At 47.1% G+C, this 131222-nt stretch overlaps 6 protein-coding genes and 1 pseudogene across 6 annotated transcripts; 1 reads left to right on the top strand and 6 right to left on the bottom strand.

Moving 5' to 3' along the window:
- Window positions 1–9905: 9905 nt before the first annotated feature.
- On the bottom strand, window positions 9906–29592 carry LOC149355820 (protein claret segregational-like). The gene is made up of 9 exons (XM_089576202.1): window positions 29551–29592; window positions 23430–23580; window positions 21786–21931; window positions 19265–19362; window positions 15906–16062; window positions 14115–14282; window positions 12257–12376; window positions 10214–10474; window positions 9906–10085 (listed from the first exon to the last, which is right to left on the bottom strand). Exons 1-9 carry the CDS (start codon window positions 29590–29592, stop codon window positions 9906–9908), a joined length of 1323 nt encoding a protein of 440 aa, XP_089432328.1.
- A 2655-nt stretch (window positions 29593–32247) lies between these two features.
- LOC149355819 (kinesin-like protein KIFC1) lies at window positions 32248–65906 on the bottom strand. Its single transcript, XM_089576201.1, has 8 exons — window positions 65864–65906; window positions 40214–40239; window positions 38065–38325; window positions 37766–37936; window positions 34541–34679; window positions 33666–33805; window positions 32691–32840; window positions 32248–32253 (listed from the first exon to the last, which is right to left on the bottom strand). Exons 1-8 carry the CDS (start codon window positions 65904–65906, stop codon window positions 32248–32250), a joined length of 936 nt encoding a protein of 311 aa, XP_089432327.1.
- Window positions 65907–67396: 1490 nt separating this feature from the next.
- On the bottom strand, window positions 67397–86039 carry LOC149355818 (uncharacterized). The gene is made up of 8 exons (XM_089584015.1): window positions 83904–86039; window positions 83191–83399; window positions 78213–78287; window positions 78077–78133; window positions 75772–75867; window positions 70211–70446; window positions 68234–68393; window positions 67397–67735 (listed from the first exon to the last, which is right to left on the bottom strand). Exons 1-8 carry the CDS (start codon window positions 84101–84103, stop codon window positions 67452–67454), a joined length of 1317 nt encoding a protein of 438 aa, XP_089440141.1. The 5' UTR covers window positions 84104–86039; the 3' UTR covers window positions 67397–67451.
- Window positions 84295–87427, top strand: LOC149355817 (uncharacterized). The gene has a single exon (XM_089584014.1). It carries the CDS (start codon window positions 84471–84473, stop codon window positions 86544–86546), a length of 2076 nt encoding a protein of 691 aa, XP_089440140.1. The 5' UTR covers window positions 84295–84470; the 3' UTR covers window positions 86547–87427.
- Window positions 87428–115101: 27674 nt separating this feature from the next.
- LOC149355816 (uncharacterized) lies at window positions 115102–116030 on the bottom strand. Its single transcript, XM_089576200.1, has one exon. The coding sequence runs from the start codon at window positions 116026–116028 to the stop codon at window positions 115102–115104; it is 927 nt and encodes a 308-aa protein (XP_089432326.1). The 5' UTR covers window positions 116029–116030.
- Window positions 116031–116665: 635 nt separating this feature from the next.
- LOC149355815 (uncharacterized) lies at window positions 116666–117593 on the bottom strand (annotated as a pseudogene).
- Window positions 117594–123782: 6189 nt separating this feature from the next.
- Window positions 123783–124596, bottom strand: LOC149355814 (protein dpy-30 homolog). Its single transcript, XM_089576198.1, has 4 exons — window positions 124587–124596; window positions 124222–124310; window positions 123934–124082; window positions 123783–123876 (listed from the first exon to the last, which is right to left on the bottom strand). The coding sequence occupies exons 1-4, from the start codon at window positions 124594–124596 to the stop codon at window positions 123783–123785; spliced, it is 342 nt and encodes a 113-aa protein (XP_089432324.1).
- Between the last annotated feature and the right edge of the window lie 6626 nt (window positions 124597–131222).

Genomic DNA, 131222 nt, shown 5'->3' with positions numbered 1-131222 from the left:
TAAGTAGACATATTCTCTTACTACTTCCAGACCTCACTACCAACTGAGAACTTCTGTTCCCTTGCTTCCCTGTTGAACATTACTTTAGTTATCTGCATGTTAGTTTTTAGCCCCAGCGTCCTGCTCTGCCTGCCTAACTCATTGATCATGCTTTGCAGTTCATGTCCTGAGTGGCTTAGCAAGGCAATTTCATCAGCGAATTGCAAATTACTCAGATATTCTCCATTAAATCCTATCCCCAACTATTCTCCATTCAGACCCCGGAATACCTCCTGTAAACAGGCAGCCGTTAATAGCATTGGTGAGATCGTGTCTCCCTGACTGACACTTTTCCTTATTGGAATTTTATTGCTGACTTTATGGGGGAGTATGGCAGCAGTGCAATCGTTATAAATATCTTCCAATATTTTCACATAACACTCTTCTACACCCTGATTTCGCAATGTCTGCATGACAGGTGAGGTTTCCACTCCGTCAAATGCTTTCTCGTAATCAGTGAAGGCTATATATGGGGTCGCCTATATTCTGCGCATTCCTCTATCAACTTATTGATAGTTTGAATATATATGCTGTTGAGTGTCCTTTACGAAAGCCTGCCTGATCATTTGGTTGACGTAAGTCTAAGGTTGTTCCTGACTCTATTAGCGATTACCTTAGTAAATACCTTGTAGGCAACGGACAGTAAGCTGATCGGTCAGTAATTCAAGTCCTTGACATCTCCTTTCTTACGAATTAAGATAATGTTTGTGTTCTTCCAAGCTCCCAGTACGTTTGAGGTCGCAAGGCATTGCGTACACATAGTGGCTAGTATTTCTACCACAATATCTCCTCCGTCCTTCAACAAATCTGCTGTTACATGATCCTCACCAGCTACTTTCCCCCTTTGCATTGCTCCTAAGGCTTTCCTTACTTCCTCCTGCGTTACTGGCGGAATGTCCCATTGGTGTGCTCTGCTGCCTCTGTCATTAACGTTCTGATTACATTCGCCATTCTATAGATTTGTGTAGGACTCTTCGGCTACCTTAACTATCTTATCCATATTGCTAATGACATTGCCCTCTTTGTCTCTTAGCGCATACATCTAGTTTTTACCTATGCCTAGTTTTCTCTTAACTGCTTTTAGGCTACCTCCGTCCTTTCGAGTATGCTCGATTTTCTCCACTTTAAACTTCCTTGTGTCGGCTACCTTGCCCTCATTAACTTCGATAGCTCTGCTAGTTCTATACTGTCTGCTTCGGTGTTTCTTAATCAGATCTTTACTCTCCTGAGATAGGTTGCCGGTATCCTGTCGAACCATCCTGCCACCTACTTCTGCGGCGCACTCCGTAACGATAGCAGTGAGATTATCTTTCCTTGTTTCAAGACTACGGTGGTCGTCTTCTTCAGTGAAAGCGGAAAATCTGTTCTGCAGCGACATCCTGAAGTCCTCTACGTTCACTCTTAACGCGTAGTCGTTAAGAGCCTTCTGCTTCCCGAGTGTCCTCCGTTCGCTCTCCAAATCTAAGCTAATACGAGACCTTACCATTCTGTGGTCGCTACAGCGGACCTTTCCGAGGACCTCCCCATCCTCTACAATGCCAGGGTAAAAAGGAGTAATTACTCATTGGCATCCACCCAAGCACAGCCATTCGGCAACCAGGGAAAGCTATACAGCTTTCTCAGAAACTTGGCAGTTAAAGAAAAATTCGTCCTGGTCCGGGGTTCGAACCCGGGACGACCGCTTCACCGGAGCAGTTGCTCTACCAACTGAGCTAACCGGGACGGCAAGCTTATGGTAGGGCGAGGGCGACTTGATCAATAACTCGAAGTGGGAACAGTGTTTGTCACATGTTTAGGGGAATTCCCCAATGTGGAGCAAATTTGTAATAAGGGAGTTATTACTCATTGGCATCCAACCAAGCGCAGCCATGCGGCTACAAAGGAAAGTTATACAGCTTTCTCAGAAACTTCGTAGTTAAAGAAAAATTTGTCCTGGTCTGGGGATCGAACCCGGGACCACCGCTTCACCGGAGCAGTCGCTCTACCAACTGAGCTAATTCGGACGGGAAGCTAATGGTAGGGCGAGAGCGAATTGATCTATAACTCGAAGTGGGAACAGTGTTTGTCAAATGTTTAGCGGAAAACCCCAAGGTGGAGTAAGTTTGTAATAAGGGGGTAATTACTCATTGGCATCCACCCAAGCGCAGCCATGCGGCTACAAAAGAAAGCTATACAGCTTTCTCAGAAACTTCGTAGTTAAAGAAAAATTCGTCCTGGTCCGGGGTTTGAACCCGGGACCACCGCTTCACCGAAGCAAATTTATTACAAATTTACAAATTATTACAAATTTACTCCACCTTGGGGGATTCCCCTCAACATTTGACAGACTGCCAGGGTGAGCGCACAGTATGAAGTGTATTTCATTTTTAGTCTGACCATTGGGGCTCTTTCACGACCACTTCCTGTTTGCTGGCTGCAGAGTGTCCACCATATGCCTCAAGTCACTGCGAAATGTTTTGGAGTACAGACTTCCTTTTTTCCAAGCTGCCGGATAAGGAGTGTATATGGCTGCATCAGCCCTGCGTTGTCAGAATGGCGAGCACCGTTTATTGCAGGCAATTCGCTTTGAGGCGGCGCTAACAATTCCTCAGTAATGTCCTCCAGGATTTTTATACATAATGTACGTCATGAAATGGTTTTCTCCCATAAGTCCCCGAGTGCTTGTTTACAACGCTGCAGATTTAGCCGTTGAAACTACGCTGGAGCTTCAGGGGGGACGCAGCTTTCAAATCTCGAAAAATAACTAAGTTCAGTCAGAGAAATTTAGGGCATCCGGTCGTGTGAATCGTTTTCTATGCTGCGCCGAAGTGTTACCGATGGGAACCGGGCAATACTCTAAGCCCGAGAAAATTCTTTTAATCAAGCGTTATAATGGTTTATATTGAGTGAAAGAGTGTAAATACCGGAAATTTTAAGCTCTCTGTGTTTGCCATGACCAAGCGGCGCTATCGGTGGCAAGCTTATTTCTTGACCCTCAATTCTGGTGCATCATCTCATTTCACGCACAGAAGCAAGCACGTCATAAAGGTGAAAAGGTTCAAGGACTGGCCACGTGTCTGCTCCGTGTCACCAATGGTCTCATAGCAGTTGCCCATAGCGGCAGGAGTTTCCGAGCCAGCCTGAGGCACGGCGTCTGCTTCTGTGCTCGGATACCCTCTGCGACAATTTTTCTTGACAACGCTTGCAGCCACGGGTCCACGGCCAAAACAGGCCTTTTCTTCCTGCGTCAGTCTCCTGTTTCAGTGATTAGGTTTCTCTTAAAACCTAGTAGATTGGCGATGCGCATGTTTCTAACATAACATACATTTTCAACGTCAGACTGTCAAGGAAGGTGTGTCGGAAAAAAGTTTGACTACAATCAGATGTTGAGGCATGTCCGGTTCGAAGAAGCTTCCTTCGATTCATGGCGCCAGCTGCTCCATCGACAAAGCGGAAAATAGCGGTATTGAAAAGAGTAACACGATTACTTAGGCCCCACCTCTGCACATTTCTTTTAATTGCCCGAAAAATTGTCAGGTATAGCTACACTTGCTCGTCTCGCGTTATATTGTTTGATTTTGGACTTCGGCGATCACGTAACGATATACCTTCGAAAGAAAGTACAAAGCGGCTCATTGTGACGGCAACCACAAGTGAATTAAAATTGCAAATGGTCAAGGACGGCACCTTTCTGCGTACTGCTGGAAGTTAATTTATCGTGGACGGCGTCATGGACGCGTATTCGAGGACGTCAGTCTCCGCTGGCAGTGCGTCTGGGGATAATGTCGCAATTGGTAGTGCAAACAGATACTGAAAACCACACGATGGAAGTCAGTGAAGCGCAGCGAAGCTCTCGGGGCGCTGTTGGTTGCATGCAACCTTCCACAAGCAGCTCCAAAAGGACCTCATGCGGCGAAAGGCTTCATAAAAAGCGCACCAGGTCAAAGGCCAGGTAGCCAAACAATATCGAATGCAAAGGGACACACTGTCAAAAAATCTGGCGCATTTTTGAAAAAAAAAATTGCTGGGGTTTAGCTATGGTTTAACCTGGTAGGTTGCGTAAGCATCCATAGCGTTCCATTCTGGATCATCACCGGTTGTAGCCGATTCCGTTTCGATAGAGGCGCGGTGATCCCGTCTAGCAGCGTCTTCAGCGTGCCGCTTAGCAAGGCGCTGTTTGCGTTCACCATCTGTCTCCGAAGCCCGTTGTCGTTTTCTGGCTTCGTGAAGCCGGCGTAGCCTCCCTTTCTGTTTATCAGGCGGCATAACGACGGAGCCGGCAAGTGAGCGAACGCATTTTGACACCCCCCCCCCCCTCTGTTCTCCAGCCTCCTCTACACACTCCGCGGCTGGCGAGAGCGCGGCGAGGCCAGCGCCTCCACTCGGCACCGGCGCGGCTACAGCTGTAGTGCGCCGCGCCTCGCGCCGCCCTTGAAGGTCAAACGTGCCTCGTGCCGCCCCGACGCGGAGGGCTGAAACCTGCAGTAATATTGCTTACGCAATAAAACCAGCGCCGTGCGGAAGCGATCGCGCCAGCGCGCGCCTTTAGTACACGGGAGAAAGAAACACCGGAGAGCGTCAAGCCTTGCGTGTGCTGCCCTCTCCACCATCGCTCGCGGGCACGGCTCCATGAGAATTACTTCGCGCGCGTCGTCGATTTTACCAGAATGTCGGAGCACTTTCTACTCATTGCTGACTGTGATGGCGTAGCCTTGAGTGTGCTAAATGATTCTCGCTTCACTCGCGAGCCAGCGGCGGCGCCACACAAAGACCTCGAAGCGACTCGAAGCCAGTCTCCGTGCCTGACCAATGGGAACGCGTGGCCGGCGAAAGAAGAAGAAGGAAATAGCCCAGCTGATTATGTATACCACTACACCTTGGCCAATCCCCCCACGTGCGTATGTGCCATTATAAAGAGTTGAAGAAGAAGAAGAAGGAGAAGCTGATACTGTATGGCGTGCCTGCCTTGGCGCGAAGAACGAACAGACGCAGAGCTCACCTATATATGAAGGGCGTTGACCGCTGTCTCTGAGCCCGAGCCGCCGTTTAAGCTTCCGAAAAGCGCGCCCGCTCGTCTCCCGGGACCACACCACTCGCTCAGCCACGGACCAACGAGGCAGCGCGTCTAGTCTGCGGGACGGCATCGTCCTGAACCTCTGGTCGTCGGACTGTCGCAGTGCCCGGTGAACAAATTGTGTTTTGTTTGCCTCTCTCTTGTGTTAGTGCACTTTAGACGCAATATTTATTTTGTATTGTAATCGCTCTCGAGTGCAACTTTGCACGAGTTGCTTTGTATTGTAAATAACTTTGTGTTCGTACTAGTGATTGTGAACTCCTCTCTATCGTCTCATTTCTGTATAAGCTTTGTTTTGTTTGTGAACCTTTGGCTCCGACCCATTCTCTGGATTACGGCTGGCGACAGCTGGGCACCAAACAACTAAAAATCTCTTGCCACTTGGTAGCTGGTCTCCGGCTGAGTTTTCCACGCTGAGTCGAGGACATCTCCTTTGTGACCGAGACCGCTACCCCTAAAAGCTCTAAGGGTGTCTGGGAACGCACCTAAATGTGTACGAAGTGGTGACACAAGCCAGAACCTCTGAGCATTCAAGAGAGGTACATATGGTGCTCAACTTGGAAAACCTTTTTCTCAAGATTTTCCCGGGATTTTGTTCACATTGTGGAGCTGATTGCTTTGAGGCTGTTCTATTTGACCTAGTTTGTCCTGTTACAATCCTGGAAATAGCCTAAATGCAATGACTGACAGTCTTAGCTGTAGAGCTTGGAGAATTGTGATATATCCTTAGTCTGCATGTCCATGCCAACTACACGACAAAAAATTACGAAATATTCATGTCTGGGCAAAAAAAAAACATTCCGAGGCTGTCGTGACACCTACAAGACGTTAAGAATCTTTGAATAGGTTAAACCAGACGTATATGACATTTAGTATAGTCTGCAGGCTTTTTATAATGTCTACAGTATGATGAAACGTTTAAAAAACAGCAGTCAGTAACACAGGCCGCAGTCCGCTCCTTCCTGTATTACTTTGCTGACCAGTTGCAGTTGTGCACAAAATTGGCTTTTTTATGTTTGGGTATCAAGCTCTTGCTGGAGGCAATAAAGTCTAATTTTGTCTCATGATTAACTTATTGTTTTGGTAAACAGAAAAGCTTGAATAACTGTTTGCTTGTTGTCCCGAAGGAATTCTGTTTGACAGTATTTTCTGTGGGCAAAGCTCTTCTGCGAACGGGTTGTATCGGACTACAGAGAAATACTTCGAAATATCAGGCATGATCGTCAACCATGCTTTGAAGTTCATACCCCTCACCTCAAGTTATTTGGCCAGGCAAGCCCTGAAAGCCACCACTGACATGGCAACAGAATGAAGTTTAAACCAATTAAGGAAGGCCAGAGCAGAAGTTCTAGTATTTTAAAGTCTCAGAAAACGTATTTCATGAGGAGCGACGACCGACCATTTGACTGCCGTAATGCTATAAAAAAGCCAGAGCAGTCTGCGGGCTTGTCAGGCACCGTGAAGCCTCTCTGGATTCACAGACTAGGGTGAAGGAAGTTCTCACAAATGATATACGTTCAACTTTATTACACTAGGTTATTTGCCCAAGTTTTCAAGGCCTCCATGGTACAAATACGAGAAAACTAGCACAACACTGTAGCAGAGAATAAACATGGGATACGCATGGTTTTCATGCGACAAGCATTAATTAACAAAAATGCATTCTGAGCTTTCGAGCGATGTGCATTCAACAATTAAGCCAAAGTTGCCACACGCATGCTATATACACCTGCCACCAGAGGCCATACTTAAAGTAATGAACACCATGGCAAAAGCATTGCACTCGCTTAAAAATTCGTAAACATTTGCCCAAAGCCAACATCTCTGGACAACTTGCATGCCTGAATTCGTAAGCGTAGAGCAAAGGGCCAAAGAAAGGCGTTGCTCTGATGCTCTTTTCTGAAAATCCGTCACAGTTTTCAGACATTACAACAAAAGAAACAGAATGGTACATAGGGTGCACAGTGGTTTCTGTGATACCATGTATTGCCCTAGGTGAACAGACTGAAGGCCACTGCTAAGCACAAGGAGTGTTGCAACCTGTTTGAAAAAGTGACACTTCATGTTATCATTACAGACCTGAAGAGTCCAGCAAGCAGGTGTTTGCGACCAAGAGATGGCCGTTGTTTTACGTCATACGTCATGACGCATACATCGGCCACGTACTAAATTACAGCCAGTTCATAGAACACCAACACAATGTAAGTTCTTCATCGGGATAAGTAAGCTCAGCACAAACACATCAAAGTGAACACAGCACAATTTTGCGCCACAGTGCACAAGGACTATCGTATCTTCCGATGTCCTCGTGCCAGCAGCTCTTGCAATTCTCAAGTCTCCAGAAGCCTTTGCATTGCAGTCGCTGAATCTTGACTGCCCAAGGCTCACAACAGTGTTCATTACAAAAGCACGCATAGCTAAGCAAGCACGATGACTTCATCAGTTGTCCAAAGTAAAAGAATGGTATATAAAATTAGACAACTACCGATAAAACGGTCGCGGCCACAATGCCTTGTCCCATTCTGCTGAGCCCTCAAAGATTCTTGCGTGCTGCGCCAATCTGGCACTGGCTGACCTGCAAAATAAAGAAAGCGAAGGGCGGGTCCTTCAGAAAGGAAACATATAAATCAAACCAAATCAAAAACAAGACCCACTCTACATGATTAGAGCACTCCAGTCAGCCGCATTGGAGAAATGCTAAAGCATTTGCGTTTGGATGCCAGCAGCTTTTTTTATTTGGAAATTGCCTTTGTCACATGACATATTCACGTGACCCTCGGGTGACGTCGACAACTGCCCTTTTTGCAAGTACACATTCCTAACACACTTTACTGTCGCACAGACCACACCGTGTTCACTTCATGCCCCTCTAACACACTTGTATCAAAGACACTTCATATCGTATGCGTTGCGTGCCCGCCTTGCACACGGAAGGCATGGGTTCGAACCGCAATATTGCAAATTTCATTTCTGAATAGTTATTTTTGTACGCACACGCTCTAGCCGGCATGCTGTAGTCTTTTGGGCTCAGTTCCGGGTTGAGCTGCTGAGCAACATTCCGTTCGAACCGGCTGGGAGTTTATTGAACCAGTTCAAACAGGCTCAAAAAGGTTCAGGAATAAAAAATATTCTGAAAAAAAGAGTAATGGGCTTTACCAAACTTTTTATGGTGTTTACTTTCATGTGTGGCATTGGCATATAAATTGAAAGATGCCAAATTTGCATGTTGCGAGATATTTTCACTTCTACTCTTTAATTTACTCTCCAATGCAAAAAATATATGAACTGTAAATTATTGTGTATATATATATATATATATATATATATGCTTGAATGAATCTGATGAGGTACTCATACATCAAGCAAAACAGGCGTATTTTGCCTGTTTCAGAGGCCCCGTCTCGCGACTAATAAGTCTCAAAAGGGTGGAAATTTGGGCTGGTTGGTGCATGATATTAAGTCTCCTAAGCGGAGTACCTTGGCGGGCGACGGCAGCACCAACGCATGCACCCTTTACGTTACCACACACTAATCACAAAGGAAGCTGTCTTGTATGCCGGCACCTTTATGTATACATGCAGACACCTTTCCATCTTGCAAGCCGTCCCCACCCTCTAACAGATGGTATGAGAATGTGCAAGACCCCCTCAAGCGCCCATCCCCCAACTAGCAAGAGCGAACACTGGCTCTCCCTAACAACGAAAAGCTTACCAAACATATTTATTTAAATAACCTGTTCGACTTTGTCTTTGTAATTTGAGTTATATATCTCGGGCCCCTATAGCTCAGTATCTTCAAGAACATAGCTGATCATTGCTTCTCTCAAGTACGGCGTAAAATTAAGACTTTGGCCTATGATCACATACAGTATACCCTTGTTATGATAAAAATGGTACGCTAAAGAAGAAAAAGCAGGCTTGGATAGGTTGGGAGCACTTTGCCCCTGCACAGACACAAATACGCAACATCTAAGTTGCGACGAAGCGCTGCGATACTCTTTCCGGCTTTTCTGGGGTGTTACCAAAGGGAGCTTGTGCGTCGACAGAATTTCTTGCTCCCATGATTAAGTCAGAGGAGCCGCAAGAAAATATGACGTGGACGAGCCCTACATTCGCAACAGGCGGAAGAAGAAAGTCTCAGAACATCAAACATGTGAGAGGAGGTTATTTCACATTCTGAAGCATGGTGTGCACCCCAAGCTCAAGACAAGGAGCTTGCCAAGTTTATCTAGAAAGAAGGAGTCGCGGCCACTCTGTTCCCACAGAGGTGGCACGAAGGGTACAATGGGCGAGAAGAAAATAAAGCCGCCCAGCCCGCACCACCTGAGCTCAACGTGCTACTGAGATGGCACACATGGAAGCTATCAAGCTGGCCTACGCTCTAGACATATCACATGAAATTTGCATGCCAGCCTTGGATGGCTACAGCGGTTTATGGGCAGACAAGGGTTTTCAATGCGTGCCAGAGTCGTGCTTCTGTTATGTCTGCAGCTCTCCCAATATTACCGATGACACCCTTATAAGGGACATGACCATGGGTCATGCCACGAATTAATTCTGTTCTAGCATGCTGCGATGTATGCCCCTCACCACCTCACATGCACTGCACGAGGTGGGTACAGAGTCCCTTTCCACTGGCGATGACGGTCGGGGAAAATGCATTGTCCGGTAAAAGCGAGCAAAAGCTCCACTCTCATTGTAGAGCACTACACTATACGATGAGTATGCACACGCAAATGGTGAGATACAGTGTGAAACATCACCGCCACTAGAGCAGTCAATGAAGTTTTCCCTACACGCTGTTAAGGTACTTATTAAGATACCTGTTGGGCTGACTGGGCTGGCACCTCAGCCAGGCTGGCCACCGTGACGGGCGCGTCCTTGTTGCTCATCTTGAGCTGCAGCGGCGGGGCCTTGTCTGCTTGGGAGGGAGGTACCAGGAGGTCGCGCAGGGTCTCGTTGTACACCTCCACAAAGCTGGCCACCATGGTGTACTGCAAGGGAGGCAAGCCACGTCAATCATCACTCTGTGGAATCAAAAAGGGGTGCAGTCAATGGCAGGCTTGAAGAGCAGTAGCGCAAGAGCGTCCACGCTCACTCCTCCCTTCCTGCGCACACTGACCGTCCACTGGGGCTGCTTCTGGGATGCCTCGAAGACCTGGTGGAGGGCCCGCGGGATGATGCCGCTCAGCTCGTCATCCAGGTCCCCCTCCATGGTGTTGGTCTTGCCGGCGTCCGCCTGGCCGTAGGCAAAGATGCACACGTGATAGCCGTCCAGTGCACTATGCACCAGCTGGGAGACTTGGGCGTACACCTCCGCCTGACTGGCCACGCCCGGGAACACTCGATCAAAGCTGAATGTCAGGACGGTCTCCCGTTGCACCTGTACGGACGAGGCAGAAACACCCACACTTCCTACCACTGTACTGGGCTGACCAGGCATGGACGACAGATCACACCTCGATGCGGAAAACAAATCTGCAGTGACCAATGTGCAATGTACCGAATGCACAATGTCGAGCCCAGAGAGAATTTCGCTTGGCTGTAGAGGTGCCATTGCACTGGGCAGTCAAGGTTAGATTTTGTATGTAGAGCAAGGCTGGGCAGTTGGAAATATCGAGAGGTAAAACCATTAGCAAAGGGAAAACCTATTTAGGCATGCACGCAATATATATGGCAGTACCAGAATTGTGTGCCTGGCGCCGCTAGGCACAAAAGTGCCTAAGTGCTTTCCAATCCCCACAAGGTAGCTGCCCCACAGCCTCGCACAAAAGGCTGAAATCTATCTTTCACGAGCGTGAGCTTTCCTGTAATGTAGTGTTCCACAATTTTTTGTTCACTTACAGCGCTGCACAGACCTTCTGAGAAGGCGCCGTGGTTTGCAGTCACCGTAAAAAAATTTCTTCATTGCTCTTTTACACAATAGGAAATAAAATTTACTAACATGGCACTTTGGGCTGGTTGGTGTCATGCAGAGAGCAGCACAGCTAAGCGGCCCAGCATCCAATCTCTCCAGCGCTAGGAAATATTCACACATTGTTTGCCACACCGGAGCCCTTGTTTGAAATGAGTGAAATGAATTTTAATGAACATCTACTGCGCTTTTTTGTTGAAGCACATTTCCTTTTTTTTGCAATTATGACAGCATGTTATGCAAACTAGAAAAGCAGTTATTGGACGCGCAGTCATTGGCTAATCACGGGTCCAAACGAAAAACTTTCAAATTCAAGCAGCAGCAGATCAGCAAACAAATTATGCAGCCGAAATAGACCACGTCATGTCATGCACGTCAACAGAATAACCGAACAAAAATATCACTGTAGCACATTCTCTTCTTGAAATCGGGTAATTACAAAATTTACAAAATACTAAGCTCCGGGATCTGTGTCGGCATGCGTAAACGTAACCGTAAATTACATCTTGTTAAATAACAACTTGAAAAAGACATTAGTTCATTGCTTGTTGCAATATATTCCAAGATAAACCCACCTATCAGCTAAGTATTGCAGGTACTCCTCAAAAATACATCTTTGGTGCTGCCCTAAAATTAAGGGCTGACTTTATGTGTACTGGCAGTGAATTCCAGGGTAGTTCCCCATTAAATACTGCAAGCGTTATACAGTGTATATCATGAGACGCAGGCAGATTAAACTTGTGGTTGGGTGTACCTCCCGTATTTTGGGGTGGAATTGTAAACAAACTGATTAGAAACGGGTGATTGGGCTCTGTGTGAACAATTTCAGCAGTTTTTAATTGATACAACGCATATTGGTAGCACGCGAAATGAGGCATTCAACGCTTGGCTTTATGAAAGAGTGAGAATTCAGCGAGCCTTGGAGACAAAACACTAATAATCCCTTTCAAATTTCAAAGTACAATATATTGCTTATGCCTGTCGGGTGATGCAAACAGAATGCCAACACGGCTATCACTCTGATGTTTCGGAGTTGTACAGCATGCCGACAGAACATGCAGTCCACCTTGGGCAACAAGCAGTCCAGGGTGTCTTGCCACTCACTTGCACTGCCATGCAGTTTTCAGTTGGCCTTCACGCTCACAGGTAGCACAACAATAGTTAAATTCTGTAACTTTAATCCAGGAGGTGTGCCACAACCACACCACTGCCACGGTTACGAAAGCCCTATGGCCACAGTGTCCCGCTCACTTCCGGGTCCGTGCGGAGCACCTCGAAGATCCGCTCATCTGGCAGCATCAGGAAAGGTCGCTGCGGAGCTTTCTCGGAGGGCAGGAGGAGACGCAGGCTGCAGAACACGCGGATATTGCCCTGCGACATCGCGTGCAGAGGAGACCGAATATACACCGGTCCGTGCTCACTTGCAGCAAATAAAGCAACAGCATAGCGCCTTCACTGCAGACCGTAAAGGCATTGCATTCAAGTTTCACCATCCCTAGAAGCAGCAAGCGATATACAGTAGCATACGCATCATGCCTGGCCATGTTTCCGTTTTCCTTGACCTGTTGAAATCACAATCTTAATCTTGACCTTGCGCGATATTTCAGACCTTACTCACGAACCATGACACACCTCACAGGGACTTTATTTTGGCTCGAGTCCGAAATATCGATCGCAAAAATGCTGATGATCACCAGCCTGACTATGACCACTGCAGGGCAAAGGCCTCTCCCATGTCTCTTCAATTAACGCTGTCTTTTGCCAGTTGCGGCCACCGTATCCCCGCAAACTTCTTAATCTCATCCGCCCACCTAACTGTCTGCCGACCCCTGATGACTTCTCATGGAATCCACTCCATTACCCTTAAGGCCTAACGGTTATCTTGCCTAAACATAACATGCCCTGCGATACGCGCTCCGCCACATTCTCTTACTACTTCCAGCACCTCGCTACCAATTGCGAACAGCTGTTCCGTTGCTAGACTGTTGAACATCACTTTTGTTGCCTGGTTTCCGGCGCTACCGTCATCCGTAGCGGCAGACGCAGCATGTCCTGTATTACCGCGAGTGTGACGTAGAAAGGTGGTTGAACAGTGAGGGTGGAAGCTGAGCAAGAACTTTCTTATGCTGCCTATTGCATCAAGACTGCCAGAATCAAGGTCCTCCTTAGATATTCAGCAGAGAAGGAAAGAGGGGCTCGCTATGACAAACGTGACTGAAGCGAATAGCCACTGCAACCAGTGGGACATGTCGCAGGTTGTGCTGGTCTGAAAGATTTTTTGCCCAGGTGAGTAGCAAGAGTGGACAAGGACAGGACAAGGACAGGATGAGGACATTTTCCCATACTCATACTGTCCAACAATTAGCGCTTGGAGGTATGCCCTGCATTCCACCGTTGCGCAGTTCGGGAAAAGCGCTTCACAGTTCGGAATAAGCGCTGCGCAGTACGGGAAATAAGCTTTTTTTGGCGCGGAACGGATGCTGATATTGACGTATCATCTAAAAGTTGTAAGCTGCAGTTGAGGTGAAATGAAGTTTGCTAGGTCACTGACCTGGCAAGCTGTTCCTTCTTAGACTTTCTCCAACAATTTTCGTATTAGAGGATAGATAGAACACCGTTTACAAGGCTTATTGTTTGCAACGAAGAAAACAAGTATGCGTACAACAGCCCTCGGTCAGAACTGGGGGTGCTATTGGGCCCTTGTAAGCGGATAGATGTGCACACAGCCTCAGCTCTTAACAGCAGAGGAGTAAACTGCAACGGGCATCCGCCAAACGGCTGGACATGGTGCGCAAAGAAATTTAACCATGAAGATGACATGTGCAGTGTGTAGTAAAACTGCAGATACAATGAAACGCACCTCACTAGAATGCGGAAGCATGCACGCTGTTGTTGACAGTATAGCCATAGTCATTCTTCCCAAGGTAGTAGCTTAGAGATAAGGGTAATGCGAATAAAGTTTACAGACGTTAGCAGGAAGCAAAAGAAAATTGGTGGCTCAAAAGCAAGGCGGTGACGCAAGCATAGAAGTTCTGGACTAAAAATTTGCTAAACATAAATAGGATTTATATCTAAAGCAAGATGGCAAAGTTATAGGAATACCGCTCACCATAAGTTCCTGCAGTCTGTTGTGCAGGGCGCGGCGGTCCTGCTCAGAGGCATTCAGCTGCTCCTGCTGTTCTGCCACCTTTGCACGCACGTCTGCAAGAAGCAACTCGAGCCGCCCCTTTTCGGCGGCCAGTGTTGCCCGTTGGTCCTCCAGGGACTCCTGTGCTGCCTGTGCCCGAAAGGCAAGGAAAAGGGTGGGAGCCCATGGACACAGTACAGTAAGAGAAGTAGTTATTTTTAAAATGAGCGAAGTGCAGAAACCAAAACTAAGTGAAGTTACGGTGCAATGATCACTGAGCACTATGATTAACCATGAACGAGTGATGAAATGAGCAACTATAAATATATTACAGGCCAAATAACTAAAGTCTAATACAAGTCAAGTAAAAAATTGGCAGTGGCTTAGCTCTGCTATGCCCTGATATACGGAGCGTAAAGCGACGGTTATGCTTGGACAACCTCGGGATCGGATGAATTTAAATTTTCCAGTCTTCTGCGCCGTCTCGCAGCGGCTCAACTCTCCTTAGCTTCCATGCCGAGCGCGACCATCGTTTCTCCACCGAGCGCATTATATACACGCGGCGCACCCACCTCGCACATGCGCAGTAGCGCAACTGTCGTAAACACGGCTCCAGCTAAAAGTCAGGCGTCGGAGAGGTCCGCGCACCGGCTGTGACGACGAGGCGACGCACCTGCGCCTCTCGGGAAGTCACGCGGCTCTCGCGCATGCGCATAACGTGTGGCGCACACTCACGCGAAGCTTCAGTCTGGCCCGCTTAGTGTAGCTTTACGCTATAAAGGCAGTCGACCGTGTTAGTGGACCTAGCTACACTTGCAGCTACCTCTGCCCCGTGCCATCGCAGCCATACAGCGACGGCAAAACCAAGGCGCAAGCTCCTGCGTAGCACCTAGTCCATAAATAGAAATCTAACAATGCAATGGGGACAAAAACTAGGCCAGAAGGCACAGTAAAAAATGTTGGAGGTGAGGCGCGTGCTGTAATCTCCCCTGCTTCCCGCCCCCTGATTTGTTAAAGCGAACTTCCCAATATCTTTTCAATGGACAATCACATTGTTGTCTCTTGACGAAAGAAAAAAATTTAATGGGCACTGACAAAAAGCTAGCTCTCAGGGGAGTTCATTTTAGCGAGATGCAGTTTGCAAGCCATTTCTGCACTTAACAGGAGAAGAGGGTCATAAAATAGTCTTTATGAAGTCAAAATTATAAACCTTAAGGGAGAATATTTTTACATGCACATTGAAAACATGCCAGTAAATTTCGAACAAAGCATGTGTCTTGTGCACTTCTGTAATGTATAATGCATGCATTTGTCGTGACCTTTAAAAACATTCCTATGCAGGGAACTTACTATAATGCATGAAATTGCATTTTCTCAATTCCAAGAAACGCAGTAAGGGCAAAATTATAACCCTGCCTATTGCAGGACCCAAGCTCATGGGTTTTTCAAGCAGCCAGCTCAGAAATGGCAAAGGAAGTTTCATCCAGATTGTCCCAACTAATCCATTGTAACCACTAGTACACTAGCAGCTGAGCCAATCAAGCAGCAGCTGCACAATACTTATGATTATTTTCCAGCACGCCCCAAAGTATCTTCTCTGCAAAAAGTCTTCCCGATTCCACAGCGGAGACTGGTGCTAATGGTTGCCACAATTCTATCACACCTCCCCCCACTGGACCCCCCCCCCCTCCCCTCAAGAGAGCCCACCATTGACGATTCCATCCTGCAACATCCAAGAGCAGCTGCAGTGAAGAAAGGAACAGGAGAACGCACCATGAGGGCCGCACGCTCGCAGCGAAGCCCTGCCAATGCCCAAGTGGCTTCGGCCAGCGACCACTGCAGTGTTGCCACTTGCCCTGTGGCGGATGTCAGCTGAAGGGTGAGCGAGTCCCGCTCCGACTGTGCTGAAGACAGCTTGGCCTCCGTTGTGCTGAGTGCAGAGAGAAAGGTGGAAGAGCCACAGAGTCACTCCAGCACCATTGCCAGCCTAGTACTGCAAAACCTTGATCATTCGGACTTCAGTCGGAAAAGAGTGGAGAAAATGTCCGAATTATCCGAAACTGAAATTATAGAATTATAGAAAAGCAACTCTCATGAAAGAAAAAGATCAGTGCCTAGCTTTGAGAAAAGAAATATTAAGGAGGAAAACAATGCGACAACGGCGATTTTTTGCAGTTCCATCTAATCCTTTAATTCACGCACACATGATGGTTTAAAGGTCCCTGCGAAGTCACTGTGTAACGTGGTAGCACTGTAGCTTCTTTGCATGTCGGTTTGCAATACAGGAGTCTTCTCCACAAAAACGACAAACAGCGCGACAAGTGTAGAGTTTCTGCGCGCTGGAAATGGAGATACCACGCAGACAGAAACGACAGAGGCACACACCAATGCCGGATCAACTAGCTGCCTTCATGAGGCAAGAAAAGAAAAGATCAGTAACAAGGCAACTTCCTTTCTATACGGAAGCTCCAAAAATGGAACTAGGCTGATGGGTTCTGTAAGCCTGTCGATGGGGGTGTGCCGATTGTAAACACGCCTGCCGTTGCGGATGTCAGAGGGATGCGGGAAACAATGCAATATTACAGTTCAGGTCTATAAAGACTAATATTTGTACGACTGCTTTTCGAGCAGGTCATGCTTTGCCACGGCATCACATCGGGAGGCTGTCTTAATTAGCCGAAGCCAACCTTGGGGCATTCGAATCAACAGGCTTCTAATGCCATAGACTTGCGTGAGAGCTTGGTGGGATTCTGGCAACAGTGAATTATCCAAACTAATGAGTGTCGAATAAACGAGGTTATACTGGAGCGGCGAAATGAACAAAAAGGGGCTACGGCACCTGTAGCTACTACCAGTGCAATACCAGTAGCTGACTTGTAGGAGAACCCTGCTCTTAAGTTTCCTTAGGCTGAGTTTTCCTGGCTGCTACATTTTTGTGAGCCAATCCCATCGAAGCTCCCATAGAAACCTATGCAATACAGACTCTGCTGTTAATCACAACTATGGAAGTGTTCCTGCATGTTACATGGGGAACGCAAGTTGGCGACAGTGCTTGACAGTGAAACCTGAATGTAACGAAGTTGAAAAAATTCCGGGATTTTTCATTACATCCAGGTTCTCTTTGCATGAAGTCTTCGCAAAATCCAAAAGGGCAATGCAGAATGGAAGCCAAAATATGAAATGTAAGTGAAATCATGCGGAGAATGTTTACAGAAAACCCCATTATTCAATGTCTGATAGTGCAGCTCCCGCCACCTCTCTGCCGCAGCTCGCCCGACGCCACTGTAAGGTGAGGAGACGGGGAATGCGGGAGCACCACGGCCAAGCTAAAGGAGAGCGCGTACAGTCGAGTCGCTGTCGTAGACCAGCCGGCGGCCGCGGAGGCGCATTCTTCTTCCTGCATGTTCCCTCTTTTGTTTTAGCAGCCGCTGTTACTCCAGGAAACGGACTGTTTGCCTTGCGTCGCTGGAGTTCCAACGCGCGAGAGCTATCGGCGGAGGCTGAATTACGCAAAGTAACCGCGTGACGGCGATGGACGCGCCTTGCTCATGCCGTTTTGTTTTTGCTATGTCCTATCATTTTTCGCTGCTTTTGGGCATGAACTGTTGTAGTGCCATGTGGTATGGAGGTCCAAAAGTGAAAGCAACGGAGTTGCGCCGACGGCGCTGCAGCATGACACATTATCTCAACTGCAGTCTGTCGCTGTGATTGTTGACTCTGCTCTCATGTCACTTCGTGCTTTATAGTCTTGAAACTTAGTGCCAAATTTTGTTACCCAGTGGAAGCTAACAGATATAGTCAGCCTATATCTTCGTTTTATCAAGGACAACTGCCGCTACACGTTCATTACATAAAGGCCTCAAATACACGGACTTCACTGGGGGTGACTTATCCACCAATATCGCGGGCTCGGCTAGCCTAGACCAGCTGGCTTTAGTAACCTTGGCCGAGGACAATGTGAGACGCTTAATACAGTAGCCGGCCGATATTTCAGACTCCAATAATTTGGACTAGCGTGGTATTTAGGACTTCGCTGAGGAACCGTCGCGCACCTCATAGGAACCTCGTAGGAATTTGCACGACTGATATTTCGGACTTTGCGGCGTCGAATTTTATTAGTAAAGTAGACACCAACAATATTGTGGTGATCGTTTTTTAACTAAAAGATTGTTATTTCGGCCTAATACAGATGCGAGCGGGCATAGCTGTCACTACCAACCCATTTGCAGCCACCGTAAAAGGCCCTATCTTGGATTTAAACGGCGTCATCTTGCCGGGAGCAATCCGACTAGTTTGGATAGGCTTGGCTATATGTGCTCCATCGTTGCCATTCGTGATAAAGAGATGCTCTCCAATGCCATCGAGATGGCCTACAAATGACGCGCGATAGCATTGAAAACGGTACAGCGGGACAGCTGCAGCGCCCACTGTTCCTTGGACGACACACCCCGTGGTGCGGGCAGTAAACGCGGTAGGCGGTAGGGAGGAAGGGGGGGGGGGAGAGGCGGGAGGGGGACTGCATTCGGAGGCGCTCGCTTCCGCTCGCATCTTCCCGTGGTTTACCCATGGGTTACCTCTAGGTCTTCGCGAACATCATTGCGTCTTGCAAACTGACTGTTATTGCTTCTCGAAGCGAAGCATGAACAGTCGCGGCATGATCGCGCGGCATGATCGCGGCTGCGTTGCACTACCTGGTATCATGTCATAGAGTGCGGACATGAAGAAAGCAGGGCTATGACTCCCTCTAATATTCCTTGTAGGCGGAACATGGGGAGCGGCAATATTGGCTATTTTAAAAGCAGGTTTTTCGCACAAAAGTTTTTTTTTATTTGACGAATTTTTCGGACTGTTCGATTATTCGGTGCATGTTTCGGGTCCGGCCGAGTTCGAAAAAACTGTCGACAACTGTATTGCATTGAAATAAAGTTCTCTCTCCAAACAGCTACTGAACTCAAGCAAGCTTGTGAAATGAGTGCATAAATATCTGGTCAAATGCAATCAACAACAACTACAATCAAACTGAAGTGCTGCAAATGTTCAATAAATATTGCATGGTCAGCAGAAGCAGTAAATTTGTTTCGATCAGCAGGATTATTGTTTTGATTGCGGTTGGCATCACCCGTGCCACTTACCTTAGAGCCGACTGGAGCTCAGAGACCGTCGTAGAGAGCTTGGCATTCTTGGTGCGCTCCTCATTCAGCTCAGCGAGCACCTTCTCGAGCTCCTGCAGCTAGAAAACAGGCGGAGTGGAGTACGACACAGCCATTTTATTCAAACACTCATCGTCATCAGTAGCCCGACTACATCACTGCAGAAGAAAAGCCTCCCCCATATCGCTTTAATTTGCCCTCTCCTGTTCCAGCTGCTACCACTTAACCCCCGCCAACGTCTTAATCTCATCTGCACACAGAGTTTTCTGCCGCCCCCTGCTACGCCTGGCTTCTCTTGGAATCCACTCAGTTAAAACTCACGCAAAACGGCTCTCAAAAGGCGCCAAGGAACTCGCGAGTTAACTCTTCAGTCCCTTCTTGCTGGCATGGAAATTCCAAGTTGATTTAATAATCACCTGCTAATTAGAGAAACAGTCTGCTACAATTAGACCCAAAACAAAGTGGGTAAAGGAAAGGTTGGAGGGTCAGAGGCATGCATGGATGCAAGTGGTCTGGGAACCCAAAAAGCACTCCAAAGAGAATAGGGGTTCCTGCAGAACCAGTATAAAAACCCTTGATCTAGAGCACGAACGCAGCTGAGCAGAATTTAGTGAGAGGGCATCGACATAATTCCCCTATGCAAAGCAGAAGGATGAGTGCAGGAACACAGAAAAAAATGATGCCTGGGATTGAACCCAGCTGAGCCTAGTTAACAGAGTGGAAGGCGATCCTCTCCTCGCTTTCTGCTTCAATCTTTGCGTGTTTCCTCTCTCTATCCTTCGCCAACGTGCCCTGTCGACATTCTTGATCCTAAGAGTCACCAGATTCAATCAGCCGCCTGCGATTCACAGCCGAAGCACTGGTTCCAGCTTGCGACTCCTCCATGGCTATCTGTGAACGTCAAGTAACGCTTCACGCTTTTTATTGTCTTATCAGATGAATGGAGAGTCACGTGGTTCAGCGCATCTGTGAGGTGAGCGTTGAATCACTTTGTTCAATGCAGTTGCGAAGGCAAGCGAACGCCGCTTTGTTCATAGACCACACATGCGCCGAGTCTTATGGCATGACTGCACAGCCGCACCCCTGCTCCACCGCTTGAAGGTCATTCTCCGGAGCAACATGACCTTGAGGTTTTGCATGGGAGCAGAGCTTCCGCTCTAAAAGCACTTAGCAGAGCCGTGAAGCAAGCAGTGGGACCCCAATAGTGACTGGAAGGGCAAGTCTCTAGAAATTCACGCGAACAGAACCAGCGCTCCTGTGGGGGTAGACACTTGAGCCACTCAAGAGCATGCTGGCTGGCAGGAGACTCGAGCTGACATCCACATTAGAGAGGGTTCGCCACTGGGCTGCAAGGTGACGACTCTGCTCCATATTATGGTCAGCCTTACTCTGTGGGTTGTGAACGTTATGTTTGTAACGAGTGGAATTGCCGGCACCTGCAGTCAACACATATTGGCTTTGATTCCAGAAAGAATGCGGCCCGATTTGACATCACAATGCACCTAGTAACTGCACAACCAGAGGTCTCAAGCACCTTGCAGGGTTTTCAGGTGGCCTTCCACATGTCATCCATCATTACACCAGAGTGAAGAGCACTGATTACACGACCCGTCTACTAGCGAAGTGCACAGCACTGATCGGGCCACTCACAGAGCAGCCACGTCTGCAAAGAACTGGGCACGCAGCTAGAATAAACGTACAATTAAAAGCAATTCGGCCAGAACTCACACTCTTGACTACAATGCCTTTAATCCAGATCGCCTTCATAGTGTAAGTTAGGCTCACTGGTCCGTTTTTTGGAAAACCTTCAACGCATTACAAGGCAAAGGTGGAGACAAAGGTTGAGAAGCACACCGGTTTGAAGTTGGTGCTGTATGTGTCCAAGGCAAATGCATTACACGCTTTTAAAGCCAGGCCTTAGGCACTTACCCGAGGCAGCCGTCAAATGGTCACAGAGTCACTCGTTGCGGCATTGCACAGAATCCATGAGAGCGCTGCATTGGATATGTGCCAAGAACTTTCCACACGTGCAGTGCGGTTGCCACTGGTGGGTTATCGAATGCGTCTGTCGCGGGCTCATTGCCTCGCTATTTTTGATGCCGCTACGAGGGTGCCACGGTGCACATTACGCATATATATGTACACACATACACACGCACACACTACATAAGCGTAAACACACACACACACACACACACGCGCACGCACGCACGCACGCACGCACGCACACACACACACACACACACACACACGCACACGCACACGCACGCGCACGCGCACACACACACACACACACACACACACACACACACACACACACACACACACACACATGTCTGTAAGTTCTCTGTTCTCTCCCTAAGAGGCCTAGGAGCGCTTCATCGATGGCAGACCACGAGCCCTGGCATCAAAGCCTCGCAAATTACATGACTGCCAGCCTCTAATTTCCGCACCTATCTGGAGCAGAAACTGCGAAGTAGAGAAAGGACAAAGATGAGCTCACTCTTGTGGTGCTCTGGAGGCTGAGCTGCTCCTTCTCGCCCGACAGACCCTCCATCCTCTCCTCGAGGTCGTGGATCCGGCCCTCAAGGTCCCAGTGCTTTTGTTTGCCAGCGTCCGACGGCCCCAGTGCAGCCGTCACAGCCCGCGCTGGTCACACAACGAAGCCAACAGGGTTAGAGGCCTGCTCTGCGTTTCACACTCGCCATGCAATCTTGTGGAATCTGGGCCAGTATAGCAACTCAGAAGAGCATTTCGCTCCGCTTAATATATCATTTTTCGAAACCTCAGTGAGGGTTTGGTTGAAAGCGTGGAGAGGTATAAGATATGCCAGGCAATCCAAACTGAGCTCAATTACTGAGCCCTCCGATTATAATTCTCACTGGCGGCAAACAGGCATGCCAGCCACATACCACTCATGCCATCCACATCACAAACAGGCATGCCAGCCAGATCACTCCTCCAGGTCTAAGTGAGGGGCAGGAAGAAAACAGTAAGCAAAATGAAGTTTGGGCAGTTGCAGTGTCTACATCGAACATACATCAACCATTTTTTAGCCACTGACATAGCCAGCACTATTAAGAGTGCTAACTTTGGCAGCGTTACACACTGTGCATGGAACGGAGTACACCGACCATGCACTCTGGATATTCACACAAAGGAAAGGCACATTTCTCTGAAGTATTACGGTGCTGCGCTTTGCAGCACGCTGTTGACATCGACTGCTGGGTCTGGGTTTCGACATAGCTTGTCTCGAGTGTGCATGGATCGCAGCACATTGTTTAGCACCCCTGTGTTCACCGTTACCTGTGCGCTACCACTGAGAGCTGCTGTTTTTAATGCCAGGCGAAGCCATGGATTCATGGTGCTCAGTCACTTAAGCATGTGTCGTAAAATACCGACCATCCGCCCATGTTCGAATAAGCGCCCACTCCCTTTTCTTAAGATTTTGAATTTTCCTAAAACACTGAACAAAAGCCCATGCGAATATTGCCCCATGTATGGAAGAAGTTCAATAACACCGCAGACGCATCAGGAGCCTTGTTTGGCATCTCCTCGATGCTCATCGCGGAGGGAGAGTGGGGGGCGGGGAGGTTAACATGGTACTTAGGTCATTCAGATGATAAGCCTAAACCCAAACTCAAACACTTTCCAAAGAAAACCTTGCGAGGATCGAAAGAGGTAACCAGAAAGGTGATATAGGAACTCCGTGAACGTAATGAAAGGAGCATAGGAAATGGGGAGCTGACGAATTGCAAGCCGTATGCAGTGGTGAGGACAGACGGAGGGTTCCAGATCATGTGGTCACATTCTGTTAGCTTACTTTCTCTCCACACAATTGTACATGTTCATCCAGGTTTATTTCTAATGATCTGTCATCTGATCAAGCGAGGATCCATTGCATCATGTGTGCGTTCTGGATTTTCGCGCCGTGAGGTAACAAGTACCCATCCCACATTACTTCACGATTATCTTGAAATTTTAGGTGAGCGCTTGTTTGATATTTTACGGTAAGTGACACTCCAGTCAACAGCTAGAGCTTAGTCTTGTGCCCAGCCAAATTCATCGTCCTCGGTAGTAGTCCAATAGTACTGCCAGCAAACATGCTTGTAACACAACAAATGTGACCACAAAATAAGCAGCTTGCCTTTGGGACGCGCACTGCCTGTGACCCCCGTGGCGATGTTGGTGACGATGTTGGTGGCAGAACTGGCCACATTTCGCTTCAACCTGCTGAGCGGTGGGGGCATGGCGGCACCAGGGCGGGGCCGCTTCGGCTGCTCCGCGGTGTTTGCTGGCTGCAAAGAGGAGAAATAGGTCGAACCGACAAGCATCAAAGGTGAAATTCATATCAACTGGAGTTGAACACGTGCCAGAGATGATGCACTTATCTCAAGTAACAACAATGAGGACAACACCCAACTTCGCCTTTTCCTGCAGAATGGCATCCAGGTTCTCAGCCAAACAAAAAAAAATTGTTCCAGTGCGTGAACAGTGCAAGAGGATCTTGGAAAAAATTATTAATGAAGTCCCACTCATGGAATTGTCAGGAAACTTGCATTTTTGCATGCGGATTCTAAATATATTATTTAATTCTATGTACAACAAGTCTGTGTATTTTATGCAATTTTTTTTGTTATGCTATGCAACTTTTTATGCAACCAGTTGTTATGCAACATGTTATGCAACTTTTAAAAGAAATTTTGTTCCAGGAAACTGGCTAGATTGTATGCCACTGGTTTCTCTTGACATCGCACTATGCAGTAAGGGTGAAATTATCTTGCCTGCAATAAAAGTTGAGTTATTAGGATTGGAAGCTGTCACTTAAGAAACAGAATTACAAAATTTTCTTCCTGTTAGTGCAGTGGTAACTTCAAAACCCTGTAAATCAACTTCTATGACAAGCGGGATAATAATTGTACCCTTATTGCATAGCTTGATGTCGACAGAAGCCAACGGCATGTATTCTAGCAGGTGCCCTGCGGCGAAATATCTTTAAAACTATCGGCAAGAATACTACAGGACTTTCAAATGGATCCAATATCTGACTGGTTGCGATCATGTTCTTCGAACCAATTGGTTTCATTCCGACAGGCCAAGTCGAATCAATTGGAATGTTCACTTGGAACGTCGCAACTGGATGGTTCCAAATACACAACTAGAGCCATATGGAAATTCCAATTTGATCCAGTTTGAAACTCCTATTGGACCCATTTCGCCTGGGCAGCTGCCACACTGCTTCTTGCTGCTTGTACAGACACCACCGGTGCAGGCGGCAGTTCTACCACTCGATAACATCGTGCAACCCCTAATGGGCATTGAAACTCCCTTGGACGTCCCATGGACGACCTAAACTACCACAGGACGTCCAAAGCAGAACTTGCTTTGGGGCTCGTTGGTTCATGATTGAATCTCAGAATGGCGCAAAAGACACACACACAGGAAAAAAAAGGGGATGACACAAAGAGCGCCTCTTAGGCGCTCTTTGTGTCATCCCCCTTTTTTTTTCTGTGTGTGTGTCTTTCGCGCCCTTCTGAAATTCAGTCCAAAGCAGGCTCAGTGCCCATTAGGATTTCTCGTCAGTGGGCTGTACGTGCAAATGCCACCTCGGAATCAACGTGCACGCAGTTCTACCGCACCATTTTCCAGCAGTGCGCCCAGTGATAAGAACACAGCGGCGCGCAATGTGCCACTGTTGCTACGTTTATAAGGGAGACTGGGCGGATGACAGCTGAAAACCATTTCCCTCGAGCGGAAATTAAATTTGCTGCCACCAGATTAGACTTCAGCCAGCGCTAGTAATCACTGCTGTTGCACCAGCACATAGAAAACTTGCGACCAAATGAAACTCTTCATAGCCTGGTTTGAGCATAGTGAAAGAAGACAAGCAGGCGCCAAGCTCAAATACGAGGGGAGACTTGTCTTGTACGTTTAGCAGTGCAGGCACAGTTCACTGTGCTTGCATATACTGCGACAGTAATGATTTGAGTGTGTGGGAACTTATCCACTGATACGACAAAAAGGCCAGCATGAGAGAGTGATTAGTACACTCTCTGATTATATGAATGCGGCCGATATGAATTACAAAAACTTCCTGGCCTGAGTGCATTGCATACAATGTGTAGAATTTAGGATGTTGCAAAAACTCTTCTGCACCACTACGGATGATACAAACACGTGGTTCCCTCGAGCAATAAGTGCTGCCCACACATCGCAATCACCAGTTGCGTTGTATGAACGAGTTGAGAGTTGTGGCTGCACAGCCATGTACAAATCGGCGTGAAAGCCTTTCCCATGCTAGTGCATACAGATTGTTTGCTTTGGAACATACGAAATTTTGAATGATACCAATTTGTCGTGATCCGGTAAGGTTTCATATTATCCAGATTCTAATCTACCGGCCCAACCCGTCGGTTCATATTATCGACGCACGAGGAGGAATGCTGTGAAAGGCAGCTAGCAAAAAGAAGGGACGGCAAGTACAGAAACAACAATATCATTGAATGAAAGCATTGCCCATTTCGTTGCTGTCTACTGAATGCTCATTTCTTATCTGCTAACAAATGTTTCGATAAGAGTGCGAACCAGCTTGGCCATACAGTCGATGCTGACTGCCTCTGTAGCAGTCTTGGACATTTTACAGAAAATAAGTAACAGATTACAATTACAATTACTCCTTCTGAAATGCAACTGTTTGTAAGGGTCAATATGGCCCCAGAAAAGCAACTGAACAATTACAGCAAAGTAACAGATTAGTATGGGGCTATTTTCCTTCCAACATTTATTGCCATAACACATTTACTTAGACAACATTCAAATACTGTGGCTTGGTTGATATTTTGTTACACATTGTTTCAGGGTTTTTAATCAGAAAGGATTTCTTGCCTCATGAGTGGCGTAGACAGGACGTGTCACCACGGGCTGTGGACAGAGTGAACTGTCGATCATCCAGTAAGAATGTACTTATGATTTGTAATTATTAATATCGAATCAATGGAAAGTTTGAATAACTGAACTACTAAATAACACAAATATTTAACTAAGAAAGTAATTAATTTAGCTAATTACTCCGAGTAATTTGAGGATTGATAGTAATTCCTCCATAATGGAACGAACCATAAAGATAACAAAAATTATCAAGAATTATTTAATGAAACTAAATAAATAATGAATTGTATACCAAATAACTAGTCACTTAAACTAAGTGATTAAAATAGTTATCAATAACTGATAACAAATAATTCACCAACAATACATTAATTGATAATTACAAACAGTGATTATTTATATTACTGTGTAGCATAGGTGTTAAAGGAACTAGAAATTCTTTCACATTTCCACATGCAAGGAGACTTCAGTGTAGCTTTAATTTTTGTTTTTCTAAACTACAGACAACCCCTTCCTAGCAGCTATGCTTAATAGGCGGCTAAGTGCTCATGTTTCTTTTCTGAACATGGTCGCGATAGAAGTTTGTCCTCACTGATCGCTTTCCCTTAGAATACCTTACGGCCTCTCCAGAAAGCAGCTGGCAAAGGTTCTGCTTGGTTATTACTTCCTCTATTCACATGTCTGCAGCATTATCTATAACCTTCCTTGACAATCATTATACTAAAGCGAGTTCAGCAGATGTAGAATAAATTGGCCACAAAACCTTCCCTACACTGCAAACGTGGCCCTTGAGAGTTAGGACGTGCCTTCGCATCAAGGGGACGTTTGTGCTGTGATTAGTGATTTGGTATCTGGGCGAGAAACGAGAAACTAGAGTGAGCAATGAAATCATATCTGTTTTTGGTGCTGATGCTCTGTATATTTAGGGACATACATCTGTCAACACTTACGAAATACATTGAGATCATACACTGTAATTTCTGGCTGTGATGAAAGGCTCCGGAATTCTGTTGGAACTTTTCGTGTTAATAGAAATGATTAGCAGGTGGAAAAGCCGAGTAATGGTTAAGCACGCAGTACCGCCGTGTTCAACGAGGTCACTGTTCAGAGAGCAGTGCATTCTAACACAAGAGGCATATGCTTATCAAGTCCAACCTGCTGATTGGTTGCCTTTTCTTGACCAGTGCGAATTCCGAAATTTTGATCTGCGGGCGGAGTACCGTATTTACTCGCATAATAGGCGCACCCGCAGTTTGGTCTCGAAAAACCAGATTTTATTTATTTCCGCGCATAAAAGGCGCACCTCTAACTTGGCACTGTGATCAGTACTCTATTTACACGATTCTAAACCAACGGGAAATCCCCCCAATCTTTATTTTAAGAAAGTTTCTACTGAACTGACTACTAGTCCTCACTAGTGCTGCTGCCGCCGCAGCTGCTGCGGACCCACAGCACGTACTTAAATGTTAAAAATTAAGTGCAATTAATGATTGCTCACAAGAGGTTTCTCGGAAAGAGCAACACGGGTTCTAAAGTCCCTATGGGTGGCTGTGTCACTGCTCCACTGCGCTGATAGTGCATGGTGTGAGGACTCACTGCCATCTATGAATGATAAGTAGAGATGAGCCAATTCTCCATATAAGAACATTAACCTACTGAAGCTTTGTCCGCCATACCCTTAAGGTGGGGTGTAAGTGTCCCCTCCATTGAAGCACAAACACCTTCTTTCGCACGTCTTCTCTCCTTAATTACGTTAAACCCCCACCAATTTATCTTTTTACTGCGTTAGCAGCATAACCTCTTTTCTCAAAAGTCACCATGGCGCACGCGTGTGCTTGAGTGCACTTCAGCGCACATCCGGGCACTCACTGGTAAAACTGCACCTTCACCAGCCTTCACCCTCCCTCCGAATGAAAGCAGATGTAGCCGAGGCAGGTTGCTGTGAATGCTCCAGATATGCCGTAGCCAATCGTTTCACGAAAGAACGCCAACAAGCATGAGGCTCCTATCTCGCCCAACAACATCCGGAAGTGCGACAATGAGAGGCAGATATGAGCCGCCCGACAGAGATTTGAGGACCCAGCAGTCCAAGAACAGCGCAAAAAGCCAGCCTCTAGCTATTGGCATCTATTTCTTTTTATTTGTTCCAAAAGCAACACTCCGAAAGACAAAGCGAGACCTCGGGTGGCCGCCGTCCACCTTAGATACGCTGACATTGTTTCAATTGGTCGAAATGGTCGTGACGTCACAGTGCACGAATTTCAAAAGGGGCCAATTGTGCTTTGGCTTGTAACCATGCAACCAATTAAAGGGATCGTATAGTGATGCTCCACGTAAGTGGGGCTGAGTTTAGTTTATTAGTTTATTAACCAATTAGCCTAATTAACCTTTCTAGTCAGATCAGATAAATAAAGAAAAACGAGTAGTAAATTAGTCGAGTTGGGGAATCGAACCAGGGTCTCCGGAGTGCGAAACGAGCACGCTAATCGCTCCGCCGTGCGAGCTCAATGGCTTGGAATGAACAAAGGCGCGTCTAGTGAATACGGTGTCGTTGTTCACTCCATCTTTCTTCCTTTTCCGTTACGGCGAGGGTCAGGTGTCCACCGAGATATATGAGACGTACAGCCGGCCAAATCTTTAGCTGGCGTGCGTAACGACCGCGTTTTCCGTGCTGCTGCAGCTTACGAAGGAGCAAACTTTAGAAAATATCAAATCTATGAACAGCCTTACAAAGCACATGCTTAATATTGTGCTTTCCACAAGTCTCTTTCATCGTAAAGCGCAAGAACGCTGAAAAAACGGCCGTCGCGCACGCCAGCTAAAGATTTGGCCGGCTGTACATTTTCTTTCCTCAATAACCAATTTGCCGACGAGCAAGGCGTACAGCCGAACGGGCGATGGCGTTCTGTGGACTCCCTGGCAGCGCTGCCAGGTGACGCGAAGCTTAAGATGTTAACCACACATAAGTGGCACAAGCAGCAATTCCGCGCTTAAGGCTTTCGCCTCACCGCACTTTAGGTGAACAAAGTGCCCCCCCCCCCAAATTTGTTTCTAAGCACAAATATTTCAGCGCGTCTGCAGAGCAAATAAATCGTTTCATTGCAATTACATTTCCCTGCAGTAGCACCTACCTGACCGTAATAACTATCACATGCCGTTGAGCCCATGCTCTTTGACACTGCCCCTTTTTGTAATCGCCATTCAACTTTTTTTCTCTTAAATATCCCTACCGCAGCAGCAAATCTGCCTTTCCTTGCTTATCTCCGTCGTGTGCAACAAAGAATGTTCCGATTTAAAAAAAAGACACTGCACAGCACGCACGCGTTTATTAAATTATGCCGCAATCGAAATGTGGTCGCCGTGGCCAGGAGCAAGCTCACGACCTTGGGATCGGCAGCCGAGAGCCGCTGCCACTGAGCCATCGTTAGGGGTTCTATTTTGTACCTGCTGTCTGATACAATGAATGCCTCAGAAACGAATTGTAATATGGCTGGGTCGTTGCTCCCATAATTCACATATTTATAGTACATGACACAATGAAAGCGAGCTATTAGGTACTTCGCCAATTAGAGCAGTGCTAACTACTTGATTAAAACCATATGCATATATGTAAATAGAGAAGGGTTCAGAAACTTAAGATATCACATTATTCTGATGTACAGTGATTCAGAATTGCCAGAAGTGCATTACTGAAATGCCAATTCCCCCATACCAGCCTTCCTTCAATTTTGTTCTCATAGGCAGGGTGCCATTTTCGCACTGTGCAGCGCGGACAACTTCCTGTGGGTGAATCTACGAGCTAGCACATCTCATGTTGTGCTAAAAAATGATTATGCCGTGCAGTAAAAAAAGTAAGACTGAACCGACTCCCAAACCAGTTTGAAACAGTTCCTTTGATCGCTCCGGTTTGGTTCCGGTTCCACATCCTGGCTGTAGCCGACACGTCACTCAGAGACAAGAAATTCTTTCACACTAAAAATCAAAACTGCCAACTGCAGAAGCAACATTGCGAATTCACCTCTTGAGCCCCATTGTGCAAGTGTCTGCAACCATCCGAGTGGGGGTTCAGCACTGAAAATGGGCTCCTCTGGTTACAACTTCTCGATTGAGGCGTGGTGGGCCATAGGAAGGAGTCCTGAAGGCATGCAAAATTGCTGCAGTGCTAACGTGCCGTATTTCATGGGTGCCGACCTGCCCACCATTCCCAACACTAAAGCTTTGGTCAAAATGGCTAAATACAACATGGAGAGCAACAAATGCACGAGACATACAGTACACAGCCCCGCTGTTACACTTTTCATGGGATCACAGAAAAAAAAAAGTTTTTGCAGCCGGCTTACATTCCAGGAAAGTTTCTTCGGCCTTCGATTTTTGGGCGTCTGCTTAGAATCAAGGCCGGCCTAGATTCGAGCAAATACTCGAGTTGGGTCGAATTAACTATGTGTTACTATACAGTGTTCCAGCTGTTGCTGCTGCTGCTGCTGCTGCCGCTGCTGCTAATTTCACAGATGGTATACATATCCCTCTGTCATGGCGGCTACCACCGCCAACTTTTTTGTTACAGAATTTTAAATGTTTATGGCAAATAAAATTCATTTTCCGTAATATTCGCCAGATTCGTATAAATCGTACCACGAGTCAAAATTGGTTCGTTTTACGGAAAAATCGAAATAGCTGGCAGGTATGTTTAATCATAAACTCTTCGTCTAATGGAACGTAGAAATTGTTTGCCCGCTTTAACGTCAAGGGTGCAGTGCCTCGAAAAAGCCGGTGTTGTCTTCAGTCATTGGCTATGAGAAAAAAATCACGATGGAAGCAAAGAATGTATATTGAGCTGAAAACAATGGTCTGGGATCCAGCACAGAACCTTTGAACTGCGATATGGGCACGCTACCCATAGGTCATGAAAGCTGGTCGGTTCACGCTGAAGAAAGGGGGACGTAGTGACTGTATTGTGGTCAGCAACTTCACGAAGTGTCACAATTACTCATGTACGCACCAGTACGTCTCCCTGAGTATTCTAACTGGGAATAAGGTATCTGAGTAGGTGATGCGAACGGAGCGAAAAATGCTATTGCGGTCTACTCTTAAAGGCGAAACTTAAGCGCCCCCAATTTTCTAAGCCTCGGGCGACACGGTAACGTTGATGACAGAAGCGTGCTTCGGCGTCAACCCGTTACACTACCTCGCACAGCATTGTACAGCACTTCCTGCACTTTGCGTGCAGCGGTACAGTTTCGTTTTTGAGCCTTCAATCCTTCACATTCATGTCACACCAGCGATAGAACTGCCCCAAAAGCCACAACAAGATTTACGGCGCCCATAAATGTGCTTGGCGGTGTCGGTGAGGGTGAAACAGGGCCAAGTCCGACACTGGCCGGTTTGGCCCACTCTTGCACACGCTAAACGTAGGCTGTTAAAATGCAGGCACGAATTGAAGCACCGTCGCAACGTAGCATGCAGGAAACGTTGTCACAACGCTGACGTAACAGCTCAGCCTATATTGCATGTTTTTCTACGGAAGCTTGGCCAGCACTGGCTCACGAAAACATAGCAGCCGGGAAAACTCAATACACGGATACACAACAGCGGGTTTCCACTGAACCATACGTTATGATCCGACTAAGATACGTCAACAAAACTGCACTGGGAAGTACCATTTGTGCCCAGTGCTCACTATTTATAATCCCAACTATTTTTTACCACCTAGCCACGATGTCTGCACTGATGTTAGCTGCCACTGCCACCATACAACGCGGCAGAAATGAAGCCGTCATTGCATACAATTGCCGCAGATAAGAGATCTATTTTTCCATAGATAATGAATATAGACAAAAAGGTAGTTTTCTGGATGCCACTGCATTCTTGCTATTTATGCAAGCATTTGCTCCCAAAACAGCCGCGACCTGAAACAAGAATTTCTTATCCTGTGTCGCCTTTGACTGCTAACTAACAATCGAGCGCAACAAGATTGCTCTGAATATCACCAAATGTGCAAATAAAGATAAGGCAACTGAAACACCACTCTGCTCTGTACACGTCTGACAAACTGTGGCTACTGCAGTTCGAGAAAGTTCTCAGACCTGCGGAAAAGAAAAGCGCAATGCATAGTGTGCACGATCATGCTGTGCAGTCAGCGCTCAGAAAAAAGTACCTTACGAGCTGCACTAACGAGAATTCAAGAAAATAATGGTCTACAGGACTGGAAATCGCAGTAACTTGTTAACATGCAGTGATAAGCCATAAAGAGTGCCACTCTTACTTATTGGAGTGATCACTGTTTACACTGCAAAAGGACTGCTGTGAGTAAGCTGAAGAAAGCATCAACTGAGAAAAAAGAGCCATGTTCTGAAAAATAAACTACTTGCAATTGTTTAGCTGAAGGATAGCGTACAAAAGCTTAACATCTAAGACTACGCAGAGTGAAGCGGAAATCTTGAGGTTGAAATGGTCAAATATGTGGCAAGGATTTCCGGAGAGGCGTTCTTTGCCATTGGAGCACCGACAATAGTGTGCTCACCGTTGTGGCAAACCGGAGCGAGTTGATGGTCCCCCCTGTGTTCTCTTCCCGCGGCGAGATGTGCAGCAGCGTTAGTGTCTCGCTGTTGGCACCCAAGCTGTCCATGAGGAGGTGTGTCAGTTTGGAGTTCTGGTATGGCACATGGTCAGCCTGTATGAACGGCACAGCCCGCCGCGAGAAAAGCAAAATTAACGGCGCATCAGGATCAGTCCTTCAAGGACAGAGTAATGGAGAAAACTACGCACGAAAAAGTTGACATACGGTGTGTTTTGTGCACCTATACAAGATAGCGATGACTGAGTGAATAAATCTGATGTAATCTGGTAGATTGCCATGTTCACACAAGGGTCATATACAATACTACCATATTTGCAAGACTGTAAATGTACCTTTTTTTTTAGCTTGAAATTCTGAAGTTGGAGCATCGTTGGTGCCGTTGTTTGCAAAGTTCGGGGATTTGAGGGAAGAAGACGCATGGGTTTTCGCTGGACGATGTCAGAACGCCGTGTTGCGAAACTGCAGCAGCGAAGATGAGAGCTACGCTACTGAGGTCGATGGCACAACTTTGGACGAGGAGTCCAGTGACTAATACATTTTCGTTGTGGAGTGTGCCCACAGGCTCCTGATAAGTGATATGGAGGGTGTCGACTTAATATCGTGTAAACACTGTACAAAAGTGAGCGTTTTAGAAAACTGCGCAGTCGAAGCATGCGGGTTGAGCAACGGGTGAATTCAAATCAAGGGCAAGGTGAAATGTTGTGCGGCAAAGTTTTCCCCTGCACTGACCACAAGATGGCAGCACAGCCCGCGACACCACGGCCGATGGCGAGCAGCTATGACTTATCAACGGTAGAAGATTGAAGCAACCCGGCTGAAAGGACTGGCGAAATACTGCAGCTGAAGAACCTTCCAAACTGCTGTACGGGGTAACCTACGAAAACCCACGACATGCTTTCAAGGTAGTGGAGCTCCCACCTGGTTGGAGAGCGCCAGAATGACATTGCAAAGGTTTTCCAAGCCGCGTTTGACGTTCTGGGCTCCCCGCAGGCGCGCCCCCGCCGACTGCAACTCCGACAGCCTCTCGCTGCCTGCCAGGTCCACCAGGTTCAGCCGCCCTGTGCACAGTCACACCACGCACAACTACATGCCAAGCACTGCTCTCTGCAAAGGTGAGCACCGCGGGCGTAATGCCTTAACCGCCTACTAGTGCATATTTATATGCCAAGTAAAAATACTGGCAATTTTAACGATTTGGAGTGCTGGAGAAAGTAGCCAAGATGGCAGCTTCTGCAATCAGCATAGGTAGAATACTGCTCGTTTTGAAATGGCTCACCGCGGTTCCGAGGCTCACCAATGCAACGGGACATTTTTTCGATGCTGTAAAAAATGAACAAAACTAGAGAAAAAGTAATTGGTTTATGTTATAGTAAAAACCTCGTTCATATTGGAGCAAAGATTAAAAGCTGTTGCAGTTTGAATGAATTGAAATTCGAACTAACAAAGGTGAACAGAATAGGCCGTACACTAATCGGGAAGCATTTGGGAGGCCAATGGACAACACCTGCTCTAAAGCCCGAACTTGAAGGCATCTTCTGAGCTTTCAAAACTGAAGAGGCGGGCGCCGTTCACAGCGCGCAAACAATGCAGCAGATGGCAGCACCAGAGTCGCGAAGGGCACGCAACTGCCTGAGACCATGGTCGCGGGGCTGGAAAATCTAGCAGCATGCTATTGTCCCACGACTACTGCATGTCTGATGCTCGATTTTTCAGCCTTCCGCCCCCTACCCCCTTCTGTTGACTGCAACAAGAAATCCTGTTGGGAGATGCCAAAGCAAACAGAATGCACCGACCTCGACAGCCGAGCTGTGTGTGCGCGTTGTGGCCCGTGATGTCCAGGCGGAAGACGGAGTGGGACCGGGATGACCGCTCGTCGCACTTGGTGGCAGCCACAGCCCGGTTCTTCCGCGCATACCGCAGCAACTGGCCGATCTGGGAAAAGAAGCAGCGAGGAGGAGAGTACAGTGAAACCTCTTTAATTCGACACCCGTTATCTCGAGCTATCGTACAATTCGGACTGCCTCTGGAGTACCTCCAGCGCCCTTATGAGCCTATGGCGTCACAAGCTCATTTATTCGGACACTCTTGAGCTGCATCGACTAATTCAGACAGGAATCCAAAGTGGCGGTGCATCGTGTTATGACCTGCTACACATGCGACCGTCTAAATACTTGTCGTATAAGACCTGAACTGCACAATACACTGTCTCTTATCAGCACGCAACGGCAGGCGTGACAACGATCAGGAAGGCTGGGTCGATACGGCGATACGGCCCTCATTTCCTACATGTGGTATTTACATTCTTCCAGCCCGCCGAAACTCCGTGGTCATCACGTGCTGTTCCATATTTGTGCAGTGAAGCCTCCTCATGTGAGGCGCCACATGCAAAGATGCTCAAGCGCTACCACACTGCCCACTGAAAGAAGCTGCGGAAAGCCTTTCCAACTTATAAAGAAGCTCTGCTATCAGCACTCCCGACAACGTGCACGAATTAAAGCATTCGGCATAACTGCGAAAAATACCCATTTTCAAATAATATAGACATTGCCAAGTTTGAACAAAATAAAGCTTCAGTGAACACATTCAGTGATTCCACAGATGGGTCATTCAGAGATTTGAAGACCAAATTAACGAGGTATCATTTTACCAGCCCTGCATGACATTTACACCCACACTCTGCACAAGCATCTCTTGTCAGCATCCTCAAAAAATAAAAGAAACAAAGCAAAGCATCAGTCTGAAGAAGGCCATGTTGTTGCTGCTCGCACGCGTGACAAATTTCAATGCGTGGCCCGTACAGAATTTTTTTGAAGCTACAGAAGTATGAATAACCAAAGTTCGGTGCAAAGGAAACAGAATCCTCAAACATTTTCCCCGAAAGGTTCACTTACCGCATGTTCTTTCACAAAATGCGGCCATTAAGAGAAACGGGTTAAGTGCAATTCTGTGGTGTTACAAATTTTTGCGGATTAATTAAATGACCACAGAGGTTACCGAATGTGGGTGCAGAAAACCAAGCTACTCAGAAATCCAACGGACACTGAACAACCCCTTGGACGTCCTGCAGACATCCTGTACACCCACACGACGTTCATGGGAGTTTACATGCCCATTGGGAAGTTTTGCAAGCAAAGCTGGTACTGTATAAAACAGGGAAAACCGACAAAATGCGACGAGATACGTCGTGAAAAGCGACAGCTTGAACAGCAACAGGGGTGGGTACATCCCTGCCATAGTCCCTTCTTCCCCGAGCGCAGTGTTCCCTAGGCGATGTAGCCCCACCCCCCTACCCCCACAACGCTTGTGTACCTTTCACAGCCCTGCAGGCACACTGGAGCTATTCTCAGCCCAAGGCATGAAAACAATACAATGCCACGAGATGTAGAGCACAACACATCTGCTGCGAGATGCAACTGCACAAAGCGGGTCCCAAGGATTTTATTTCCGACACCCTTTTGTCTCTCTCTCTCTCTTGTCCCCTGTGGCTTGGGATACATGGTTCACAAACTCGAAAAAACAGTGCGACAGCTTCGCCTGTCCCACTATCCCTTTGCAAGCTGCGTTTCCATGCACGACACATCTTTTCCTATAGCGTTAGAAAACATGTTCACTGGCACCACTTCAAATATCTTACTCAGAGCGTTCAGTGTACTGCATCATAGCATGAGCTGACGCTATGACTGTCGTGTTGCACCTCATTTTCTGGCTCGTGCATGCAGAAATTTTTTAATGTCTGCAGACACACTGTTTTATTAGAGAAAAGCAAGTTAAACGATGTGATAAGCATGCAGTGAAGTCCCCGACCAATTTTTTGGACCAGGCGAGACCCGAGATACCGTGTTTTCTCGCAAACCACCTGCACAAAAATTGGAAGAAAATAAAAAACGAGTTTAAAAATAGTGGAGGGGTCCAGGTTATTAAAGAATTTTTTTTCGAGCGGCAAATGGCTTTATGGCAAAGCGCGGCCTCCTGTACATTGTTTGCTCCCACAGACACATGGACGCGTGTCAAGCCGATGAGGGGCCAATGAAGAGCAAGGCCAAATCGACAAGCATGTGGTTATTCGACAACTCCATCCATGCTGGCTATGCTTAGAGCAATGCTGTGCAAGAATGCTGTTCCACCTTCAAAGTCGGGTGCCATTTTCTATACTCGCCATTTTACAGTGTTGGCCAGCCTTGTTTAGGCATCGTGAGTGTGTCACGGCAGCAGTCACTCAAGCGAAAGAGAAACTGAAGATCATGTTCCCTGCTCAAAAATCGGCAACAGAGCAGCCGGAAGAAAATTGACGTGGATGAGCCCTGCATTTGCAACTGGCAGAAGAAAGTCTCAGAACAGCAAACATGTGAGAGGAGATTGTTTCACAGCCTGAAGCCTGGTGTGCACCCCAACTTGAAGACAATGCTTGCCAAGTTTATCAAGAGAAAAGGAGTCGCGGCCACACTGTTCCTACACAGGCGGCAGGAAGGGTATAATGGGCAAGAAGAAAATAAAACTGCCCAGCCCACACCACCTGAACACAACGGGCTACAAAGACGGCACACATGGAAGCTATCAAGCTGGCCTGCGCATTAGACATATCGCACGAAAAAGTTGCGTGCGAGCCTTAGATACTGCAGCGGTTTATGGGCAGACAAGGGCTTTCGATGCATGCATGCAGGAGTCGTGCTTCTTTTATGTCTGCAGCCCACCCAACATTACCGATGACACCCCTATAAGAGAGATGGCCATGGGTCATACCACGAATTAATTCTGTTCTAGGATGCTGCGATGAATACCCGTCATCACCTAACATGCACTGCACGAGGTGGGTACGCAGTCCATTTCCACGGGCGATGGCGGTCGGGGAAAATGAATTGTCCGTTAAAAGCGAACAAAAGCCTCACAATCATTGTAGAGTATTACACTATACGATCAGTATGCACACGCAAACGGTGAGATGCAGTGTGAAACACCACCGCCACTAGAGCAGTCAATGAAGTTTTCCCTACACGGTCTTAAGGTACTTATTAACATACCTGTCGGGCTGAGTGGACTGGCACCTCAGTCAGGCTGGCAACCGTGACCGGCCCGTCCTTGCTGCTCATCTTTAGCTGCAGCGACGGAGCCTTGTCTGCTTGGGACGGAGGCACCAGGAGTTCGTGCAGAGTCTTGTTGTACATCTCTACAAAGCTGGCCACCATGGTGTACTGCAAGGGAAGCAAGCCGCATCAATCATCATTCTGTAGAATCACAAAGGAGTGCAGTCAATGGCAGGCTTAAAGAACAGTAGCGCAAAAGCACCCACGTTCCCTCCTCCCTTCCTGCGTACACTGACCGTCCACTGGGGCTGCTTCTGGGATGCCTTGGAGACCTGGTGGAGGGCCCGCGGGATGATGCCCCTCAGCTCGTCACCTTCGTTCCCCTCCATGGTGTTGGTTTTGCCGGCGCCCGTCTGGCCGTAGGCAAAGATGCACACGCGATAGCCGTCCAGTGCACTCTGCACCAGCTGGGAGACTTCGGCGTACACCTCCGCCTGACTGGCCACGCCCGGGAACACTCGGTCAAAGCTGAAAGTCAGGACGGTCTCCCGTTGCGCCTGCACGAACAAGGCAGATGCACCCACACTTGCTACCACTGTGCAGGGCTGGCCAGGCATGAACGACACATTACACCTCAGTGCGAAAAGCAAATCTGCAGTGACCAATGTCTGTGACAAAGATTTCGAGCAAAACATGTATGTGTACAATTACAGACAACGTGTCATTTTTCACACATTTTCGTTCTTCAAGAACCGCTCCACTAACAGTTCTTGATTGTCATGAAGGCAGCTTTGTGATCGGAGAAGTAGCTGGATATATGCTCGACTTGCTGCACCAAATATTGATTCTCAAAGATGAGGTCTATGCAAGTATTTCGCGAGGCCCACCCGTGGGAGGCTTTACGAGCGAGAGGAACAGTATGTTCTCCCGCATAAGTGGTAAGAAATTCCTCTTTGTCTTTATATGTACATTAAAGTCCCACCCACCTTGCCACCCTGGCAAGGGGCAGTTAAAGGTTGATCGCGAGGGTTCGCTCACAGTTGTCAGCACTAAACCATGCAGCCCACATCGCTCTCTCATCGCTCCACGTGCCTATAAGCGCGATTCAGGTGTCCACTGACCCAGGGAGCCAGTTATGCGCACTTCCTTTCCTTAAAATGGCTCAGCGTTGTCAATGCCAACGCATGCAGCGCACATCTGTCACTACCGCGACGCAGCTTAAAGCACGATTGAGATGTGCACTGTCCCAAGAGGGCAGTTATGCGCCTTTCTTGTTTTTTTTTTCCAGGCTCCTACTCCTTTGGTTTCGCAGCTTAAAACATGACTAAGGTGTCCACTGCTGGTTACAACGACGACAGTGATGGGGATGCTGCGAAACGCAGAAACGGGCACCGAAGTGCTGTGCTCTAAATAACGCGTGCGGGTAGACTGCGGCGGCGTGAACTATACAGCAGCGCTTACTGCCTGTGAAACACGATGCAATTTCACGTGCGGCTCGTTGCAGGAACGCGGGCATTTGGCCATAAAGTACGCGATTCGCGTTTCGCACTCCAGTGGAAATAGATACTACGCAGTTAGCCGGCAGTGAAGAGGGTATGACGCACTAGACCTAAGCGGTTAAGCCGTAGTGGGAAGATCGCGGCACAGCAGATTGTAAAAGATTAATGCTGGTCACACCGTCGATACGAAAAAAAACGTGGGGAAGGTATGCGCGCCCCACGAACGTAAGTGCGAGCTAATGTAGCAAAGCTGCAGTGAACAGTTGGGGATCCGTTCATACGTGAGGCTACTTCCGTGAGTGAACGCTTGCACAGAAGCTCACCTTTTCGCAGATTTCGCACTCCGTTGAGCAGCAGCGACGATTAAGCGCGAGAAAGCACAACACATTTAAAAAAACGAGTGACGTACCACTCGAACGTTGTGATGAGCCACGTACCTCTCAGGCGCCTGAATAAGACCTTCGAGACGCTTTCGCTTCTTCTTCCTCTTCAACGTCAGCGCGTGAGAGGAAACGAAAAGATCAACGAGGCAAGTGACTTTCATCCAGATTTGTTCCTTTGTATAGCGGATAGCTGTGCGGTCTTTCCCGGGAGACATTTTTCATGTTTAAATTGTGTGCAGATTTAGTTCATCAAGATATGAGTCCTTAATTACGTTTTCTTTTTTATCATCGCGTTCCATTGCCTGTAAAGGAGTCTGGAAGGGACTCTCAATAAAGGTACGGTATTCCAGTGTTGCACAAGGACGCCACTTCACGAATATCCTCCAGGAAGTATTTCTTTGAAGCATTTCGCAGAAAGTGAGTATTATGTAGGTAAAATTTGAATTTCAGCGTCTTCGCACATTTCCACGCTCAGACTCCGCCGGCCCTACCCACTCGGCCCGACCGCCTGCTGCCATGACGAGCGCGGGAATTGCCCAATGAGTCGCAGCTTGTTGACCCACCAGAGTGATGACTGGCCGCGTGGCGTCTGAAACAGTTCAATAAATAACCATTTCTTAACCGGCACACGCAAGAGTTTGAAACGGAGGAGGATGCGAGCGTGCAAAAGTCGCCCGAATGGGCTCGCCACTTTTGGGTTCTGTGTTGCGTGTCGAAGTGTGTTGTTTGCTGCAGGCATTCAAGACAGCACAATGTGCTGATTGAGAGAGTTAAAATCTACTTTCCTTAGAAGGTGTTTAGGCCGCCTTTAATAATGCTTTCGGCCCTGGTCTGCTCATCAGAGGACAAACAAAGAATAAATTTTTTGAAGACACATTAAAAAAAATTCACTGAGATCGAAAGCAAAACTGTGCGAAATGGCTCCCTTAAGATTTTTCCACTTTTCGGCGTTACGTTTTTCTATTGCGGTTGAAAACGACGAGAATGTTGGCGAATGACACGATCGAGCGCTGTCATAGGAGCTGCAATTTTTTTCGATTTCTATTCTATACGTACTTGCTTGGGTTCGCTGATAACTTCGTACTTTTTTTCAACTTTAATGGAGGCAATATTCCAACTAAACACTTTTTCCTCAAAATAATAATAAATGTAGGACACACTTCTTTACACGTCCTCATATGCGGACGCCACGGCTTGGTGGATAGTGTGTCGCCAACTGAAGCTCGGAAAGGCTTGTTCAAAAAATTGTTATAGCTGCACCTCAGATCTGCATCTCATATCTTTTTGGCGATGTGAACACTTCCCGGTGCAGTAGTCGCGGCAAACATGCCGAATGAGTTGAATACGAAAATGGAAAAATCCAGCGTTCTTGGACGTCGCTCCTAATTGTGAGGCAACTGTGAAATATTGCAAGGCGCCATTAAGAAGGTACCGATGCCAATGGTATAATCTTCCGATGCGCATAAAAATCTTCCATTTAACGCCTGACCTGCTCTCGCAGTCCTTGGTTAACACTGGAATAGAAAACCAATGGGTTGTGTTTTTGACAAGAAATAGCGGAACACAACAAGCGTCTAGAGAAGGGACCTGTGGATATTGATTATTATGGTGAAATCTCACGATATGTGAAAAAAATGCCATCCATATAAAACTTCTCGTTGAAAAAATGCGCGTGTCTAGAATTTTTGGGTAATGTAAGAAGCTGCTTTAAAGTAAGACGATGATTCGCCGGTAACAGTTCTAGAAAAAGGGAAAGTGTAAAACTTGCCTTCTTCACAATCAATAGAAACGTAGTGGACGCAACGGGAAGGATTATAAGTATTTTAGAACGTAAAAACAGCGGAACGAGACCATGTCAGCCACTGCATCCAAAAAAAAAAAGACCAAGCCTTCCTGTGCTGTCAACAGTGAGGACGTTGGTGCGATGTTTGGATAAAAGAAGCAGAATCGACTCAACCTAAAAGGCTGTGACGGGACACTCCGTATTTTAAGGAACGATATGCACAGCAGTGCTTGAGCAGCTGAAAAGACAAGAAAAAAAGAGTTTCGATGTTTTTTGTAAGCGAAAATATCTGTCCGTTATGCTAAGGTTAACGCGACACTATAGGGAAATATCAAATTATTCAGGACTTATTCCTCGCGAACATTACAGACGTATTTTCAACGTGGAAAGGCGGCTGCGTTGCTGAAAGAAACTATGAAAGTCATGAAACGTTTCCACATTCAGACCGCCTGCGAAGAATAAACTGCCGTGTGACGTCTCTGGAAAATAACCGACCAGTTAGAGACGCCTCTTCCAAAAACCGGAAACGGAAAGTTTGTCACGGCGGCAACGTGCACGGGGAACGTTTTATGGAAGTAATTTCATGTCGGCTGCGCACTGGAAACACAAACAACTCACACAATGCTTCCTGCTGGCAGAACAAGAGAAGCCAGTCTCTGAAAGATGCGGAGCTGAACTTGCAATAAATCACATTTTATAGTCATGCGAGAAACTTTAAAATAAGGGAAAAGTACTTTACTGAATCATGAGATGAACACATTCCTTTTTCCCCTACACTGGCATTAAGCGACAAAGCAATTGTTGACATATCTTGTGTTTTTCGCTTTTTAAGAGAAGCAGGCTTTCTCGAGAGACTATATAATCAGATGCACTGCTTTGCTTCAATTCTTTATACACCTCAGCCGTCTTCTCAAGCCTGGGAAGAATGCTGAGACCTTTACTTGATTGGTCGGGAAATCACGGGATCCTTGCCAGCCAAGGATGGCCGCTGAGGTTACTCGACCTGCTTTAAAGTTTCAACAAGCCATTTCTAAAATTGTTTTCCCAGCATTACAGTGTTTGAGTAACTAATTTTTTAGGCTGTTTAAACACTTATGTTTTTCAATTTTTGATAAAATCCGCAGAAAACAACTTTTTTTACAACTTCAGCTTGGCACGTGTTAGGCTTAGATGCTCAATGCTCAGGCGCCACTTTACTCAACACAACACAACATAAGAAAGGGGCAGGAATGGGGTCGGGATATTCTTTCCAGTTCATGCCGCAATAGTTCCACCTATTTTAGTTCTTTAGTTCGCAGAATGTATACCAGAGCTCATTCTTGAATTAGGTGCACCGTTGAAATACTGTTTTTTTTTAATCGAGCATTCCTGCTTGTTTTTTCAAGTGTCGCTTTCTCGAGAACATCCATAAGTCATTTGAATAGCTCAAATGCTAACTATATGGGCACTCGTGAGGGCTAGCTGGTGGTTCATGCTTTTTAAAACAGCGCAAAAAACTGGAACGGCGTGTGTCCCTTCTGTCTGCGTCCGTGTATGTTGCGCTGTTTGAAGAAGCTAATTATATGCTGGTACTGGCGAGACCAGAACAATAGGAAGAACTACACAGAAAGCATAACCATTTTCCTGCAGTACCCGACGAACGAATTCACGGCTTCGTTTAGTCGCATACACGAGCTCATTATCATGGACATCCCTATTGAAAATATTGAGCGTGGATTCTGCGTGGCTATTTTTGCGTGTTTATTACCACGCAAAATGCGAGGATTGAACGATGCTCGCAGAACGCGAGACATCCTCACATAATTTGCGCAAGCTGAGCAAGGCTCGCAAATGCGAGACGTCCTCACATAAAGTGCGCAAGCCGCACAAGGCTCGCCCAACGCGAGACATCATCGCGTAATATGCGCAAGCCGGGCGAGGCTCCCAGAATGTGCGAGAGCCAAGGGTGAGTCCCAGAATGTGCAAGAGCCGAGTCCGGCTGACAGAGCACTACACAGTGTCAAATGTAGTTACCATCATGATACCGATAATACCTTGCATGGCTGCAAGGCTCCCACATCACTGCTCAACACGTTACGCTAATGTCCTGCCTTGAGGCCTCCTCATCTGAATGTCATTGCCTCATTCAGCATGCATGTTGTGAGATAACAAGCTTTGCAGAAGTGACGTGCTTCGTGGGATGGCTCTCATGTGTGTAGCATGCTTGCAAAAGGACATAGATAAGGTCACCTTAACTGGCTTTATTAATGCCACATCCCTCATGATGGGTGCCACACAGTGGCCAAACAACTTCTTCAGTTTCTCCAAGTCCAGCAGGTTGGCGTCTTGATACAGGTTCTCACTATGCAGCACCTGCAAGAAGGTAGCAGTATATGCAAAAAAATTCAGTTAATCTGTTTTCTGGAAATTCCAGAAAATGGCACATGTAGTTCTTCCATTAATGAACTAATCATGATTTCGAAAAGCTTCAGTTTTGAAATACAGACATTGGAAAACCTGACTCAAGCATGCAGGCTGCTCAGCATCACACCTGCACAAAATCTAATAACCGTGTCACACAGGCATTTTGAAGGCTTTCAAATGGCCATCAACTCAGTGGCACTTGAATGCAGCTAAATGGGCATTTACAATAGCCACAGAGTCCCTAGAACAGTGTGGACATCTATCAAGATTTTGAAGGCTTTTCGATGGCAGAAATTCGCACTCAGACATGGAGCACTTGCAACTATACACTAAGGAATAAAATCAAAGCAATTTAATCGCTGAAAGAATACTCAACATGAAATGTAAAACTTATTTCACTGAAAAATAAAAGGATGGCCACAAAGCACTGCAGCATCATATTATCACTGTTGCCAATAGCACAAAAACAACGAATGCCGCCTTTTCAAAACTGCGTGAGTGCTACAACAGCTTCCCAGCAAAACTATCAACTGTGACAGGGGCGCCACAGCAGCTTGGTGCGAGATGATTAAATACCTCTACGGCGATCAAGTATTCTGTGTAGCAGCGGCATAACTCCCGAGTTGAAGTGTAAATCTCAAAGCTCAATCTCCCACCTTAACTGTTATCTTTATATACATATTTAAATTCATTGGAGCGTGCTGCAGAAGTAGGCGGTCAGATCATTCGAGAGGATACCGGAAAGCTATCTCAGGAGACGAAAGATTTGATGAAGAAACGCCAAAGCATGAGGACGTCTAACTTCAGAGATAGAATAGAACTAGGAGAGCTACCGAAGTTATTTATAGGTTTATGGTTTATGGGGTTTAACGTCCCAAAGCGACTAAGGCTATGAGAGACGCCGTAGTGGAGGGCTCCGGAAATTTCGACCACCTGGGGTTCTTTAACGTGCCTGACATCGCACAGTACACGGGCCTCAAGAACTTCTCCTCCAAAGAAATTCTAGCCGCCGCGGCTGGGATCGAACCCGCGTCTTTTGGGTCAGCAGCCGAGCACCATAGCCACTGAGCCACCGCGGCGCGAAGTTATTTATAAGTGCAAGGTAGCCAACATAAAGAAGTTTAACATGGAGAAAATCCAGCATGCTCTAAAGCATGAAGGTAGCCTAAAATCAGTGAAGAGAAATCTAATCACAGGTAAAAACCAGATGTATGCGCTAAGAGACAAAGAAGGCAATTTCATAAGCATTATGGATAAGATAGTTAAAGTAGCCGAAGAGTTCTATACAAATCTCTACAGTAGTAAATGTAATCAGAACGTTACAGAGAGAGGCAGTAGAGCACAGCAATGGGACATCCCGCCAGTAAAGAAGGAGGAAGTAAAGAAAGCCTCAGGAGCAATGCAAAGGGGTAAAGCAGCTGGCGTGGATCAGGTAACAGCAGATTTGTTGAAGGATGTAGCAGAGATTGTGCTAGAAAAACTATCCACCCTGTATACGCTTGCCTCGTGACCCCGAGCGTATCAGGAGCTTGGAAGAATGCGAAGATTGTTTTAATTCATAAGAAAGAAGACGTCAGCGACTTGAAGATTTAGATCGATCAGCTTACTATCCATTGCCTGCAAGGTATTTACTAAGGTAATCACTAATAGACTCAGGACAACCTTCGAATTCAATCAACCAAATGATCAGGCAGGCTTTCAGAAAGGATACTCAGCAAGAGACCATATTCATGGAATCAATCAAGTGATAGAGATATGGGCAGCATATAAACAACCCCAATCAATAGCCTTCATTGACTACCAGACAGCATTTGACTCAGTGGAACCACAGCTGTCATGCAGGCATTGTGGAATCAGGGTGTAGAAGAGTGTTATGTGAAAATATTGGAAGATATTTATAACATCTGCAAGCTACCATAGTTCTCCATAAGGTCAGCAATAAAATTACAATGAGACAAATTGTCAGGCAGGGAGACACGATCTCGCCAGTGCTATTCACCGCCTGTTTACAGGAGGTGTTCCGGGGCCTGAAATGGGAACAGTTGGGGATAAGAGTAACTGGAGAATACCTAAGTAATTTGCGATTCCCTGATGACATTACCTGGCTAAGCCACTCAGTATATGAACTGCAAAGCATGATGAATGAGTTAGACAGGCAGAGCAGAATTGTGAGGCTAGAAATGACCATGCAGAAAACCAAAGTAATGTTCCACAGACTAGCAAGGGACCAGCAGTTCGCAATTGGTAGCGAGATGCTAGAAGTAGTAAGAGGATATGTATACTTAGGGTAGGTAGCGACCGCTGATCCGGATCATGAGAGGGAAATAACTAGAAAAATAAGAATGGGGTGGAGCGCATATGACAGGTTCTCTCAGATCGTGAAAGGCAGTTTGCCAATATCCCTCAAGAGAAAAGTCTAACACAGCTGTATCTTACTGGTACTCACCTATGGAGCAGAAATGTGGAGGCTAACAATGAGGGTTCAGCTTAATTCAAGGACAACGCAGCGAGCTATGGAAAGAAAAATGATAGGTGTAACGTTAAGAGACCGGAAGCGGGCGGAGTTGGTGAGGGAACAAACGCGGTTTAATGACATCCTATTTGAAATCGAAAGGAATAAATGGGCTCGGGCAGGGAATGTAAGGCGAAGGCAAGATAACCGCTTGTACTTAAGGGTAACAGAGTGGATTCTATGAGAAGGTAAATGTAGCAGGGGGCGGCAGAAAATTAGGTGGGCGGATGAGATTAAGAAGTTTGCAGTGATACGGTGGCCACAACTGGCAGATGATAGTGTTAATTGGAGAGACATGGGAGAGGCTTTTGCCCTGCAGTGGGTGTAGTCAGGCTGATGACGATGAATTTTAACTAATGTATACAGCACTCTATGCATTACAGTTATATGTGTCTGGCCCTGCTACAGCCTAGAAATCTTCCATTACAAAATAGTGAAGTGGATAGCACAACTACAGCACAACAGTGGCTATGAAAACAGATATGGCACATCTGCAGGTAGTAGTCCTGGAAAGTGCATGTTTCTCAGTCAGAGCCAATAACACACTAAATTCACAGTTGCCATCTCTCGTGTATGTCAACAGGCTATCACAGAAGCTCAGACCAGGAAGAATATCAAGAAGCAATAGCACACAGGGATGAGGGGTAAAGAAAGTATACAGCATGAGCATTTACTCACAACTGAATTTACTGCCATAAACCTCATTGCAATCGTAATTACAATTGTAACCGTGTAGGAAGGTTGATGCCTGCATTGCGCATGATACTGTTTTTAGCTGAGCGACAGGGAGCTTGGCAGTTCCTTGCATCAGCTAGATATGGTGCCGAAAAACAAAGGCAGCATTGGAAAAATTCCGCTGTCCACATGGACAAGGTACAATGACCCACAAGATTGTGGAGATGAGGCAGCTCGGTGTGCAGTTCTACTCCCTTAATATTGGGTTGATGCAACAGCCGGCCTGGACAAAGTACACCTGCCTTCAAATCGTAATGTGCGAAATTTATTGGTGCCCAATATAATTTGCACAATCTCAAATAGGCTGTGAAATCAAAAATTTTCACTAGTACTGCCTTCCATTTACTTTGATTTACTTTTATAGCACCTTTATCTTCAATCATGTAGCAAATTAATGAGAAAAATCACCACGAGCACAGTTTACATTTGTTAAGCTGTGCTTGACATTGTGCTTTTTCACTTACGAATGCCTGTCTTCCATTAGTCAATGAGTGAGCAAAGGTGCTTAAGCTTATTAGGGGCCAAAAGGCCCTCACAACCTTGCACCTGGTTCTACCATTCTTCAAAGAATGAGATTACTGATGTATGTACGGAATGATCGCAATCCTAGGTCACTTTTCATCCAATGGACGCATTTCCTGGAAGCTATTTTTGGCAGGGCTTTTGCATACAGAGGTTAAAACAGAAAACACTGGCACCTTGAAGGCCGGCTACAAGTCACGAAAACCTTTAGTTTACAAAATATATGCACGAAGGCAACAGAGCTGCAGAGGCAAGACTTGTTATCCTAGCAGTAGCGGCAGTACAAGCAGCACTATTGTCAAAAATCTGAAAAAGTTGTACTGCTGTTTTTTGTCCACCTGTCTCACTCCTGCATTCGTGAGTATATTTGGCAGGTCAAAATTTCTGGCGGTTATCAGCCAGGCTTCATTGATTTACGTATGTTCTAACATTTGCGAGCAAAAGCTTTGTAAAAAAATGTCAAGGACAAAGAAATGTAATCACGGTTAAAGAATGCAGCGCGAAAAGACAAGGACAAACGAAGAAGTCGCAGGACTGGCGCTGACCCGCCAGTCCTGTCCACTTCTTCGTTTGTCCTTGTCTTCTCACACTGCATTTTTTAACCATGATCACTGACCAACAAGTCCAAACAGCCACTTTAGTTGAAAAGAAATGTGGCCTTTCAATTGTGGTCATTCCATATTTACACAAGTTATGTTATTTTGTAAGAACTCTAGTGCTATATACGAGGTCGAAGTGCCTTTCTGATGCGTACTCAGCTTATTGAGCACTTTTGTCCACTTTCTAACAAATGAAAGATGCGAGCATGTAAGCGAAACGAGTGCAATGTCGAGCACGCTGCGACTTGTATATATAGTGCTATTGGTGATCTGTATCTATCTTGCACTCGAAGGTGTATAACCAGAACAGCTGCTGCGTCAGCCAGACATAAAAGGTGCAAGAACTTAGTTCGAGGAATACTGGCCTCACTTCTTGCTCCTGATTGTAAGACATTCCTCTGTATTCCGAGTTTTCTAACGCCACCATCATTTTTTGGCACCGTGACCATAGTGCCACGTATCATTGTAGTGTTTGTTCGTTCACGCTCAAGGCTGCAGGAAAGGATGTTATCACTTTTGTTCGTGGCGAGAGAAGTGACCAGACTAATCTCGATTGATAGCAGCCATGAAAGACTGCATCTAGGTTTTTCCAGATTACTGTAGATGATGTTGTCCTGTTATCTGGAAGTTTCCTTGCCGGTTTTAAATTGAGCGATGCCGCGAGCGGCGGACATTCGTAGTTCGACGACCGACGAGCACGTTTGTTGCTTGCGCCGCCGCCGAGTGATTCAGTTGTTTTGCGGGCGCAAGTCAGCCCAAATAAAGAGCTTCGTTTCCAAGACTGGTTCGTGTCTTCCTGACCGCTCGACGGCCGTCACTACAACGTGACATCTGGTGGAGGTGCTGGGTACCCTTTCATGTTCCGGACACCCCCTACAAGTCGTGATGCCAGCCCTCTGAGTCATCTACCGCAGGAACTGGGTCCAGTCCACCGCGCAAGCCGACGCCGGCAGGGGGACGCACCTGAGTTCGGGATTCTGTCGGACCCTACCCGAAAGCGAAAGACAGCAGCAACGTCGAACATGAGCTTGCCCCAGACGATGACTCCAATCATTCTTCAGCAGTCCCGGGTGCCACCAACCTTCGACGGTTCGCCTGGCGCCGACCCCGAAGAATGGCTGGAGCATTTCGACCGTGTGGCTGTCTTCAACAACTGGGAGATGCCTTGAAATTTAGGTACGTCTTCTTCGCCCTGGAAGGGGCCAGCAAGAACCTGGTTTGAGAATGAGGAAGCTAGCCTTACGGATTGGGAAAGTTTCAAGGCGCAGCTTCTCAAGACCTTCACAAACGTCGTGAGAAAGGAGAGAGCCCAGCAGCTCCTACAGTCTCGCATGCAACACCCAAACGAGACCGTCGCAGTGTACACTGAGGAAATGAAGCGTCTCTCCCGGCGGCGTATTCGCCAACTGCAGCCTGTACAGCCACAAGGCTTGAAACCACGGTGAATTGATCACGGTGACTGAAGATTGTCACAACGGCTTACCTAAAAGGGATAATAAATCCTCTTAAACGGCGTTATATGCCACTAAGCATCAATATTTGCGACCTAAAAGGAAAAAATTGAAAAAATGAAATTAAAAAACAATAAAATTACAGTACAGAGAGCGGAGTCGAACGGCCGACCTTCCATACGCAACAGGTGCCTCTAATCCACTGCGCCATAGCGGCGATGTCAAGCAGTCGTTCTGAATGAATATTTATAATCAGCCTTAATGTGGCTGCTACCTGCCGGTGGGCGGCGCTGTCATCACTGGCTATACCGGCTGCATTTGGCGAACACGCCTCCCGGCGTGCCGACGCGAGCCTTAAGGAAGAAGAGAAGGTGAAGTGGCTTATGCGAGGAGTTAAACAGCAACTATTTGCCGGCCTCGTCCGCAACTCACCGAAAACCGTCGCGGAATTCGTAGAAGAGGCATCCGCAATGGAGAAAACTCTTGACGCCCGAGCCTGCGAATATGACCGCCAGCAGCGCGTCTTCTCAGCAAACTGCCTGGAGACCGTTAACAACGATAACCTGCGGGAGGTTATCCGTCAAGCTGCGCGAGGTGAGATCCGACGATTGCTGCCAACGGCAACGCAGCCGCAGCTTTCATCGCTCACTGACGTCGTCCGGGACGAGGTTCAACAGGCCTTGGGTGTGACGCCGACACCCACGCAGCCTCTGCAGCCCCCAGCCATGACTTACGCCGCAGCTGTGCGCCGTCCTGCCCCCTCGACGACGGGACCCAAGCCCCTATCGCCCTCAGCCAGCTGCGCTGGACCGCCGCCCTCTCGTCCCAACCCGCCCGTCCTACGAGCGTCGCACACAGCCGAGGAAATGCGACGAGTGGAGAACTCCCGACCAGCGCCGCCCACTATGCTTCCACTGTGGCGAAGCCGGTCACGTCCTCCGGCACTGCCCATACAGAAGACTGGGCATCCTAGGGTTCTCTTATGACGCTCCACGACCCTGATCCGGCCAGCGACCAGCCGAAATCGGTGAGTTTTTGCATCAGGAAGCATGCTCATCGCCGAGCCGCCTATCACGTTCCCCGTCGCCATCTTCACCGCGCTTTGTATCTTCTAACCGAGGTTACGCGATGCGTGGAAGCTCCCCCAGCCCCCGAAGGTTAAACTAAATAAAGCAGCCTCTGGAGGTGAGGTTGCTTCTGAGCGCAAGAACAAAGATCCTCCATCGACAAAAACACAAGACCATGCCTCAACTACGACGACGACGACGACGACGCGGCCAGACTTGAAACATTTACCACAGCCCAGAGAAGTAACGTCGGAGTACGCCCACCGCAGTCTCACTGCCCGACGAAGCCGAGATCGTACACCGAAGACAACGTGCCATACCAAAACGCGAACAAGTGACCTTGAATTTATGGTCGACGGTCACGCGGTTACTGCCTTGGTGGACACCGGAGCTGACTACTCCGTCATCAGTGGACCACTCGCTGTCCGACTAAGGAAAGTAACAACAACTTGGGATGGCCCGCTGGTCCGCACCGCAGGTGGCAACCTGATTACGCCGTCAGGATGCTGCACGGCGAGAGTCACTGTAAACGGGAGAACCTGTGCTACAACCTTCCTGGTCCTACAGCAATGCTCGCGAGACGTGATTTTGGGAATGGACTTCCTGAATGAACATCAGGCGATCATCGACCTTCGATCTAAGTCGATCAAGCTTTCCACGGACAAAGCCATACCTGCTGCTACGAGCGCAACTCATCACGTTGTCTTAAACGTCCTCGACGAAGCATTGAGCGTGCCGCCCCGATCGAGTGTCCTCGCCTGCATAGGTACAGAAGACATCGAAACTGCCGAAGGCGTCATCGAGGGGAACACCCAGCTACTCCTGGATCGAGGACTGGGTGTCGCAAGGGGAGTCGCCCAAATCCGAAATGGCCAAGCCCAGGTGCTGCTAACCAACATCACCGAAGAATACCGGCATCTAAACAAAGGTACCACGATCGCTTTCCTCGACGAGTTGGCAGACATCAGAGACATATTTGCCCTACCCGACCAACCCGCAGAACCATCTGACCAAGGCCATCAACCAACGTTTGATGTCAACCCAGCCTTACCACGGAGCAGAGAAGACCAAATACGCAGTCTTCTTGAAAGTACACCGATTGCTTTTCATCAGCATCGAATGTGCGACGAACCCGGCTTGAAAAGCACCGCTTTGTCACAGACGAACACGCCCGACCACTGCGACAGAGCCCCTACCGCGTATCGCCGATAGAACGCCAAGCTATCTGCAAGCAAGTAGAGGAAATGCTACGTGACGACGTCATCCAGCCATCAAGGAGCCCCTGGCCAGCACCAGTTGTCCTAGTTTAAAAGAAAGACGGCACCCTTCGCTTCTGTGTCGATTACCGCCGCCTGAACAGCATTACGAAGAAGGATGTCTACCCCTCCCCCGCATCGACGACACACTGGATCGGCTATGCAACGCTAAGTACTTCTCATCGATGGACCTGAAGAGCGGCTACTGGCAAATTGAAGTCGACGAAAGAGATCGCGAGAAGACTGCGTTCATCACGCCAGACAGACTCTTTGAGTTCAAGGTGATGCCATTCGGCCTCTGCTCTGCCCCAGCGACATTCCAGCGAGTAATGGATACGGTACTCGCAGGCTTGAAGTGGCAGATTTGCCTAGTCTACTTAGATGACATTGTTGTCTTCTCCTCAAGCTTCGAAGACCACCTCAGAATGCTTCGGATAGTGCTGGAAACGATCAAGTCTTCAGGCCTGACACTGAAACCAGAGAAGTGCCATTTCGCCTATGAGGAGCTGCTGTTCCTTGGTCACGTCATAAGCAAGGATGGAGTTCGCCCAGACCCCCAGAAGACGGCTGCGATCGCAGAGTTTCCACAGCCTAATGACAAGAAAGCTATACGCAGATTCCTTGGATTGTGCGCTTATTACCGACGGTTCGTAAAGAACTTTTCGCGCATCGCTGAACCTTTGACCCAACTTACCAAGGCTGACGTGCCTTTTAAATGGAAAAGGCCGCAAGAGGAAGCTTTCAACGAGCCGAAGCGCCGCTTACAGTGCCCTCCTGTGCTCGGGCACTTTGATCAAAACGCCGAAACCGAAGTTCATACCGATGCAAGCAGTGTGGGCTTAGGAGCGGTCCTCTTTCAGAAAAATGGCAGACAGGTGAAAGTTATCGCGTACGCTAGCCGTTGACTCTCGAGAGCCGAAGCCAACTATTCGACGACAGAGAAAGAATGTCTCGCCATTATTTGGGCCACGTCCAAATTTCGCCCCTACCTATACGGACGACCATTCAAGGTTGTGAGCGATCACCATGCTCTGTGCTGGCTGGCCAATTTGAAAGATCCCTCCGGCCGCCTTTGTCGTTGGAGCCTGCGTCTTCAACAATTCGACATAACTGTAGTGTATAAATCTGGCCGCAAGCATTCCGATGCAGACTGCCTATCGCGAGCCCCCGTAGACGCAGCACCGGAAGAGGAAGACGACGACGCTTTCCTAGGACCGGTAAGCACCAGCGGTTTCGCGCAGCAGCAGTGCTCGGATCCTGAGTTGGAAAGCCTAGTTGATTATTTGAAAGGCAAGACCGCATCGCCTCCCCGGGGTTTCAAGCGCCAACTGTCGTCCTTCGTCCTTGACAATAATGTCCTCCTGAAGAAGAACTTTGCGCCCAACAGGACAGTGCATCTTCTTGTCGTGCCCAAAAACCTCATGCAAGAAATTATTCAGGCATGTCATGATGAGCCGACTGCAGGGCATCTCGGGATTGCTCGCACGTTGCACCGAATCCAGGAAAAGTACTATTGGCCGGGGCTAGCTACCGACGTTTCCCATTACGTGAAAACGTGCCATGAGTGTCGGCGACGCAAAACGCCTCCGACTAGACCAGCCGGACTCCTGAACCGCATACCACCGCCTACTAAGCCCTTTCAGCAAATAGGAATGGACCTCCTCGGCCCCTTTCCGACTTCATCATCAGGTAACAAGTGGATCATCGTGGCCACCGACTACATGACGCGCTACTCCGAAGCAAAAGCGTTGCTTAGTGGTACCGCAACAGAAGTTGCAAAATATTTTGTCGACCAAATTCTCCTGCGACACGGCGCCCCCGAAGTGCTCATCACAGACAGAGGAACGGCATTTACAGCGGAGCTGACGCAAGCCGTTTTAAAGTACAGCCAGACAAGCCATCGGAGGACAACTGCCTATCATTCACAAACCAACGGGCTCACAGAGCGTCTGAACAAGACCATCGCAAACATGCTCTCCATGTACATCGACGTCGAACATAAGATGTGGGACTCTATTCTGCCCTACGTGATCTTCGCCTATAATACTGCCGCCCAGGAGACAACCAGGTTACCCCATTTCAGCTGGTATACGGCAGGAAGCCCACGGCAACACTCGACGCAATGCTCCCGCACGTTTCCGACGAAGACAACCTGGACGTCGCCGCCTACCTTCATCGCGCCGAGGAATGCCGAAGACTTGCGCGGCTTCGCATTCAAGACCAGCAGCACACCGACGGCCGAGGCTACAATCTGCGCCGACGAGACAGGCATTACAAGCCAGGTGATCGGGTTTGGATATGGACGCCAGTTCGCCGCCATGGATTGAGCGAAAAGTTGCTGCGCCGCTACTTTGGCCCGTACAGGGTTCTCCGTCGCATCGGTGACCTCGACTATGAAGTCATCCCCGACGGCACGACAGCATCTCAGCAACGCCGCACACGCCCGGAAGTCGTACAGTGGTAAGGAGCCTTGTCTAGAGCGGTTGAGCAGTGCGCACTTGGTAACAAAAACCGAAATTAGAGAGCAGCCCCTCATTACAGGGCAAAGTTATCGTGCCTGCTTTGTTTACGAGGCTATCTGGCGCTACTTCAGTGCAAGCGTTGCAGCTGGACCCTAGAGGCTGCCACAAAATCTGGATTTGTTTGCAAGGAAGTGCACCGCCCGAGCGCTCTAGACAAGGCGGCTCACCACTGTACATGTCGTACGCCTGAAGCCATATTATGAACGCTAAAGGACACGAAGTGTTGATTCTCTGTGTTTATTTTCATTTTAAAGCATCGAGACGATGCTTCTTTGGAAGGGGGGTAATGCCACGTATCATTGTAGTGTTTGTTCGTTCACGCTCAAGGCTGCAGGAAAGGATTGTTATCACTTTTGTTCGTGGCGCGAGAAGTGACCAGACTAATCTCGATTGATCGCAGCCATGAAAGACTGCATCTAGGTTTTTCCACATTACTGTAGATGATCTTGTCCTGTTATCTGGAAGTTTCCTTGCCGGTTTTAAATTGAGCGATGCCGCGAGCGGCGGACATTCGTAGTTCGACGACCGACGAGCACGTTTGTTGCTTATGCCGCTGCTGAGTGGTTCAGTTCTTTTGCGGGCGCAAGTCAGCCCAAATAAAGAGCTTCGTTTTTCAAGTCTGGTTGGTGTCTTCCTGACCGCTGGACTGGCGTCACTACAACGTGACAATATGATACAAGAATTTGAGACCTACTGCATACCTAAAGAAAATGTGTGTAAGCCAAGCATCAGCCGTTCTATGCAATGAGAAATCTAAGTGAAAAAGATTCGATGTAAATTAGGGAAAGCCTTGCCATTTTTGTACTTCTGCTTCTATGACTGCTTTCTGGATTTTTTCTTTAGTTGAAAGCATTCTTCCATCCCTTATCTTTATACACTTTTCCTCTGCCAAATGACTGAGTAACCCAAATAGCAATTCCTAAGTAGGGATGGGGCCTTCCACAGTGACCACACAGGGGCCTTCAAGTTCTTGCAGCAATCAAAACATCCCTTTGTAACACTGGCCCTGAAGGCACCACTATACTTTTTTGGCAGGCCAAATACTTATACAATTTATGTTTCAAAGCCACACAGAAATCCACAACTGCCGTGATGAAAATAGCCTAGTAATGTAACCATAAGCGTACCTGGCCAGCATGATCACCATGGAAAGACACATAGCTTGTGTGCAGCTCCTAAAATGAAAGCAAATTCACATGATTAATTGCAATGTCCACAAAGACATTATTTAAAAATCATGTTTTTGCACCTCTCAGCCTCATGCCTGCCTATTGCTCCTGCAGCAATGAGGCAAATGTGAGCACAGCTTGGGGTGAGCTGGTGGTATCACATTACGCACCTGACACTACGTGCATCAATCCATTTGTATGAGCTTGGTAATGATAATGGTGGGCGGATGAGATTAAGAAGTTTGCGGGGATACAGTAGCAGCAACTGGCAAAGGACAGGGTTAATTGGAGAGACATTGGAGAGGCCTTTTCCCTGCAGTGGGTGTGGTCAGGCTGCTTCTGCTGCTGGTGATGATGATGATGACAGCCTGAGCATACCTACAAAGTAAAAGTGAACTCAACCCAGCAGCATTTTACTGTGTTGAAAGAGAACAGGTACAACTGAATTGCCTCATTACCTTGTTATTATCATTAAAAAGTACAGGGCTCTAAGGACTTCCTAATTTACATCGAAACGAATGGGTTACAGTGAACTTTCACGCATTACACTAACAGGCACTGAAAATTCAACACAGCTGCCCAAGAGAATATTAGGCAGCCGCGCCAGACTTCTTTTGCGCTACGCTCCCTTTACCAGATTAAAACTCCAGAGCAATTTACTAATACTCTAGCACTGGGATACGTTATGTCCCACACTGATGCAGCTGTCTTACTGAAGGCAGAGAAGCTTTCAGTGTGGGTCATGTGTGCTGCGGCGTGAACACATGCACAGGATCGCCTGCTACCATTCAAGTCCTCTGTGTACACAAATGCAGGAGCAGTAGAAAACCCACATCACAAATTTGGCTAGTCTGGTTGGCCAAGCATGCGCCAGCTGATAGCACGAAGCAGCTGGTGCGACAAATACCATCCTCATCAGCCTGACTGCGCCCACTGCAGGGCAAAGGACTCACCCATGTCTCCATATTAACCCTGTCCTTTGCTAGGTGTGGCCATTATATTCCCGCAAACTTCTTAATCTCATCCGCCCACCTAACTTTCTACCACCCCCTGCTATGCTTGCATTCTCTTGGAATCCACTCCGTTACCCTTAAGGACCAGCGGTTATCTTGCCTTTGCATTACAAGCCGTGCCCAAGCCGATTTCTTCTTCTTAATTTCAAGTAGCATGTCATTAACCCGCGTTTCTTCCCTGACCCACTCCGCCCTCTTTTGGTCTCTTATGTTAGACTTATCATTTTTCTTTCCATAGCTCACTTTGCTGTCCTTATCCTTTGGGCACGTGTTTTTCTTTGTAATAAGGCTCAAAGTATTATACACGGATTACCATAAGGGATCCTCCTATGACCGCTAAATAATTTATAATCAAATTTCTTTCTCCTGCTGTATTTGTTTCTGTTTCAACAGCTGAATGATAGCTGTGATGTAAAAGCGAGGTTATTGGTCGCGTGAGGCACGAAGAACTGCAATACAATTGGCACTTCCGGCTCTTAAGGAAGGCTGGCTTCACCGCTGTAGAGAATTAAAACGATGAAGCAGCGATTATAAGTGCAGTGTTTCCACGCCTCACGTGACCTATAACCCCTCTTTAACATCATAGCCACAGTTAAATTGTTCACCGAAACAGCATGGCAGAAATGTTTGATTTTAAATTATTTAGCGGTCGCACGCGAATTCCAGATGGTGATTCATGCATAGTAGTATCTTCCGCATCATTATAGAGGAGAAAACATGCCACCAAGATTAGGTGTCTATACTCTTCTAAGCTGAACTCTTTTCATTAGCCTCCATGTTTCTGTCCCAAAGGTGAGATACATGCAGGCTAACGAAAAGATTTCAGCTTAAGTACCAAAGTGGTTCTAATCACACGATGAAGTGGAAAAACTTGAACAGAGAACAAATAGGAATTTCAACAAAATTTTAGATTCTTGTAAGGCTATAAAGCATTTCTGAATATTGTAAACTGCACTTTCACACATACAGTACGCATGTATGCCAAGCTCACATTCAGTAGCCCTGTTTACCGGCTGTAATTATCACGGTCTGAGCTCAGTTACAGATTTAAAACCAGCCAAAAGATGCAACATAGGAAAAGAGAAGAAAACAGGTTGGACTGTCAATTGAAATGTTGATGAAGGAAAAGAAGGCTCGCATGAAGATGCGCACACACATGACCCACACCAGCGAAAGCCGGGACAATAACAGTCACCGATATACAAGCACTTCATCTAAAAGAGAAAATTCTTTCCGCTGAAGATTGACTAATGGCTTCGCTACTCATGCAGCCTTTGCCTTGTAGATATGCACCAAATACCTTACAGATTTGTTTACGACTTCTATACACCACTGAAGTGTCACAGAAATCAGGCGTGCACACTGATGGGTCGTCTGATAATTTACACTCACAACATTGGCACTGTAGTGCCAGATCAGAAGCTGCCTTCCCCCTAACGAGTTAGTGCTCACTCAGGAACACATTAAAGACACCTGCACATATCCCTGAAGTAGTTTCTTGCACAAGCTAGCGGAATCCCAAGCAGCACATGACAGTGGTCCAATGTAGGAATTGAGTTGGCAAACAACGGTCCTATGAACGCCCCGCGTTGCCAATGTTCTCCCCGCCTTGGCTCAGCCATTTTCAAAAGTTGGCAGTATTGGACCAGTTTCTCGGGCGTTTTCCCCGCCTTGGCTCAGCCATTTTTAGAAGTTGGCAGTATTGGACCAGTTTCTCGGGCGTTTTCCCTCTCTTGGCTTAGCCATTTTTATAAGTTGGCAGTATTGGACCAGTTTCTCGGGCGTTTTCCCCGCCTTGGCTAAGCCATTTCTAGAAGTTGGCAGTATTGGACCAGTTCTCGGACGTTTTCCCTGCGTTGGCTCAGCCATATTTCGAAGCTGGCAGTATCTCACCAGTTCTACAATCGCTTCCTGCAATAGGCAGCTCGACCTCGTGTCGTAGGCAGCGCGACGCTGCCTACGACATTGAGAGCAGTCTAGGAGCGGAAAAACGGGTGGGTTAGATAAACAAAAATGAAAAGTCTTGATCCCCGTTACCAAGTTGCGAAGCTATGTTGGAAAGCTTTTTCTGAAATATGGAGATTAATCCGGCATTATCCCTCCTGTAGATTGAAGAAGAATTAGTAGGGCGAGAACGAAGGCTCTCTAAGAAGAGCTCCGCGTTTACATAAATACCGCAGTAGCGCATCGTAATTCCCAGTGGCGGGGCTAGTTGGTGATTTTCTTTTCCCGAAATTTCCTCGCGGAGGGGAGACGCCATGCTCGCATGTAAGAATACGCCACGCGGAAGTAGGGGGGGCAGCCGGTCACAACTTGAGCGTGGTCTGCTTTGTTTTCCTTCCGAGAGGGTATTGTGTAGGCGCCCAGGGCGGAAGAGGGGGCCCCGAAACTAGGGTGTCTCGATGTGTGGGAGGGGAGAGCGCAGAGAAGCGCACGCACATCTAGGCGCCCTACGAGCACCTGTTTCTATTCACCCCAGCACAGGACTTGCACTTGCCGACCTGCGCCCTGCCTGTGGGATTAATGCATTGTCCTGGCGCATTTTCCCTGTTTACATGAGTGGGATGCACGAGAAAGTTGACATGATGCGCTGCTCTCGCGTTTATGTAAACGGAGCTTATCAGACGTCCTAGTGTTATGCGCTTTTCTTACAGTTGCACTGTAAAAACTAGCCGTCACTTTGACGGTCACCCTTTGGTCAATTTCGACGGGTCCTCGCTGTATTCCGAAAAGACTGTTCCTTCGGCGTGAATCAGGGGGAGAGGGCAGAGCAACGAGGAGCACAAAAAAATAAACAAAATTTTCGGCCTTCTGATTAGCTCTTCTTCGTAAACGTCATACGACCGATGACCTATGGCGATGCGGTCGCGTTTGGCGCCGCACGGACTGCGCGTGCGATTTTCCAGTCTCCCCGGAGCCTTCGAAGGGAGCGGACCTGCGTCGCTCGCTTCTCTGTTCCTTGCTGCCTCGTTTTCGCTGCCAGTCTCGCCCTAGCAGTCAACGCGGTCGGTCGCGCGCGGCGCTCGCTCCGTCGAGTTCGTGCGCGCCTCGAGGCCGCGGCGTGTGCCGCTGGCCCTTGCGGCCCTCCGCCATCCTGTGCCTACCGAGATCGTGTGTGCCCTGTGCGCTGGAGCCCTGTGTTTTGGATTACCGCTCCTAACCAAGTGTTCCTCGGCCCTTCCACCATACCAACTACCTGGTGTGGTTATCCTCGTGCCTTTTCAGGAGCCTGGACCGACGGCCGCAAAAGTAAGTTTTTGCCACTTTTCTTAGGCCTTTCGCCGCCCGCCCACGTGGTTCGTGTCTCCTGATTTCGCCTTTTTCCTATCTCACTCACTTTAAATCTAGTCTTCCCTCACTATTTTCTCTTTTCCTTCCAAATCTTCCTACTCTTCGCGTGCTCACTGTGTTTTCTAGCGCTCGCATTTCTTATCTTTCTTCTCTTTTCCACTATCCCTTTGTCCGACCAGTAGCCCTATTCCTTCCACCCTCGTGTCCTAAGCCTTTTTTTCCTTGCCGTTCCGCGTGGGACTCACCACGTCACTTAAACTTTCTTAAGTCATTTACTTCAACACCAGTCTTTTCTATTTATTTCCAATCTTCCTTCCAAGTCTTTCTACTCTTCTTCCCGTGTTCACTTGTTTTTTACTCGTGTTCCCTGACCACCTCCCTCGTGTCCTAAGCCTTTTCTCGCCCACCCAAATGGGACTCACCTGTCCCTTGAGCTTTCCTAACTCACTTATTCAACACTAGTCCTTTTCTCCTTATTTTCTCTTTTCCTTCCAAATCTTTCTACTCTTTCTCGCGTATTCGGTCGTGTCTTTTACACCCGAGGGCAAACATTTCCTCGTTCTTCTGCCTCTCCTTGACCATCCCTTTGTCCCACCCCTAGCCCTATTTCTTCTACAAGCCTGATGCAATAAGGGAACAAGACAGTACACCTTTCGAACTAAAGTGTAAAATTTTTACGCAAGGTGCGATATATCACAGCGGTGGACTGTCGTCGCAACTTGACAAAGCCCATGCCTTGCAAGCGACATTAAAGATTTAGTCAGGTTAAAATTCATTGTTGTGCATGACAGTTGAAGCGCAACACAGTTCATAAATGGAAGTTGGACAGATGCGTTATCTCCCTTTTATAGAAAAGAGAACTATGTTTTGATTTCATTTACAAGTATTTAATGATGGCAACAAATTCTAGCTTTAGTAAATAGTTTTTCATGTTCCCTTTATTTAACATGCTTTCACAGTTTTATTTTAATTGTTTGGAAAGCTTATTGGAGCTGAAAATGCCCTTCGAACCTGCGGTGTGTAATAGAAGCTGCAGTCACTTGCCTTCTATTTATGGGCATCTATGATGCCACTTAGCAGGCGCAAGGTGGTCAATCGCAACGACAAGTCAGTGTCAATGGATTGAGGCCCCTCTAGTGATTCTTTACTTCATTGTTTAGTTGTGTCCAAGTTTTGTATGTTGCCTTGATTATGAGGCACGTAATAATATATCTGTTTACTATATTTTTTACCTGATGTCCTTCCTGACTCAGGTGCTCAGCTACTGATTCCAAGTGAAGGATCAAACACCATCCATAGTAGCTGCATTGCTCTGGAGGCATTTCAAAGAAGCACGTGTGCTAAGCGATGTCGGTGCATCTTAAATTAAGAACTCTAGGTGGCCAAAATTAATCAGGAGCCCTTCAGTACAGCCTTTCTCATTGGCCATATCCTGGAATTTATTTTCTTACAATTTTCTAAAATGATGGACATGATTTTTGTGTGCTTGGAAATAATGTCTATTTCCTTTGTTCACTTTTCCTGTGCAGATACCATTTGCGACAAGCTGCATTTGACGCATCACAGGCACAAGGTTTTATTTGCAGCTGGTTGCCCGGTTCATGTGATGGAAGGAAGAGACGCCTTGCCAAAGTCTTCTCCCCCCTCCAACCAAGCACGCCACCTGCGAGTGCGGGGACAGCCCCCTGCACTGTGCCCGCATGTGTGCCTCCCAATCCCCTGGCCTCTTCCACTTCCTGAGGGCCCTCCCTCCATACAGCCCCTGCCACCACCCTTCCCGGCCCCTAACGATTAATTCTATTTGGACTTTTTCATGAAATAAATGTTTTCATGAATACTTTGGTTGTCTCATTTTAAGAATATTTGCATGGTTGCTTACGAGTGAACATTTGCATTAATGTTGGCCACTGAAGATAAAAATTAACATAGGCTTTACTGGCGAGTCATAAATAGAAAAGGGCAGTGGCATGCCAATCTTTAAGCCACTGATGTGACAGGTTGTATGCACTGTCATGAATGGAAAAGCCTGTGCTTAGTCTGCATTGACAGTGCCAAATGGCTGAACATATCAATCTTGGCATCAACAGTGAGATATGAATGGAGTATATGAAAGGAGTAGCCGGTTTTCAGTACATATTGGTATGGCCAGAATGGCTATCCATGGGACTAATATTGGCATCAACAATGGGACATCAATGGAATAGCTGATATTCAGTACGTATTGGTAGCACCAGCATGGCTGAACATTGGACCGATACTTGCAGGACCAATGAAGTATGAGTGGATAGGCCAGTGATATGCCCATACTGGCAGTGCCAGAATGGCTGAACAATGGGACAATCTTGATATGAAGTATGGGCCAAGGTTGGAAAATGTAGTAATGTGCTCCTATGCCAATGCCAGCCCAATATTGATGCCAATGTATTCCAACAATGAGCCATTGTTGGTACAATGCTGGCGTGCTGCCTGGGATGTGATAAACCACTTCTTGCAAGTCCTGAACCTAGTTTTATGGGATACCATACTGCTATCCCGGTTTTTAACAGCACCGCAAAGACCACCAACGCAATGCTTGGCGCAAAAATTACATTTAAAAATTTCCCCGCCACTCGATTTGAACTCATGACGTCTACACAAAGGACTCCATGATTACCGTTCTGAGGTGAATGGCAGTTCAGCCTAGCCTCTGGAATCTGTGCCAAAACAAACGGAGTCAACTCATCGCAATTTACTTCCGAAATCAGCCGGTGCTGATGACAATTGTATTTTTTGCTTTTTCTGCCTTATAAAGCTCCACTTTCAGAAAAAGTGACGTCTTTGTGGTTAGAATGCGGAACTCCATCAACACAGATCAACTTCAGCTTGCCATCAGAGCACTTTAATGCCCCAAAGTTGAACATTAGCTCCATCCATAGAGGAGGACTGTGCATAAATTTCGACCACCAAGGATTCTTGAACATGCCCTGACATTGCATAACACACGGGCAAATATGCATTTCGCCTTGTCGAATCGAAGCCACCGCAATTCAATCCCGCGCCTTCGGGCTCAGCAGCCGAACACCAATGCAGTAGGCCACAGCAGCAGGTGAAAAACAAAAGAGAGCCCTTAATAGGCAATCAAACTTGCCAAAATCCACATAACGTGAGGTTACACAAGTAGAAGTGGACTAGGAAAATAAAAGCTACTTGTGTCGGAAGATGTCTTCAGTTCTTACCTCAAAAGCCTGCTTGCTTGCTGGGCATCCTAGCAGCAAGTGAAAGGCTGGCAAAGCCATACTGCAGAGCTTGGAAGAGGCGTTGCTGGTAAAGCTATGTGGAGCTTGCTGCAAGGTAAAAAGACACATTTAACAGCAGCACAGTGCAAAAAAATGGGCTAGAATCAAGCATGCAAGGCACAAACAGGCACACAGTGCACATTCTTGGCCATGGTGGATCAAGTGGGTTCTTCTGTCTTCCTAGTATTGGCAGTTTGAACAGTAGTACTCACCTATGCAATAGTTTTAAGCCAAATGGAAAGTGTCATCCCTGACATTAGTCTTATTAGTTTTAGTTTGCGTTTACTGCTTCTTTTCAGTCTTCTTATTCCACAAAAAGCTTATAACATTCAGAGACATCACATTTTGGATCCATTTCCTGACTGCAAAAGAACTAAGTTGAAACTAGGCACACAGCCAGCAGAAAAGTAACGCCTAATCAGGTTGCCACCTCATTTCTGCTGGTGAAAATTGCCGCTACATGTCGACACAATCGGCCCAAAGCGAGACTTTCTTGACCAGATTAAATTATTAAACGATACCATTTTGGTGATCTCCTTGGACGTTCAGGCATGACAGTGTCTTTTATTATGAGGAACAAAAAGCAGATGCCCAATTGCACACTCGATAACAGATAGATTTGCAACTTACACTGTTGACATTGTGATATTTGTGAACCAAAAAAAGTTTTTAAATTGTGAGGTTTAACATCCCAAAGAAACACACGGGTTATGAGGAATGCTGTAATGGAGGGCCTCAGATTAACTAAGATACTCTTATATTCCTTAACGTATGCTGACTCTGCACAGCAGGCAGGGGTCTTTTGTGTTTCGCCTCCATCAAAACATGGCCACCTCAGTCGGGATTGATCCCAGGTCCTCAGGTTCAGTAGCCGAGCGCCATAAACAATGAGTCACAGCAACAGAACGTGAAACAAAGATGCTTTTTGTAGCCTAACTGCTCATATGAAGACCGCCTAAATAATTCACGAAGACGAACCTCGACAGAGCCACATCAATTGAGCACGGCGCCAACCATGATGATTCGGCACACTGCGAGCACGCAGGGAAAAGTATGCAGCGGAAAGCAGCAAGCTCATGCCTAGAAATAGCATGCAGAGGCCGACAAGGTTGGGACAGAGATCCAGTTGTGTGCTAACATTCCCCTGCTTCCACAGCTGACCAGAGAAAAGAACATTTCTGTGAGTTTGCCTTTCACGAGCTGCTCTGCTGAAGGGTGCTACACCCAAAAACTAGTGAAATAAATGTGCATATACAGCTATTTGTGCACTTCCATTTAAAGGTCATAAGGCTGGCACAAAACAAGAAGTACCTGACAAGGAACAGGTCCATGAAGGGTCAACGCCCTCACACTCCCGAACCTTTCCTCGCAACAATGATTCAGTCAACTGCGAGCTATAAAAAGCTGCGCACTCGAAAGTGGAGGCATTTCCATGACAAAAAGCAGAAAGGAGTAAGTCGCAGAATGGAACACGACTGTTTAAACACATTTCGAAGTGGGCCTGGCAACAAGAAATTCATAACTGCGGCAGTCATTCACAAGCTAGCCTCAGACGAGACATCACTTGCATACCAATATCCAGCATCGTTTCTACAATACATGCCACCATTAAAAAGAACAGACCACCACAGACCGATATTTTCACTAGAAGGCTGGTTTGCTTCAAATTATGCATGCGTCCCTCAATTTCAAATCTGCAAGATTAGCACTGATTACACATTATCACAGGTATGAAGAATTAATAGTGCCAACTGCAGAAAAAGCACACTTTTTTCCCTTAACATCAGGTAAGGTGTTGAAGAGGTAGTACCTCAGCATATTTAAGACTAGGTCAGATTTATTTTCGCCATTGCTTATAATCATGAAACAATCAAGTTTATTCTTCGTACATATTAAAGGCTCAATTACCCTTAAATTTTAGTGCAACTTCGGGATTTAGAGCAAATGAATCTAGGGCACCTGTGCACATTTTGCAATTTTTTGGACCATTCCAGCTCCGAGCCAAAGTATGAAAGCGCGAATGCCAAAACAGAGGCGAAAAACTTCAAAGCTATTAGTTTTTTTTTCTCACCGTTCAGCCATCCAAGGCTCGACTACACTGGCTCGGCTATAAGTACGAAAGCAGCTGGATCATACGGAGCTTCGTACCTTAAATACACAATTTCTAAAAGTACAAGTGAAATATACAAGTAAAAGAGGAGGAAGCTCAATCCTAACGCATACAGCTGATTCCCAGTCTACGTAGTTTAACTGCTCCAGCGTTGTCACTTCAATTACAGCGTAACATACTGCGAGTATGTAAAGCCCGGGCGAAGATCTATTGGCGGGCACATATTCCATTCTCGCCGAGAGATGAATGGCACTACGGCGCCAATATCGTGCACCTCGCGATCGGCTCAGCTGTGCATATTTGCATGGCATACTGACCATGACCGTGTGAACACTGACACTACACGCGCATTTACGCCCGTGTGCCGCCAGCAAACAACCTTTCAGCGCTGCGTGCTGCCGCGATAGGCACTGCGTCTTCGCGTCTCTGTACTAGCTGTGTTGACGTGGGCAGTTGTGCGTAAAGGCTTTGAAGTAATGTACAGGTTCGAAGACAATTAACTTACCCATGTCATCCGGGTAGTGGTCTCCCAACAGCTGCTCCGCCATGGGGGAAATTAGCCCCGCCGTCAGCATAGTGTTTCCAGTGACACGCTGACACGCAGGTTTACTCAGCACCTTACCATATTTTCGTACATCGCACCAGCGAATTTCACTGCTCTCGGCACATCACATATCCGAAGAGTGACAAATGCTCATGCTATCGGTGGTTCATGCCCTCGGCAGCACAAAGGAGGAACACTACAAACCATGCTACAAACCATGCTACAAACGGACTGCAGACCGCCATGGACTCCCCAGATGCTGCGTTCGTTGGCTAGCGCTTCGGCCAGTTCCGGCTTCCTTCGGCCCGTTTAGAAAGGCGTCGCCTCCAGGCATGCTTCCAGGTCGAATGTTTTGGGCTCTATGCTTTTGGGCAGGGCGATAACAAAGCACTAAAACCAAATGAAATTTTCGTTACAACAAGCATTAAGTTTTTGTGCACATATTTGCATTAAAAACTTGAGAAATTTGTGCCGCGGAGATGCATGAATATGCGTGTCGGTACATGCGTGCGTGCGTGAGTGCGCACGGTCTAGCGCGTCAAATCCAAATCCGATCCGACATGCTGCATGGTCTCTGAGATCACACGCAAGCGAAAGAGTGCGCGGCGGGTGATCTCGGAGGCCATGCATGCTCCCAAGCAGCACAAATTGATTGGTCCAAGAGTGGCAAAAGATTGGCGGAAATTGGCATGAATATTGGTCCTACACCGGCATTTGAGCAATCCGAGACTTTTTCCAACAATGGACCTTCATTCGTGCCAAGATTGGGCCTATACTCAGCCAATCTAGCTGCCAGCAATGACCCGTCATTCACGTCTGGGTTGGGCCTATGTTCAGCCAATCTATGAATTATGGCCCGACATTCGTGCCAATAGTATGCCCACATTCAGCCAATCTATGAATTATGGCCCGACATTCGTGCCAATAGTATGCCCACATTCAGCCAATCTATGAATTATGGCCCGACATGCACGCCAATAGTATGCCCACATTCAGCCGGTCTATGAATTATGGCCAGACATTCACGCCAATAGTATGCCCACATTCAGCCGGTCTATGAATTATGGCCCGACAATCACGCCAATAGTATGCCCACATTCAGCCGGTCTGTCATTAATGACCCGCCATTTGCACCAGGACTAGGCCGATTTTCAGCCAGTATCATATTGGCCCCAAGTTTGCTCCGACGAGTGCCCGCTTTTCCACCCTTGATCTAACTTTTAGAGGTGGCATATCAATTGCAAGGCCAGTGGGAAATTGTATGCGATTCGGGGTCACACCTAGTTTTATACCACACCTCTTGTTGTATATTCTGTAATTTGTTTTGTGGCCATCACGACCAAAATTCCGTGCAAGACTACACGCAACCATTTGATATGTGGAGTGGCCGACAACAATGCAGACTAACTCTGCTTGTTCTCCGGCAGCTGGAGTTGCTATATGTAACTCTTGACATATAAGCAGCCAGCAGAAGGCAAAAAGAGAACCGAAAAATAAAAGCAACACTTTAATTCATACACTCATACGTTCGCGCGGGAAGGTCTCCTGGCTAAGAGGTGGTGGGATGGGCCAAGCAGGGGGAAGGTGCAGGGACAGCAGACGGGAGGGGCTGTCTGCAGGGGGTCAGGGCCATGGGGGGCGGGGTCTCTGAGCAGGGGGCTGACCCAGCACAGGGATTTACAGGTGGGGCTGAGATGGGAGGGGTGGCCGGCTGAAATGCTTCAGCATATCGCCTTTTCCGGCCACCCCCGCGATCGCAAGCACCTGGCAGCCACCTTTGAATAAATCCCTGTGCCACTGTGATGTCCACCCCCTGCTTCTCACATATGGCGTCTGCACAAGGCAAGGGTGCAGTCAAGGCAAAGAAATGCAGTACAAGAGCACATGAAAATCAAGTTCACTGTCCGACAAACAGAAAACGGGAAGTACACATATTACTACAGACTGGGTCCTGCAGTCAGATTGTACAGCATAAATGCCCTGCAATGAAGCTAGCCTTCTCCACCAACACTGAGCTACTGTCATGAGATTGCCGAAAAATTACTTTGCATGTTATGCAGGCCGTTTACACTGCGAGATAACTGACAACACAAAACAACACCAACAGAAGCAGACTCCACTGGTGTGCAGGCTTGCTCTGAGTTTTTTCTGACTAAGACCACAACCCAAACTAATCACAGACAATTACAGTAGCAGCATATTCATCATACACACAAAATGATGGCAGAGTGCCAACAAACAAGGCAGGTAAATAGTGTGGCAAAACCAGTTCTGTGATTACAAATAAACCTTTCAAAATTAAATAGTAGAGCGATTAAAAATAAAATTTACCTGTTGCCACCCTGCAGATCCTTAAGCCAATAAATGGCTTTTTGCCTTTCCTCCCGTGCATACTGTACAACCGCTGCACTTCGACCCCCATTATTGCACTCATCACATTCCCGGCCACCTCTTTCAAGCTCTTTCCGCCTAGGCGGACAAGCTGCTTCCGCTGAAAATAAACAAATTTATGGTTATTTCGAATAAAACACCACACTCTATGGTAAATTCTTTCACAAAATGTAAATGTGTGAGCTCCTGTTTAAGTGCTTATACCAAAGCAGAATACATCACTTTTGATATGAAACCTTTACTATTCCAGCATGAAGTGCAGACCTTAGTTTTTTTTTTTGTTCATGCAAATACCAAAGATGTTTTGCCCCCCTTAGCAAAGGTGCTCACTGCTCTAAAATGCTGCACCACTCAGCAGTCTAAGTATTATCTTAGCTTCTTCATAGACAATTATGTGCAGGATTTATTTAGTGTCCAGAGCCCTTGAATATTACAGGAATATTTCCAACTCCATGCACATGAGTAAAGCTGCACGAACAGCTATCGTTACATATTGTCAACTAGCTAATTGGGGCATCACTTAAAATAATGAAACTGGCCTGAATAAAATTATAAATTTTTATGAGGCTGAACGCTTTGACAGAACGTGTAACCAATTCTCGTACACACTTTGGTTCTATGACTAGCCAAATTCAGGTGGCAATGCAAGCTCTCTTTCGAAAGCATTAGTTGTACCACTTTTAGCGATACCAGTAGAACAATACATCGGACATAACAATGGACAACTGCAGCATCGTCAGCTGCACCATGTGTTTATGGAAACAAATGGACAGCTTATAACAATGCTGTCGCAGAGCATTATAGGTTATAATAATTTAAAGTGGTGACAGAGATCCAACCTTAAAAGAAACAAAAGCATGAAAATGCTCCAACTGCATGAGCCGAAAGCTTACAGCACAACAGCAAACGTGCAGAGCCGGCACGTCGAAAGTGTTAAGAGCATGCGACTACGCACTCGCAAGATGCCAGCTGTGTAAGGGATGCTTGCATGCCATAGCAACATAGACTAGCTTTTCTGAGTGCACCCTCGCCGTTAAACACCTAGTCTGCTGCATAATGACAGCATAGGCCTGCGTGGCGTGCTGCACTGGCCACGTGTTGCCAGTGTGACTTGTGTCTGCAGTTACCATTCACTGGGTCCTGAAAGCTCCGCTGATTTTCAGTTAAGAACTGCTCCTGAAAAGAGGGCTTTACTTGGGATGCCGATCATGCAGAGCCTGACACACAACCATGGTGTGACCACATGGCCAGGTGCAGTTAAGTACCTCTGGCTAATCAGAGCCGCGTGTTGCCATTATGTCTCTTGTTCTTTTTTTTTTTTTCCTCTAGTAGTGTAGCCTGAATGTTGGTTTAAGCAGCGCTTAGATCGGTGGCTCGTGTCGTGCATCCTGCTGTTTTGATCAAGTATATTCCTTTTGTGACATAACCCTGCTTTTACAATTATCAGTTACAGCAACATTATCTAGGCACCTCAATATTGTTAAGCATGTTTGACACAATAGGAGCACTGATCCACAGTGTGTAGCACAGTACAGCACAGAAAAGCAGGAGAATTAAAATAAACAGCTTGACCCTGCACGTGCATTTTCTTCCTTGTTGTACCTTACAGACACTAATACCAAGAGCACTGAGTACGCACGCAACATTTTACCATTTAAAGTGCTCCGATCACAGGAATTTCCCGCTACATTGAAACAGTGCATGAACAATGCGAAAGTAAACCATTTATGTGCAGTTTTCAGGATTCCTTCCATTCAGACTGCATAACCAGGGAGCTTTAACGGCATTATTCACAAACGGCATCCACCTACTATTGGTGTTTAGATTTCTTAATACCTGAATTACATTAGGCAAGCAATAATTTGGCAAGCATACAGCTCTGAAAGTCACTGAGAGTTGAATGACAAAACAAATTACTAGAGCAGCCGCCACGTCGTCATCGTGAACGGCAGCTTCCGCTGCCTCAAGTTCCTGCAGTGTGAATGCTGGGAGCGAGGGGTATCGTGGCGATGCCACTGCACTCGCTCCCCCAGCATTGACTGGCTCCGGCGTGGTTGGCCTCTGGCAGCGATCCCGGTCATTCAAACGCTGAAGAATGTCCCGCTGCTGCTGGCGGATCTCCAGCAGCAGCCGGATAACCTTCAGCAGGACCGCTGAAATGGAAAAAGTTTTCATGTGAGGAGGCTTCCTAAAGCAGTTAGACCTCATAGTGTCAATAATAGCAACAAGGCAGAGGCAATATTGGGCGTCCACAACCTGCTCTCTGTAAGTCTTCTGAACCGCCACTGAGTACCACTACAAGGTCCTGTTAAACACAAAGATACTTTTGCCTGCAACTGCTCCATCCCTTGCAGATCTGAAGTAAATGTTTGAAATTTCACCTTGCACTAATAATGCCTCGGTGAACTATAGCTGTTCTCAATGCAACAGCTCTCAGAAGGCCTCAGATTCAGTTCTGAAAATTTGTCCACACGGTCCCACCAATTTCCCTTCCTGCTCTTATGACTTCCCACTGCTAACACGTTACGGCAGAGAATGCAACTGTTTGTCGTAAGTGGATTCCTTCAATGTCACAAACTAGGTGCCAATGGGAAAGCAAAGTGGGCTCAGCAAAAAAATAAATCCATTGAAAGAGCAGCCAATGCGTAAAGTGCAGTGAGTACTTTACAGTACTAAGCCATAATCTGTAAGGCTTCATCTTTTAAATTTTTAGTTAGATTTCTTTTAGTCCTCTGCCACAGGTTGCAGCGTCCTAGTGAGGTTAGGGCATGGGGAAAAGAGCAATAAAAGAACCAGAAAGAAAACACGAACATTACAAATACAGCATTTGAGGACACACAGCAACCACTGCAGTGGGAATGATGAGAGGACAAAGCTAGGGAAGCAAGGACTCTGGAACTCTTTAGAACGGAAACTCTATTGCTCTGCAATTCAAGGTCATGTCTGTATGCAAAACGACCTTGACAGACAGCGGAACACAAAATGAAAATAGGAAAATTAAAAATTATTAAAATGCAATAAAACAAAAATATAAACAGGGCTGGAACAAATAACAAAAACAATAAAAATTAAAGAAAAAGAAAAACAAACTAAGATAAATAAAAAGCAACTTTCGCTCTACATTAAGGTTCGGCACAACTGCGGTGAACCTGCCAATTTTTTCGAGTGGGGGGTAGGATTTGTGAGTGTTTTATTTGTGTATTTATATATTCAACATTTCACTTCAATATTTCATCATCATCATCAGCCTGACTACGCCCACTGCAGGGCAAAGGCCTCTCCCATGTCTCTCCAATTAAAACCCTGTCCTTTGCCAGCTGTGGCCACCTTATTCCTTCAAACTTCTTAATTTCACCTGCCCACCTAACTTTCAGCCGCCCCCTATATTTCACTGTTCAGAAGTGCATTTGTTAGCACACATAAAACGTAAACTGAAATGGGCAACTTTATAAATATGTACACACACCCTCTGCCTAAAACAAGTCTGTGCATACTCTGCTTCAATTTTACTAATCACAAGGCTCGTAAACTTCGGTTGGGACATGATTGGTTGAGGTTACTCAAATTAAATGCTTTACGAGTGTTATGCCAACTAGCTCAGCTCAACTGTGGCTCGTATCAATAACATCCTTAAAAATGAAATGTTTGTCAGAAATCTGATCTCAGTGCAAGCACTGAGACAGGGCGACTGCAGAGAGAAGGTGTGTTGCCCCCTGCACAGAAATGTTGGGGACGGGGCAACCACCCACCTTACCCCCCTATTTCAGGATGCCCATATGGAAATGTTAAGTAGAAATGTGTATCAACAGGGTTTACTATAATGGCCATTTAAAAACACTTGTCAAGCCTTTGCACAAAGAGTGGTATAGGTCTCTATTAAAGAGACAGCCTACTGTCAGAGGCGAATATAAAACTAATTGCATATTTTGGTAAATCTCTCCATACGTTGGTAATATGCGGGCAAAATTACGATTTAGACAAGAAATTATAATTCAAATAGGCAAAGAATTCCTTTTCAATAAAATACACCTAGGTGTACAATTTATTCATGCATGACGACCTTTCAAAATATTTCCGGAAAAAAAAAATCACAACCAAAACCTCCACTATGCTTGCAACAGCGCTGCAATTACAGTGAACAGCCTAAGCTGTCGTGAAAGTCAGTATTCCATGAAAGGCAAAATGTGGACTTTGGGCATCAGTAACGTATATCAGCAGTCTTGTTTTAGTGAGTCTTTAATCTACATGAGTGCTTGGAGGCCGCACTTTAGCAACTAATGCAGTGTTTCTGCTGTCATGGTTTGCAGATACCATCAGACAAGAAATGCAGATAAATTTTGAAAATATTCTGCTGTGTCTGCTAGTGCCACAGCTCCACAAGTATTCATTACTTTCAAGGCGTATAGATTGCTGCAAGAACAGACCACGGACAAAGAAAGAGGAACTGCGACAACGTACCCGCGCTGAGGCAGGAGAGTGGCCACTTAGTGAGTGCTGCTGCTAGGGGCGGCACATGTTGAGGGGGCTACCATCTCCGCCAATTCTACGTGCTTTCCTATGGAGCAGCAGCACACGCACAGAACATTTGCGACCTGAGCCAGTGTTTAATCACCCCAAATTTTATATATGTTTTTTTTTATTTATTTAAACCAGTTAATTCTGAACAAGTGGAAGCTTTCATACTGCTTACTGTCCAATTACTTAAATTTCCGGCCCAACGAACGCAGCATTTGCATGAGCAGGCAACGTGTGGCACTCGCCTCTTCACTGGCTGTGACATGTTAACTAGCGCGAATGAAACAGCAGACAGAGAAGCAGACGCTGCACATCAACTGAAGTTCAATGCACATTCAAGAAAAGGTTCTCACTTCACCAAATCATGTCTGCACATGCGCGAGAAACTCAACTTTGCAAACATTTCCTGTCATAACAGAATAACCGGCAATCACGAAATTCACTGCAAGGTGATGCACACTTTTTGCTATGTATGACAACTCTTTTCCAGTGAGGGCAATTGAAGGGGTGCTCACACACTTGTCTCCTGCTTTATCAGTGCAAAAAGCTTCAATAATCTCCCTATCAGCATACTTGTGGAGCCACTTCAGCACTCCAGTGCAGTGAAAAAGAGATCTTTTTTGATTTTGCACTTGGGGCAATGGGCAGCCTGCGGCCATCAGAGCAGAAACTGTTGTCCTGTGCTTCCTCAGTCTTCCACTGAGGCACTGGCCCATCTGGCCTACACAGGAAAGTGGAATAAGGTAAACCACTCCCGACACTGCAGTTTACAAACTGCGTGGCGTGCCTAATCCGCTGGCTTTCACTTTCACCAGTACTATTAGCCATGCTGCTCATCCTTGCCACAAGTATGCTGATAGGAAGATTATTGAAGCTTTTTGCACTGATAAAGCAGGAGACAAGTGTGTGAGCACCCCTTCAATTGCCCTCACTGGAAAAGAGTTGTCATACATAGCAAAAGTGTGCATCACCTTGCAGTGAATTTCGTGATTGCCGGTTATTCCGTTATGACAGGAAATGTTTGCAAAGTTGAGTTTCTCACGCATGTGCAGACATGATTTGGTGAAGTGAGAACCTTTTCTTGAATGTGCATTGAACTTCAGTTGATGTGCAGCGTCTGCTTCTCTGTCTGCTGTTTCATTCGCGCTAGTTAACATGTCACAGCCAGTGCCTCAGCACCTCGAAGCGGGCACCTGAGGCGCATGCTGTGATTTGTTGCTTCCTCTGGGCGTTGTGCCACCGATAGCAATCCCTGACCATGTGACTGGCAGCTCAGCATACAGGTGAACGAAAATGTGCAGGACGGTCTCATTTATTTCCTTAGACTGTGACTCCAGGAGCGTGTTTTAATACACTGTCTTGAATATTTGTGTGCATTTAGCTACTGCAAGAAATGCACAATTATGCCTTAAGACGGGAAGGGGGCGAGGTAAGAAGTTTGTCGTGCTTATCTCGAATAACGGCTGTGCGACCTGGAAGGACCACGTATTATTCCTCAGTGCTCCCAAAGACAGAACTTGCCGGGAAGCGTGGCAAAAGTCCACCCTCTGTACCGACCGTGTTCACGTGACTGTGGTTGCGAAAATCGTTTCTTCAGTGGTTATGTCAGCCGAAGCAGTTTTTCAAAATCATGCAGCAAAGTCTGACGCGTTCAACCTCACCATAGATGAAATTTCATCGCATCGCATTCCATGTGCTAAGCACAAAGTAGATCTAGCAGCGCATCTTCTAAATTGCTGTGTTTCATTGAGGATGTGACAATTCAGCAAACAAAAAAGATCTCTCAGCAGCAAGTCGCGCAATTTGAGAAAGCTCGCAAAGCTGGCAGCTGAGGCACCAAGTGTGAAAAATGATCTTGGTTAAAACAGTCGACCTCTGAATGATCCAATGAGAGCCTACCTCTCACGGTTTCATTGAGACTTCCAAGTTTCCAGGTGCGCGCGGTAATGAGAAACCGAACATCAGTGTGCTTATTGATAAGTGTTACGGCGCAAGCTTACAGCAGCGCATACATGCTTTGGCCAAAGAACCAAACAGAGGTGGTGCTGGTTATGCTTCAGTGTTTCGCTTCTAGTAGTTTTGCTTTTGAAGTTGTTTTAAGCATTCAAACAGACTGATGCTGGTTTCCTTAAATGACATCAATCACCTGCTTACAGTGTTTTGACACCACTTGTGTCAACATGAAATTAAGAAAGAGTGGGTACAAAGTTTCCTCTGGTTATTAAATTCAATGTACAACTCAGAGATTAATACACCATTCAGCTTGAGCCGCAACAAGAGAAACATATGACAGCCGGAGCAAAGCACAGCTTCAAGATCTTGGCAGCCGCATGGGCTTTTTATTTGCTGCTCTAGCATGCCCTCTGAATGCATGTGACACAGTGCTCACTTGACTGCTTTCAGTCATTGTACTGACCGTGTTTCTCCTAAACTTCAAAGTTACAGTTGAATACAACTATGTGCTGAGAAGGCAGCTGCTGGCACCATTTATTAATCGGTTACACACACAGCCTTCAGTCAAAATAGCCCAGAACGTGGGCAGAGATATAAAGGCACATTCCTCGAACGAAGAGGAGTTGTTTCAAGTAGGTGAACATCATATATGCATCGAAATCAAGCGCCTGTGCCAGGTGCGCCCATTTAATCGCCAGAAAAATGAGCAACAAAGGCCCCCCGTACTGGCGCTGCCCCTTGCGGCCATGTCTTGCGTAAAAGTCACACTAACTGGCTGCACCCAGCAACGCCATCGGATCACCTCTCTTCTTCTACCGTGGAAATATACGGTCTTTAAAATTCAGTACACTGTCCCTTGGCCAGTATTTGTAGCAGTGCTGGCTCACTACTGAGAAAAATAGACGAACTCATTCCATTCTCTCAAGCTGTCCTTGTCTCTCGTTTACCCTAATGTATTGTTCAGACTCATGTATTGGTCTCACACAAGTAAAGAAAGTGAAAAGTCTCACGGTCAGTTGTTGCAGCTGCCAGGTCTGCTTCATCACTGTCGGGTTGCACGGGGGATGCCGCACTTGCTTCAGCAGAGCTGGGGTGGTTTGGTGGAGCTGAAGGTGAACGCGAATGCAGCATTAGTGGTGATGGAGTGGTAAAGAAAATGCTACTAAGTAGAAGAACACCAATAAATATAACTAAATACAGCTGTGTTAATTAAGCATCTTTTTGCTGAAAAACAACACCTGCACTCTCGCTGTCCACATACAAGTGAGTGACGACTAGATTTCTCATGAATCAGCAGGCTGCTATGGTACACTTAAGTAACCCAAAATTCCTGCCATATATGGACCAAAAGGGTTAATAGAATACACATATCGCATCATACGAAGACATTTATTTGAACCTGGCTGCATTTCAATTAAGGTGAAGTGCAGAATGTGCTTGTGTGCAGTCATGACAGCGCTAATTAAAGATCCCCAGGTGGTGAAATTATTCAGGAGTCCTCCACTACGGGGCACTTCTCCCTCTTGATCCCTTCAACGTGCCATGGTGGCTCAGTGGTTAAGTAGCTCGACTACTGACCGCAGTACTCGGGTTTGATCTCGACCACGACGGCAGTGTTTTGATGGAGGCAAAATACAGAATGCGCCTGTGTGCCGTCACTGTAAGTTAAAGAACCCCATGTGGTCTAAATTCATTCGGAGCCCTCCACCATGGTGTCCCTCATAAACTTAGTTGCTTTGGGACGTAAAATTTCATAATTTACAATTTCTTGATCCTCTTCCCTAATGTGGTTCGAATGTTTACCGAGAGTGTAACAAATAATGCATGCTTAGTTTCCAAAAGCTATATTAATGCGAACACATTAGACGACGTGTTGACGCAGAAACCTAGCGTTGCCCGAAAAGTGGACTTACAAAAACCTGGGAGCATCAGAAAAATCACTCCCACAAAAGGTGTTCAAGCAGGAATTGAACCACCGCTCTTTGTGTCGTGAGACGGGCACTCTGCCCCTACACCACGGAAAGGCATTTGTTCCAGTGCTATAGTTTGTGGCTCATTGGTCCTAAAACAAAGTTTGGTTTGGTTTATGGGGGTTTAACGCCCCGAAGCGACTCAAGGCTATGAGCGGTACTTTACTAAAGGGCTCCAGAAATTTTGACCACCTGGCGTTCTTTAACGTGCCCTAAAACAAAGTGTCACCCAAAAATTGTCATCTACGGATAGTTGCATTTAGAAACCTGAGTGATCAATGCAACCCAAAAACAACTATACGATAGGACACACACGGCAACTACCAACACAGAAGCAACTACAGTGGTTGCGGTAGCAGGCGCATACTATGTTTAGAGACAAAGCAGCTGGCTTCACATTGTACGAAAGTTAGTACCTTGAGTGCCCAGAGTAACTGTTATTATTAGTATGAACTCAACTCTATATATGAGTGCAACTAAAAAGAAAGGAAATACTGCTGGTGCTAAAAAATAACATTGTTACTTCTCCATTGCATTAGAAAAAGGACTGAGGTTCACTTGTTCACAGGAAGACTGCATAACGAAAGGTTAAGCTCCTCACTCGTACTAAAAAAATAAAAGTACTAATAAGTAAAAGACGAAGACATATCACGGATTCACAGGGAAGCTGTGCTTTCGTTTGGTGCCTGCGCACTCCGGCTTAAAAACACTCCCATAAACTGTGACTGCAATCTGCTTGCAAGTGAGCAAACCATAAAATGCAAGTGAGAATATGTGGCGCAAGTGATTCTGCACATATATACAGATAGAGCGCAGGGGCTTGGTGGACTGAGCGCCAGTACCCGCGGCTCGACATGCGTCTCTCCCTGCAGTGCATCCGCTGTTAGACAGATCCAAATGTTACCGCCCCGCAACCGACAAGCAGATTGTTCTCATTATTTAAATGTTGCGGGTCTGCCTGACAGCTACAGCAAAGTAAATATTTTTCCTACGGTGACGACGACCTCACGTGACAAACTGGAAACGGCCAGTGGGGGTCTGATTGGCTCATCGCACGAGGGCTTCCAGGATATGACCAAAATTTTGTGTAGGTGCAGATCTGAGTGATGAGGCAAGCGGCATGGGAAAAATGCTTCGAGTGACAGCGCTGCTCGTTGCTTGCCGCCGTCGCCTTCTCAAGCTTTTGCATACATGGAGCTCAGCATTCAGTTGAAAACTCACCTCTCGCATCCAATCAGATTCACAAACGCAGAGTGTGAGCGAGGCGAAATGCATGCACTGAAGAGAGTGTGCTGATCTATGGTGTTTTTGAAGCAGTCTGTAGATAATATCTTTTATAGCTTACGGGGTGTTGGGAGCCGCACCGCTGGCACCGCTGGCACATCTCCGGCACATTCGTTTCCTAAGGAAAAATTGCATGTATTTTGAGAATACCATTGATTTAGGTGCTACTACTTAAAAATTTAGGACTTTCAAATTACCTGACAGTGCGGAGCTCTCAAATGCCGAGCTGTATTCATAGCGCTTTGCCTTTCTTTCGGCACTGTTGTAGGTGCCTGCAAAAGATTACAAACCAAAAACACAGTTCCTGTGCTGTCAGAACCAAAACTGCCAGTTCACATAAAGTCAGGGCAAAATATCGGTGCACTAAATTTTGGACATTACAGACACCAGAACACTTTAGCATTTGGTACCAAAGGTTGAACGTCTTGAAGCTGCTCATGGGGAATGACAAGCACTGTAGGAGAAGGCTTTGGATCAATTTTAACGCTTTATCTGCTTGTCATTTAAAAGAAAATCTACTTCCTTTCATAAACAGCCTCTGGAGGACTGAATAAATATTTTGAACTTGTCCTGTAATGAGAAACATGCCCCTGTTTTCTACACTAGAGACTGGTAAAACGTGGCCGGCAGTCAAATGCTTCGAGCCAAAGAGAAACTATGCGTTAGCAGTGGTGGCTCTTCCATCACCTATGGACACTGCACATAAGATGTGCTTGCACTTGCTTCTGCATGCTTTATGGTATCCTTTCTCACCGTCATGTGATGGTAGTACTGAGAACAATGCCCTATCATGGCTGGTCCCTTGCAAACAAGTCTGCAATTCTCATGCTCCAACATGAAACAAATTGTGACACATTATGCAATAAAAAGAGCTTAACGAATTTACGCTACTTACGTCACACAGTAAAGTTGATATTAAATTTTGTGAAGGCGCTCCCGCATGTTCACTTTTACCACTTCCATACACACTCAAAAAAAGAAAGTATACTATCAAAAGAAAAATGCATTCCCTTATAATGATTACTCAGCCGGCTGGTGCTTCATGCACATCAAAATATCTTCAACCATTAATCACATGCGCAGCTAAATCTGCAATTTCTTTTCATGCGCACTTAATTTTAAGCATATTGTGCTTTGTGATTCAATAGCTTCACTGCTACATAATCTTCGCAGCATACTGTTTGTGACACCATCAAGACTCAGACTTTGCGCTTTAATACTGTTGCTTATTGCCTCCTATGGGATTTATATGTGAGAAACCTATTCAGGTTTCGCCTAACTGAATAGCATTTCAAATTGGACTGGTTGGTTATTATCATGGTTTGCATTATAATACTTCTGGAAGCTGACACAGTAACAGCAATAGAACAGAACGTGAATGAGCAAGCTGTCAACTGAAAGCTTACTCTGGAGTACATTTCTACCAGAATTCAAAGAGAAAACAAAATTCCTGAAATGCATGTAAGGATACATCTCTTATGCTGAGACTAAACCCTTTTCTTTGCATTTACGTTTCTGAAAATTCCTTCCCCTGCCTCGAAATCATAACTGATGAGTCCGTCACACATGGCCCATCATTTCCCAATTCATATAGTAAGCTTCCCATACCTCCCCGATTAAATCTCTCTGAGGAATACCCACCCGAGTTTCACTGAACTGCAATTTAGCTGAAATTAAGAAGCGCAAGAGGACTATGGAAAGCTTACCATATGGAATCAGGAACAGACGAAATGAGGCCAGCCTGTCAATTATGCTTTCTAGGTAGATAGATTTGAGCGCGCCTCGACAGCCAGTTGGCCTAAACGAGCACACACTAGGTCAAACACAAACCTCATGAGATGAACACCATACATTACAAAAATAAATTAAAAACATTCATTCAAAATGAGCCATGAAAAATGCAATTTAGGCGAATATGTCCATGCTAAAGAAAGTATAATTATATGTGAAGATATATGTGATCTCATTTGGTGGCTTTTGCATGAGGCACACAAAATCTCAGTAACATCAATAACAGTTCACAGTCAATAGAGCCACGCACGACTTCATCAGAAAACTGCATGTCCCACATGAGTTGCCTGGCGTGAAGAGTAAACATACTGAGGTCTGCTAAGTGAGAATTAGAGCTGTAGTAAGAACAGCGATCAATGTAAAATAAAGAATACGTATGAGCTTATACTTGAACATATTAGATTTTCTTGCAATAGCTAACAGACATTATTCCCGCCCACTTGTATGAAAGAAATTTTTCCGCTAACCTAGAAATAAGACCATCTTGCCTCAATGCGAACAAGACAATTAAAGGTACATACGGAAGAAGTTTTGGAAATGCAAAAAAGAAAGGTTTAGTTGGGATAAAAATGTACAAAAAGCAATGTGCTTTTTCAGCTGAATAACTGCTTTCACTGCATGTTATTGGAATTCTGTTCTCACTAAGAGTTCCTATAAAAGTAAGTGTACTGGAAAACGCTCAGCTGACAGTTTAGTCACTTGTGTTCTCTGCCACTTGACTTCAAGTTTTCTGTCAAAGTTTATGAAAGAGCTGGGATACAAGACCAACACCCAATTTCCCCTCTTTGCGCTACTATATGCATTACAATGATGCAGGCAACAACATATGCTGCATGTGCAGCACTGGTAGCTCTGGTACGCAGGGATGGGCAAATACCCTCATTTTTCTTTTTCTCCCTCATTCTCACTTCGAACTATTTTAAAATTTGTGGCAATAGCAAAATACAAAAAGCAGACGGGAAAAACAGGTGGCAACATCAAGAGGCGCCAACTTCCAAACTACATTCATTGTGTGGACAGTACATACATCTCACAAGCTCCAAAGCACCTCACAAAGAAAAAAATGTGATGGATAACAAAAGGGAGGGCTCTGGACTGCTGCGGACATCAGGAATTTTTGCAATAAAGCTAAAAATGCCTCACTGAGATGATGTGACCCTGCATGTGTGACCTCAACTGCTCCGAAAACCTTGCATGTATGCACATTGCAAACCGCATGCTCGCACAGCTGAGCATTCGCACGCTGGCCTCTTTGGCCAAAGTAGAACTTCCTGAAAAGCAAACTTTGCAGTTTTAGAAATGCATTACTGGGCAGTTCTTCACAAAGAAAACAGCTGCTCCCATGTGGGCTGTTGAAGCAACTGGCATGTGTTGACAAGGCTGGCTTAGTCACTTTGCTGTGCACATTAGGCCATGCGGTGGACAACCGCTGCACATCCAAAAAGGCTCCCTCAATGCACATCGGCAACATAGTAAATACTAGCCACGCTGTTTAGCAATTTACACAACCTGCTCAGCATGATTTTAACAACCTTATGACCACTTACCAGGTTACCCACGTAACACTGCATAAGCGATCATAATGTGACCTTTCTTACATTTCTGTAATGCCCGTCCCACTAGCCAATTTAATGCCATTCAAATCGCATGGCTTAGCACCTAATGTGATCAATCAGCTGCTACACAAGAACATTTAATTTAATTAGGTTCAAATGGCAAATGTATACTTTGGACACCAGATACACAGAAGAAGCAAGAAATGTGCAAAAACAATGTGCGCACTGCCAAAGTTTATACTTTTATCTATTGAGTTTAGCTAAAAGAAATGAATTTAGGTGTGGCACTATTCACACTGGAGGCTGTCATGGATAGCTATCACTCTCAGTCTCAGCAGCAGTTACGGCAACGTCAAGCGTGAAGTGCAACCTTGCCCAGCACCACCCACCATTTTGGGTTCTGTATTTCTTGTTGGTTGGAGCTCCACGCGTATTTAGCTAAGAAGCACTTAAAGTTGAAACTGAGCGCTTCCCCTTTTTGATGTCAGCTCCACACTCTGCCGTGTCAGCCATATCGTTTGTTTATATTTATAGAATTTGTGGTTGACTTTATACTTGGCTTTTGATGGCTAAAGTGCTTCATAATGACCTGATATACTATTTGCCCCCACACAAATGTTTTCACCCGCTTTTTGAAAATGCTACACAACAATTCCAAACAGCTTTTACGTGCACTGATGTACCCTAATTGTAATCAAATTTTTTTGCCGATTATAATTGGTATCATTTGTTTATGACATTTTTTGCTGTGCAGCTCTGAAAGAGACTGAATGAATGCAATGTATAAGCTTCCAATAAATTCGAATTACACAAGGGTATAAGCCTGGTGCTCCGCAAGGCTAGTTCCCATTAAGAAGCATAGTTGACAACCACCACTTAGTTGCTTACCAGGCTGGCCAAGTGTTATATTGCCTACTGAGCCAGAGGACCCAGGTTCAATCTCAGCCACAGCGGTTGTGTTTAAAGATGGAATGCTAAAGGTAGCTGTGTGCTTCGATGTGAGAGCATGTTAAAGATATCATTTAAGGCAGTGTTTATTCTCCCGGCATCTGGGAGAATGGTCGAGAAAACATTCTCCCGGCATTCACCTGTGATTACCTGAAAAAAACCCATGACACACTTTCCGTGAAAACTGGCTGCGATACTCTCACTGCCACCTTACAGGAAAGCACAGAAACGTGACTTACGCATGTCAAGAGCACCTGCTAACTGGAACATGTATTAACGATCTCTTTGATGTTGTCGTCATGTTAACCAAATAGAGATGAGTATTTGTGGCGTGGAATTCCAGCACATTGAACATCAAACTAAGTACAGTCAACCAGGAGCATGCTCACAAAAAAACAGAAATAAATAAAGTGCAAAAAGGCTAAATGAGGAAGACTAACAACACACACCACCAGCGTCTTCAGTTAGCAAGCTCGAGACTTGCACCCACTATGTTGAACCACACTGATCTTCAAGTTTTGCAATGTGAAGTTCTCAGAAGCCTGGAAAGGCCATAAAAAAAAAATCTAACCTCAACCTGTCCTATATCACTGCAAGAAGCGTGTAAGACGGCCACATTACTTCCCCCTAGACCACCTTCAATGAACTTCTGCCAGCAGCAATGAATGAAGAAAATTCTCACAGCACCTTCTGTAGCAAATGAATTGATTGTGAGAATAATTTTAGCCCGAAAATTATGCTGTTTGCCGACACAATAAACACTGCCATAATTTAGTCCGAAGCTCTCCGCTACGACGTGGCCCATGTGGGGCTTCAGGACAATGAACACCACAGTTAACATTTCCGCACAATATACTTTGTTTGCAATGCAACTACTTACGGCACTTGGTAACGACAGTGGCCGCGCAGCACACCCACTCGCCTTCGGCCGATGGGTCGGCTTCTGCCTGCGCGAGGCGGATTATTTCGCGCCCGCGCGCAGACTTCGGCCACAGGCATTCCTCGCTGCCTTTTAACCATGACAGCGGCACAACGGCCACACTGTCTTCCTCCAGCGGAAACTTAACCACTGCGAATCGCTTTGGCATGCTGCATGAAGGAAACGGGAGCAAAGATCAGTAGGGAAATTAAGGGTTTTTTGATCACATCGCTCGCCTTGTCATGCATGTTCATACCTCTCACACAAAGGCCTCGCAACACAATGAACGAAGTCAACGCTCTCGAGGAATTACTCGTTTATTGAATACTAAGCATGCTGCAATTCTGAAGCGTGTGATAAATCACTAAATCAAACGACTGACATCAAAATGACAAACAGTAATAAATAAGGCTACTGAGGAAAGCTTTGTTACATCGAACGAGACAACAGTTATGTTGAAATATGCCATGCATCAAGAATTATCCCGTATCGACAGGCTTTCTCTGAAGTAACGCATCATTAGATAGCTGCAGGGGAAATAAGACTCCAGAAGAAAAACACAGATTACACAAAGCAAACCACCAACGAGGCCTGCTCACTATTGTCCCTCACATCACGGTAAAGACATGAGTATAACGCATGCAGAAAAAAAAACGATTAGCACAAATACTTACGCAAACGCAGGATTGCTGGTTTCCCCGGTCTTCAATGTGGTGACAAGAGAAGCAGAAAAAACAATAACGCAGACAGGCGCGGACAGGTGCAGCGCGCTCAACACGACGGCACGACGGATAAAGCAGTGAAGAGAGGAGGCAATGGAGGGATGACCGAATGCTAAAGAAGTGGAGAGATGCATGTGTACTTTCAGATGCATTCTTTGAAAGTGTATGTAGGAGGCGCTACCTAGGGGGCTTTATTTTTTTGTACGTTTTTATTTATCAAATCACTACACCTTATGAATATATTTTTTTAAAACTAACAGATGTAGCGTCTGCATCTTGTACTCAAGTAGTCTTACTGGCAAATGATAAGGCAATTACAAAATATTTTATAACAAAACGAAATATTCGGTCAGCTTCACATTTTTCACACAAGGTGCACAATGTTCACGTTTTTCTTTTGCGCGTGATGTTTTTTGGGCAACATTAGCTTCCTGAGGTGTTGTATTGTCTCATTGTCGCATCTTGTTGCGGGTCGCTCATCCGTTGTCTTCTGGCATCTCGGCTCTTTTGCGCTCCGATATGAGTTCGAAGTCTCGAAAATATCATATTGTTCAAAAAGAATACGAGGAGGTTTTGAAGGAGCTCGGCGTCCCGCGAGTGCCGGTCGAATCTCCGTCTGCGCGCTTGAAGTCTCGCGGCAGCAAGAGGACAGGCAGCGAAGCTTCCGACGTTAGCTCCCCTCCAATCCAGCTACCGCCCGGAGCAAGCAAGCGACCTAGGAGCGAAGTCACAGCCGGCGCTTGCGCCAGTAGCAGCGGTCAAGCTGCTTCGTCGCTACCTGCAGACTCGACGGTATCTTCTGTGCAGGGTGGTCTGGACGAGCCCGATTTTACGTCGGAGAGCAGCACACATACCGCAAGCGGAAGGACAAGTGACTGTACCTCGTCCTCGGACAAGTCCGATGATGAAAGTGTGTCCCCGAACAACCCAGCGGTCAGTGTGGAATTAGGCGGGTTTAATGAAAACGCTAGCGGGCCTTTTCAGAACTACCTCTCAGCTGCACAGGAGCTAGCTGCCATAGCTAGCAAACACAATTTGACCCACGCATGCATAAATGATATGCTTGATTTCTGCCGTCGGCGTGGCATTGCGGAGCTACCGAGAGACGCAAGAACCATCATGCAGACGCAGCGGAAAGCTCACCTGGAACGCTGCGATTCATTTGTTCATTTCGGCCTTGCTGAGGGAATTCAGCAGGCGGTTGGGCAATTACCTGTGCCTGCAAATATCAACCTTCAGGCAAATATCGACGGATTGCCCCTGCATAGGAGTAGCCAAACATCATTCTGGCCGATACTATGCAGAGTCACGAATCTCAAGGGGTCCACACCATTCATGGTGAGCGTGTATTGTGGCGTAGGGAAACCACCCTGTCTGCAGGAATACCTTTCACCTTTTTTGGAAGAAGTCCGCAGCCTTACGTGCAATGGACTCATCGTGAGAGGGGTTCACATCAGCGTGAGCTTGTCAGCTGTCATCTGTGATGCCCCTGCGAGGAGCTTTGTCAAGGCCATCACTGGGCACACAGGATACTATGCCTGTGAAAGATGTAACCAAAAAGGCCGTTACATCGAAAACAGACTTACTTTTCCTGACCTGCATGCTCAGCCACGAACCGATGCCTCATTTCGTTCCCAGGATGACCAGCGGCACCACACAGGTGTTTCGCCCTTTACATCGTTGGATGTCGATATGGTGGAACTTTTCCCTACTGAATATATGCACTTAGTCTGCCTGGGTGTCATCCGGAAGCTTATCAGAAACTGGGTGTGTCAGGGACATGGTGCTAGACTGAGCCGTGCTGACCGGATTGAGCTCAACAACAGGCTACGAGAAGCAGCCGCAAGCTTCCCAAGCTCCTTCCAGCGGAAGCCAAGGGGGACGGAAGAGCTAGACCGCTGGAAAGCGACAGAGTTCCGGACATTCCTGCTTTACCTGGGACCCACAGTTCTGAAATCCATCCTTTCTGACGAGCTGTACAAACACTTCCTACTTGTGCATGTAGCTGTTCGCATACTTGCCTCTCCTGAACACTACCTAGCTCTAAACCAGTTTGCAAAGGATCTCCTCAGATACTTTGTGCAAGAGTTCGGGAAGCTGTATGGAGAAAAGCAACTGGTTTATAACGTACACACACTGGCGCACTTGGCAGAACAGTGCTTGAAGCACGGCCCCGTTGACAGTTTCAGTGCTTTTCCGTTCGAAAGCTACCTGGGAAAAGTTAAGAAAATGCTGCGGACGACTAATAGGCCTCTCGCCCAACTGAGCAGAAGGATGTCCGAAGCAAGGCATTGTGTGCGTTTGAGTACAGAAGTGGAGCGGCTCACAAAAGTTGGTGACTGCTTTCTGATTGACAGCTGTGCTGTTGTCGTCACTGAAATCATGCACGACAATGTTAAAGCGGATATCTTTCCAAATGGCAAGGATTTTTTTAAGGCACCGATACCCTCCTCAAGGCTCAACATCTGGTGTTTCAATGCTGTTGGTCAACAAACCAAGATCTGGCCCCTCTCATACCTCAAGGGCAAAGTGCAATGCGTGAGGCTTAAGCACAAGCGGAAGCATGTCATTTTTCCATTGCTTCACCTTCAATGAAACCAGCGTTGTCGGAACCTTGAGCAGTATATGTGCCTGCATCAAAGGAGCGGCCTGAACCGTGCCATCATGTTGGGCTGTGGGTTCATCTTGAATGCCCAGTTTTCTTGAGTAGCCGCTGAAATCCTTGTGCCTACCAAAAGGAGACTTCCGTATTTTACCTCCATCAAAATGCAGCCTGGAATTAGGTTTGGTTTGGTTTATGGGGTTTAACGTCCCAAAGCGACTAAGGCTATGAGAGACGCCGCAGTGGAGGGCTCCGGAAATTTCGACCACCTGGGGTTCTTTAACGTGCACTGGCATCGCACAGTACACGGGCCTCTAGAATTTCTCCTCCGAAGAAATTCAACCGCCGCGGCCGGGATTGAACCTGCGTCTTTCGGGTCAGCAGCCGAGTACCATAACCGCTGAGCCACTGTGGCGGCGCAGCCTGGAATTAGTTTGCATTCTTGTGCACACTAGCAGAATACCATAGCCACGTGACACCACGACGAGTGAGCAGCCAACACTAACACAATGAAGTTATGCCACAAGTTATTGAACGATGTTTACTAACAGAGCTCCGGAATATGCATATTCCACCTGAGGCACATGCATGCACTGAAGTATATGGAGTGCTTTTGTCTTCAAGATTGGTGCTGATGCTGGCTACTTGTGCGTTGACATCTCCTCCGTGTCGCGGCAGCAAGAAGAGGAGGGGCAGCAAAGCTTTCAACATTAGTACCTCTCCACTCCAGCTACCGCCCAGAGAAAGCAAGCGACATAGGAGTGAAGTCTTCGACCTTGGAAGATAAAGGCCCTTTTCAGGGCCACCCAAATGTGCTGGCAGGGCTGCAGCTGCGCCTCTGATAACTGCCCATTCCCCTCAAAAATGCTCTAAATGCCAAACCACAGGGCAGTGTTTCTTTGGTGTCGCAGCAGCGTCTCAGCTACTGGAATCGCCAGAGGCAAAATTTCGGTGCTAGGAAGGTGTTTGTATAAGTCAAAACGCTTTCCAAGCACTGGAATCTTGCCTCCAGTGATGCCAGTAGCTAAGACGCAGATGCGATGCCGAAGAATTGCTGCCTTGTGTTCCGGCCTTTGGTAGCTTTCCAGTATAAAACAAAATTGTTATTTTACTGCGAACAATATTCAGCATGCAGTTTTCTGCATTAGCACGAATTTATGGTTGCCCTTTATAGAGCAACAGCTGACACAGGTCTCACTTTTTTTAGGTGTTGGGAAACAAAAACACTCAACCTGTATACCATACTTTTGAGTGCTGAAAACTACCAAATAATGTAACAAACCATTCAGCGTGTTTTCATCTTTCACGTCCTGGATGTCGTGTTGTTAGAAGTAAAAGTGTACACTATGACAAGGATCATTTTGACAACAAAGTTTCGTTTTAAATACTTCACCACACTAACATTTTTCCATCAATCAATAGAATCATAGCACATTATTCACCAATTTTCTTTCATAACGTGATTTCTTCTACATGTCTAAAAAGCTGTGGTACAAATATGTACTTTATTTGACGTCTTTAGAATGTCACCTTTTTCCACAACAATAGTGGCTGAAAACGCTTGGAAGTGATGCAACTCTATTAGTACAATCATTTTTAATCCAATTTTAACATTGAAATGTTAGAGGAAGCATTGTGGTCCACTCCTCACAAAGGGATATGAAGTGAAACTATTTGTTGCACGCAACCTAGTATAATGCTTCAAAGTGACAGTATTGACGTAATTGCAAAAAATTTCAATATAAGGTTATATTCACTAAAAATGCAATTAACTTACATAATAAACGTAGACAGAATATGAGAAGATATGAGGGGTATTCAATTGCTTTACATTCTGGGGTTTGAATGCTCGTTTTCTTGTGAACGGATTGTTCTGCTTTGTAGTTCACACTAGCAAAAATGGATTTCTTAATTCATGCCATCAGACTTATGACTGTTCTCATGATGAAGATTTTATGTGCACAGACAGTAAATTGCCTTGAAAGTATGCATCAACACTTGTGAGTAAATATTCTGAACGCCATTTTTTTTAGAGAGCCTTTTCCAAACTTCATCACTTTACGAAGCATGGGGTCTCTTGTGCAAAGCTTCATGACATGAAATTTACCTCGTGACCATAATCTGTAAACGCTCTCAAGAGAAACTGAGGTGCGCAAAATGCGTCCGCATTACAGGGTCTATCAGGAGGCTTGGACTTTTTATTACATATATAACTTACAGGCTTCTGGGTGCTGACGGTGATACTAGCCCCATAGCACTTTCGGTATCAATGGCGCAGCGTTTGAAGAGATTTGCGTGAGTGGAGACGACGCGTGTCGCGCTGGTTTTGATAAGGCAGCGTGGCGTGCGAGGCATTCCGCACGCAGTGTTTGATAAGGCGCCGGTGCATGTGGCGCGCCAGCTTTCTTTACTTCTCTTTTCCTCTGGTTTAATATTGTTTGCTCGAAAAACGCACCCTCTTCAAACGGCTGGGTTATTAATATCGCACTTTGCCGCGACAGCGTATACGGCTCGTTCGGTCTAAAAGCCATCGTAGTTGTAGTTGTCGGCACCGCGCCTTGGAAAAAATCGGATCATCCCAACCGTTTACCGAACAGTGTTCCGGATTGTGTCATACGATTCAGCGTTTCGTGCAGCATAAATTTGTTAAGTTGAGCCTATATTTTGAGACACGAATTTGGGTGTCCGCAGAGAGACAGTGTTAATTAGTGCGTTATTGTACCATTCCTCAAATCGAAATTTCATTTTATTGATTACGGCACCTCTTTCTCTCTTTCTTTTTTGTTTGCATACCATAATTACAAAAGACGCCGCTTTTCAAAATTCGTATGCCTTCGTGAATGAATCTGACCTCTGCTCACTTTCGCGCGATCAATTACATCGCGCTTTTTATTGTTATTTTGCGTCAGTGTTCGACGCTAGCGCTGTTGTTGGTCATAAAGAAGAAATAAATAAACAAGTCCGAATATTGAAAAAAAATACAGATTGAGAGAAATAACCACCGATAATCACAGGGACATTCTTGGGTGTGTCGTGGCACTGCCAATACAGGGAAAACAGCGGACAAGTACGGCCATCGTTGCGGGTGTAATGAGGCGGCACTGCCAATATGGGGACGACAGCGGACATTTAGGGCCATCTTTGGAGGTGTAACTAAGCGGATTTGCCAATATGGGGAAAACATAGGACAAGTAGGGCCATTGTTGGAGGTGTAACTAAGCGGATTTGCCAATATGGGGAAAACATAGGACAAGTAGGGCCATTGTTGGAGGTGTAACTAAGCGGATTTGCCAATATGGGGAAAACATCGGACAAGTAGGGCCATTGTTGGAGGTGTAACTAAGCGGATTTGCCAATATGGGGAAAACATAGGACAAGTAGGGCCATTGTTGGAGGTGTAACTAAGCGGATTTGCCAATATGGGGAAAACATCGGACAAGTAGGGCCATTGTTGGGGGTGTAACTAAGCGGATTTGCCAATATGGGGAAAACATCGGACAAGTAGGGCCAATGTTCGAAATGGCACATTGTGGCAGTGCCAATATGGGGACAATGAAGGCAACGTTGGTCCTGTATAGGGCCACACATAGCCAACAGGCTCCCAATATTGGGCCAACGGTTTGTGCTGCCTGGGCTTGAGTTACTGCTACCTGACGCTGCTGACGGCGCATGTTTGCGGTACGTTTGCGGTGATAGCAAATGCTGCTCTCGGCTAAACTTGAATTACCGCCATGAACTTTATTTGTTTTCTCGTGCTGCTGCTGGGCGCTCTTGCGCGCCGCTGTTACTGTGCTGGAATCGCAAAAGAAGGATTACCGGTGTGTGCTGCTAGTTGGCGCGCGCTCATCCAAGAGGGGTAGCAGCTGCCATTTAACTGATCCGTCGGGGCATATGTGTTATGGATGTCTGGTCGACAACGATAATGAGGTAAGCAGTGTGGTGCCGTCGTTTGATGAGTCGAACCTTTCGGGCTATTGCACTGCTAACATCGTTGCAAAAAAGGCCTGGCTCATAAGCAGCGACAGTGGCCATTATTTCTGTGATGTGTTTCTATTACAAGACTGCGCCCTTCTACAGTGTGGCTTCCTTGGAAACTCAGTCGGCGATGTGCTTATTATGCCTGCAACGTCTGTGGCTGTTAGCTCAAACTGACCGCCTGCGAGCGCTGCCTTCTTTTGCGATGTGAATGGTGACGGGACACTAACTGCCTGTGGCCGGAGCTTATAGCAAAATCGAAGAGTGTTTTGTGTGAAGGTTTGACCAAGTGCGTGTGTCAGTCTGGACCCTTAGCAAGTCATACGAGATGCGACATGCAAAAGTGGTCCACCAGTCGCTTCAGCAGAAAGGAGTGCGGAGGTTTTGTACGTTACTTCAATCGAGAACTGCCCACGCAAATATTTCAACTCGTCTCTTGCCTAAACAGCATAGTAAAGAAGCTAAAGCAAGAAAACTGCTGTTTCCATGCTGTATATTGATTCCGCACTCGTGCTAGAGGTGGGAAATATGTAGCAGTTATTGGCGGAGTTACAGCCTATGAAGCACGTGCAGCTTCATGCAATTGCAGGTTAGGATATGCGCCTTACTTGGTATTGACTTAGTGACCAGACATAGATATCTGTCAACTAAAAGAAATTTCCTTGCTATAGGATTCTGCAGCATTGTGTATGCTTCTGGACAATGAATACCGGGTGCGTCGCCTCTCTTGAAAGCACTCAGATTTGTGTACTTATCAGTACGTTTGAGACGAGAAAATTTTAACGGCTTCTTTTCTTTACTTTATAATTAGCTATACGGCATGTTGCAAAAAAAAATGTTTTAAGGAAAATTATTTCAGTTTAGAGTAGAAGAGCTCAACAAAGTTGTTTTGGGCATTCTGGTAACTTCAAGATGGTATCTGATGGTTGCATACAGATCTGCAAGTCAAACCGCAAAGGACATCAAACTTAACAGTATTGCTGAGCTTATCCTTTCATTCTTTTAATGTGTGTGTAGCTCACCTGGGGAAGTTCAGTATTGGATGTTGGATTTCATAGTTCTGCTACAACTTTTATCTTCCTTTCTACACATGAAACATGACTGAACTGGATTACATCCTCCAAGCAAATACCTGACGCCTTAAAAGCGTTCTTTACTGTGCACAGTTATCCCAGTGCATTATATTCACTCATGTGCAGCACACTGTTGTGCTGCTTTTGGTCTCCGAATGTGACTCTCAGAAATATGATGGAATCATAGCGCATCCAGATGGTCTTTGTGGTAGTGCAAATTTCAAAACAGATTGTAGAAGAGTGAAGAGTGTGATCCTTCGTCATGCATCACGCAATGCTGGTGCTAATCAGGTAACATATGTGGTATATATACTTGGCAAATTTGAGATTTAATGGCTTTTGTTCTGGAGCCATACTGGGAATTAATTACTCGATCTGTGATTTGTCACTGAAATTGAGAGAGGGCACTAATTTTTGAACTTTTGACACCAACTGTGAATTCAAAACTGTCTTTTCTTGTAGGCTTACATGGCCTTTTTAAGTTTATGTAAGTTTAGGTTTGGTTTATGCTAACGACTTTAAGTTTTGGAAATTGCCTCGTAACATTCCTGGTACTGCTCACAATTCGCTTTCTGCACGTTTTATTTCATTGAACCTGATTATATCCCCAAGCATGTTTGTTGCACCTAACAAACACTGTTGCCCTTTCAGAGTTATTCCATTGATTGACTCCTTTCGAGTGCAAGCAACAAATGGTTGTGTTGCTTCTGATTTCGAAATGTGGCTGTCTGCTGACGGGAAACAACATAAGTGCTCTGGATGGCTTTCATCATGCATCTATAAGATATCTGTAACTTTCAGAATTGGTTAAAGGAAGAACTGAAGGATGCTGTAAGAGTCATTAGCAGCTTGCTTTTTACATTATTTTACAATGAACTTGCTATGTTGACAAGTTCTTGCTCAGTGTGCATGTTGTCATGTACAGGTCCCTGCAGTATCAAAGGGAACAGTCACTTTGCACTAAAAGATAATTTTTTGGTTATTTGTTTGCTGAAGTTCAAAATGATTAATGTGTACTATACGCTGATGTAGCCGGTGTCTGGGACCGTGGGCTTCACCGCATGAGGACGAAGTGGGCAGACTACGGAGGGAAGTCTTCAGGAGAAGCGGTAACTTGAGGGTTTATTTACATTATATACAATATAAACAAATAGATCAAAGGTCAGGGAAGAAGCCCTCGACAGGAGGTCAGGTAGAAGCTCCGGGACACAGCACAGATTTCTGCTTAAATACAGTTCACATTCCACAGGCCCCCAGCTAGGGAATACGAACTCTGGTCGAGGATCCAATGGGCCTTGAGCCTCTACATAGGCTCCGCCCTCCCCACGTACACCGCACAGACACACACAATGGCAAGGAGGAACTTGGCGCCTGGCTGTCGCGAACTGTTTGGTTTGCCGCGGGCCGACCAGGCCCAAAAAAACTCGCTTAATCACATCGGACCTTGGCATTTCTGGATCAACATCCGTGTTCGTAAATGAACATCTTTGCCGAGAGTATAAAACGTTGCTTGCTAGGGCTATAGCGGCAAAGGAACTTCACAACTGGAAGTATGCATGGGTATCTCCTGGCCGGATCTTGGCGCGAAAAGCAGACAACTCGGACGTGATCCGAATTTCTACAGAGGCCGACCTCGGCCTTATAGTCTAGTTCATTCAAAATGCTGACTGTACGAACCGCTCACAAATTTTTCACGTTCAACGAATCACGCACCATACTGCATTGCAATGTAAGGAGCATAGCCAGAAATTTTGACGGCCTTTGTACGTTTCTAGCAGAGCACAGCTTTATTTACGATGTCATAGCCATTACAGAAACCTGGCTGATGCCCGGTGAAAGCTATAACATTCCCAATCACGTATTTTTGTCCCGTCCCCGCATTTCGAACAATCGAGGAGGAGGGGTAGGTTTGTACATTAAAAAAGACCCTTGTGCACTGCGAATGTCCGTATCTTAACGCATCCGTCAGTAGCAGTTCGGAATTTCTATTTGTTGAACTTGAAGGTGTCATGGTTAGTGTTGTTTATAGAGCCACCACGCAGATCGCAGTAAGTTTGTGAATGATCTGGAGTCTGTTTTTATACACGTAATCGATATGAACAAAAAAGCAATCATCGTCGCCGATACTAATATTGATACTTTAGGTGCCAACCACAGTGAATACACTGACCTGTTATTTTCATATGGATTTAGGAATCTTATCTCTACTCCGAACCGAATCGCAGGTTCTAGCTCGACATGCCTCGACCATGTGCTATGCAATTTCGTGCCACCTAGTTATTTGGCTGCGGCATATGATACAGCAGTGGCAGATCACTTCGCGTTTGCCTTCTTATACCGCGTAGACGATAGAGATAGCCGTAGAACTTCTGACAGCACGTGCGAACTTAGGAAGAAAATTGACTATCAAAAATGCGCACTCAGGCTTTCTGAAATGAGCTTTTGCAGACCTCGCCGATATGAATGCCAATGAACACTGCTGCAGCCTTGTCGATAAAATTAAAGCTGGGATAAATGTTTGTAGTTTTAAGCAGAAAAAAACCTACTATACACATCCAGTGTGCCCTTGGATGACAGCAGCTGTGCTAAACATGATAAAAAGCGCGATCACTGGCACACAAAAATGAAACAAAACAGAGGCAACGCATATTGTAGTGCTGAGTATAAGATTCATAGAAATAAAGCTGTTGCTACCATGCGTGTGCAGAAGAAGCTATATTTTAGTAACCAAATAAACGCATGCGCCGCCAATTCTTAAACTCTGGGCTAGAGTGAACTCGATAATTCGGCCTACTTCATCAAACCGAATACTTCCTGACCTGGCCCTTTCCGCAGATCACTTTCCGCAGATCACCTGCTATCAGATCACTTTAACGATCATTTCTGCTCAGTGGGTGCTGATTTATCTCTTAAGTATGTGTCTCACAGACGAACCTTCTCTGCCTGAGTATCTTGAAAAGACCTTCGGTTTTATAGAAATAAGCAGTGAGAGAAGTAATGAGTGCCCTTAATTCAATGGATGCCACTAAGGCCACGGGTCACGATGATATTCCTGTTTCCATAATTAAAAACAACAGTGGCGTCCTAGCTGCCACCTTAGCCCCTTTATTTAATAAAGCGTTTCTGTCCGGTATCTATCCTGATATTTTGAAGCTCGCTAAGGTAGTCCCTATCTACAAAAGTGGGAATCCTAATGAACTCGGAAACTATAGGCCGATCTCAATCCTTAGCTGTATCAACACTCTCTTCGAAAAACTATTGGCTAAAAGAATTACGCAATTCCTGACTAAAAATGTAATTCTGTCCACGTCCCAACATGGTTTTCAGAAATATAGATCGACCACCACGGCTGTGCTTTCTATAACTGACTCAATCAATGAAGCACTCAATAATAACAATAGTTTTGTTGGTGTATTCCTGGATATTAAGAAGGCATTCGACACTGTGGATCTCGATATTTTATGCAAGAAACTAGAACGATATGGGTTCAGAGGTGTATCACTCGATTTCTTTAGAAGCTATTCAACTGGGCGACGGCAGTGTGTTATTATTGACGAACACGCGTCAAGTTCGCGTTCTATTTCCGTAGGTGTTCCACAGGGCTCAGTACTGGGGCCTATACTTATTACACTTTACATAAACAACTTACCCGATTGCCTAATAAATACCCGTGCCATTATGTACGCCGACGATACCTCATTGTTGGTGACCGCTAATTCCGTTGAAACAGCCAAGCATATTTTAAACTCAGAACTTCACAGAGTCAATAAATGGTTTGTAACAAATAGACTCACTTTGAACGTAGGCAAGACTAAGTATGTTATATTTGCATCCCCTTATAAAAGGTACCAGAATACCTGCTCTGCAATATCGATAGGAGATAAAGAAATTGAAGAAGTTAAAACTATTCAGTACTTGTGTGTAACCTTAGACGCTGCATTAAACTGGAAACCGCATATCGAAAAATTGCGCAGCAAACTATCTTATGCATGTTTCGTTCTGGCCAAAGCTCGGCGACATTTCGAAATACACACACTAAAAACAATATACTTTAGCTTCTTGCAGTCCCAATTAACTTACTGTATAGAATCATGGGGGTTCACTTACATCACTTACACTGAACCTGCTTTACGCCTGCAGAAGCGGGCACTGAGAATAATGACTTGCACAACACCGTACAGGCCTTCTCGCTCTTTGTTTTTTAGACTCCAAATAATGCCGGCATTGCAGCTTCGAGATTTTCGCATTGCACTACTCGTACTAAGAGTCCTCTCCGGCACTCCCCCTTTCCTTTGAACACATTCCATAGAGCCCCACTAACAGCCGTTCAGCAGCCCAGGGAAGATTTCTGGTTCCTACATCTCGCAATGACTATGGCCAGCGCCGCTTCGAGTATCAAAAGGTTAAAATTTGGAACAAAATCCCCTGTGCAGTCTTTGCAACGTCTAATCCTTATATTTCACTGAGGACCTTTTTTCTGTCACAAATAATTACCTGATTTTAATGCAAATCGATTAGTGCTTGTCTCTTATTATTCTCTGTAGTGGCGGTGTTGGGTTTGCCATTCATATGTCATTGAATAATCACTTCTAAGGCTACTGCGTTTATTTTGTATAAAGAATGCTGTTCCTCTTCACTCTTCTACTCTTCTATTTTTTTTGTCATGGGCCCACTTGTATTTCAGTAATTTGAACCATCTTGCTTGGCGCCCGTCCTGTTGTGTTCGTGTCTCCTCTGTCTTTGTTGTTTTCGCGCCGTCCGAACTACTTTCAGGATATGAACCAACTAGCCCAAATCAAAGTACTTCTTGCTTGTACGCTTTGCATTTTTCCACCATTCTTATGTGTATTACTTTGGCATGCAGTAGGAAGCATTTGTACTCACTAATCTCTTTGCTTTTATTGCATGGATCCATAACTAGCCTTTGGCTAAGGATCGAGACAGTGATGTTATGTACTGTGCTCAAGAAATGATAATAAAAAAGAATTGAATTGAAAAGAAAGTTCGTTCGCTGCGGTCCGGCGATCCTGATCGTGGGAGACGCGAGTGCTGATGGTTCACACCGGTGACCTCTTCAGGTGGGTGGAAGGGACAAATCAGCCGTGACCACCCCCGCCTTGTCGGCTGCTCTGGGAGCACGGGGGCAATGGGTTGGCGCCGCCGCCGCCGCCGCCGCCTCTCGCTGTCTCCTCTGCTAGTCCCCAGGAGCGTAGTTCGGCACCAGAGCCGCATTCAGCATGGCCGGCGAAGGGGATTTGAGCCTTTGTTCACGCCGACGCCGTTGCCAGAACCCGCCCCCAGGCCAGCGTTTCCTTCCGTCTTCTCTTAAAAACAGCGCCTTTGATCAGCGTAGCCCGATGGCGCCAGCCCGGCTCGCCGTTCTCCGCTGGCTGGGCCCCCATCACAACAACGCCAAGACGAAAATTATAAAACAGCAAAACGTGAGCTAATTGCTCATTATTGAGACGTAATCATTAACTGAATGCTCAAACTGTGTTTGCTTTCACATTAAATGGGCCTGTACACTCTCGACAAGTTGCTACTAAGCAAGCAAATGCACACATGGCCGCACGCAGTCTCATTGAGCTTGCTCAGTATGCACATAAGCACGCACAGCTTCGGCAAGCCCCCTCTCAGCACGCAGATGTCCACGCAGAGAGAGTTGTCCACGAGAGTCCACGTTTTTTTTCCACGCGGAGAGTGTGCGTGGATGTCTATCAGCGCAGAGTACACGCACATGTACACATAGAATGCGCACAGGTCAACGCACAACTTCTGTTAGTTCGTGTGCAAAATGTACGTGATGGAACAAAAATCACAGTTCTCGTGCAAACTCATGCAGAGTTTTTTCAATAGGGATGCATTTTTTTCACAGGACTATTCATGCCTGTACAGGGCGCTTATGGAGCAGGATGTGGCCTCACTGAGGTGCTAGAAAGTTTGAAGATGTGCTTTTATAGTGTACACAGTTTTAGTTTCTATACTTCCTCTGGAAGCGTCAACGAGAGTTCCATGTTTAGTGCACTTTTAACAATGACAATGTTTTGGACGGAAAAATGCGCTCAATTTCACCTGGCAAATGGGCAAACGGTGTCCTAGGTAGACATGAAAAAGTACTGCCTTTTACTCGCAATATTTCCGGGAGAACAAAAAATTGCAATTGCAACGGCGCCATCTTCACTTTCTGAGCTTTCCAGTGATCTGTTCTCATACGTCATATCCCCATCAGGCGCTGTGTCCACATATGTGATCGAGACCTAAATCTGCTCACATTTTCCTATACAAGGCGAATTTCTGACCCTCCCTATCATAGAGTTTCTAAATATTACCTAGATGGAAACTCAGTCTTGTAAGGCGGACAATCTTGATATCGAGTGTTGAAAATCTAGAAATCTAAATTTATCTCAACCAGAGACCGACGCTGCAAATGTAGTCACGCCTCGAAGTGATTCGTATATTCTCGTCACAGAGTGCTATGAACAGGAACCACTCTTCAGAAATTAAAAGCTGCAATTCGATTAAGGTCTGTGAGCAATATACTGATGAAAAAAGATATGGCGCTGCCGTCTATGCGAGTTTCTTAAAGGACACTTCATCCATCGTGGGTATGCCGGGAAGAGAGTATGTCGTATTTGGGTTTGCCCTAAAACAAAGAATGCAGAGATACAATTTTTTGCAAATTATATAATTCAAAGAAGCGTTTTTATAATAAGTATGACCTGTGTAGTGTGCCAACTGTGACAGGTTCCGCTACCGCCATGCGCCGACACTGCGCTGCGCCTGATGACGACGAAGTTATGCGCCGACACTACGCTGCGCCTGACGACGACGAAGTTGCCCCGCTCTCTTGGTGCTGGCTACGCCCGTCTACGCTGCCAGATCCTGCACGGCGGTTCGGTCTCTTGAGGACGCCTAATAAACGCACCCCTACAATTGGTGGAGGTGCTGAGTTCGTCCCCTACCAACCTGGAACTCCGGAGCCGTACGCTGCCGCCTGTGTCAACCATGCCAGATGAGACTGCCCCAACACCGGCGGCCAGTTCAACCACCGTCATTTGTTCTGGCGCCAACCGGCAGCGTGACCCTGCCCTCTTCAGTGGGACTGCCGACCAAGATGTTGACGACTGGTTGTCATCGTATGAGCGAGTGAGCAGCTATAACAAGTGGGATGACACTATCAAGCTGAGTAACGTCATCTTTTATCTCACGGACGTGGCGAACCTCTGGTTTCGAAACCATGAGGCGGACCTACCCACTTGGCCCGTATTTAAGAAGAGTTTTGCGGAAGTATTCGGCCGCCCTGCGGTGCGCAAGCTCCGTGCCGAACAGCGCTTACGGGACCACGCTCAACGCACCGACGAGACCTTCACAAGTTACATTGAGGACATCGTTAACCTCTGCAAACGTGTCAACGCCGCCATGCCAGAAGCGGACAAGATCCACCATATCCTCAAAGGCATCGCTGACAACGCATTTCAGATGCTCCTCGGGAAAAATCCCACCACCGTCAGTGAGGTCATTAAGCTTTGCCAGAGCTACGACGAGCTCCGCAAGCAGCGCGCTTCTACACGGCGTGCCGGTGTCTGCGACGAAGCCCTCTCCACTCTGGCCCTGGGCGGTACTACTCCTGAGGACTCCCCTCTTCTCAACCACATCAAAGCCTTCGTTCGTGAAGAGGTCGCTCGCCAGCTGTCCCTCATATCCCATTTTCAAGACCCCGCCCCCCAAGTTCCTGACTCGACCCCGTCTTTGGCTCCTACCATCCGCCGTGTCGTGCAAGACCAAGTCGCTGATCTGCTACCGTCCAGCCCTGTGCCCGCGCCTATGACAGCACCCCTGACGTACGCCCAAGCGGTGGCCAGGCCACGACATACGCCGGCAACCGATTCCTACCAGGCCGCCCCTTCTTTCCGTCCTCCGCCGCCGTCTGAGCCCCCGTCTCAAGCTCCGTTTTCAAGGGTTCACCCGCATCCCACCAATCCCTGGCGTACTGCGGACAACCGACCCATCTGTTACGCCTGTGGTCTGCCCGGCCATGTCGCGTGGCTATGCCGCCAGCGCCTTCCGCCTTCTCGACCTGACCTGCGCTCCTACCCGTACGATGCCGAACTATCCTCGCCGAGAAGGCCACCTGGTCCCCCCTTTGTTTCCCCTGATAGCCAAATTTACACCACTCGCCGATCGCCTTCCCCTCGACGCCGTTCCCCTTCTCCGATGCTGCGACGTTCTAGCTCCGCGCTTGAGGGAAACTAACAGCCGCAGTTCCGGGGGCAAGAACTGTGCTTGTTTCGAACTGCTCAAGTCCTCCGTGTCGTCCCGCTAATGTAATCGTAGTGTTCGTCGAAGGTGCCAAGGTTCTCGCCCTCGTCGACACGGGCGCTGCAGTATCTGTCATAAGTGAAGCTCTCTGCCGCCGACTCCGCAAAGTGACTACCCCAATTTCTGACTTTTCGCTTCGCACCGGCTCATCACAGCGCATTCATCCCTCAGCCGCATGTACGGCCCGTGTCCTCATTCAAGATGTTTTGTACACCATCGAGTTTATTGTGCTGTCTCACTGCTCACACGACATCATCCTGGGATGTGACTTCCTTTCGACTCATCGTGCCGTTATTGACTGCGCTCGAGCTGAAATCGCCTTTTCTCCGCTGTGTGACGCTCCCTTTTGCGACGTACCTACGCAGTCTGCCAAACTTGTGGTCGCGACTGATACCGACATTCCTCCGTTTTCTGCTGCCCTCGTGCCGCTCTCCTGTGTCGGCGTCCCTCATTCAACTGTTTTCTTCACGCCTTCCGAAACCGCTTCCCGCCATCCCTGTCTCCTGCTTCCCTTTGCTGTTCTGACGATCGACCATGGGCAAAGTGCAATTTACGTCTCGAACCCATCTTCGTGCCCGTCAGCAGTGCTCCGAGGTGAATGCCTCGGGCGTATTGAAGAACTTGATTCCTGCCTTCCCTACCCTATTCTCGATACCACCGCTTCCTTCGATGTCGATGTGCTCAGCTCTTGTGATGTTCAGAATGATCCACCGCCCTCCGAAGTCTTCCACCGTGCCATTGACGCCGACCTTCCACCCGCGCTACGTGATCAACTCGTCGCCCTCCTCCAGCGCTTCAGTTCTTCTTTCGATCTTCCTCAGACTGCCTTGGGCCGTACGTCTGTCGTTGCGCACACCATCGACACCGGTACACACGCCCCTCTTCGCCAGCGCCCCTATCGTGTCTCGGCTTCTGAGCGCCGCGTCATTTCTGATCACGTGGACGACATGCTCCGTCGGGGTTTCATACAGCCCTCCCACAGTCCCTGGGCGTCTCCTGTTGTGTTGGTAAAAAAGAAAGATGGTTCCATCAGGTTCTGTGTTGATTACCGCCGGCTCAACAACATCACACGCAAGGACGTCTATCCCCTGCCACGAATCGATGACGCCCTGGACTACTTGCAGGGAGCTGAGTATTTCTCCTCGCTGGATTTGAGGTCAGGCTACTGGCAGGTGCCCATGGCTGACGCTGATCGCTCAAAAACTGCCTTCATATGAGTTCAACGTCATGCCGTTTGGCCTTTGCAACGCCCCGGCAACTTTCGAACGCCTGATGGACACTATCCTTAGTGGACTCAAGTGGGAGAGTTGTCTTTGCTTTCTCGATGACATCGTCGTCTTTTCTGCGGACTTTTCTTCTCATCTCATCCGCCTCGAGCGCGTTCTGACTTGTCTTACTGACGCTGGGCTCCAGATGAATTTGAAAAAGTGCCGCTTTGCTGCCCGACAACTCACCATTTTAGGACATGTAGTCTCTAAAGACGGCATTCTTCCGGACCCCGCCAAACTTCGTGCAGTTGCCGAATTTCCGAAGCCCACCTCACTGAAGCAGCTCCGTAGCTTCGTTGGCCTTTGCTCTTACTTCCGTCGCTTCATCTTGAATTTCGCCACAATCATCGCTCCTCTGACCCAGCTACTCGCAGGCAGCTCCAACCTCTCCGCTTGGACGCCTGCTTGCGATGACGCCTTCGACACCTTGCGCCGCCTTTTGGTTTCGCCTCCCATCCTGCGCCACTTTGACCCGACTGCGCCTACTGAGATCCACATTGACGCCAGCGGTATTGGACTGGGTGCCGTTCTCACTGAACGCAAACCTGGCTTCCGTGAATATGTGGTCGCCTACGCCAGTCGGACCTTGAGCAAAGCGGAGGCCAACTATTCTGTTACCGAACGAGAATGTTTGGCCATCATTTGGGCTATTGGAAAATTTCGTCCCTATGTCTACGGTCGCCCGTTCTGTATAGTAACCGACCACCATGCCCTGTGCTGGCTGGCCTCTCTCAAAGACCCGTCAGGCCGCCTAGCTCGCTGGGCTCTGCGATTGCAGGAGTATGACATTCATGTCATTTACCGCTCTGGCATCAAGCATAATGACGCGGACGCTCTTACCCGCTCGCCGCTACCTAGTGCTTCATCGCCTGCTCCTGTGTCTGCTTACGACTTGTCCTCGCTTGCCACTGCCGACATGTCCACCGAGCAGCGGAAAGACCCTTGGATCGCCACTCTCATTAACTTCCTTTCGAGTCCTACGACTGATAATTCGTCCCGTTCCCTCTTACGTCAAGCCCGTCACTTTTCTATTCGGGACGGTCTCCTCTATCGTCGCAATTACCTGTTCGGCGGACGCAAATGGCTCCTAGTGATCCCCCGCCATCTACGCACCGACATTTGCACCGCTTTCCATGCGGACCCCCAGTGTGCACACGGCGGCGTGTTGAAAACCTATACGCGTCTGCGTCTCCGATTCTACTGGCGTGGCATGTACCGCTTTGTTCGCCACTTTGTGCAATCTTGCCCATCCTGTCAACGGCGTAAATGTCCGCCTCACACCTCGCCTGCTCCACTGCAGCCGTTACCGTGCCCTGCCCGCCCGTTTGACCGCGTTGGCATAGACCTCTATGGCCCCCTCCCTCCCACTCCCGCTGGTCACCGCTGGATTATCGTGGCCGTGGATCATCTCACCCGTTATGCTGAAACGTCTCCATTACCATCTGCCTCCGCCCGCGACGTGGCTTCCTTTCTTCTAAAGAACCTGATTCTTCGCCATGGTGCTCCTCAAGAACTGCTCAGCGACCGTGGACGCGTATTCCTGTCTAACGCTCTTGAGGCCCTCCTTAAGGAATGCCGCATTATCCATCGAACCGCTTCGTCTTACCACCCTCAGACCAACGGCCTGACCGAGCGTTTCAACCGAACCCTCAGTGACATGCTGTCCATGTACGTCGACGCCAACCACTCCAACTGGGACCAAGTTCTTCCCTTCGTCACCTACGCATATAACACTGCGACACAAACCACCACTGGATTCTCTCCCTTCTTTCTTCTGTACGGCCGCGAGCCCCCCTGCACGATGGATACTCTTCTTCGCTACCAACCCGACATTTCCGAGTCCACGCCACTGTCCGACGCTGCCAGGTACGCCGAAGAATGCCGCCAGCTTGCTCGCTGGTTTACCACGCAGACCCAGTGGCAGCAAAAACATGACCGCGACACTTCCGCGGCCTCTACCTCCTACCCTGCCGACTCCCTTGTGTGGCTCTGGGTGCCTCCCACAACTCCCGGCCTTTCGCGGAAACTGCTGCATCGGTATCATGGTCCCTACCGGGTTCTCAAGCAAACATCTCCGGTCAATTATATTGTTGAGCCTGTTGCACCCGCTGCGGACTTGCGTCGCCGTGGCCGCGAAACCGTCCCCGCCGACCGACTAACTATGGTCACTATACATTGCAATAAACGAGCAGAAAAGCAGATAGGCGCAAACGAGCACCCAATTTGCCCATGGCGAGAGAGACCTCTCTTTCAGTCTCTCCATAATCCCTTCACTTAAGGCGTGGTGCAGGTATCCACCGGGATATGTGAGACGGATACTGTACCATTTCCTTCCCAAGAACCAATTTATTTTAATTTAAATAGACGACTTTATCTTCATGCCGCCAAATATTGCGAACCGTGGAAGATGTTTTTTTTCCTTCCACACACACACTTTTAGAGCAAATGTTCTTGCAAAAAAAAATTGCTAGTGCTTAAAATCCCACACTTTAGGAGCTTCAGTTTTCGCATTGTAAAATACAGGGGCCAATCACCATTCAAGAAAGCGCCGAGCAGAGAGACGGGCATATGCAAGATTCTGCTGTGCGGCGGCACAGTTCACAGAAATGAGCTACTTTCAAAATCAAGGGCGTTTATTCTTTTCAAATCTTTGGCGCCATTTCTTGCAGCTACAGGAAAATCTGTTAGTAAAACTTTAGTCGGAAATCACGGCGTTTTGTGGCGGGACGAATAAGTATCGCATGTTGCGCAAATAAACGCACGCGGTAGAATGCTTCTCCCAGCTTATCGGGCGCATAGTTCGAGCTCGAATTTAGCACAGAAGTGGCATTTGGTCGGCCGAGTTGTTTCATCCTACATTTGTTTGGGTTACTTGCATTGACTCGATGAGAAGAAGTCGCAAATTCGCATCCTCGCGACGACAGCGAAGGTAAAATTGCTAAATTAGTTTTTGAGGAAAGGAAGCTCTTAGAAAGGATCTAGTGCTCCCGTGCTTAGAATGTAGACTGGATGAGTACGAATCAAGCTCCAATTTTTTATTCTTGTTAGAGTGTTATGACCATTTTTTCTTTATCATTTTGAAATTTTGCTGTGGTTGCGGGCAAGAATCATTGCCATGTTTTCAGAAACGCGAGGCGTAAGAAATACAAAACTGACAGCTCAACATAAAGAGTGGATAAAAAGGAAACTCCATGCCCTCATACCTCCAGCCAGTCCAGTGCTGGCCGCTCAGCTCCAAGGCTACACAACCATGAGCACAATGGGAAACCGTGGGGATGTTTTGTTTCAGGTATGTGAAATAAACTGAGCAAACAACAACCTTTGAAAAAGGTTTTCTTTCATTTCTAAAAATAAACATGTGTAAAACAGGCCGATTGCCGCTTTCTCGATCTCTTCTACACCTGTGCTCCAATCACTGAGACACCCTTCGATGGATCCACACGTAGAGCACAGGCTATGATGGAAGCAACCACTGGCCCAACTTCTCAACAGCCAAATGAACAATGCATATCCGAAGGCAGCATATACAAGAGCAGCGTTCTGTAAGCGAAATTCGTATTTTCCCGCTGCCTGTCATCACAAAACGACTGTTTTTATGCCTTCCGTAAGTCAGGACGTAAAGAAAAATTCTTTACGGTCTATACTGTCACAGCTAACCATATATTCATGTCTAACGACCAGTTAGAAATGTTTGCGTTCATTCAGGAGCTTTACTTTAATTCAGGAGCTTTGAGGCGCTATGTAGTCATATGTGGACGCGAATTAAATGTTCCAATATGAAAATTCTTGCGTAATTTTCTAAACTTCACATGTGCTTGTGATTTATGCACAAAAAAGTTCGCACTCAACAGATTTTATTGGCGCCTCAAGCGGATATATTTCTCCTGATGAACGCGTCACGCTCTCCGAGTAGGCTTTATGGCTTGAGTTCATAATTACACCCCAGACAACACTTGCTAAGACTAAGAACGAAAAGAATATGCAGTAAGCCTCTTGCTGGGGCGTACATTATGTCGAAACACAACTGGGAAAACAGCGACGTATAGGAACCTCGCCGGCCAGGTCGGCCTGACAGAACTGGAACACACTCTGCACTAAAGGAGTGTAAACGAACGCTGTGGTGCATATGGCGTTACTTGTGACTTGCCGGTTGTTTATGATATATTACAAGCTGCTTTGTACCAGAGAACACTTTCAAGGCCGACTCATTTCATCGTAGTAGAGCACCACTTTCAGTAGAAGTACCGCTCGAACTGGTACGCCTCTCCTAGAGGTTCTCGGTTTTTGGTGGTTGCATTCAGTGGCATCTTGCATTTCTGATATATGCGTTGAACACAGGGAGGTTCGGTAGAATTTTTCTGTTCTATTGCGATGTGGGTGCACCGAGAGCAGGTAGGGGCCTCCACAAAGCTCGGTCGTTACTTGGCAGCGGAGGCAGCTGAGCGTTCTCGGAAATTACGTGCTATTGGATGCATTTATTTATTTATTACAATACCTGCAGGGCCCCAGTGGGGCGTTACAGAAGGGAGTGGATAAAAAAGTAAAGACAATGCAGCAAAATGAATACAAAAGGTAAATGCAAAATGTAATGTAATACAGCAAATAAAGAAAAAATGTAAGCTTGAACAAAACACATATCAGATTACGTAACAAAACAGCCTAGTCAAACACATAGTTTTCCGCGGCATTTTTAAATAAACAGGTGTCAGAAATATCGGCAACCAAGGTGGGCAGGTGGTTCCAATCGCTCGCCGTCTTAGGTATAAACGAGTTAAAGTATGCATTGCTTTGGCAGTATGGAATGCGTACCTTGTGGCGATGATCCGTGCGAGGTGATATGAATGATGGTTCAGATAGATGATCCCGTTTTAGCTGATGATTGTGGTAGTAAATCTTGTGAAAAGTTAGCATTCGCGCGAGTTTTTTACGAAGGGATAGGCTAGGAAGGTTCAAAGTATTTTTCATGGCAGTTACACTAGCAGTGGGGGAAAAGTTAGACAAAATAAATCGGGCGCTACGATTCTGTACTGACTCGAACTGATTAGTAAGAGTTTCATGTCCCGGGTCCCACATAGAACACGCGTATTCTAATTTCGATCTAACTAAGGTTTTATAGAGTAGTAGCTTTAAAGAAGATGGAGCCATGGAAAAATTACGACGCAAGTAGCCAAGCATGCGGTTAGCATTGTTAACAATATAATCAACATGTGCCTGCCATGAAAGGTTAGAAGTTATATGAACCCCTAAATATTTATATGTGGTAACTTGCTCAAGGAGAGAACCTGAAATATTTTAAGGAATAAGATTTTCGTTAGCAGATCGGTGTGAAATACGCATGACCTTACACTTGTTAGCATTCAGTCTCATGAGCCAACTATTACACCAATTAGTTGCCTTATTTGCTCCAGGTTCGTGTATATGTTCCATGTTACTTTATTCGCCAGCTGATGTATACACCTGTTTTCTCGGAGACGTTTCAGATTTTGCGTAGAAAGACTTAGTAACTTATGTCATCCCTCCCACACACAGCTTTGGCCTGAAATATTCAAGCCGTATGGGTTGCCGCTTCGCCATGTCGTGGAGCAATTATTTTTGCCCCTGAAGCGCTCTGTAGGGTAACCACAGCTCTAGACTTCACTTTTAAAGACCTTTCTGTGTTTAGAAGTGCCGCAAGCCGCTCGGTATACGGATGCAAACCAAAGAATTTGGCTTCAAAACTTCTCACCAAATTCCGCTTATCAGCATGCTGATAGTGCGAGCAAAGCATCAGTTATACTGAGAGCAATATTGGCATCATGAGTGTTACAGACTCTATAGCCCCAAACAAATGAACCTCTTCGCTGATGAAAAAGGCTGCAGGAACAGAAGAAGCTATAAGCTGATGTAAAAAAATAAATTTTCGATGATTTTAACGAACAGGTAAATGAACAGAGAATGTGGCGTGGGTGGTAAAGAAAATTACGGCTCGATGGAAATTTCCACTGCCAAATCTAGCAAGAACTGTGTGTACTTGATTTTTGAGTAGGCTGCTTCACCTAAGAAGCATATCTTCCTTAGAGTGCAGAATGGCGACAACCTATAAGTTCTCCCTAGCATTGATCCTTTAAAACACTGAGTCCCTCTGGTTCTAGAGTGCCAGCTCGACATCAAATATTTTTGAAGATGATTGTTCTTTTTTCTTACCAATGTGAAGGAAAAAGGAACTGACAGTCAATAACCGGGGCGTGTTTTACCAAGAAAATGAAGCGCAAGTAGTGCAAAATCCACTTGAAAGGCTCCAGTTCTTTGAAGACGCATGAACGGATTAAGATTGAGAGGAGTTCAGAAAAGGGGAGTAATTTGTCAGAAAACGTGACGATGCGGCCACCGGCTGGTAATGACTTTCCTGCCTCTTTTGAAAGCGTAAGCGACACAAAACAACAGCATTTCCTGGCTAATCTGACTGCTGTCAGCTTCTGCTTGTCATTTAATTTTTGCATAAATATTTATTACTTAATAGAACACGTTTCGGGGCTAGTTCATGATGCATTTTCTTTTCTTCAGATTTCAACAGCGCTAACTTTTCAGACGAATACCCAGATAGACATGAGAGGACGGGCGCTGACATTGCCCAGCAACGTGTTTTACTGCAAATGTTTCGAAATGTTTCAAAGCAAATGTTTCAAAACAATAAAAAAATGGTCATACCGCTCTGACAAGAATAAAAAATGGGAGCTTGGTTCGTATTCATGCAGTCTGTACATTCTAAGCGCGGGTGCTCTCAGATCCTTTTGGATTATTGGTGGGGATCTAAGACCCCCCCTTTCCCCTTAGTACTGATCATAGTGCGCTGTGTTTGTTGGCAGCAGCTCATTATTGTTAGGATTCTTTGCGCCCATCAGTGGGCCTTCGTTGCTCGGTCGGCCGCGCTTCTTTGAAGGTGCTTCTGCACCGGGTGTTTTTACGCACAACCCTTCAGCGCTGGCGTCGTACAACTTTATCTTTCTACAAGCATGGTTTTCAACAGCTCTGAGCAATAAGCAAATTTCGCACCACACCAGCCTCCAAAAACGACGCATAGCAGGCAGAAAACGCCACGTTGTTATTTTCGGCATTAAGGCGCCATGTCTCTGTGGGCACGCCACTCTGGACGTCCACCACATCACTTTTTCTTCATCTATGGCAATACTGGTTCAACGTTAACCTTATGACACATTCGTAAAGGTAAACTGCGTCGTTCACTACCACTGGAAAAGAGCACGCAGACAAAAGCTATCGCGTGTTGCGGAAATAAACGCACTTCTTAGAATCCTTCTCCCAGCTAAACGGGCGCATTGTTCGAGCTCAAATTTCGCACAGATATGACATTTGGTACGCAGAATTCTTTTATACCACGTTTGTTCGGGGCACTTACCTGATTCGAACAGCATAAGTCGGAAATTCACATCGCCTGCGGCGACAAAGAAAATTAAGCCGGTCTGTCAGTTATCGCCCCGGTGGCGCCATCTCGTTTGTTCGCCGTGAATATTCAGCAAAGGAGGGGAGAGTTTTCGGGAGGTTTGAAGACTCTTTCAAATGCTTTTTAGTTGGTTACAAAAGACTTAGTTTGGCCAAAACTGCACGAAATTTGAAGAAATTCGATTGCCTGTCGCAATAAATCTTTTCGCGCATCGTATGCTTTCGTCTGTTTGCTACCGACTGCAGCTTTTGAGTCTGTGCTTTCAGTCTTGCCTTCTTTTCTATAGTACGGAAACTTACCACTGAGAAATGGGACCGTACACTGGAGAAGAGAAGGCCATAGCCGTGTCTTGGATGTGCGCATCTAATTCAATGCGCTTCGCGCGTATGAAATTCCGTGCGGTGTTCCATCGCCGACAGCCGCATCGTGCATCTCTGAAAAGGTGGGTGCCAATTTCCAGCACAAGTGGATGGGCCTTGGGTCAGAAAACATGCCTTGGCCTCCGAGGTCACCTGATCTCACCCCGTGCGATTTTTTGTTTTTGTATGGGGCTTCGTAAAATCACTTGTGTACAGCGCCAGCACGTTGACAAGAATCGCTGCGCTCAAGGCCCGCATTGAGCACGCGTTCGACCCGATCACTTGAGAAATGCTGGAAAACATTTTGAGAAGTTGCGAAGAATGCCTGGAGACGTGCATTCAATCCAACGGCGGCCACTTTGAAGGCTGAGTGGCACAGGATCTCGAGAATACATCGAGAAACGGCCACCAAAATCATGCCTGGTGAGAGTTAACTCACCACCACTGCTCCTTACCCGACTCTCTGCAAATAAAGAAGAACCAAGGGGTATCCACACAGACAGCATAGTACAGAAGTGCTTTCAGGAGGGTGTCAAAGCGCTCATAGCGTTTATTCTATGAAACCGCACCGGTAGCGAACAGACGGAAGCAGACGACACTCGAACCTCGAAAAGATTTATTGCGATTGGCAATCTAAAGTCATCGAATTTCGCGCAGTTTCAGCGGAACCAAGTTTCTTGTGGCCAATTGAAAAGAATTTGAAAGAGGGCCTTCAAACCTCCTGTCCTCGGCGATGTACAGTGCATTTGGTGGTACCTATAATCTAGTGAGCACTTTATCAACTTCCTGATGATCTCGAAAGAAGTTGTATCTCTCTTAATTCGCTAATCATTTTGCGTCATTTCGCACGCACTGCTTTCCATTCCTTGGCATTGATGCGCGTGTTCTATTCGCGATTGTTGGCATGCAGATTACGCCTATTATAGCCACTCCAGTCATTGGATCTCAGTGTGAGTTTCCCCGAAAAACGTTTGCATCGCGAACCTTTATTTTATAGTATTTACGCGTGCTTCTGACGTGGCGCAAAATAGGAAACGATGATTTTCGTAGTGTATACGGCAGTCTCTCTGTCGTATGCCCCAGAGCTATAATGGGGTAGCTTTAAGGGCGTTATGCCATCGCCTGTCTAGGGATGATAGGAGATATTAGGTAATCTTCAGAGTTTGTTCGACCGTCGCGACTGCGCGCATCTCTACCGCGATTGCGAGATCTAACGGCACCTGAGAAGCGAGTCCGGAAACGGTGCCTTTAGGGCGACCTTTGACTTGTCGCTAGAGGTGTGCGCCGAGCCGGTTCCAACCGGCGGCGGCGTGGTGGCCGTTTTCAGTCGGCGGTGGCGCACGACCATTTCTCATCGGCGGCGCCAGAAAAGCCGATACCACAAATTATGAGAAAGCTGTTTCGGTACATCCTTCTCTGTTAAACAGGTTGAAATTCTATGCTTTTCATATTAGGGGTGAATATTACAAACATACAAACGTGTTGAGAGCGAGAGAAATGAAAAACGATTTGTATTATTTTTCAGCCGACATTAAAACAAATTGGCACATATCTCAGTGCGCGCATGCTGAGTGTGTCATTATATATTAAAGTTATATTGTAAAGTCCCACTAAGTTCTTGCATTTAGTCTACGTAAGCATGCATACGTTTTACTAAAACTGCCTACTGTCCCTTCAGTACTTGGGCAGTGTCTATTTATACTCATTTACAACCAGATCTGCATAAGCGGAGACTCAAGAGGAACACGTTTAATGCACTCACCTGATTGGCTGAGGTGGTCTCTAGATTCCACAGTGATGCAAGGAACTCGTGAGACTGAGTCTAGTTTAAGTGCCCAGATAAACCTTTGAAGCATCACATACAGCGACATTTGACTAATTGCCAAAATTTTAATATGCACTCCTGCGTTGTGGTAGGGAACGTTGTATGCGCAAAAGCCAGATAGCTACAAAATTTTTAGCTACATTTTGGACAAAATAGAACTGACAGATGTAACTGCTAGCGTGGCAATTTATGAAGCTTCTTTGCATTTTATAATTATGTAGTTCCAAGTTTACAGGCCACTTCCATACAGTTCGGAGAGAACGCCTAAAAGGCCAAGTCAAATTCATCAACTGGGATCGTTATAAAAACTTTTCAAATGCATTAGACACAGGTGCAAACAGTTAGGGGATCACCTTTGTTAGTTAGTTAGTTATATGGGGTTTTATGGCGCATAAGCAACTATGGCTATCATGCGCCAAACACAAGGTTAAATGATGTTATGTTAAGTGTATAGAAGTTACATTATATTAAATTTAAAACATTGGCTTTCTTTAGAAACTTAAAAACAAGTGAAAACTCGACGAGTGTTTGCTCGCCTAAAAGCAATGCGGGATGAAATGGAATGTGTTCATTGTAAAATACCGTAAAAAAGTTTTTTCGAAGTTCTTCGAGATGAGAACAAGAGATTAAAATTTGATTCACTGTGAGCTCCTCACCACACATTTCACACACAGGTTTTTCTTTTTTTGTTAATAAGAAGTTATGGGTGATGTGTGTGTGGCCTATGCGTAAACGACATAAAATTACTTCGATAAAACGTTCTTTATGACGGCTGTTGGGACTGGGTGTCCGAGCCATGAAACGGTCGATGCGACGGTGAGTCAAATGAGCTTTATGTACAGTATGTACAAGGGCTTTTACAAGGGTCAAGAGCACCACGGGCAGGCACACAGAAGAAGGGCGGCCCCGGCGGCGAGTGTAGCTCCGGCGTGATGGCTCTTCTGCTGCCCGTCTGCTGCTCGGGTTCAGCGCGGCTCCGTTTTTATAGCCGCTGGTAACGGTTACGGCAGCCCGCCGTTCAAATCCTCCAATCACTGGCCACCGTTCAAATTAGACCAATGGTCGAGAGCCGGCGAGCGTCGGAGGAATTCGCACCGACGGAGAGGAGGACAGGAGGAAGGGTCCGTGTCGGCGCCGCGGCGTCGGGATGAGTCACGCTGCATGTCGCGACTTGTCCGAGAAAGTCTGGGCCTGCTTTGAGCGCCGGCGGGCGCGCAGCGCTGGTTTAGACAGGCCCGCCAGCGAAATGTGGGCTCCGGCACTACAGCACCACCGCCGCCAGACAATGCGCCACGAAGACGAGCTACTTCCGCGTGGCTCGGATGCGGGGCGCGCTCGTACGCCGGGCTCCTCCAAGTTGTCGTCCGGTGTTCAGCCGCAGGTAGCTCCAGGCTCCTTTCCATGAACAGGTCCGGCTCGTCAGGACAGGATCACTGCTCCGCAGCTTTGTCGCCCAGGTGACTGGATCAGCTTCGCTCAGTCCTTCGGAAGTGCTTGCTTCACAGCATCGGTCGTTGATCGTTCTGCAGGTTGCCAAGAACCGACCGACAACAGGCAACACCCAGCACGAGCAAGTGCCCTCCGTCACCCGTCAAAACGCCAGACTTAAAGTTCATAAATCTCCGCTAGCAATAGTTCTGTCTCCTTTTCGCTCCCTCTTCAACAAAAGACACATGTGGGATGCCAGAACTCTTAAAATAATAGACTCAAACAAAGGGTCAAACGCAAGCAACACAAGGAATGAAATGATTGTAAATTGGATCCCTCGAGATCATTTGGGCAGGAAAACAATCGGCTGAGGCCGCGAATGAGGACATCAATTTTGCCCCGATTTACAAGCGAACTTAACGCGAAGCCACAAAATGTAAATCACGAGGAGGTCGAAGGTAGCCTTGCTCAGAGCGCACGGCTTAGTGCGTCTGCGTTCGCGTTTAACTTGCCTTTCTTGTAACGAACGACAAGATTGTGCTGTTGGAGTATCATACTCCACCTCAGCAACCGGCCGCTCTTAGATGACATATTACTTAACCAAGTTAGTGGGCAGTGGTCGGTTTCGACTACGAACTTGGAACCAGCGACGTAGCAGGCGAGCTTCTGAACTGCCCACACCAGGCAGGCGCATTCTTTTTCAGAAGTGCTGTACGCCTCTTCACGGCAAGTCAACTTACGGCTTATTTACAAAACTGGCCTTTCATTGCCCTCATCATCCTCTTGGCATAGCACAGCTCCCATGCCCCGATCACTGGCATCACACTGAATTATGAAGCCTTTTGAAAAATCAGGCGCCATTAGTACTGGCTCTTCACTCAAGGCCTGTTTCAGCATTTGAAACGCGTTCTCTTTTTTTTGGTCCCATGTCACCTTCACGGGTTCCGACTTTCGAAGCGCGTCTGTGAGAGGACTGGCAAGCGTCGAGTAGTCTTTTACATAATGCTGGTAATATCCAGCCAAGCCTAAAAAGGCCCTTATCTCGGTCTTAGTGGTTGGCCGGGGGTAGTTTACGACAGCGGCTACTTTGATTTCTGACGATCTACGCCGGCCGCGCCCCACCACATGCCCTAGGTAAGTCACTTCGGCGCAACCTAGCTGGCATTTAGCAGGTTTGACTGTGAGGCCGGCATCCTTCAGCCTGCTCAGCACGACCCGTAAGTGATCTACATGTTCTTCCCATGTGTTAGAAAAGATGGCGACATCGTCCAGGTACGGGAGCGCGTACTCGGACAGACCATGGAGCACGTGGTCAATTAGATTCGAGAAGCAATATGGCGCGTTTTTGAGTCCGAAACTCAACATGACTGGGCGGAACGTTCCGAATGGGGAAACGAACGCGGCGTAGCGGCTGGCGCGCTCTGTAAGGGGGACTTGCCAATAGCCTCGCACGAGGTCTAGCGTGGATATGTAATTCGACCTTGACACTGTCTCCACCCTTTCCTCAAGGTTTGGTATTGGATAGGTCTGATCCCGGGTTATCGCGTTTAGTCGCCGGTAATCAATACACGGTCTGGGATCTTTTCCCGGTACTTGCACTAGTATCAAGGGCGATGTGTAATCGCTCTCACCCGGTACTATGACTCCCAGGTCGCACATTCGCTTGATCTCACCTGCCATGATTTCTTTCTGCACGGGAGAACAGCGATACGGCTTACTACGGATCGGTTCTTCACACGTTAGCTCGATATCGTGCTCAATTAGCGTCGTCTTTCCGGGACGATCCGAAAACACTTTTTCGAACTCAGAAACAATCGTTCTCAAGTCTTCCTTTTGGGCTTGGCTTAGACGTGGTTCTAAGTTAACCTGTTCTAACAACGCAGCCGAACCGCATTCCTTCATGTCCGCAGAGGTCAGGATTTCTGCACCTTTCTCGTCCGAACCATTCAAAATCACATTCACGACAGCGTGACGCTGAATGTACGGTTTCATCAGGTTACTATGATAGATTTTGTTGGGCCTTCTACCTAGTTTAACTTCGTAGTTGGTATCAAAGTTTCGATACCACGTTCGCTGGTCCCTCCCACTGGACCTCAAGCTTATTTTTCTTAGACGGTCGCAGTATCATTACTTGGCTGCCCACTTCGAATGTACGCTTCTTTGCTGACTTGTCGTAGTACTCTTTTGACAATTGTTGCGCTGCCTTCATGTGGCTCTCGACAAGATCTTTCGTTTTTCCGATCCTTTGAAGCAGGTTAAGGACGTACGTGACCACGTTTGGGTCTTCCTCCTCCCCTTCCCACGACTCTCGCAGCATTCGCAGCGGTGTTCTTAAGCTTCGGCCGTACACAAGCTCCGCAGGGCTGAAGCTTGTGCTCTCGTGGGGAGCGGATCGTAAAGCGAACATAGCTGCAGGCACGCAGGCTTCCCAATCGCGTTTGCGCTCAAAGCAAAGAGCTCGCAATATTCTTTTGAGCACCGAGTGCATACGCTCTACTGGGTTCGACTGCGGGTGATGGATCGAGCTGTGTACGACCTTGATACCGCACCTTTCGAAAAAGGTAGAGGTTAGGCAGCTGGTAAAGACACTGCCATTGTCACACTGAATTTCTTAGGGAAATCCGACACGAGCGAAAATTGAGAGAAGGGCGTCTACGACCTGAGGAGAATTGAGCTCCTTGAGAGGTATCGCTTCAGGAAACTTTGTCGCGACACACAGAGCAGTCAGAATATACCGACAACCGTTCTTGGACTCGGACAGGGGCCCTACAATGTCAATTACCAACCGGCGGAAGGGTTCGGTTATGATTGGCACCAGTTTCATGGGCGCCTTCCACTTGTCGGTAGACTTGCCTACTCTCTGTCAAGTGTCGCAAGAGCGCACAAAGCCTTCAATGTCCTTCCAGCAATGGGGCCAGTAATACTCTTGGGCGAGCCTAGCTTTGGTCTTTTTCACGCCGAGGTGCCCTGCCCACGCATTTTCGTGCGCCAGGTTCAATAGCTGACGGCGATACTTTTGTGGGATCAAAAGCTGTTCGTACTTGCGACCACGGGCGTCAGCGTAATTTCGGTACCACAAGCCGGATTTCTGATGAAATGAAACATTCTTTTTCTTTGTTCCTCCTTTAGTTTTATCCAGCAAAGCTATTATCGAGCTATCTTCCTGCTGTTCCCGAACGAGCGTCGCTCTGTCAACCTGAGTTAGCTCGTGCCAAGTGTCGGAAACTGGGCTCAATGTGGAATTCGCCTCGCTCAGTAGCGTCGCCGTTACCTTCTCGTTGCCACTATCGTTGAAACTGTTTTCAGTTTCGTTAGCAGCGAGTTCTCCGCTTCCCGGAGAGTCCTCGATCTGAGGTTCCACCGACACCGTATCTAGGCTACAATGCTCATCTGCTTCCCTAAGCGGTGTTTCCCTCTCCGGTGCAAGGTAAAGTTTCTGCGAAAGCTTCCGCGCTTGAGATCGCGTAAGGGCCATGCATGCCACGCCGGCAAAGAACGATTTGCCTTTATCCCTCAGAAGCTGCTCTGAGCTGTTCGAAAAGAGGTAAGGAAAATGCTCAGGGAGGGCGGCAGACACGGCCGCCTCGGTGTTAAGCTGACCAAAAGGACCCTCAATGATCACTGTAGCGATCGGTAAGCAAGCACATTGCTCCTCGGCTACTTGCCTTATCCACGCGCATTCTCCTGTAAAATCATTCGGAGAAACTAAGGACGGGTGGACAACGTCCATAGTTGCCGCCGAGTCACGAAGGGCTTTGCATCTCTTACCGTTCACACTTATCTCCTGCATATATCGTTCCAACAACCGCATATTCTTGTCTGTCTCCCGAATCGTTGCGAAAGCAACCTTTTGTCTACAGTTTGCCGCGATATGCCCTTTCTTTTTGCAGTGGTAGCATGTCAAAGGCCTCCGTGACTCAAACGCACGTGCGGCATCAGCGCGCTGCTTAGGAGCATCGTCAGATTTCCTTAACTCCTTTTGTTCTTCGCCTACAGCCTCCTTTAAAGCGGCCGCATCTTTTCGAAAATCGCGACGCGCGAACGGTTTCCTTCCATCAGGCTTCCTTAGAGAAGCATCCTTTGTTTCCGCCTTTTCGATGCGTAATGCCCTGCTGTGCAAGTTTCGGCGAGTGTAGTATTCCTCAGCCAGCTCTGCTGCCTTGTTGAGCTTAACCTCAGTAAGCCTATCCTGCAGCCAGAGCCTTACATCGTCCTGGATGCAGCGGTAGAATTGCTCCAGCGCAATGCACTCTACCACCTTATCACGATCGTCATAAACTTCCTCGCCCTTGAGTCATTCAACTAGGTCGGCTTTCAGCTTAAACGCGAAGTCGATGTGCGACTCACTACCTTTTTTTGCGTACCGGAACCTTTGCCGGAATGCCTCAGGCGACAGCTTATATTTCCTCAACAGGGCCTCTTTGACCTCATCGTAACTCTCGAACGCCTCCTTCGACAAACACGTTATCACGTCAGATGCTTCCCCGGGAAGCAGAGCTAGCAAATTCTGTGCCCACAGTTCTCGCTCAGTGACATTCCTCTCACAGACATGCTCAAATTTCACGAGATACTTTGCCATGTCCTCGCCTATTACGAACGGCGGCAGTTGGTCTCGGATTCTTTGGCCGTTAGCCTGCACTGTCATTGAAGCTACACTAGGCGCCGGCGAGCTGTGCCGCAGCTCCAACTCCTTTAATCTTCGAATCTCTCGGCGTTACTGTCGCTCTGCCTCTTGGAGGCGTTCTTGTCGCTCTGCCTCTCGGAGGCGTTCTTGTCGCTCTGCCTCTCGGAGGCGTTCTTGTCGCTCTCGCTCTGCGTCTTCGCGCTCACGCTGCTTCTGTTTTTCTGCCTCTTCGAGCTCACAGCGTCTTTTGGCCTCCTCGCGCTCAAGCTGCTTCTGTTTTTCAGCCTCTTCGTGCTCACGGCGCCTTTTTGCCTCCTCGCGCTCACGGCGTTCTGTGATCTCTTCCCAGGCCTCATTGGCTTCCTCAGCCGTTACATTCTCCTTCCGCATGATCTCAAGAATCGCATGCTTTCGTTTGGCGGGGCCCAAATCAATGCCCAGCTCTTCACAAATTTCGATGAGTTCCTTCACTTTGAAGTTCTCCATCGCTCACAATAGCCTCTTGTAGTTTGCCCTTTTCTTAGAATTCCCTTGCCGTTCACTACTATAGCGCTACTAGTATGACACGCGCAAGTAATTCTTTCCAAAACGCCTCGTTTACTCCCTCTGCACCAGCTTTCGTTTCAAAGCGCTCCGACTTGGCTCGAAACAGCAAAGCTCTCTCCAGTGCAACACACACAGCCCTACTCTAGACTACAATCACCTGTGCTAGAGCAGTCTGGCGAATTGAGGGGAAAACATCAGGCACTCACCGCGCCGAGGTAGCTGACGCCGGTCGATCCCGCAGCTGCCATCCACTGTTGGGACTGGGTGTCCGAGCCATGAAACGGTCGATGCGACGGTGAGTCAAATGAACTTTGTGTACAGTATGTACAAGGGCTTTTACAAGGGTCAAGAGCACCACGGGCAGGCACACAGAAGAAGGGGGGCCCCGGCGGCGAGCGTAGCTCCGGCGTGATGGCTCTTCTGCTGCCCGTCTGCTGCTCGGGTTCAGCGCGGCTCCGTTTTTATAGCCGCTGGTAACGGTTACGGCAGCCCGCCGTTCAAATCCTCCAATCACTGGCCACCGTTCAAATTAGACCAATGGTCGAGAGCCGGCGAGCGTCGGAGGAATTCGCACCGACGGAGAGGAGGACAGGAGGAAGGGTCCGTGTCGGCGCCGCGGTGGCGGGATGAGTCACGCTGCATGTCGCGACTTGTCCGAGAAAGTCTGGGCCTGCTTTGAGCGCCGGCGGGCGCGCAGCGCTGGTTTAGACAGGCCCGCCAGCGAAATGTGGGCTCCGGCACTACACCGCATGATTTCCATTCTTTCAAAATAGGCTTTACAGTATGCAGCTTGTTGTTTCTTTCATTTTCCCAAGAAGCTTGCCATTTGGCTCTTAGTTTGCTATGCACTAACTTCATGTAATCCCTCGGAGGCAAACCCACATGTTTCACCTCCATGGCTCTGGCTTGTGCAGCACACGTGTCGGCTCTCTCATTATCCCTAATGCCAACGTGACTGGGAACCCAGCAGAATCTTATAACATGTTTTTGTGCTGTGACCTTTACTATATTGTGTATGATGCTTCCAATCAGTGGGTCCGTGGCATTTTTGGAGTTTAATGCTGTAAGGACGGTCAGTGACTCTGTATAAATGATGCTCTTTTTGATGTTTTCATTTGTTATTTTCTGTACCGCAACACAAATGGCATAACACTCCGCCGTGAAAACTGTAGCACATGAGGGCAGTCGTACTGCATTTTCATTTTTTCCTTGTATTACTGGGCTTCCTACATGAGCATGAGTTTTTGACCCGTCAGTATAAAATGCAGTGTAATTTCTGTATTTTTCTTGTAGTGCTAGATATTCTTGTATTATATGGTCGTGTGGCGTACAGGCTTTACTGAGGCGTGTTGGTGTGACGTCACACACTGTGGGGAGAGTGTACCACGGTGGAAGTGCTTCGTGTCTTGGGGCAATATTTTTTATTTCATTTAGTATGTTGAGTTTGACATTTTTCTTCGAAGCGCAAGAGCAACGGCTTAATCGCATGGGGCTTGTTGTTGAAGAGTATTCGGGATGGGCATTTCGTGACAATTGGGTAACAGAGATGTTTGGGCTGAGAAAGGATTTTGAGGATGTATGTACAAGTTAGTGCAGTTCTTCGATCTTCTAAGGAAGGTTCATTAGTTTCCACATACAGACTTGCTATTGGGGAAGTTCTGTAAGCACCGGAAGACAGCCTTAAACCAAGATTGTGGACAGGATCGAGTCGTTTTATGTAGGACGGTCTTGCTGAGCCATATACTATGGACCCATAGTCTAACTTAGAGCGAACCAGAGAACGATATATATGTAACAGGGAAGCTCTATCAGACCCCCAGCGCTTTCTTGATAGTATTTTTAGCACATTGAGGGCTTGGGAAGCTTTTTTCTTTAAGCTGTTTATATGTGGCAAGACAGTGAGTTTTTTATCGAAAGTTATCCCTAGAAATTTGTGCTCTCGTTTGAACGGTAATGGGGTTTGGTTTAAATATAGTGTGGGGTCGGCCTGTAGGCCTCGTCTCAAAGAGAACAGAACCGCTACTGTTTTCTGAGGGGAAAATCTAAATCCGTTTCTATCTGCCCAGGTAGCCAGTTTATTTATTGTTATTTGTATTTGCCGCTCAGAGGTAGGTATGCGGGAAGACGTGCATGCTATTTGGAGGTCGTCTACGTAAACTGAGTACATTATGGATTTTGGGATTACTTTTCCTATGGAGTTCATTTTGATGACAAATAAGGTCGTGCTGAGGATGCACCCTTGGGGCACACCAGTTTCTTGGATAAAAGTCTTGGAGAAGGTTGCGCCTAGGCGGACTCTGAACGTTCGATTGGTCAGGAAGGCGCTCAAACAGCTCAGCATCCTGCCGCGGATACCTAGGTCCGCTAGGTCACGGAGGATACCGAACCTCCACGTGATATCGTAAGCCTTCTCCAGGTCGAAGAAGACCCCGATACAGTGTTGGTTGTGGATGAACGCTTCCCGCACTGTGTTCTCAAAGCGTACAAGGTGATCGGTTGTGGAACATGTCTTTTTAAAACCGCACTGGTGTATATCTAAAAGTTGCTGGGACTGAAGTATGAAGGTTAGTCTGATGTTTAGAATGCTTTCGAATGATTTTGCTACGCAGCTAGTGAGTGCTATTGTCCTGTAACTGGTGGGACTAGTTGGTGGTTTGCCAGGTTTTAGGAAGGGTACTATGATTGCTTCTTTACATGCATAGGGAATTTCTCCACTCATCCATATTTTATTGAAATATTTTAAGAGAGCCTCTGTGGCAGTCTCCGAGAGGTGAGCAAGCATGGCATAATGTATATTGTCTGGGCCTGGTGCTGTCTTTTTACCGGATGTTAGTACTGCGTTTAGTTCCTGCATGGTAATAAGGTGATTGTAGTCTTCATGCATGCATGTTCTGAAGGGAAGTTCTTGTTTTTCTACTATTGTTTTGTGCTTTTGAAAGGAGTGTGTGTAGTTGGATGAGCGTGAAACTGTAGAAAAATGTTTACCTAATATGTTGGCCGGCTCTTCTAATGTTGTTTGAGTACCGGGTGTTGTTAGCATTGGAAATGTGAAAGGAGTAAAATTTCCAGTTAATTTCCGCTCCTGCTCCCACATTTTTTTGGATGTTATTGAGCTGTTTATCGAGGATATGTACTGTTGCCATGATGCCCTTTCTGCGTTGCGTCTAATGTATCGTGCTTTGGCTCTAGCCCTTTTGAAGGTGAGCAAGTTCCCTGCAGTGGGATATCTGCGAAGGTTGCCCCAAGCCTTGTTTTGCTGCTTTTTAGCCAATGTGCATTCATTTGACCACCAGACTTTATGTGCTTTTCGTGCAATTTCAGATGTTTGTGGGATTGCTTCTAGTGCTGCAGATGTTAAGCATGTCAAAAAATTTTCATTTATTTCTTCTATCGTAAGAGTTTCGGCATATTCTTTTTCTAGTGTGGCCTTCGTTCTGAAAAGTGCCCAATCGGCGAGGTGAATTTTCCATCGCCGCGGCTTAGTAGGGAGGATGGAGGTAGCTGATGTTAGCTTTAAAACCGTAGGTAAGTGATCACTTCCCCGAGGGTCGTCTAAAACATCCCAAATAAAATCATTAAAAACCGATGGTGATGCAAACGCTAAATCTAGGCAGGACATTTTTCCAGAGCTGGGGCAGCAGTACGTTGCTTTTCCTGTGTTCATTAAACATATGCTATGTGAAAGAATAAAATCCTCGATGTGCTGATCCCTGGAATCAGTATGCTCACTTCCCCAGAATGAGGAGTGTGCGTTAAAATCCCCAATTATGACATACGGCTCAGGCAACTGTCCCAGAAGTTCTTCTAGGTCATGCATGGTGATTGTGTTGTGTGGTGGTATGTACACAGAACATATTGTTATTGTTTTATGGCTAATGATGTTTACTGCGACCGCTTCTAAGTTCGTCTTTAATGATACCTCTCTTGCAGGGACATCGCTTTGCGTAATGATAGCGACGCCTCCTGAGAGTCGGCTAGCTTGTACTCGGTCTTTCCGGAAAATATATTTTTAAAAGATGTTTGTGTGCTGTGGCCCAAGGTTCGTTTCTCGCAGGCACACAGCTGTAGGTGCCGTTGTTTTGAGCATATCGGTTATGTCTGTGTAGTTTCTCTGTAGACCTCTACAGTTCCATTGTATTAGATACGCCATTGTGATAAGTTGGGGATTGGGGAAAGTTACTTATTCTCAGGAGCAGTGATTCGTGGTTTCCCTTTCTTCTCTAGGGAGTCTCGCCGCCGCTGCAGCGGTGGCGAACCAGGAGTTGTATCCATCGCCACTTTCGTGGCTCCGGATTTCCGCGGAGACGCCGCGGATGTGTGTGTTTTAGATGTCGGCGGACTTTCGCCGACATCCATATCCTCCACGGTGGACATGGGGGATGCTTCTTGGTTGCGATGGCCCGTGGCCTTCGCATTCGTCTTTTTTGTTGGCACCGCTGAACCAGGCCCTGCTCCAGCGGCAGAGTCTTTTGGGCCAGCAGGTGCCTTCTTAGAGGGGTGGGGCGACAGGTCCAGTTCATCTGAGCTGTTCTGGGTGTCTGTCGCTGAGGATGCCGCTGCTGAAAGTGGGGCCTGAGGGCCTCCAGCGAGGATCGCGTGGTCTTCTCGCGAAAGTTTCAGCCCTGTGGACTGTACCACAGACTTCTGTGGTGGGGACTTGGGTGTCGACACCAGGTCCACCGGATAGACCTGTGTGCCGACAGAAACTGAAGGCGGCGGCCGTCCCCGCGTCACCGCTTCAGAGTATGTCCCTTTCTGTTGGAAAGAGACGCGTTTTTTTGCTTCAAGGTAGGACAGGTTTTCTGTGGTCTTCAAAGTTATAATTTGTTTTTTCTGTTTTCCAGACTTGGGCACGACCTGGAGTACGCGCCATGTGCGCCATTGCAGTTGACGCATTTTGCTGTGCGTTCGCATCTTTCTTCTGTATGTGCGTCTTCTGCGCATGTGACACAAGTGGGTTTACCGCGGCAAGCCAACATGCTGTGTCCAAAGCGGTGGCACTTAAAACATCGTCTCGGATTTGGTATGTATGGGCGGACTTTGCAATGGAGGTATGCGGCGTGGATTGAGTCAGGCAGGGTTGTGGTATTGAAGGTTAAGACAATGTGTTTTGTCTTGATTTCTGCATTGTTTCTCCGGATGGTTATTCTTCGGGCTGCTCTTACTCCTTGTTGAGCTAGTTCTTCCATTTCCGCATCGGTACTCTGTAGGAGCTCATATTCAGATATGACTCCCTTCGAGTGGTTCAGGGTGCGGTGCGGGGTTACCTGTACGCTCATTTCTCCAAGATTCTGTAATGACATCAGTTTGATACTTTGTTCTTTTGTGTTTACTTCTACAAGGAGATCTCCGGTTCGCTGTTTTTTTGCTTTGTAGTCTTTGCCTACACAGCTTTTAGGGTGTTGGCGATGACAAATGCAGAGAGGTTGGCTACCGGTTCATCAGTGTTTGAGTGAACAATAAAAAACTTCGCGAACATTTCTGGCTTCTGTGGATTCAATTTCTTGACATCGGTGCGACCCCTTTTTGGGGGCCAATCAGATTTTTTTGCAGATTTTTCCATACGGCATGTATAAACTAAGGGTTCCTGATACTTTGTCGCCTCTGATTCACCCTTATACACAGAGGAAGGTCCCGGGACTCCCCGCCTGGTAGACAGACGAGGAGCCCATCAGCCGAGGATTGACCACTTCCTCGACCGCCACCGTTCAAGGTTTCTTCCCTCCACCTTTCAACCTATCGCCACGGTACGGATGACAGCTTCGGTATGGGGGCTTTCACCTTTGAAAAATGCTAGCTGAATGCGAACACCGTACTGTAAATACCATACCATACCATACCATACCATACCATACCATACCATACCATACCATACCATACCATACCATACTATACTATACTATACCATACTATACTATACTGTAGTTCTCTGATGTCGAGGCGCAGCAGCACTTTCTACAGCTAGTAAAGTAAAATTTCAAACGCAAACGCTGCACATGTTTCTAACTTGTTTTATTGGCATGCCAATTTCTCTTGGTGTACTGCAAGGTGAGCGAGAACATCAACTGGGTGTGCGAAACGAGACTGACAGCAGTGAGCCAGTTTGCGAGGAAAACATAACTCGCTCACATGGGCTCACTGCATAGTCAGAAAAGCACCAGGTCTCCAAAGGATGTCCAGAAGCACTCGACCTTATGACTTTTAATGGCCAGTACAATGCACTGCAGTGGATAAACACTCGCCAGCCAACGCAACGAGCAGTGCAGGCAAAACGCAGGAAGAACTGCGGAGACACGGTAAAGCAGATGTTCTGTTCACTCACATGCAAACAACGACTTAAAAAAATGCACAACTCTCCTTCGGTCTCCCTCTCCTCAGTTCTGTCCGTCGACGGAATGACTTCCGCGCTCGAACTGCGCCTTGTTCCGCATCAGGTAGTCGGCCAGGTACTCGATCGGGTTGGGAGGTCTGCAACGATGAGACGGTAATCACTCACACAGCAAACTTGGGAAAAAGCGTACTCACCGTTCCTTGTCAAGCGTCAATAATGCCTGCACGAGTACCTGGACGACAGTCTGGTCTAAGTACTGCCTCAGTGGCAGGGAGTGAAAGGCGGTGTCCATTTTAGATTTCTTTGATAAGCTGGCGCCGATGTTCTCCTTGTCGGCGCTCGCCTGGAAGAAGAGAAAGAAAGAAGAGAAAGAAAAGAAAGAAAGAAAGAAGCACACTGCAGTAGACACCGCTGCGTGCGCCAGCAGGAATCCATTGACGTAAGACTACCGCTGCCTGCAATTTCGTGCAGGGCAATTTCACCTGAGTGTTTTCCGATGCGCCCGCAGCCATCGTGTCGGCAGCAGCGCGGACCTCGTCTTCCACTTGTGTCTTGACCGCGCTGTTCTGATCTGGAAGAAATAAATGGGACATCTCATCGCCCTACTGCGCTAACGACATCAGAAAACAATTTTTTTTTCTTCTCACGAGCATGCCCGAATCAGTCACACTAACGGTAAGCCCGCCTTTAACTCTGCGATTTATTAGTCGCTCAACGTTTCATAGTGCAGCACAACGCGTACACGCCAGGTCGTTTGCGTACCCGGCTGCAAGCTCCCATAGGATAGCAACCAAATCCAACGGAAATGGGTTGTATTAAAAGACGCGAGGCGAAAGAGCCATCTTACCTTCCGTCATGATGACCTACTATGAAGCGGAAAAAGCGTCACGAAACCGGAAACCGCTTATATTTGGCTTGGTTTGGATTTCTAAGGGGACCCTCTTGATTGGTTTGCGCCTCCGTATCCGTACACAGCCGTAGCCACCCAGTCGTTCCGTCCGCAGTCCGCAGCCTGTAGAGGCATGGAGGAAAAAAAAATTGTTACCTGAATATGTAGAGGTGTGCGGCGGCGGCGTGGTGGTCGTTTTTAGTCGGCGGTGGCGGCGCCGTTGTTAGGGTCGGTAGGCCTTCGGCGCGCGGCGGCGAACATTCATCCGCGGCGGCGCACGGCCATTTTTCATCGGCGGCGGCGCACGGCCATTTTTCCTCGGCGGCGGCGGCGCGGGCGGCTCAAAAAAGAAAACCACAAATTAAGAGAAAGCTGTTTTGCTACATCCTTCTTTGTTAAACAAGTTGAAATTCGATCTTTTCATATTAGGGGCTAATGGGACACACATACTGACGTGTTGAGAGCGGAAGAAATTAAAAACGATTTGTATTACTTTTCAACCAACATTAAAGCAAATTGGCACATACCTCGATGCGCGCATGCTTTGTGCGTCATTATATATTTATTTTTCCAGGAATGTGCAGAACCTTGCTTGTTTTTCTTTGTCGTAGTCGCAGTTTTCTGTATTTTGCCATGACTAGGTTTATATGATATTTTCCAGTGCGCAGTCGGTGAATGCCTCGTGCATTGCTAAGCCAGCACCGACGCATGGGACACACTCGAAGCGTTAACCTAGCTTCCATTTCGCCTGACTGAGGTTGTACTTATACGATGTGCTTTACGTACAAACTAACCATAACCTTTCTGTTACTAATGTTTAATTGTTTGATTCAGCACTTAAGCTCTGAAACATTCGGTACATGCTATAACACAAATGAACCCAGATACACAATACACAGATACACAGATAACACAAATGAATCACATGTTCTGAATATTAATCGCTCTTTGCTTAAGTAAGATTCTTAGAACGGCAGTTTCCAAGAAGAAAAAAGAATCAAAATACTTTTCTATTAGGTGTAGGTATCTTCAGCTGAGATATGTTATCAGGAAGTAGAATATAAATTTGCGCCCCGCCGCGCTGGCTCAGTGGTTACGGCGGTCCGGTGCCGGCCCGAAAGACGCGGGTTGGATCCCGGGCGCGGCGGCTGAATTTCGATGGAGGCGAAATTCTTGAGGCCCGTGTACTGTGAGATGTCATTGCACGTTGAAGAACCCCAGGTGGTCGAAATTTCCGGAGCCCTCCACTACGGCGTCCTGCATAGCTTGGGTTGCTTTGGGACGTTAAACCCCAATAAACTAAATCTAAGCAGAATACAAATTTGCACAATTCGTTAACTTTTCACCAGGATGAATGAACAAAGTGCGGGTTACTATAATGCAGGCATAGCTGGGGGGCACGATTAGTTCTGAAAAAAGTTATTTTTAATCTACAGCTAGAAACTTTTATAGTTCAGTGGAGCTATCGTTGTGAGTTCCATCATACTTGTGATAGTGTGTGTGTGCGTGTGTGCGCGTGTGCGCGTGTGCGCGTGTGCGCGTGTATGTAGATATATATAGCGAAGTATACGCTTCGTTAAAGGAAAAGGCGGGCGTGTCGAGTCGTTCGCAGGAGTAGGGAGGATCGGTCGCACCTCCACCAGTGTCACGACTCACGACCACAGGAGCCGTGAAGGTAGGCCTCGGGAAGAACCCAATACTGGGAGTCTTTAATTGTAGAGCCAGGTCCCAGGACACAGAACAGAGTCAGCGCTCACCGCCGCTTCGTCGTTGTTTTCGACTGAGTGGGGAAGGCCACGCGGCGCGTTAGGGCCATTTCACATGCATGCGATTCTTGCCTGCGACGCCGCGAATTCTGTCGGTCTGCGACTGGTGAGGGCCGTCGGTCTAGCCGCAGATGGCCTGCGACCAAGTTCCGTCCGGTGGAAATTCAATCGCAGCGTCGGTGTCTTCGCTCTGCGACTGACCAATGGGCAGCGCCGAGACGGCGCGTGCTGTCACGTCACGTGGGAACTGTTGCCGCGGCCGGTCTCGAGGCGCGCGAGCGAGAGAGCGCGCGCGTCGAGACCGGCCGCGGCAACAGCTCCCACGTGACGTCACGTCACCCGCCGTCTCGGCGTGGGGTCACGTGGGAGCTGTTCTCGCGGCGTAAGCAAAACTGTTTATTCTAATCAAAACCTACGAAATATTACCTTGCATCTAAAAACACGCTGGTGATAACATCTCAACACATTCCGTGCAGCGTTTCTGTCGCGTTTAATCGTGGGTTGCCTATGCGAACATCGAGCAACCTTGCTTGTCCCTCCGACCGAATTCGCTGGGTACGCGTTGCATTTGAAAGCACTGTGCGAAAATCGCACTGCGGCGTCACCGACTAGGCCGACTATTTTCGTTCTAGTCGCAGCATGTGTAACGGCCCTTAGGCGGGTTGCATTATTCCCTCCCGCGAAACCAAACATCGTCTCATTTTGGATTGGGATATGTACAGCGAGAAAAGGAGGAGCAAAGTAAAGAATAGGGGTGAGGTGAAATATAAAATTCGCACTAGTTGAGATGCGCGGAGAGTCAAGTTCCCAGGTGGGGTAAGGGTATAAAGGTACGGAACACAGCGCGAACACAGCGCTCAGTCACGCGAAAAGGGCGGCTTTAAGCGCACTACATGCACAATTTCAGGCCGTTGACGCTCAGGGCCGACGATGACAGTTTCATGGGGCACAACTTCGTAATGACGCTGTTCAGGCGGCGCAGGACTCTGTACGGGCCAAAATACCTATTTATGTGCTTTTCGCAAAATCCCTTGCGGCACACGGGTGTCCACACCCACCACTGGTCACCCGGCTCGAAGTGCACGTCCCTGTGCCGAAGGTTACAGAGTCGGACATCGGCGGATTGCTGGCCCTTGATGTGTAAGCGGGCCAGCTGCTCTGCTTGTTCTACAAAGTGGCCTGCTTCAGGGGGGAGCTCTGCGTCGCCGTACGGGAGCATGGCGTCTAACATCATGCGGACCTCCCTGCCACACATGAGACGGAACGGGGTCAACAGGGGGGTTTCCTGCGTCGCGGTATTATATGCGAAGGTGACGTAGGGCAAGACCTCATCCCAGGTTTTGTGTTCAACGTCGACGTACAAGGAGATAATGTCCGCCAATGTTTTGCTGAGCCGTTCCGTTAGCCCATTGGTTTGGGGATGATGCGCTGTTGTTGGTCGATGAGCAATATGGCTAAGCGTTAAGATGTCGCGTAGGAGCCGGGGTGTAAACGCCTTGCCTCGGTCAGTAATGACGGCCGATGGGGCGCCGTGTCTAAGCACGATGTCGTGCATAAAGAAGTGGGCAACTTCGGCGGCAGTACCTCGCGCGAGGGCTTTCGTTTCAGCGTAGCGGGTCAAGTAGTCTATGGCGACTACGATCCACTTGTGGCCTGTCGACCAGAGAGGAAACGGCCCCAGAAGGTCCATGCCGACTATGTCGAATGGTATTTGTGGCTGCTCGATGCACTGAAGCAGACCGGGAGGCTTGAGCGCGGTTTTTTTCCACTGCTGGCATTGCCGGCATGTCCGGACATAATGCTTGACACTTGAAGTGAGGTGAGGCCAGTAATAGATCTGCCGGATTCGGGATAAGGTGCGTGTAACACCAAACAGGCACACGGCGGTCAACCTTGTGGCATTTGCTAATACGACATGGCAACGTTCAATATTGCCACAACAGACAGCGAGTTTCTATAATTTTCGGACTCATAAAAAGTCACTTGAGCCCTCAATAAGAGGTGTGAGACCTGTATAAATCTGTCTCATGTCAGTTTAACTATAATTGGCATGTATACGTTGCCAAAGTAGATGTTTTACGTTGAACCTTGAGATCAGAACACATGTTCCTGGAGCACATTATAGCATACGAGCAGTATTAGAGTAGCAGTGTAGTGCTATTGCTCGACTACTACTACTGCAATTCTGCCATAACACCCGTTCTACGCGAACTTTTAAGTGGCATTTGAGTCGAATGGAATTCGACACTTCTAATGGCATCCGGACTGGACGGATTTATGCGGTGTTTCACAACAATTTCCAAACTCATTCGGAAGCATTCAAAACGCATAATAGCTTAGTGCAACTGTATTCGCTAAACCGACTTTGTGCGCAGTTTGAGCAATGTCCAGAAACGAAGCAGTCGGCTCGTCATTCAGAATTATGCGCTGCGCACGTGAAATATTAGGCCGGTGCTTCATAAACGCATGCGGACACGCGGTAAGACATTCTTACGATTCCCTACGTCGTGCCCTGTGGTCGCGCCTTTCCCATGTTTTCTCATTCTCCAAAAATTCCAAACCCTTTTCACGTGTTTTGGCCCGCTCCCCTCTCTTTCAAGTCCAATATCTCCCAACCTCTTCTTCAGGCTGCGCTCTTTTCCAGGTAGTGGGCTAACCTGCCACCCCGCGAAGCGCTATTTTTTCTTTTCGATTGTCACTTTCTCAAAGCTGTTTTCCCTCGCGCGCAGCTACACGCTTCGCCGTTCGTGCGTCCTCCCACGATCTCCCTTTTTCAACCTTTCAGCTCGAAGCCTTTTCTCGGGACCACACAACCTATGCAAAGGATAATGACTCTCTCCCCTCCAGCCAACCCCCTCCCCCACCATCGTCTCCCCTGCCACTAGTCTTGGAACCGCGCGACGCATCACAATGACACATCCTGGACTCGACGGGCTGCCACGGCGGCGCCCAACCACACAACCAGCGCAGCGAAAATGCGTGCACACTTGATCTGGCACCGTTCATAGTCTGTGCAAGCGAAAAGCCATTTCTCATACGTTAGGAGAGCTCCGACGCGATTCGTACCCTGGCCTGCAAGATGTTATTTGTAAGTACCAAAATTCTTTTATCTTGATATACGTCTGGAAGTTAAAGTGGTTTTGGGAGTAAATGTGCTTTGACTACATGCGCCTTTATTTTTCCGGCAGGAAAAGAGAACGAGCGAAAGCACGACGATGACTTCTGTGTACCGCCTCTCATTGCGAAATGTCTTGCTTGACTCCGTGGGCAGTTCAAATGTCCCTGAATGGTAAGAACTGTTTTTCAGTGGGCATGTCAGCAGCAGACACGGCAACATGCTAAGCAATCCCTTTTGCTTTGCACTTCAGGTCTTTCTCGGAGCCCTGCTAGCGCCGCGTGAGTGGTATCAAGCGACACGTGCGAACCATGTTCAAGGATTCGATGCCGTATCAGCAGTACTGCTTTCTGACGGAGCCATCACTTTGTCACTTTGGCAGTGGCAGCGGCGGCGTGCAGACATTCCGTGACCGAGTTCGTCTATTTTACAAGAGCGCTGCCCGAGCTTTGGAAACGACCGCGGAGCCCACTCATCGGCTACATCGCTGTTCCAAGCGTTCAGAGCAACCGTATTTCAAGTCCTGGCCGGATTCTCCCCTGCTGCCATCTGTCTTCACTGAATTGAGCTTCGTCTGCTGCTTATCGGCTTCATCAGGGGGGCGTTCGTTTTCCAGTGCACTGCAGTCACTTTGGCAGTGACAGCGGCGGCGTACAGACAATCCGTGACCGAGTTCGTCTATTTTACAGGAGCGCTGCCCGAGCTTTGGAAACGACCGCGGAGCCTACTCATCGGCTGCATCGCTGTTCCAAGCGTTCAGAGCAACCGTATTTCAAGTCCTGGCCGGATTCTCCCCTGCTGCCATCTGTCTTCACTGAATTGAGCTTCGTCTGCTGCTTATCGGCTTCCTCAGGGGGGCGTTCGTTTTCCAGTGCACTGCAATCACTTTGGCAGTGGCAGCGGCGGCGTACAGACAATCCGTGACCGAGTTCGTCTATTTTACAGGTTGGTGGGCATTTATACTTATCACTGTTAAGGCTACCTATAGTTTTCGTCTCTGCTGCTGCTGCCGCTGCCATGATACTGTAGTGCGAGTGTCACCTTACTTCGTTGCCTATAGTACTTTATCCTCTGTTGTAGTCCCGAGCAATGCCGGAGAATACTATTTGTATTGCATGTAAAGAGATACTTGATGATGGCGACGAGTGTATCGCTTGTGACGAATGCAGTTGCAGTTACCACAATGGAAACTGTTCTGGAGGTTATGTAAAAAGTACAAAGGGGAAAGCCTCCAAGACCACATGGAAGTGTTCGACTTGCATACTTGCCAGAACCAGAGGGGGAAAGTCGAATGAAAAGTCGAAAAATGAACAGGCTTGTGAGCACAAGGCTGAACTATCGCAAATCAACGCCAAGTTAACTGTTCTCTTGCAGATGAAAGAGAAAGTCGACGCTCTAAGTAGCTTGAAAGAAGTTATAGAAAGTCTTGAACAGTCAGTGCAGATGATGTCAGCCAAGTATGACGAGCTTCTAGAAACGCAAAAACGACACGATACGGAAATAAAAAATCTGAACAAACGTCTTGAAGTCGTAGAATCGGTGGGATCTGAGGCTGAGGTGGGTCGATTGAAAAGGCAAATAAATGACCTTGAACAGTATGGACGACGCCAGAATCTTGAGATACATGGTCTGAAATACACTGAGAACGAAAACGTGTTGGCTGTTGTGAACTACCTTGCATTGTCTTTGAGCCTTGAACCGGTCACTGAGAGT

This window comes from Amblyomma mixtum, chromosome 3, assembly GCF_055824585.1.
Source record: "Amblyomma mixtum isolate Tamu chromosome 3, ASM5582458v1, whole genome shotgun sequence".
In the NCBI taxonomy this organism is placed as follows: Eukaryota; Metazoa; Arthropoda; class Arachnida; order Ixodida; family Ixodidae; genus Amblyomma; species Amblyomma mixtum.
This window is presented reverse-complemented; position numbering and strand designations above follow the sequence as displayed.

Bases quoted from the DNA above. Each gene is read 5' to 3' on its own strand.
- LOC149355818 (XM_089584015.1), bottom strand. From the start codon at position 84,103: ATGCATCTGAAAGTACACATGCATCTCTCCACTTCTTTAGCATTCGGT. The intron at 78,134-78,212 runs GTAATTTGAAAG...ATTTTTCCTTAG, and splicing joins TGAGAGCTCCGCACTGTCAG to GAAACGAATGTGCCGGAGAT. The intron at 67,736-68,233 runs GTAAATTTTATT...TGCCTTGTGCAG, and splicing joins GATCTGCAGGGTGGCAACAG to ACGCCATATGTGAGAAGCAG.
- LOC149355814 (XM_089576198.1), bottom strand. The intron at 124,083-124,221 runs GTGAAATTGCCC...CTCTTCTTCCAG, and splicing joins GCGCATCGGAAAACACTCAG to GCGAGCGCCGACAAGGAGAA. The intron at 123,877-123,933 runs GTGAGTACGCTT...TCATCGTTGCAG, and splicing joins TTGACGCTTGACAAGGAACG to ACCTCCCAACCCGATCGAGT.
- LOC149355820 (XM_089576202.1), bottom strand. From the start codon at position 29,592: ATGGCTCAGTGGCAGCGGCTCTCGGCTGCCGATCCCAAGGTC. The intron at 19,363-21,785 runs GTGAGCTCATCT...CCTGTTTTCTAG, and splicing joins GCCTCCAGAGCACCACAAGA to CTGCAGGAGCTCGAGAAGGT. The intron at 12,377-14,114 runs GTGAGCGGTATT...GCGATGTCGCAG, and splicing joins ACAGACTGCAGGAACTTATG to GGCAATATCCGCGTGTTCTG.
- LOC149355816 (XM_089576200.1), bottom strand. From the start codon at position 116,028: ATGCAGGAGATAAGTGTGAACGGTAAGAGATGCAAAGCCCTTCGTGAC.
- LOC149355817 (XM_089584014.1), top strand. From the start codon at position 84,471: ATGAGTTCGAAGTCTCGAAAATATCATATTGTTCAAAAAGAATACGAG.
- LOC149355819 (XM_089576201.1), bottom strand. From the start codon at position 65,906: ATGGCGGAGCAGCTGTTGGGAGACCACTACCCGGATGACATGG. The intron at 37,937-38,064 runs GTCAGTGTACGC...CTTCCCTTGCAG, and splicing joins AGAAGCAGCCCCAGTGGACG to TACACCATGGTGGCCAGCTT. The intron at 33,806-34,540 runs GTCGGTGCATTC...GACTGTGCACAG, and splicing joins CACACAGCTCGGCTGTCGAG to GGCGGCTGAACCTGGTGGAC.